This window comes from Anomaloglossus baeobatrachus, chromosome 9 (genome assembly GCF_048569485.1).
Source record: "Anomaloglossus baeobatrachus isolate aAnoBae1 chromosome 9, aAnoBae1.hap1, whole genome shotgun sequence".
Taxonomy (NCBI): Eukaryota; Metazoa; Chordata; class Amphibia; order Anura; family Aromobatidae; genus Anomaloglossus; species Anomaloglossus baeobatrachus.
In genome coordinates, this window is record NC_134361.1 from 47,662,928 (window position 1) to 47,807,106 (window position 144,179).

The 144,179-nt window shown below is 47.6% G+C and overlaps 2 protein-coding genes across 3 annotated transcripts; one reads left to right on the forward strand and one right to left on the reverse strand.

The window, feature by feature from the left end:
• Positions 1 to 4,461: 4,461 nt before the first annotated feature.
• Positions 4,462 to 66,901, forward strand: LOC142250440 (galectin-4-like). The gene is made up of 11 exons (XM_075322618.1): positions 4,462 to 4,533; positions 12,267 to 12,355; positions 22,862 to 23,057; positions 34,611 to 34,727; positions 57,859 to 57,900; positions 58,721 to 58,762; positions 59,476 to 59,517; positions 59,610 to 59,642; positions 61,093 to 61,181; positions 65,858 to 66,023; positions 66,289 to 66,901. The coding sequence occupies exons 1-11, from the start codon at positions 4,504 to 4,506 to the stop codon at positions 66,430 to 66,432; spliced, it is 990 nt and encodes a 329-aa protein (XP_075178733.1). The 5' UTR covers positions 4,462 to 4,503; the 3' UTR covers positions 66,433 to 66,901.
• An 11,827-nt stretch (positions 66,902 to 78,728) lies between these two features.
• On the reverse strand, positions 78,729 to 120,196 carry LOC142251152 (uncharacterized). 2 transcript variants are annotated; one of them, XM_075323684.1, is made up of 5 exons: positions 120,139 to 120,196; positions 107,184 to 107,321; positions 87,832 to 87,924; positions 83,555 to 85,845; positions 78,729 to 79,240 (listed from the first exon to the last, which is right to left on the reverse strand). In XM_075323684.1, the coding sequence occupies exons 2-5, from the start codon at positions 107,299 to 107,301 to the stop codon at positions 79,052 to 79,054; spliced, it is 2,691 nt and encodes an 896-aa protein (XP_075179799.1). In that variant the 5' UTR covers positions 107,302 to 107,321; positions 120,139 to 120,196; the 3' UTR covers positions 78,729 to 79,051. The 2 variants fall into 2 exon arrangements, with proteins under 2 accessions (XP_075179799.1, XP_075179798.1); XM_075323683.1 differs by having other exon boundaries at positions 107,148 to 107,321.
• Between the last annotated feature and the right edge of the window lie 23,983 nt (positions 120,197 to 144,179).

A 144,179-nucleotide genomic window follows, 5' to 3' on the forward strand; every position in this document is an offset into this window, starting at 1 on the left:
ATTATTAGTATAGGCGTTAAGGGCACAGGTGGCATTATTACTATATGTAGGAGGTCTCAGAGGGAGATAATACTGTATGTGGGGGGTCAGGGGTAAATATTAGTATAGGCGGCAAGGACACAGGTGGCATTATTACTATATGTGGGAGGTCTCAGAGGGAGATAATACTGTATGTGGGGGGGTCAGGTGTAATTATTAGTATAGGCGTTAAGGGCACAGGTGGCATTATTACTATATGTAGGAGGTCTCAGAGGGAGATAATACTGTATGTGGGGGGTCAGGGGTAAATATTAGTATAGGCGGCAAGGACACAGGTGGCATTATTACTATATGTGGGAGATCTCAGAGGGAATTAATACTGTATGTTGGGGGTCATGTGTAATTATTACTGTATATGGGGGGGTCAGGTGGAAGGATTATTGTATGTGGGGGGGGTCAGGTGGAATTATTACTGTATGTGAGGGCTTAGGTGGAATTATTACTTTATGTGGGGGGGTCAGGAGGAATTATTAGTATAGGTGGCAAGGACACAGGTGGCATTATTACTATATTTGGGAGGTCTAAGAGGGAGTTAATATTGTATGTGGGGTGGGTCAGGTGGATTTATTACTGTATGTGGGGATCAGGGAGAATTATTACTGTATGTGGGGGGGTCAGGGGGAATTATTAGTATAGGCGGCAAGGACACAGGTGGCATTATTACTATATGTGGGAGGACTCGGAGGGAGTTATTACTGTATGTGCGGGGGGTGTCAGGGAGCATTATTACTGTATTTGGGATATCACAGGACATTTTTAGTATTTGTGGGTGGACTAAAGAACATCTATATATATAATTGCCTTATTCTGTCTGTCTGTCTTGCTCCAAAATTGTGTCACCGTGACAGTGTCACCGTGACAGTGTCGTTAGAGTGACAACTGTCGGATTGGCCGCTGGGCTCGGCCTGGCCCCGCCCCACCCACGGATTGGCCGCTCGCCTCGGCCTGGCCCCGCCCCCCGCATGGATTAGCCGCTCGCCCCGGCCCTCCGCACGCATCACCCGCTCCAGCGTACATCGGCTCCCGGTACACATGTGCAGGGAGCCGGCATACGCTGACGCCTCGCCCGCTCGCCCCCGCCACACGTTGGCACACTCGGCCCCGCCCCCGGCGGACATAACCTTGCGATGCTGGGATCATGACGGAGCCGGTGTACGCTGGTAACCATGATACACATCGCGTAACTATAGGAAGCGCTTCCCTTAGTTACCTGATGTGTATCATGTTTACCAGCGTACACCGGCTCCCGGTACACATGTGCAGGGAGCTGGTATACGCTGACGCCTCGCCCGCTCAGCCCCGCCCCGGTACACGTTGCCACGCTCGGACCCGCCCCTGGCGGCCCCAGTATGGGGGAATGGAGCACGATGGGGGGGGTGCAGCATGGAGGATGGAGCACGATGGGGGGTGTGCAGCATGGAGGATGGAGCATGATGGGGGGTGCGCAGCATGGGAGATGTAGCACGATGGGGGGTGTGCAGCATGGGGGATGGTTCACGATGGGGGGTGTGCAGCATGGGAGATGGAGCACGATGGGGGATGTGCAGCATGGGAGATGGAGCACGATGGGGGGTGCACAGCATGGGGGATGGAGCACGATGAGGGGTGCGCAGCATGGGGGATGGAGCACGATGGGGATGCACAACATGGGGGAAGGAGCACGATGGGGGGTGCGCAGCATGGGGGATGGAGCACGATGGGGGTGCACACCTCCCCCCAAAACACACACACACCGCCACACAACACACCACACTGGGAACCACAAACACCGCCCTATACAGACACCCACACACACACAGACAACGGCGCACACACACAACACCCAACACACAAACACCGCGGCATACATAAATATACGCACATACCGCGCAACACACACTGCACAAAACATACCTCCCCCCAAAACACACACATGCACTCCACACCCACACAAACCGCGCAACACACACAGCACCACATACATAGAACGCTGCAGACACACAGCGCTCCACAAACAACGCAACACACACAACGCAGCACACATACAACACCGCTCTCACCCCCCCACCCAGACATCACCCAGAACATTTACAGCGCCCTACACAAACACTGGCAACTACACACAACAACATCTATATATATATATATATATATATATATATATATATATATATATATAACAAAAATCATACATTAACTACACAATACGTAAATTCTAGAATACCCGATGCGTTAGAATCGGGCCACCTTCTAGCTATTATATGTGGGTAAATCTCAGGGACATTATTACTATATTTAGGATGTATCAGGTGGAATTATTATTACGTTTGTGGGGGACTCAGGTGACATTATAACTATATGTGAAAGGTCTCATTGTGCAATATGATATGTTGGGGACACAGAGGGCATTATTACTATATGTGGGGGGGTTTGAGAGGGCATTATTATTGTACATAGGTTAGTCTAAGGGGGCATTAATACTATATTTTGGAGATTCAGAGGGCATAATTACTATACATACAAAATATAAATGGACATTTTCACTATTGGGGTTGTTATTAATATATGTCAGGAGTGTCTCAATGGGCATTATTACTATATATTAGGGGTTCTCATTACTTTATATAATGTACTGATTGCACAATATTACTCTTTGTGGGTACTTGAGGCATTATTAATTCTTATGGAGGGACAATTATATCAGCCTACTGAGCATTGGGGTGTCATCAGGATGGAAACCTTGTGTAAGTTGGGAATAACTGGGGACGGTGCTTGATATATGAGAGGTCAAATGTGTTTTTGTTGTAAATTGAGCAGACGAGTCGTAGATGGAAAAAGTAATCATCATGTCAGTTGGGGTCAGATGGAAAAGACGGGAAATGTGAACGACTCCATCGGAAAGAACGTCAGCTGTAAGTCACTATGACCTGTCACTCTGTGACCTAGTCTCCCGGTACCTACCTGCACGCAACCTCAGATCCTCACAAGATCTCCTTCTCTACTCCTCTCTTATCTCCTCTTCCCACAATCGGGTACAAGATTTCTCCTGTGCCTCCCCCATACTCTGGAACGCTCTACCCCAGCATATTAGATTCTCCCCTACCATAGAAAGCTTCAAGAGGAACCTGAAGACTCACCTCTTCCGACAAGCCCACAACCTGCAGTAACCCTCAGACCAGTACACCACTGCGCAACCAGCTCTGTCCTCACCTATTGTATCCTCACCCATTCCCTGTAGACTGTGAGTCCTCGCGGGCAGGGTCCTCTCTCCTCCTGTATCCTCACCCACTCCCTGTAGACTGGGAGCCCTTGCGGGCAGGGTCCTCTCTCCTCCTGTATCCTCACCCATTCCCTGAAGACTGTGAGCCCTCGCAGGCAGGGTCCTCTCTCCTCCTGTACCATCGCCCATTCCCTGTAGACTGTGAGTCCTCGCGGGCAGGGTCCTCTCTCCTCCTGTATCCTCACCCATTTCCTGAAGACTGTGAGCCCTTTCGGGCAGGGTCCTCTCTCCTCCTGTATCCTCACCCATTCCCTGTAGACTGTGAGCCCTTGCGGGCAGGGTCCTCTCTCCTCCTGTATCCTCACCCATTCCCTATAGACTGTGAGCCCTCGCAGGCAGGGACCTCTCTCCTCCTGTATCCTCACCCATCCCCTGTAGACTGTGAGCCCTCGCGGGCAGGGTCCTCTCTCCTCCTGTATCCTCAGCCATTCCCTGTAGACTGTGAGCCCTCGCGGGCAGGGTCCTCTCTCCTCCTGTATCCTCAGCCATTCCCTGTAGACTGTGAGCCCTCGCGGGCAGGGTCTTCTCTCCTCCTGTATCCTCAGCCATTCCCTGTAGACTGTGAGCCCTCGCGGGCAGGGTCTTCTCTCCTCCTGTATCCTCAGCCATTCCCTGTAGACTGTGAGCCCTCGCGGGCAGGGTCTTCTCTCCTCCTGTATCCTCAGCCATTCCCTGTAGACTGTGAGCCCTCGCGGGCAGGGTCTTCTCTCCTCCTGTATCCTCACCCATTCCCTGTAGACTGTGAGCTCTTCTGTTTTGTATTGTTAATGATTGTTGTATGTATACCCTCTTTCACATGTTAAGTGCCATGGAATACATGTCACTATAATAATAATAATAATAATAATATCTCTATCTGTGCTGTAGCTTTGTATGTGGTTTGCAGGACTGGTATCTATCACTATACAGTCACTATTTATTGATCTTTTTCAGTAACAGCGCAGTCATCTACTGAGGTTCCCATCACAATCGCGGTGCGTCTCCGTAGATGTGAACATGGCCTTGGGTTCGGGGCCCACTGAGAAGTGTTTTATTCCCCATTGCTGAATCCAGGCTGTGCCTACATGCACATATGAGACATATTCTCTCTGACCTTTGTGTAAGTGAGTCTCGCTTCCTGCTTTCCGTTCCCTTGGCTCAGTCATTTACTGCAGTGAGAAACGAAACTCCTCATCATTACTCTCCTGCACTATCAGACTCTGCACATGGCGACATTTGCTCCCATTTACAATCCCGTAAGTAATGATCTTTTGCTCCTTTCTCTGTTCTGCATTGTAAAATATGACACCACAAGTCGTTATTTCACAACTATTGGGGCTTATAGTAAGAACGGTTCCTTTGCAAAATAGATACAAAGAAACCTTATCTCTACAACAGAGATGTACAGTCAGGAAGGGATAACATAATTGTAACAGTATTGATTCCATATGAAATATTTTAATATGACTGTCACACTTTAGACTTTTATAGTTACATAGGTTGACAACAACTTAGGTCCACTAAGTTCAACCTTTCTTCACCATTATACAATCTTTGTCACTAAATTATCGACAACTCGCAATGCCATTTTTACTGAGGAAATCATCCAGCCCTTTTTTAAAAGCTGTTATAGTGTCAGCCATTACTACCTCTTGTGGTCGGCATTCCACAGTCTGACCGCTCTAACTGTAAAGAACCCTTTCCTATTTAGCTGTTGGAATCGCTTTTCTTCCACTCGCAGTGAGTGCCCCCTGGTACTTAGTACTGTCTTTGGAAGAAATAAGTCATGTGCCAGTCCTTTATATTGACCACACATGTATTTATACATATAAATGAGATCTCCTCTGAGACATCTTTTTTTTTCTAAGCTAAACAAGCCCAACTTTTTCAACCTGTCATCATACGGGCGGCCTCCATTCCTTGTAGTAGTCTAGTTGCCACCTTTCAACTGACTCTAACTTCCGAAAATCCTGTTTAAAATGTGGAGCCCAAAACTGGATCCCATATTCCAGATGTGGCCTTACAAGTGATTTATAGAAGGGTAACAATACATTGGGATCCCGGGATCTAATCTTTCTTTTTATACACCCTAAAATCTTGTTTGCTTTAGCAGCTGCTGCTTGACATTGAGAGCTGCTGCTCAGCTTACTTGTAATGAGAATCCCCAAGTCCTTCTCCTGTTCTGTAGTCCAGAGGTTACTTCCATTTAATGTATACGCAGCTATAGGATTACTCCGTCCTAGGTGCATTACTCCACATTTATCAACATTAAATCTCATTTGCCAAGTATCTGCCCATTCTGACATCTTTCCAGATCTTTTTGTAATATTGTACAATCAAGGTCAGTTTTTAATATCCTACATAGTTTGGTGTCATCAGCAAACACTGACACTTTACTCTCAATGCCATCCACAAGGACATTAATAAAGAGTTTAGCACAGATCCCTGCGGTCCCCACTGCTGACTATACCATTTAGAGAATATACCATTTATGACTACTTTGTTTCCTATCTTTTAGCCAATTTGTTACCCATCTGCTTATATTTTCCTCTAGTCCTTGCTTCTGGAGCTTCAGTATAAGGCTGTTATGTGGTACAGTATCAAGTGCCTTTCCATATACAGATAAAACACATCAGCCGCATTACCAATATCCATATTTGCACTTACCTCCTCATAGAAACTCAGCATGTTGGTTAGACAGGACTTATCTTTCATGAATTCATGCTGGTTTCTGTCATTATATTATTCTCTGCAATATATTTTTGGAACTCATTTTTTATAATGCCTTCAAAAACACTACTGATGTCAGGCTTACTGGACGGTAGTTGCCTGGATCCACCCTCTTACCTTTCTTAAATATCGGTACCACTTTAGCCATCCTCCAATCTTGAGGCACCAACCCTGTTACAAGAGAGTCTAAGAAGAGTAGATACAGTGGTGTGTCAATTACTGAGCTCAACTCTCTCAATATCAGTGGATGAAAGAAATCTAGTCTGAGGGATTTATCAATTTTTAATTTGTTTAGATGCAGCTATACTTTTTGTGTTAAATTAGTTATATCAAGTGGGGAACTTTGATGTTTTTCTTGCGAAATGATCCTTGGAACAGTCAGTTCATTGCTGTATACAGATGAAAAGTGCCTTTTTAATATCTCAGCCTTTTCTTTGTCTTCTATAATTATTTTGTTAATATCATCTTCTAATGGGTCGATTCCATCTGTTTTTTTCTTTTTTGCATTAATATATGTATAAATATTTTGGGATTTTAATGTCCTAATGTTTTTTAGTAGCTAACTTTGCTACCTTGATTTCTTTTTTTACATTTCTTATTGAGATCTTTATACTTCTGAAATGCTAGTTCTGATTTCTCAGCCTTCATGGTTTTGAATGCCCTTTGTTTTGTCTTATTATACTTTGTACTTACTTATTTATCCATAGTGATTTCTTTTTATTCTTGTATATTTTATTACCAGAGGGTATAAGCTTTATAGTAATATAATCAGAATCATCCAAAAATGTATAATTAAGTTTGCCATTGATTAATTATGACATAATTACATCAATATATAGAAAGGGAAATACTCTCACAATGCCGGAGTCCAAAAAGAAAAAGGAGTTCATCACCCTACGCTCCCGTCCCGCTGTCTTTCTAGTGACCCTCATGACATCGGTAGTTTATCTAAAAACACCACCTTGCAGGTGCTAGAATTCAGCTTCTCTCCTAGTTCCCTGTAATAGTTTTAAGGACCTTCTACCTCCCTCTAACTTTGTCATTGGTACCAATGTGCACTATGACCACTGGGTTTTCCCCAGCTTCACCCAGCAATCTGTCTATCCGATCAGCAACATGCTGAACCCGAGCACCCAGCAGACAACACATTATTTGGCGTTGACGGTCTCCACGGCAGATGACCCCGTTTGTCTTGATAATTATAGAGTCCCCTACCACCGACATGTGTCTGGGCCCTAATAATAGAGTCTCCGACCACCAACATTTTTCTATCCCCTAACTATGAGATATATTGAATAAGAAGAGGTCAAATGCTGCGCTGACAAAGTAAGGAATAATCCATTGGATTCTTTTCTGTGACTTTATTTTTATGCTTTTCAGAGAAATCTTTCTCCTTCAGGAAAAAAAATCACATACCTATACATAGGTTGCAGTCAGGATAATAAGGGGTTAATCACAGCCCACAGCTGCCACTAAGCCCTAGATTAGTAATGGCAGACATCTATGATTCCCCATTACTATTCTGTAAGTGAAAGTAAATGAACACAAACACCGAAAAAATCCTTTATTTGAAATAAAAGACAAAAAAACACTCTTTCACCCTTTTGTAACCCCCCAAAAAACCCTGCAGGTCTGACGTAATCCACTTGAGGTCTCACAACGATTACAGCTCTGCTACATTACTGAAGGCACAGTGCGCTATCATGGAACATGATTGCCTGCTGTGAGGTTCAGGCAGAAACTGAGCTGCGATCAGCGGTGACGTCACTCAGGTTAGTTGCGGTCACAGCTGGAGGTTCCCACAGTCCTCCACCTATGATTGTAAGTAACCTGGCTCCAGGTGACCTCAATGAACTTTCATTGAGTTCACATACCTGCATCTCCTGGCAGAAAACTGTGTTTTTTTTGCCAAGAGATGCAGATTGATAAAATGATAACTTGATATTTGCAATCTGATTATTAATTAAAAAATAAATTAATTTATTGATAAGTTAAAGGGAGCATTAGCACTGTGAGACGTGTAGTTAAGGAGAGCAGACTGTCAGTCATTACATGTCTCACACTTTTAACGCCCCCTTTCATGTAAAATAAACTCTGGAGCCAGAATTTCAGGGAGATATATGTCCGGCCCATAGATCTTAATACATCATTTACATATAAGAAAAATGTGAATTACGCTGGAATAAGACATCGAATCACAGCTATCAAGGAATCATTTCATCATCTTTTAGTTTTCTTTATGGAAAGTTCAGGCTAACATATTTTAGGGCCGTATGCACAATGCACTACAAACGAACAAAATTGCAGCATGTGGTTCTCTAATCTATCCAGTCCAGACTAATGTATGCAAACAGCAGCACACACCTGCTATATGGATGTGTGCACGTAGCTTCATGCAAAGCCAGTCATGTGCAAAATTTGTAGACATAGCTGGTCTGCAAATTTCAGCACTTGTCGTTACTTAGCTCACGGAAGGAGGGCGGGAACAATAAACTGTTCAAAAACAGGTCCATGGCAAATTCTAAAAAAAGCAATAAAAAACATTCACCTCCCGGCCCCAGTGCTGCACCTCTGTCCTGCTGACAATGTCCCACGTTGGCCTCGTGGTTTCCTTTTCCAGTAGGTGTCACTGATCATCTCCAGGGACCATGTTCTGTTTGAGCTTTAAAGGGAAGCTGTCACCTAGTCACCTGCGGGGCAGTCCGATATATTCAGATCCGATGGGTGACGCTGCTCTCAGGTCCGTCGCCTCCTTTATCCTTGTGATCTCTGTCGCGGGCGGAGGAGGGGACGCTGCGCTCTCCCACTGCTCGGGTCCGGCTGCTGCTGCTGCTCGGTGGTGGCTCGAGCGGAGGGCCGGATCCCGGGGACTCGAGTGGCGCTCCTCGCCCGTGAGTGAAAAGGGGGGGTTGATTGTGGGGATTTTTGGTTATTGTCCGTGACGCCACCCACGGTTGTGGTAATTTAGGTGACACCACCGCTGCTCTGGACGGGGATCCCGGGAGCGGTGACAGGGAGCAGCTGAGTTGTTAGTTTTCCCCTCCGTGGGTAGGGGGTTGGTTGTCCCGGGGCCCGGTGATGGGGTAGGGATGGATGATGGCAGGCGGGTTGCGGGGCCTGGCGAGGTGCAGGGTCGCAGGGGCAGCGCTGTGCCGCACGGCACGGTGGTACTCACTCAGCCTGAGACGATGACACAGTTCTCGGTAAAACACACGGCTGGAAAGCTGTTGCTTTTCCCCGGCAGGTTGACGGTGACTGCCTTTCCCTGCACCTATGTACTTCTGACGGTTCCAATGGGTTCCCACCGGTAACCCGCTCCCCGGCTTGGATATGGGCCGGAGGAGCCCCTTTTTGCCCGCAGGCGCTGGCCCTGAGAAACTGTTGCCTTGGCGGTGGCGGTGTCTCTCTCACTGGGTTGGACTCTTGCCTTCTGTCGGGACTTGACTGTTTGGAAACCCAGGAGGTCCCCTTCACTAACGGATTCAGCAAATTCACGGCGACTCCTAGCCTTGCCGGGGTCCGAAAAGCCCCTGCCAATGGTGCTGGCTTCTCCTTGTGTACCGGTCTGGTACCGCCGGGCCACCGCCCGTCCACGGTCCTTACGGCAACTCCGATAGGCCACTCCTGCAGACGGTCACCACCGTCTGCCAACCTTGCTGTCTCGCCCGGGCCACACACCTGGACGCTGTCAGTCAGTTGCTCCTTTACCACTTTCCTCCTACCACTTTCACCTCCAACACTAATCTGAGCTCTTTTCCCGCCTCCAGGACTGTGAACTCCTCGGTGGGCGGGACCAACCGCCTGGCCCACCCCCTGGTGTGATCATCAGCCCCTGGAGGAAGGCACAAGGGTTTTGTGTCTGGCTTAGATGTGCCTAACCGGGGTGTAGGGTGTGGTGGTGTAATTACCTGTGGCCCCTGGCTTGTCCAGGGCGTCACAATCTCCATCCTCCTTTTTGCTTCATGTGGATGATGCGTCCTACGTCATTCACACAGTATGCTCCATTGTGCTCCTGCGCACACGCACTTTGCTCTGCCCTTCTGAGGTCAGGGCAAACTACTGTAATGCACAGACGCATGCATTCTTTGATATTTCCCCACACCTGCGCATTACAGCACTTTGCTCTGTCCTCAGCAGGGCAGAGCATAGTGCGCATGTGCAGGCGTGCAACGGAGGATATTGTGCGGATGACATAGGACGTGTCACCCACTCGAAGCAAGAAGGACTATGGGAATCGCAGGGATAGAGGAGGCGCCAGACCCGAGAGCAGCGACGCCCATCAGACCATACCGTATGGGTCCGCCCTACAGGTGAGTAGGTGACATGTTCCATTTAAGAAATGGTCTCCTGGCTCTATCCTTTGGCTTAAATTACTGCAATATTCATCTGATGCTCCCTATGGGAGGAGCAAGCCAGAAGATCGGTAGGGGAACACTAGCTGCAGACTGGAAAAAGGAAGGAATTCAGTAGGTATATATATACAGTGCCTTGCGAAAGTATTCGGCCCCCTTGCATTTGTCAACCTTCACCCACATTTCAGGCTTCAAACATAAACATAAAAAAAAATAAAATTAATGGTGAAGAATCAACAAGTGGACACAATTGTGAAGTTCAACGACATTTTTTGCTTATTTTAAGCTTTTTTAAAAAATAGAAAACTGAACATTGGGGTGTGCAATATTATTCATCCCCTTTACTTTCAGTGCAGCAAACTCACTCCAGAAGTTCATTGAGGATCTCTGAATGATCCAATGTTGTCCTAAATGACTGATGATGATAAATATAAGCCACCTGTGTGTAATCAAGTCTCCGTATAAATGTACCTGCTCTGTGATAGTCTCAGTGTTCTGTGTAAAGCACAGAGAGCATCATGAAGACCAAGGAACACAACAGGCAGGTCCGTGATACTGTTGTGGAGAAGATTAATGCCGGATTTGGTTACAAAAAGATTTCCATAACTTTAAACATCCCAAGAAACACTGTGCAAGTGATCAAATTGAAATGGAAGGAGTATCATACCACTTCAAATCTACCAAGACCCGGCCGTCCCTCCAAACTTTCATCTCAAACAAGGAGAAGACTGATCAGAGATGCAGCCAAGAGGCCCATGATCACTCTGGATGAACTGCAGAGATCTACAGCTGAGGTGGGAGAGTCTGTCCATAGGACAACAATCAGTCGTACACTGCACAAATCTGGCCTTTATGGAAGAGTGGCAAGAAGAAAGCCATTTCTCAAAGATATTCATAAAAAGTGTCGTTTACAGTTTGCCACAAGCCACCTGGGAGACACCAAACATGTGGAAGAAGGTGCTCTGGTCAGATGAACCCAAAATCGAACTATTTGGGCACAATGCCAAACGATATGTTTGGCGTAAAAGCAACTCAGCTCATCACCCTGAACACATCATCCCCACTGTCAAACATAGTGGTGGCAGCATCATGGTTTGGGCCTGCTTTTCTTCAGCAGGGACAGGGAAGATGGATGGAGCCAAATACAGGACCAATCTTGAAGAAAACCTGTTGGAGTCTGCAAAAGAACTGAGACTGGGACGGAGATTTGTCTTCCAACAAGACAATGATCCAAAACATGAAGCAAAATCTACAATGGAATGGTTCACAAATAAACATATCCAGGTGTTAGAATGGCCAAGTCACAGCCCAGACCTGAATCCAATAGAGAATCTGTGGAAAGAGCTGAAAACTGCTGTTCACAAACGCTCTCCATCCAACCTCACTCAGCTCCAGCTGTTTACAAAGGAAGAATGAGCAAGAATTTCAGTCTCTTGATGTGCAAAAGTGATAGACACATACCCCAAGCGACTGCAGCTGTAATCTCAGCAAAAGGTGATGCTACAAAGTATTAACTTAAGGGGACGAATAATATTGCACGCCCCGATTTTCAGTTTTTTATTTTTTAAAAATGTTTAAAATAAACAATAAATTTCGTTCAACTTCACAATTGTGTCCCACTTGTTTTGTTGTTGATGCTTCAACATTAATTTAAAACTTTTTATCTTTATATTTGAAGCCTGAAATTTGGGAAAAGGTTGACAAATGCAAGGGGTTGAATACTTTCGCAAGGCACTGTATATATATATTTTCTTTCTAGCCTCACCATCGGGCCATTTTTAGAAAGTTTATTACTAGTGGACTGTTCCTATCATTACTGAGAGATCTACATGTTACATAGGGTTCTAACTATACCTAAATGTGACTCACAAAAACAATGGTCTGTTAACTATGGCATTTATTTGCAGGGTGTCCCCTTCCAGAGTGCAATCCTCGGGGGTATTACAGAAGGGAAAAGAGTGTCAATTCAAGGACAAGCCCACAGCCATGCCAAGCGGTGAGTATTATGGGAAACCATGAAGGAAAGAGGTTATATCATACGCAGATTTTTTTCAAACTTCGCCGACTGTCATGGCAGCATCGGGTACTGTTCAGCCTACAGATTCTGGCACTCTGCCTGATAACTCCTCTGGTGTCTGTGATCTAGACAGGCAGACTTGAGTGTTGACCTGCTGAGTGCTAATTCAGAGGCAGGCTAAAAGAAGATAATCTTTGCTAGTCTGCTTGTTAGGCTATGTGCCCACGCTGCGGAAAATGCGCGGATTTTGCCACGGATTTCTCGCGGAAAAGCCGCGGATTTTCCAGAAATCTGCAGCACAGCTACTCCCCAGCCATTTCTATGGCATTTGGGAAATGCTGTGCCCACTCTGCGGATTTTTCCGCAGCGGAAATCGTGCGGATTTCCGTGTGGAAAAATCTGCAGCATGTCAATTATTGTTGCGGATTTCTCCGCAGGGTGCCATATACTTACCTGCCTCACCGGAGTCACTTTCTCCATCCGGTGTACAGGAGCGCGGTGAATCCAGGTCAGGAAGGAAGAGGTGGGCGGAGCCTGCACGAGCTCCGGTCATGTGACAGCCGGAGCTAGTTCAGGCCCGCCCACCTTCTCCTGAAGATGCTGAGAGAGTGACCCGGCTGCCGGAAAGCGAGGTGCTGCATGATGGAGGTAAGTATGTGACTCGCCCACCCCAGGGCTATGGGACAGCCGGTGCCGGGCCGGACTAGTCCGGTGGTAGTCAGTGGTGGCTGGACCCGGCTCCGTGGCCCTGGTGGGTGTCAGTAGAATATGTGGCTTGCTTGTTAATGGTTGTGTTCGTGACGCCACCTGTGGTATGCGGCTAATAAGCCGCCGCTGCTGTGTGAGGCCTCCGGGATGATATTATGGCAGCAATGGTGGTACTGCTCCCCACAGGTGGAGCAATGCCCGGGGCACTGTTGGTGCTTGTGAATGTCTATGCAGCGGAAATAACAGAGACCACTTCAAGGGTGCAGTTCAAGTTCTTTACTCACAGTTCTTGTCACAGCTGTAGGGACCCTCAGACTGCTGGGACCACTGTCAGGGACCTCCGCCGTTTCTGGGTGATTCAGAGAGTAAAAGCCGGTGCCCTTCTCTTAGTGTCTCTTTCTTCTGCTGTCTCCCTTAGCCTTGCCTTTGTTAGGGTGGACCTGGCTTGGCCTCCACTACAGCCTCCAGGCTGGGGGGTCACCTGTCGGCTGATTACCCCTTTTCTGAAGGTCTGCTATGGGTTCTGGCCCTGGGAGCTTACAACGTCCCTGGGCCTCGGTTTTTACTGTTTGGAGATTGTCTTTGCACTCCTCCAGTCTCTAGGGACCGTCCCCTGTCGCAGCTTAATCACTCCACCGATGTCAATGTGGAACAGGCCACCGCAGCCTGCAACTACCCGTGGCGCCTCTAGGCCCTCGCTTCGGTACCTATCAAGGACTGCTCGTGGTACCTCCAGGACTACCCGTGGCCCTGCGACTCCTTCTGTCTCCTACGTGGTGTCACCTGGACCTCTGGGTCCCAGGGTCTTCACCAGGAAGCGTCTCTTTCAGTTCCTCTGCTCCTGGCTGACTTGGAGCTTTCTTTCCTTCTTTCTTTCTTTCCTTTCTTTCTCCTCCTTGCCTGCCTCCAGCAGGCCTCCTCCTCCCTCCTTGCTCTCGTTCTTGTTCTCCAACTACATGCTGGCTCTTCACCCTTGCTCTCCCTGAGGTAGACTGACTTCACTAGTAGTGATGGGTAGTTCGTGAGTGAGTAGTTCAAAATGAACTACTCCTCAGAGTGAACTAGTTCATCTAGTTCACCATCCTGACAGAGATTAGTTCATTATGAACTAAACAGCAGTGGGAGGAGACAGACAGTGATCCTCATACAGCTCCAGGAGGCTCCTGCTCTCACACTGGCTCTTTATAGCTCCTGATGCTGGAAAAGGAGGTAGTAAAACACTAGACCACACATCAAATACAAATAGTAATAATAAAAACTGAAATTGCAGAGTAGACAAGACACTGCTCATATGTGTGTATGAGAGAGCGTGTTTCTGTGTGTGTTTCTGGGCTCAGTGAGATGCATCAGACTGAACTAGGCCGTCCTGATTCATTCTCAATAGAACATTTAGTTCAGCAGCTCATATAGTTCATTTAGTTCACAGGTCACATGATGCATTTCCTCTCAGCTCCTCCAGAGAAATACTGCACTAAATGAACTAATCTTTTGAACTAAACAGCAGTGTGAGGAGACAGTGATCCTCTACAGCTCCAGGAGCTCCTGCTCTCACACTGGCTCTAAATAGCCCCTGATGCTGGAAAAGAAGGGAGTAAAACACTAGACCACACATCAAATACAAATATAAAAATAATAATAATAATAATAACAACTGAAATTGCAGAGTAGACAGACACAGCTCATATGTGTATGAGAGAGAGTTTCTGTGTGTGGTTCATGCCCCTCACCTGTCTGTGTGATAGGATCAGCCTCCTGTAGAGGATCAGCCTCCTGTAGCCTAGATCAGTCTTGCTAAAATCTTTACCACTGGCTCATGCTCTGTTCTCAAAATGGTGGCTGCTGAACTGCTCCTCAGCTCCCTCATACACATTCATTATGGGTCAGTACTCTACACTACCACAGGGGGCGCTGCTGGGCTCAGTGAGATGCATCAGACTGAACTAGGCTGTCCTGATTCATTCTCAGTAGAACATTTAGTTCAGCAGCTCATATAGTTCATTTAGTTCACAGGTCACATGATGCATTTCCTGTCAGCTCATAGGACAGGGTGGAGAGAAATACTGAACTAAATGAACTAAATGAGCTACAAGTAAAATATATCTTTGTACCGTGTTAGCCAGTAGAGATAAAAAAAATTGTTTAAAAGAACAGAGAGTCCTAAATGAGCTAATCTTTTGAACTAATCTTTTCAGTGAACTAGTTCATGGTGAACTAATCACCAAAATGAACTAGATTTCCCATCACTAGACCTTCCTATCTGTCTCTGCTCTCAGATGGCTCCTCCCACCCCCCAGTTGCCAAGCTGTAACCTATAGGAGCAGGGATGGGTCTTACGACCCCTCCCAGCATGCAGCATGGGAGGGTTGCCTGCCACTTTCCCTGGTCCTAGTATGTACCTAACAATGGGTGTAGTGTGGATTTACCAGGGGACCGGAGTTCACTCTCTTCCTCTCCCAGAATGGGGCATCACACCGCTGGTGGGGTGCAATGACCTGTGGCGACGGAAGCCTCAGGGGCGCCACATATGAGCACCCCGATCACTCCAGCACTTGTTCTGCATTGAGGATGCAGTGCCGAAGCCATGGTCCTGTATCCTCAATGCAGAAAGCCCGCACCATATCCGCACGACATTCCGCAGCATGGAAACAGACAGAAGTTGTGGTGCTGTTTCCTGGGAGTACCTGCGGAATGTCCTGCGGATATATCCGCAGGACACTGTCCCCGTGGGCACATAGCCCAAGTCTCTTTTGATCACCTCCCGTGGGAAAGCCAGTCACATCTGCTCCCCTTCTATATATGCTGAGTGGATCCTTCCACCTATGCCGGCAGCTATAGTTTATCTTTGTTGGACTGGAGAAGTGTGGTGATCCAGACCTTCTGATGTGATACCTGCTGCTGTGTGCCGTTTTGGAGTAAACCCTTGTTGAATTTTTGTTGCTACATTCCTGCTCTTGTTTTTCTCCTGAGTCTCTCTTTCTATTCCTTTGTGTGTTTGGAGTGTGTCAGAGTTTTTGTTTTACCTTGTCTGTCCTTATTTGTTTACAATCTCACTTCTGGGAAGAGGGGGGTAATAGAGTAGTATTTCTCAGGAGTATAGAAAGGCATCTCCACCATTAGGAGTAATCCAGGGGTGAGCGATAGCATAGGTGTGAGAAAATGGTCAGCCCTGTTTCATTGAGCAGCCATCTTGTGCTCAGCAAAAACTAGCAGCCATGTTTTCTGCACACCCTGGTACAGTTTAGGCAGACTAGTTGTGCAGCAAATGAGATGCATAAATAAAAGTTCTCCCCAGAATGAAACCATAAAATGACCTCAGTGTCACTAAGGCTACTTTCACACATCCGGTTTGAGCAGTGCGGCTCAATCCGGCTGTGCAAGCTATGCAACGGATGCGGCGAAAACACCGCATCCTTTGCATAAGTTTTTACATGCGGCCCGTCCGTTTTTTTCCGGTTGCGGCATGCTACTGAGCATGCGCAGTGGAAAATACCGCATGCGGTGGCCGGATGCGTTTTTTCCGCATCGCGCCGCATCCGGCGTCCATAGGCATGCATTGAAAAATGCGCCGCAGCGGCCGGATGCGGCGCAATGCGGTTTTTTTGCCAGACAAAAAAACGTTGCAAGACACGTTGCCTCCGGCCGCCGCTTTGATTAATTTTGCCGCATCCGGAAAAAAACGGATGCAACGCAAAGCCATCAGGTACAATCCGGTAACAATGCAAATCTATGGGGATAAAACGGATGCGGTACCGGATCCGTTTTACCCGTTTTTTTCCGGATTGTACTTGATGGAAAAAAACTGATGTGTGAAAGTAGCTTAGGCTGCTATCACACATCAGTTTCATGCCATCAGGCACAATCCGGCAAAAAAATGAAAAAACTGATCCGGCGTCTGTTGCTGCCGGATGCGTTTTTTCCCCTATAGACTTCTATTAGCGCTAGATTGTGCCGGATGGCCTTGCGTTCCATCCAGCTTTCACCGGATTCGGCAAAATTTGCTTGTCTGGTGGTCGGATTGAACGTTGAATGGAACGTTTTTTGTCTCCGTATTTTTTTATAATGGAAGCCTATAGGCGCTGGATCCGTCGGCATCAGTCATATGCTGGAATCCGGCGCCGGTTTCCGTTTTTTTAAACTGAGCATGCTCAGTATCACAACGGATCCATCAAAAAACGGAAGAAACTGGAAGATGGAAAAAACTGATGCGACTGATCTGTTTTTTCACCAGCTCGTGCCTGATGGTGAAAAAACTGATGTGTGAAAGTAGCCTTAGCGAGAATAGAGAAAAGCCATAATTGAAACAGCCTCAGGACTATGAGATTAAATATGTGGTCTTATATGGTAGAAAATAGTGAATCCAGTAAAAACAGAAGCTTAGGCCTGTCAATATAGAAGAGTAATGGGAGCAATCTAAGGCTACTTTCACACATCCAGTATTTGCTCTGCGGCACAATACGGCACTCTGCAGAAAAACCGCAACCGTTTTTTTTTGCCGCCGGTTGCGGGTTTTTTTGCATAGACTTACATTAGTGCCGTATTGTGCCGCATGGGCTTGCGGTCGGTCCGGTTTTTGCCGCATGTGGCAGATTTAGCCGATGCCGCGGCCGGATGAAACGTTGCCTGCAACGTTTTTTGCTCCAGTAAAAAAACCGCATCCGGCCGCTGCGGCGCATTTTTCAATGCATGCCTATGGACGCCGGATGCGGCGCGATGCGGAAAAAAACGCATCCGGCCGCCGCATACGGTTTCTTCCACTGCGCATGCTCAGTAGCATGCCGCAACCGGAAAAAAACGGACGGGCCGCATGTAAAAACTTATGCAAAGGATGCGGTGTTTTCGCCGCATCCGTTGCATAGCTTGCACAGCCGGATTGAGCCGCAGTGCTGAAACCGGATGTGTGAAAGTAGCCTAAGAGCTGTGATGTGATTAAGGACGTGAGCTAATAAGAACATGGAAACTTATGGTTTATAATGGAATTAGGTATTGATATGTTTGTATACTGACATATTGGACTATTGCCTTCTTTATCTTAAGCGGGCTTTACACGCTGCGATATCGCTAGCAATTGCTAGCAATGTCGAGCGCGATAGCACCCGCCCCCGTCGTACATGCGATATCTGGTAATGGCTGCCATAGCGAACATTATCGCTACGGCAGCGTCACACGCACATACCTGCCCTGCGACGTCGCTGTGACCGCCGAACAAGCCCTCCTTCAAGGGGGAGGTGCGTTCGGCGTCACCGTGACGTCACTAAGCGGCCGGCCAATAGAAGCGGAGGGGCGGAGATGAGCGGGACATAACATCCCGCCCACCTCCTTCCTTCTGCATTGCCAGTGAACGCAGGTAAGGAGATGTTCGTCGTTCCTGCGGTGTAACACATAACGATGTGTGCTGCTGCAGGAACGACGAACAACATCGTACCGGCTGCGGCAACGACGTGTCACCGATCAAAGATTTTTGCCGTTTTTGCGATCGGTGATCGTCGGTCCTAGGGTTTACACGCTGCGATGTCGGTAACGGCGCCGGATGTGCGTCACTAACGACGTGACCCCGACGATATATCGTTACCGATGTCGCAACGTGTAAAGCCCGCTTTAGAATATGATTGCCTTTTCCGCAGTATAATGTAACTTATCTATGCCTTTTCTGCAAAATGTGGCCCTTTGTCTAAACAAGGTATAAAATGGCCCCTACACCATAGTTTGGGGCCAGATAGCCAAACCACTCACAACCTTCATTTCTGGACACCTGCGCGTGTCTGCGTGCCTTCTAACCATTTCCTGTACCTGCTCTGCTGTGTGCTCTTGAATAAATACCAACTCCTACTTTGAAGAATCGACTGCAGCGTCCCCTTCGGACTATTAACCTTTTCACGACACACTAGGTACGTCATGGATCATGTCAAGCTAATCTCTGCCTGCTGCCGGGGGCAGCCGGCAGCAATCACTGCACATGTCAGCTGATTTGCACAGCTGACATGTGTGGCTATCAGGCATGAGTGGATTTGCTACTCACTCGTGCCTGTTACTGTCACAGCGCGATGTAACAGCGAGCCGTGGTAAGCATTCACTTACCCAGCTCCATCGGAAGTTACGTGACATGATCACGTGGATCCGATGGTTGCTATGGTAGCACAGGGTCATGTAATGACTCCTGTAGCTATCATGAGTCAGTTCCTCTTACAGCCGGACCCTGTGTCAGTGGAGAGCTGCTTTTGTGCAGATCAGGGCAATGCTGCTCTGATCTACAAGAAAGAATGAGCGATCAGACAGCTGATCATTATAGCCCCCTAGGGGGACTAGTAAAATAAAGAAAAAAAAGTTAAATAAAAGTTTTAAAAAAATTAAGAAAAAATAAAAAACCTAAAAGTTCAAATCAACCCTCATTCGTCCCATTGAAACTTAAAAAGTTAAAAATTTAAAAATATACACATATTTGGTATCACCGTGTTCAGAAATTCCCGAACTATCAAAATATAAAATCAATTAATCTGATAGGTGGACGGTGTAGCGGCAAAAAAATTCCAAACATCAAAATTACACTTTTTGATCGCCACATTTTGCGCAAAATGCAATAACAGGCGATCAAAACAGCGCTTTTCTGCAAAAATGTTACAGTTAAAATCGTCAGTTCAAGACGCAAAAAATAAGCCATCACTGAGCCATAGATGCCAAAAAATGAGAACCCTGCGGATCAAGGAAAATGACATAAAAAGTGCTCCTTTTTTTGGGGACAAATTTCTGATTTTTTTTAACCCCTTAATTAAAAGTAAACCTATACATGTTTGGTGTCTACAAACTCGTACTGACCTGAGCCATCACACCGATACATTGGTTCTATACCATATAGTGAACACTGTGAATAAACTATCCCAAAAACAATCATGGAATTGCACTCTTTTTTGCAATTTTTCAGTACACTATTTGGTAAAACTTATGGTTTCATTAAAAAGTAGAATTCGTGCCGCAAAACATAAGCCCACATATGGCAAAATTAACAGAAAATAAAAAAAACAGTTACGGCTCTCAGAAGAAGGGGAGCGGAAAAAAAACAAATGAAAAAACGGAAAATCGCCCAGGGGTGAAGGGGTTAAGGAGAATTCATTATTGGATACTCTAGTGATCTTACAATAGGGTCCCCTAGTGTGAGGGATAGCATAAGAGCCCCTTAGGGGTACTTTGCACGTTGAGACATCGCACCTGCGATATCGTCGGGGTCAAATCGAAAGTGACCCACATCCGGCGCCGGTAACGACGTTGCAACGTGTAAAGCCTAGAAGAGAAGATGAACAAGCATGAAGCAGTCAAAAATCGGTGATCTGTGTTACGTCGTTCATTTTCATAATGTCGGTGCGTCCGCAGGTACGATGTTGTTTGTCGTTCCTGCAGCTCCACATATCGCTGTGTATGAAACCGCAGGAGCGAGGAACATCTCCTTACCTGCACTCGGCATCCACTGTCAATGCGGAAGGGAGAAGTTGGGCGGGATGTTTACATCCCGCTCATCTCCGCCCCCTCCGCTACTATTGGCCGACTGCTTAGTGACATTGCGGTGACGTCGCTGTGACGCCGAACGCACCTCCCCCTTGAAGGAGGGATTCTATGGCAGTCACCACGACGTCACCGACCAGGTATGTGCATGTGAAGCTGCCGTAGCGATAATGTTCGATACGGCAGCTCGCACTACATATCGCTTGTGCGACGGGGGCGGGGGCTATCGCGCTCGGCATTGCTAGCATCGGCTAGCGATGTCGCAGCGTGCAAAGTACCCCTTAATCCCTCGTTATCCTACAGTAACATAGTGACAGGTCAGTTATGAACTATATACCTTTTCCAACCAAAATCCTAGAAGAAGACTGCACATTCTTAGGCTATGGCATTAGTGGCATACTGTGAGATATACCGTAGATAAATATATATATATATATATATATATATATATATATATATATATATATATATATATATATAGAGGAGGATTTTTTGCATGCAAATCTACTGTGGAAAATCTGCAGCATATTTCCTTTGTGGAAACATAACACTACAATAACTATGAACTGTGAAAGGTGAACCTGCATTGTGTATGTGCACTATCTTGTCTGATCTGTAAAGTATTTCATTCCCCAGTCCTGTCATGTGTGAATAACACTTGTCAATGTCACCATACATATACGGTGGGAGAAATAAGTATTGGACATTAGACCAATATATTTCTAAAGGTGTTATTGACATGAATTTCTCACCAGATGTCGGTAACAACCCATCCTATCCACACAAGCAAAGAAATCAAACCATCAATGTCCATAAATTTAGTGATGTGTAATAATGAGAAATGACCAAAGAAAAAAGTATTGGGCACGCTTACCGAAATTTTTTTAATACTTTGTACAAAAGCCTTCGTTGGTGATGAAGCTTCAATATGCCTCCTGTCTGGAGAAACTAGTGTCATGCATAGCTCAGGTGTGATTTTGGCCCTTTTTTCCACACAAACACTCTTGAAATCCTGCAGGTCCCGGGTCCTTCTATGAACTCTGAGCTTTAGTACCTTTTCCATTGGATACATCTCTGGTGATCGACTCGACCATTCTAGCAGCTTTATTTTCTTTCTCTGAAACCAATTGAGAGTTTCCTTGGCTGTGGTTTTGGGATCATTGTGTTGCTGAAATGTCCACCCTCATTTCATCTTTATCATCCTAGTAGATGGCAGCAGGTTTTTATGAAGAACGTCTCAGTACATTTGTCCATTCATCCTTCCTTCAATTCCATGAAGTTTGCCAGTGCCGTATGCTGAAAAACAGCCCCACACCATGACGTTCCCACCTCCAAACTTCATGGTTGTTGGTGTTTTTGGGCTGATTTGCATTTTGGCCTCCAAACATGGTGGGTATTATGACATCGAAACACTTCAATTTTGGTCTCATCTGACAGACTATATTCGCTCAGTATTTCACAGGCTTGTCTAAATGTTGTTGAGCTAACTTTAAATGCGCTTGAATCTACTTTATGTTCAGCAATGGAGTCTTGCGTGGTGAGCGTGCATACAGGAGCGTGCATACAGGCCATGGAGGGTGAGAGCATAACTTATTGTTTTCTTTCAAACAATTGTACCTGCTGATTCCAAGTCTTTCTGTAGCTTTTCATAGCCGATTTGTGACTCTTGATATTTATTTCTACTCTTCTCCCTGAAATTTTGCTGAAAGTACCTAATGGTGGCTGATTTATGGTAAAATTATGTCTTTTCCACTTTTGAGTTATGCCTCCAACATTGCTCACTAGAACACGCAGTAGTTTATAAATTCTTCTGTAACCAATGTCATCATTATATTTTGCAACAATAAAGTTACAAAGGCTTGAGACAGCTCACTGGTTTTACACTTCATGAGATGTTTCTTGTGTGGCACCTTGGTAATGAGACACCTTTTTATAGGTCATCAGTTAAACCAGCTGATATTATTTTTCACTAAGTGACAGAATTGCTTTCTAAATACTGATAGGTTTCAGCTGGTGTCATGACTTTTTGCACCTCTCTTTCTTCATGTGTTCAGTATTTTTTTCTCTGTACCATTTCTCATTTTGACACATCACTAAATGTATGGACATCTTTAGTTTGATTTCTTTCCCTGTGTGGATTGCATGGGTGGTTCTCAATATCTGGTGAGAATTTCATGTCAATAGCACATTTAGAAATATATTTATTTAGAAAATTGGTGAGGTGTTCAATACATATTTCACCCGCTGTATATGCCAAGGAAAGTGACATTTTATGTTTTTTTCTAGGTTTGCAATCAACTTCATTAACTACAACAATGACATTGCATTTCACTTTAATCCCCGATTTGATGATGGAAATGTCATTGTATGCAACACAATGCAGAGCAAGCAGTGGGGCTCCGAGGAGAGAAAGTCCCATATGCCATTCCATCGGAACAGCTACTTTGATATAGCAATCATGGTTATGGGACATGCCTTTCAGGTGAGTACTTCTAGTATTTTTTGGGCTCACACTTGTAAAAAAAAGCAATAGATAAATTATAGTGAAAGAAAGAATTATCTACAAGATAATATAGCTGTAGCTACCCAGGGCCCCGGAGATCACTATCTGTGGTAGGCTGCAGTCCGATGAGAGTAGTGGTCAGGCAGGGTCAAACCGGGAAATGTAAAACAGGGACAGAATCGGGCAACCAAGGACGTTATCAGAAAACCAGGCAGAGGTCAAATCCGGATTGGGCAGCGAGGTACAAATACGGCAGACAGGAGACGTAGTCAGAGAGCAGGCCGGGGTCAAAGCAGGAATCAATAATCAGAGTAGAAGGAATACAATCTATATCTGGCAATGGCCAGCAGACAGAAGAAGGGATAAAAAGGGTGTGGTGTCTTCCCATTGGCTGTAGCTGAATAGTGACAACCTCAGCTGGAAAACCCACGCCACCTACACACAGCCATTGGTACTGCAGGTGTCAGGAATACCCAGCCTAGTGGATGAGTGAAGCCTACGCCCACCAGAGCCACTGGCACCGACTCCTCCCCCACCACCAGCACAGTCCACAGCGGGAATTCGGCAGCGACTGGTGATTGAAGCAGAAGACGCAGGAGCCGACTCCGGTGAGGACATTACAGTCCCCAAATGCTATTAACTTGCAGATGGGGGGGTTAATCTGCAGGTTAATAATGTTCTAAAGCTGCACTGTCACCGCACTGAAACCTTGGCCACTGGGAAGAAATTACCTTTATTCCTCCCTGTAGCCTCCGGCTTTCAGTCATGGAGATGTGGCCTGCACTGCTTCAGTGACTGCTCAGTACATAGTGAGATAACAGATTTCCTTTAAATCTAGCAATGTCTTGACTGCAAAATGAACAAAACTAATGAACAAAGCTAGTACATGCTGCTTCTTTTGTTTTCTTTGGGTTACCTGCGTACTGTATTCATCTATCTCTGAAAGTCCTACTGAATAGAGCAGCTACTGTCATACACAACCTGTGCTCCTTTCACATGGGACGCCCTCGTTTTCACAGTCACTGGGGGGCCCAACTGTCATTTAAGAAGATGGACATGCTACTCACTTTCCCCCTTGATGACATAAGTGTTATTATTGGTGCAATGTGAATTGTTACATGTGTTGTTAGTGATAGACTGTGTTGTACCACACAATAGGGTAAGAAAGAGTTAATCTATGGGACTAGCCCAGATGGGAGGGGCTAGAATGCAGGGACGGTGATGGTTTCCTGCCGGGAGGGCAGCGTGGAGTAATGATGAAACTAAGGTCTGACTAGGGAGCAGAACCGCATGACGTGGGTGTCCCTGGAGGGAGAGGAGACTGACACAGAGGATAGCGAGAGCCTGAGTAAAGCAGCAAGAAAGAGTTGTCCGAGATACAGAGTGAATGGCTGGAGACAGGGACAGGATACCTAGCAGTACGGCCCACGAGTTTATAAGTGATAAAGGCAATGGGCCAGGACGGTACAGAACATGAGATGAAGAGAGTGACCGGGTGGGAGTTCCACAAGCGTCAGCAAGCTAGAAGCTAAGTTCAGGCATATTGGTAACCCTGTTCCTTTAAGAGAAAGACAGGATGCAGAACTGTGGGTTGAAGATATGACTTTACCTAATTTCCCTAACCGGACTGTTGTGTTAAGCTGGGCTGTGGTGAAGGAAGCGAGTCTGGTGGAGGCAGGACTAAGTGAAGTGGAGGAGGCTGTGTATAGAAATACTCTGTGAAGAAGAAGAACCGTAAAAAAAGATATGTACCTGCTATCTACTGTATATAGTTATCGCCAAGTGACTATTCAGTAAAACATCTGGTCTTGGTCAGCCAAATCCATCGGCATAATGTGTTCTGTAAGACCGTAGCGCACCCATAGCACCCGTTGTACAAGTCCACACGCCCAGCCAGGACCCTTATCTTCTTGTAACATGTCGGGGAGTAAGAAACGTCTTCCTCGCCCACGGCTAACACCCCGCGCCACGTTACAGTTGTACAATCATAAATGTATCACCTTTCCTGTGGATAGAAGATATTTTTGGATTTTTGAACAGATCCCTTTGACTAGTTAGTCTGGTCTATTTAAGGCCAGAGCAAGACGAACAAATGGAAAATCATCCGATATTCATCCAAAAAATTCAGACGATTGTCATCCGTGTGTCCATTTTTATACTTCCACATTTTAAAATATCCATCATGAAATCCAGTTTCCTATATTAATGATTGCAATGGATCCATATTAATCAGGAGTTATTCCATACGGGATACTTTTTTTTGTCCATCCATAGATCTGAATGGGTGAATCTCCCCTGATATACAGAAGAGAATAATGTATAGAACAATTGCAGGAGTATGGAGGAGGCTCAAGAGCTCAGCCTTCTATGTAGACAGCAAGTGCCAGCTGTGTTATACAGCCGACACCTGCCTCTAACTCTAATAACTCCTGTTTAACCACTTAAATGCAGCTGTCACTCAATGATAGTGGCTAACAAACATCACAAAATTGTTGGGGGTGTCCTTCCAGCTACCCATGCTCCCTCTTCATGCGATCATACTGTGCCAATGGGTTGGCTTAAGCCTACTGAAGGCCTATGTCATCACCATTTTGCTGCTCCTATAAAGCCTAGCAGGCTGAGCTGAGCTGTGATTTTTACTCTACACTGCAATAATAAAGTATTGTAGAATTAAAGGGAATCTGTCAGCAGGATTTTGCTATGTAATCTGAGGACAGTATGCTGTAGGGGTTAAAAGAGAAAAGTCAGCTATTCCTCTCTTATCAGACTGTTGTTTACTTAAAATAAAGGCTTTATCACTTGGTGATTATCATTGCTGTGACTAGCTGACTCCTGCCATGTTGTCTGGCAAGCCCTCTCTTGTGATTGACACCTCACTGTCAATGTAATCTCTATTGAGAGCCTAGTGTGGGATGGGGCAACTCTCTCAGCTCTGCTGCATTGCTAAATCTAAAAATTATGTTTGTGTCAGAATGGCTGCAGCCAGTAATCTAAGTGACACATCATTGGATTCAGGATCTCTTTGCCTACATCATGCTGCTCTCAGATGAGGTAGCAAAACCTGCTGACAAATTCCCTTTAACAAAAGCGATCAAATGATCACAAATTCAAGAGGGACTAACAAATACACTGAAAAGTAAAAGAAAAAGTTTGAAAAAGATATAAACGTTTACGTCACTATTCTTTTCCACATCCAAAAATAATATATTTAAAAAAATTACACATTCGATAATAGTAAAAGTTCGATCTATCAAAATTGAAAACTTATATTTGAAGTAAATGCTGTAATTTAAAATATGAAACGGGACTGTTTTATTTTGGTCACCCCACCAAAATGCAATATAAAATGATCAAAATATTGGATATGACCCAAAAGGTACCTGTCACGCTGTACTCTAAGATGTACAATAGCAGTACAGCGCAGTAATGTGGGACTGAGAGGATTCCTGAAACTATCTGAGAAGGTAGTTAGCTGGTAAACCACTAGGGGGCGTAAAAGTGGAGGAAACGTATGAGCAGGGAATTCCCTAGCAGAGGTAATACTAGTCAAGCCCACCAGATGGCAGTAGAACCGTCCGAAAGCCGTGTCACAACATGAGGTCTTGTAAGTACAAGAGGGAAAAGTCTAAACGTAGTCAGAGGGAAGCAAATAGTCAGTAGCCGGGAAATCAGAGCCTAGAAGCGAGGGGGAGTGGGAACACAAGACAGAATAAAGGTAAACAGATAAGGAACGAACAGGGAGACAGCGGGAGAGACACTGATGGAAACAGACAACAGAGGAGGTTACCAGGTCAGGTGAACACGGAGGTCAGGAGGGGGCAGGGCAGACAACAGGTTACTCAAGAGCAGAACACAGCAGAGCCAGAAGTATCACTGGCGAAGTCCAAGAGAAACAGTGCCCTAATAAAGCAGCCTGACCTCCAGAACGAGGCAGAAAGGATTAACCCCTAACGTGACCTGCATCAGAAGTGAAACTAAAAAAAAGGCTCAGCTCCAGCTGAGCCAGGAGTCAACCATGACAGTGCCAATACATACTAAAGCTCGGCACAAGTTTTCCCATAGTTTCATTGACAGAAAAAAAAGAGAAAAGTTACAAATCTCAGAAAAGAGACACAAACCGAATTTTGTAAAAAAACAAAAAAAAAAACACCAAAGTTCCTAATTTTTTATAGTCATTTAAATATAAACCCTCGTACAAGTTAGTTATTTCAGAATCAGTGGCGTAACTTGAAGCTCATGGACCCCTGTTGTAAAAAATCCAACAGGGCCCCCAATTATTGCAAATCTTTACTAGCATAAAGTGGGCTTTACCCGCTGCGATATCGTTACCGATATCACTAGCGAGTGTACCCGCCCCCATCGGTTGTGCGACACGGTCAAATCGCTTCCCGTGGCGCACAACATTGCTCAGACCCGTCACACTACTTACCTGCCTAGCGATGTCGCTGTGACTGGCGAACTGCCTCCTTTCTAAGGTGCCGGTTCGTTCGGCGTCACAGCAATGTCACTAAGCGGGCGCCCAATAGAAGCGGAGGGGTGGAGATGAGCGGGCTGAACATCCCGCCCACCTCCTTCCTTCCTCATTGCAGGTGGCCGCAGGTAAGGTGAGGTTCCTCGTTTCTGCGGTGTCACACATAGCGATGTGTGTTGCCGCAGGAACGACGAACTACATCGTACCTGCAGCAACGAGAATTGGGAAGAGGGGGGCATGTCACCGATTAGCGATTTTGCACGTTTTTGCGACGATGCAAAATCGCTCATAGGTGTCACACGACGGTGTCACACGACGTGTCACACGACATCGCTAAAGCGGTCGGATGTGCGTCACAAATTCCGTGACCCCAACGACATCGCTTTAGCGATGTCGTAGCGTGTAAAGCGGCCTTTAGTCTTTTTCTATAGGCCAAAGGAACTTTTGGGGCCCCCTAGGCTCCAGGACCCAGGTGTGACTGTAGCCCCTGCACCTATTTAACAATAGAAATGAATAATGCCATTAAAAACTACAACTCATCCTCCAAAACCTAGCTAAATTGAAGGAAACAATACAAAATTATGGTTATGGGAAGAAGATTAAAAAAATGAAAGTGCAGAAATAAAAAAAAACTGTCCAGGTTTGTAAAGGGTTAACCAATAAACCCGCTTGGCTGTAAATAATCATGTGAGATAACATGAGACTTTGTACAGGTTAATATGTAACTGTTTTACACCGCTGTAATTACCTGTGTAAAAGGCGGTGCTCTTAGATACTCAGCAGTGTCAAATGTCATAAAACTATCACCGAGGGTCAAAAAATAGAACAGAATGTGTAAAGATCCCTTATCCGAAGGCTTGAACAAACTTTCATTTCTGATTGTTAGCTATGGAATCATTAAAATGTTACACAAGCCAAAACATGTCTGTCGTCTGATGGCTGCACAACACATTCAGAGAAATATGAACAAGCATAACTGCTTCATAATGCATAAGGAATGAAAAATACAACTAGCCATATGAAAAATTGAAAAAATTGAAATGTGACATTGCATAACTGCTGAGGATTATTTGAAAAAAAGAGATATTTAGCTAATGTATTGATCAATTCATTACTGCCCCATAACCACAGTGACTACATGGACACTCAGGGCCCAGCATGGGTTAAAGTTTCTTAAAATTCAGCCAGACGTATTGTTCTTCTGTGTGTTAACTCATGTTTGCTAAACTATTGTTTGGGACCAGACCCTTCAGAGCAATCATTGTAATGTAGTTGTGTATTGCTAATCTAATGTAAATTACCTTAATAGCCATTGTCTAGTCTGTGCATTCCAGACTACATGTAGATATCCTCAGTCTTTCTATCCACATCATTTAAATGAACATTATCCATGCAGCTTGAAATTCATCCAATAAGAGAAGCAACCTTGTACAACCAATCCGATAAGGGCACAGTTTATCCTAAGGGAAGGTTATGGCTATGAAAGGGATTTCTTTAAGTCACCAATTGTTGATGGATGTGCATGATCCAGTCAAGCTCTTAGGAGCTGGCTAGGGGATCAGAACTATGATGCCTTGTGGACTCGGTCTAGGGACTTTGGCACCGACTAGAGGATCATTTGGCTACAGGGCTTCAATCTAGGGACTTCGATTACGATTGAAGACCATATCCACAGTCTAGGGATTTCGACTTCGGCTGCCAGGATTATATCATCATACCAGAGACTACTTAAGGAGGAAATCCAGGTTGGGACAATCCAGTCACCTGGCTACAGACTTTAAGGACCTCAGCCAGCTTCCTAAATCTGGCGTTATTCCATTCTCGGTGGGTGCCCGCCAAAAGCGGGGTGCTGCTGGATTGGAGTAAGTAGCCCTGGAAGCTCTGAAGCACAGACATTCTAAATCCCTGGTGAGCCAGCGGAAGGGTGAGACTCTGTTGCCTGTTACATTTGTGTGTTTTGCTGGTTATGTGCTATGTGCCGTTAATTGTTTGGGGATCCAATAAAGTCTTAATATTGTAATTCCCTCACCCTGTGTTGTCGAATAGTGTTCCGCCCACGGTTAAGGAGGTCGTGAGTTCAGTTGGATGAGCCCTGAGCCACGCTGTCTTTCTAAAGGCGGCTGGGCCAGCTGACAAGAGCACCCACTGAGCCCCGTGTCTCCACAATTGGTGGCAGCACTGGGATACTACTCAGCCTGGTTTATCCAGGGGAGCTGCAGAGGACTGGTGTTCGTGGACACCGTCCAGGGCTCAACAACCAGGGAGGCACATAAGCATACCCAGCAGGCCATAGGGGAGGCATTCAGGTTTCGGACGCTGCCATGTCCAACCCCACCAGCTCAGCCATGGGACAAGGACAAAAGAGGAGTTACGACCGCAGCAGTAAATGGATGCTACAGGATCTGTGCCAGATGCAAAAGATTGTCTACAGGAACGCTGACACTCGGTCGGACTTGATTCAGAAATTAGTCCGTTGGGATGCCCAGAATGATGCAGAGGACGATGAGGACCCCGCCGTTAGTGACACAGAGGACTTAAACTATGTGCCACATCATGGATCTAGTAACAATCGGGAATCAACTTGGTCCAAAATGGCCCAAGCCACAGCGTTGTTGGCTGCATTGGGGCCTAAATCCTCAGGAGAAGAGAGGGCTTGTGTTCTGGAATATGTTTATGGAGTTCCAGCTGCCGTACTGCTAACACCAGCCGCTCGAGAAGGATGGTCCCGCTACCCAGCAGAAGCTGCACCGAAACAAAGGTCTACAAACAGGGCCTGTAACTTGCCCAATCTACGGCGCTGTTATACATGTGGGCGCCATGGACATTTCGATAAAGATTGTCTCCAAAACCGAGGCCCCAGGCTTGGAGCCCATCTGCCAGCTCAGCCGGTCAAGGTCTGTGACATACAGAGCCAGGGGCTACGAGACACTGGATCTTCCATCACCCTGGTCAGCCCAGATATTGTTCCCACAGAACATCATTTACCTGGCCGCCAAGTGACCTCACCCTTGCTGGGGGCCAGCGCTCGGACATCCCTCTGGCATGTGTGCAGTTGGACCTAAGGACCGACCAGGGAGAGGTCGAGGTGGAGCTTGTGAACAGCCTCCCCACACCTGGTATTTTGGGGACTAACCAGGAAGCGATCGATGTGGGACTTGTGAACAACCTCCCCATACCTGTCATTGTGGAGACTGACCAGAGCAAGGCTGATGTGGAGCTTATGGACACCGTCCCCACACCAGTTATTTAGGGAAATGACCAGGAAGAGGTGGATGTGAGACTTGTGGACAGCCTCCCCACACCTGATATTTTGGGGACCAACCAGGAAGCGATCAATGTGGGACTTGTGAACAGCCTCCCCATACCTGTCATTGTGGAGACTGACCAGAGCAAGGCTGATGTGGAGCTTATGAGCAGCATCCCCACCCCTGTTATTTTGGGGTCTGACCAGGAAGAGGTCCATATGGAACTTATGGACAGCCTCCCTACACCTGTTGTTTCGGGGACTAACCAGGAGGAAGTTGATGTAGGGCTCATGGATGGTCTCCCCACTTCTGTTGTTTCAGGGACTAGCCAGGAGGAAGTTGAAGTGGGGTTCATAGATGGCCCCACCAAGCCTGTTGTTTCGAATACCACCCAGAGGGAAGTGAAAGTGGGGCTTGTGGATTACCTGCTCACACCAGTCATTTTGGAGAATGACCTAGGACAAGGACTATCCAGCCAGTTTGTTACCGCCATCACCCGCAGCCAAGCCAAACACCATCCTTGTGCAGATGTTTCTCCCAACCCATCTGAGGGGAACCCTCCTCCTCAATTTTCAGCCTCCTCCTCAGATGCAACGATGGCTATTGACTGGGGAAAGATTGATAGTAAGAAATGTATGCAAGCCCAACTCATGGACCCCACCTTAGTGCTTGTCCACAATATGGCTGCTCAACCTGGGGGAGGTAATCAGGGGGAGGTGTATAGATGCGAGCCTCTGATGCTGACCTCACCATTAAAAAGGACAATTCCGTCAAGAGGAGAAGGATGATCGGAAGCCTATCATGTCTGGCTAATATTAAGAAGGGGGAGGAATGTGACGACATGGACTCTCAGTACCTAGCATGGGTTAAAGTTTCTTAAAATTCAGCCAGACGTATTGTTGTTCTGTGTGTTAACTCATGTTTTCTAAACTATTGTTTGGGACCAGACCCTTCAGAGCAATCATTGTAATGTAGTTGTGTATTGCTAATCTAATGTAAATTACCTTAGTAGCCATTGTCTAGTCTGTGCATTCCAGACTACATGTAGATATCCTCAGTCTTTCTATCCACATCATTTAAATGAACATTATCCATGCAGCTTGAAATTCATCCAATAAGAGAAGCAACCTTGTACAACCAATCCGATAAGGGCACAGTTTATCCTAAGGGAAGGTTATGGCTATAAAAGGGATTTCTTTAAGTCACCAATTGTTGATGGATGTGCATGATCCAGTCTAAGTTTTTAGGAGCTGGCTAGGGGATCAGAACCATGATGCCTTGTGGACTCGGTCTAGGGACTTTGGCTCCGACTAGAGGATCACTTGGCTACAGCGCTTCAATCTAGGGACTTCGATTCTGATTGGAGACCATATCCACAGTCTAGGGATTTCGACTCCGGCTGCCAGGATTATATCATCATACCAGAGACTACTTAAGGAGGAAATCCAGGTTGGAACAATCCAGTCATCTGGCTACAGACCTTAAGGACCTCAGCCAGCTTCCTCAATCTGGCGTTATTCCATTCTCGGTGGGTGCCCGCCAAAAGCGGGGTGCTGCCGGATTGGAGTAAGTAGCCCTGGAAACTCTGAAGCACGGACATTCTAAATCCCTGGTGAGCCAGCGGAAGGGTGAGACTCTGTTGCCTGTTACATTTGTGTGTTTTGCTGGTTATGTGTTATGTGCCGTTAATTGTTTGGGGATCCAATAAAGTCTTAATATTGTGGTTCCCTCACCCTGTGTTGTGTGAGTAGTGTTCCGCCCATGGTTAAGGAGGTCGTGTGTTCAGTTGGGATGAGCCCTGAGCCACGCTGTCTTTCTAAAGGCGGCTGGGCCAGCGGACAAGAGCACCCACTGAGCCCCGTGTCTCCACAACCACTTCATGGTAATCTCTTATTTATGGGGTCACTGACCAAATGTTACCTCTATATGCGGTTAAAACCTGCTTGTGTGCATGGGTACCTAACCAAATTTTTTTCTGTCTGAGAACCCAGTCCCGCCCTTTAGCCATGTTTATTCAGTTTCCTATATAGCCAGGTCCCTTGTTTCCCATACACAAGAAGGTTTCAACCACACATAGAGGTAACATTTGGTTAGGTACCCATACACACAAGTAGGTTTTAACAGCATATAGAGGCAACATTTAGTTAGAGACCCCATAAGTAAGAGATTACCGTGAAGTGGTTATGGGGCAGTAATGAATTGATCAATACATTAGCTAAATATCTCTCTTTTTTTTTTTTTTTTTTTAAATAATCCTCAGCAGTTATGCAATTACACATTTCAATTTTTTCAATTTTGCATATGGCTAATTGTATTTTTCGTTCCTTATGTATTATAAAGCAGTTATGCTTGTCCACATTTCTCTGAATTTGGTGTGCAGCTTTCACTTCATATAGATTGTGTATTTTTTGGCTAGCACCCTGTTCACATTTACAATGGTGTTCCAGCAGTCTTTTTGATTGTCGTCTGATGGCGTCTTCTATGCGGACATTAACATCATTGTTTGTGAAAGCACGTTACCACCATCGCGATCATTACTGTTATCGCAATCATTACCGCTATCGCGATTATTGCCCCCTGTCATGAAGGTGGGTTGCCCACCTTTGTGACATTACTTTTAAGTTTTTGCATCTATTTGAAATCTAAAGTAATTTTTATAATTTGGTTTCATTAAAACGGTGCATTGCTTAGAAACTTTTTACTTTGTATGTTCAGCTTTTATGCAGTCTTAGTGGATTGCTTGGTGGAGTTTTAATAAAATCCCTGTTTTCTCTGCTGTAAATGGAGCAGTGGTCAGAGTGCTGAGCTGTGCATAACCCTGCCTACACCTTTGATTGGTGTGTGCAGTGCACGTCGTCAGCATTCTGCAAATCGGTAGTGGGGGCGGGGTTTCACAGATTAGCCTGACTGGTTGGCACATGACAGTTAGTCTTCTAATAATAATCTCCTGCTGATAAAACACTGATTGCATTGAAACTACAGAAACTGCTGAGTAAGTGACACAATCCTGGAATCAGGCTCTCTGCTTCTATATCATGCTGCTCTGAGGTTAAATAATAATAATAATTATTCACTTATATAGCACCATTAATTCCACAGCACTTTACATACTGTCCTCACAATCTAAAGTCCCTATCAGTATGTCTTTTGAGTAAACCAGAGAACCCAGAGGAAACCCACACAAACTCCTTGCAGATGTTGTCCTTGGTGGAATTTAAACCCAGGACCCCAGCATTACAGCACTGTGCTACCCACTGATCCACCCTGAAATAGCAAAAACCTGCTGAGAGATTCCCTTTAACATCAGAGGCAGGATTACAATGACGGGTAACACCATGATGCAAAGCTGATAACACAGGATACACCAATTACAATAGGGGACATCACAGCTGACCCAGCCCCTCCCTTCACAATGACCTTTGCACATGCTCATTAGACACATCAATGTTAGGATTAGAGTCTGTGCTCATGTACATGTGTTGTTTCCTGAAACACCGGGAAGTTAGTGTCTAAAAAAGCCTCTGTGGCCAGTGTGAAAACGGCAAGATTTCTATTTTCTATACAGACTATGGTATGAAGAATAAGGTAAACATTTTAGCCAAATACATTTAAAATAAAAACCAAATGTAAACAACAGGTCATTTTCTGTTTAATACATGAGATTCATTACTATTGTCTGTGTGGTCGTGTCCTTCATATTTCATATTTCCATAGACTTGTGCATTGTATATTATCTCATAACAATGTTATTATTATTATTGTTATTACTATTATTATTATTATTAATAATAAGAGTCATATTCTCTCTATATTCAGGTCACGGTAAATGGACAGTTCCTACTAGAATATCGTCATCGTGTCTCCTACCAAACCATCCAGTCCCTTCAAATAACCGGGGACCTCAATATCAGCTGTGTCACCTTTTCTCCATCTGTAAGTATCTATATTATCTAGAAGAAGGAATAGTCTTCCATGTTTGTCGGGATGGGGGGAAAATCATCACTTCTGTGACGCCCTGGCCGGGCCAGGTAGTCACAGATAGGCCCCTGCACAACACCTTTCCCTCACAGGTGACATCAGCCAACCTTAAAACCCTAGTCACCCCCCTCAGGGCTAGATGGACACACCGGGGGGTGGAACCAGGCGGTTGGAAGACACCCACCAAGGAGTCTGGACAGTAAAGAGTTCAGTTGAGTGTTGGAGTTCAAGTGGGAGAGGAGTGTGGACTGGAGCTGTGTGCAGCTCCAGCAGAGGCGAATACCCCAAATTGAACGTCACCAGGGTAGGAGCCCTGGTGCCACTGGCTAGGAGGCAGACGGCGGTCTCCGTCTGCAGGAGCCGGGAAGACGGCTCGATGGAACCGTGGTGGACCGGGACAGGGTAGTGGCCTGCCGCTACCGACCCGGGGAACCGACTTGGAAACCCTGAAGCCGGGACCAGAAGCGACTGGAACCAGCTAATTAACCAATTGAGGCCATGACTAGAGGTCCTGTCCCACCCAAAGTCCCTATTAGAAGGCAACAACCCACCGAGGGGGATAAAAGGCCCCCGCCCGGCTCAGAGATCCCACGGGCCAGCGTCTGCGGGCAAAGGGCTCCTTAGGCCACATCCAGCAGGGAGCGGACTCCTGAAGTTGCAAGCACAGGCAGTCCACCATTACACAAAGGTGCAGGAGAAAGACAGAGACCACCAGCCGGGTGGGGGGAACCAGAACGCAGCCGGCTATGGGCACCGACCACCATTACCTTGGTTTACCAGAGACTCGTGTGTTTCCTTCAAAAGTAAGTACACCAGCACCCTGCGGTCGCCCATCTCCCTGCACCAACAAACCCCAACGGGTCCCGGGGCCACCATCCCTGCCCACGGAGGGGTTAACAACTTGCTGCACAAAATCTCCCCCGGGTGCCCCGTAACTGCAGCGGTGGTGTCCAACCTCACCACATACCGTGGGTGGCGTCACGAACCTAGTACGGCCCAGCCCGTACATATACGTCCTACATCCACCATTCCCCTGATCCCTTTTCATTCGGAGTGTCCGCGGGATCCCCCGGGTCCAAAGACCCTCGAGCCACCCACCGGAAGGCCCGGACACAAGCAGCGGCAGGCTGCCGGCACAGGGGCGGCACACTTCCATACTAGTAAAGATAATTCAGGGAACCGGTCAGGAGAATCGTGCTGCATTGACCATGGGTAGCAGAAACCGGGGATAGGCTCCACATCGATCTATATTTTACTCTAAAACGCTGTGACATGACTCAGTAAAGTCTGACTGACGGCCAAACCTTGCTGTACCGACCCCTAACCCCCCCAAAACCCCCTTTTCCCAACTTCTTAACCTAAAATAAGATGCAAAGACGGTGTGACATTGGATATAAAAGGCCACTCCAGCCTGTTTATTAACAAAAAACAACCAATAACATTTCATTCATAAACATAATAATAGTAATAACTCCATAATAACATAACCATCAGCAAAGGAGGGGGGGTAAGTGAAGAGTCCCATTGTACATGATTGTGTCGCGGGCGGAGGAGGGGACGCCGCGCTCTCCCTACTGCTGCTCGGGTCCGGCTGCCGCTGCGGCTGCTGCGGCCTGCTGCTGCCGCTGCTCGGTGGCTCGAGCGATGGGCCGGATCCCGGGGACTCGAGCGGCGCTCCTCGCCCGTGAGTGAAAGGGGGGTTTTTGGGTGTGGGGATTGTTTATTGTCCGTGACGCCACCCACGGTTGTGGTGATTTGGTTGACACCACCGCTGCTCTGTATGGGGATCCCGGGAAGGATGGTATGGAGCAGCCAGTTGTTGTGTTGCCCCTCCGTGGGTAGGGGTTGGTGATCCCGGGGCCCAGTGATGAGGTGGGTGATGCAGGGCTTGGTGGGGTGCAGGGACGCAGGGGCAGCGCTGTGCCTTGCGGCACTGTGGTACTCACTCAGCCTGAGACGTTGACATAGTTTTCGGTAAAACACACGGCTGGAAAGACGGTTCCCACGGACGGCTGCACTTGCTTTCCCCAGTAGGTGACGGTGATGTCCCTTTTCCTGCACCTAATGTTTCTGTGTTGGTAGCGATGGGTTCCCACCGGTAACCCGCTCCCCGGCTTGGATATGGGCCGGAGGAGCCCTACTTTGCCCGCAGGCGATGGCCCTGAGAAACTGGTGCCTTGGCGGTGGCGGTGTCTCTCCGTTACGGTCGGACTGTTGCCTTCAATCGGGACTTGGTTGTTTGGAGACAGACGTCCCCTTCACTGACGGATTTGGCAAATTATGGCGACTCCTATCCTTGCCGGGGTCCGAGAGGCCCCTGCCCTGGTGCTGACTGTTCTTCGTATACTGCTCCAGACCGCCGGGCCACTACCCGTCCGCGGTCCTTCTAGCAACCTCCGAGCAGTCACCCCTGCGGACTATCACCGCCGTCTGCTGACCTTGCTGTCACTGTCCAGGCACACAGCCGGACCAACTTCAGGCTTTACTACTGTCACTTCAGCTCTTCTCTTTTAGCTTTACTACTACTTTCTTCCACTTCACTTCACTTTCCTCACTCCACTGTTTACTCCTCCTCAGACTCTACTAAAGCTTCAACTCCAACTCTCTCTGATCTGCCTGGTTCTTCCCGCCTCCAGGGCTGTGAACTCCTCGGTGGGCGGAGCCAACCGCCTGGCCCACCCCCTGGTGTGAACATCAGCCCCTGGAGGAAGGCAACAAGGATTTTGGTAGCCTTGGTGTTCCTAACTGGGGTGTAGGGTGTGGTGGTGTGATGACCTGTGACCCCTGGCTTGCCCAGGGCGTCACATTCCCCCTTAGCAAAATGCAGACCGTCCGCGGGCTGCCCGTCCAACACCGGTTTTTATTTTCTGAAAAAGGTAACATATAAATCATAACATCATCCCACAATGGGAGGCACATTTCTTAAACGTTGCTAAACGGTTTACGGCTACGGTTTCCGCTCTCTCCCACCCAAGCAACCTGGCCCTGATGCTGCCCCTAAAACCCAGGCAGCACCCCTTGACCCAAGTCCAGCACAAGTTACCCGAGCGGGATCTGTCCTTCCCCTCCAGAGGGTAGCCACCGGTTCCTGTGGTGGCTGGGCCCCAGCCTGCTCTGCTGAGGGCCCTCCCTCCAACCTGCCTCTCTGGAGGCGGTAATTGCGGAAACGGTAACGGTAAAACAACTTATTTACAAGCCACTAATGTTTGTGGTTGCCCTGCAAGTTCACGGGCTTGTCCATGGAAAGTCCTCCATGCCAACTTTTTTAAACGGTCCTGTGAGGCAAATCCCGGGATATGAAGATGAACTATGACTTCCAGTCATAATCGCTCATCACTCCCTGGCAGTGCCCCCCTCCCTTCTTGTCCTAAATGTCCAGCATCTGTGAAGGTGTTACACCTCCATGGCCATCTCCTGTGATATGGAGATGAGATGATGTGGGAACAAAGGACACAGGATGACTCCCTGCCGTCACCCTGTAACAAGAGTTGTAGCTCATTATAAGGCTCTGGAACTAGCCAGACAGAACGACTCCAGTAAAAAATGGTTCATATCTCGCAAGCCATATTTCCGATAAATATGGCAACCATAAAAATGGTGTCTCCGCATGCGGACGATGCCGGCACACCCTTTTTATGGGAGCAGGACATTGGGAAATGCCCCAGGCGTGATATCAGCCAATGGGGAACTGGCAGACAGGTCATGAGTCCCCTCGTTCTGTAGCTAAATTCATAACTGTCACAATGAGAGCATTGGCGTCCGCCTACGACGCTCCCAGGCAAAGTTATGGCCCATATTCCATGTTGTGGATTGTCCATAACTCAAGCCAGGGGTGGAGCAGTGCTCCCTCTGAGGTCACTAAGGTAGGAGGGGACCTGGATTTGCCCAGGTTGATAACCCTACTTCGGCCATTTTCCAGTGTTCTTTTCGCTGGGGGCACGTGTAGGAAACATCTGTGGGAAGGATCCTAGAAACCTGGGTACAGCGCCCCCCTGTGGCCAGACGCAACAAGGTAACTGCTGGAACTGTGTATGCCTGTTTGTAACCCATGCTTTGATTGTAACTGTACTCTGACATATGTATATTCTGTAGATTCCCTATTGTATATATTGTAGTTTCTAGTGTGCTTTAGGCTGATTAAATTATATAATTAATCTTGGGCTGTTCTGTTATCTCGATCTTGAATCCCACGTCTGTGTGTTCGGCTAATAGTTACCGTGAAGCGGTTGGTGGCAGCGAGTTGTGCCAAGGATTATTGTGGGGAGGCCAGTGAGATTCGGGGAGGTTTTATATATTCCGCCCGCGGAGGTCGGGGGAATATATACCCTACTCTCACCGGGGACCCTTCAATAATCGGCATAAGTAGTATAGCGGCCTCCTTGCTTATTGTCGGGCAATTCCATAATTGGCCTGACTATAAGAGGGGCGCTAGAGAGCGCGTCACGTGCTCTGTCTGTCGGTCGGGAGGTATAAAGGAGGGGTGACCCCCACTTGTTACCCCCCGATTGTGACGTACTGGTAGCCAGCGCGGGGGATTTCTGAGTGACCCCCCCCGGTGGTTTGTGACATATTGGTGGCAAGCGGTGGGATCGAGATAATAGTGTGTGTGAGTGTGAGACCCATACTCCCAGACACTAAAGACTGCCTGCAGCAGCTGTGGCTGCTGGGGTCTTCAGACTAGCTCAACACTAGAGTGTCAGAGTGCAGATACTGTAAGGTGTGTGGAGGCATCAGGTGTCAGTTCTGTGTCAGTGACCAAAAGTCTGCAAGAATGGCTGATGGCACCAGGAGCAGAGCTATGCAACTGGCCAATGCTAAGGCAGGAGCCGAAGAGAGGGAGGACGGTGCTGTGGACAGCAATGAGGAGGTTGCCCACGAGTCCTCCAGGAGCTCGACGCCAGAAAACCGTTCTGCCGAGGACATTGCACAACCTGGCAATTATGGACAAGATGAGGAGCAGCTCACCCAAGGTTCCTCAACGAGCCAGATGCCAGCCCTCCGCTCTGAAAGGGACAGTGAATCGCCTAGCTCTGCAGCGTGCCGCAGATCACCACGTGCCATTCCACCGAGCCTGGGAGGCTCGGATAGCCTTCTTCAAATGGCTATGGCCCTTCTCCAGGCTGGAGACCAGAAGGGCTACAAGGAACTCCTGGCAGAGCGCAGGGCAGAGCGGCAGGCAGCGCGTGACGCTGAGGCTGCGGAGCGGCACGCAGAGCGTGAGGCTGCGGAGCGAGAGCGGCAGGCAGCGCGTGAAGAGCGAGAGCGAGAGCGACAGGCAGACCGTGACTACCAGCTGCAGCTAGCTCAGCTCCGGCCCTCATCAGCCACACGTGACCTTCGAGACACCAAACTTCCAAAGGTCCGTGTTGAGGACTTCCCAGTGCTGGAGAAGGATGGAGACTTGGACTCTTTCTTGACTGCTTTTGAACGGACTTGCTTGCAGCACCATCTGGACAAGGACCAGTGGGCCAAATACCTGACCCCCCGTTTAAGGGGTAAGGCCCTGGATATCCTTGGGGACTTGCCTGCTGAGGCAGATCAGGGCTACGACACCATCAAGCGGGCCCTGATCCAACAGTACAACCTCACTCCGGAGTCCTACCGCAAGAAGTTCCGGACCCTGCAGAAGGGACCAAAGGACTCCTGGGCTGACCACCGGCGGGCACTTGCCCGAGCTGCCGACCACTGGACCCAAGGCCTGCAGCTTTCCACCGGACCAGAGATCCTGGACTTGGTCATCACGGAGCAACTCTTGTGGAACTGCCCTGAGGATCTCCGCCAGTTCATCCGAGACCAGAAGCCAAAGGGGTCCACGGCTACAGCTGCCCTGGCCGATGACTACACCAACAATCGGGCTCCTGAAGCCAGGAGAGCAGCCACCAGCAGCACCTGGAGAGGGGGTAAGATGAACTCTGCGACTGCCCCACCTGCCCCTAGACTGCAGGGGGTGTCCCCCTCAACTCCCCTCTCCAGGCCCGTGGCAGAACCAAGACGGTGCCACCAGTGCAACCTACCTGGACACTTCAAGGCCATGTGCCCTCAGCGTCCCAAGGCCCCGGCTCCGTCCCCGTCCCAAGGGCCGCCCAAGGTGTATTGTGTGGGTGGGGGTGGTGGTAGGTCCCTGGACAGCTTCCAACCTGTCACCGTCGGCCGGTCTGTGACCATGGGACTGCGAGACAGCGCCTCGGAGGTGACTCTGGTGCGGCCTGAGATGGTGTCCCCCCAAGACTTGATCCCTGGAAAAACCCTCGCTGTCTCCGGGATTGGAGGCATTGACCCGGCGCTGCCTGTTGCTGACATTTATGTGGACTGGGGCGCAGGGCGAGGGGTGAGGGAGGTGGGGGTAACTGATCGGATCCCTGCAAACGTGCTACTTGGGACAGATTTGGGGCAGATAACCTCCCAGTTTGGGCCCCCCCCAAGGGCTGAACCTTCAGCCCGTACTGACATGACTCCTAACAATGTTAATGTGTTATCTATGAATGATGTAAGGGAGGAGGGAGTGAACTCTGATATTTCTGCTTGCATAGACACCATAGACACACACTCAGCTGCAGCTGTGACAGGGGAGGGGGTCAGAGAAAGGTGTGACAATGCCTCTACAAGTAATCAGCCTGTGAGCTGGGATCTGCTGCCCTCTGCAGGGATAAGCAGAGAGCAGGGTGCTGCAGGGGGAGGACCAGTGTGTGGGGTGGGGGCTACCACAGCAAATGTGGGGTCCCCAGAGATTTCACAGCGGGGTTCTGTTGCTGCAGGAGGGGAACAGGCAGGTGAGATTGGGGCCGGTCCAGGAGCGGAAGTGCTCCCAGGTAAGATCTCGGTGCATGGTTCCCCCACAACCGGGGTGTCAGGAAGCCAGGTAGGTCTGCCTGAACCGGCGACTTGGTCAGGAACGGAGGAGGAGCAGGCACGACCCACGGTCGCAGCGGCTGTGGCCGCTGTCACCCGCAGTGGGAGTGCTGGAAGCCAAGGGGCCTCCCGGAGGTCCGATAGCTCTTCCCCTTCTGACCAAGTGGCAGCCGAGTCAGGTGGAGGCCAGGACACAGGTCCCGGGGTACTGACCGAAGATGTGACAGTCTCGTCGATTCTGGCCACATCTAGTCAGGGGTTTCAGGCAGCGTTAGAGGCTGACGACAGCCTGAAAGCTCTTAAGGAGCAGGCGGCACAGCCTCCCTCGGACTCGGACCCGGAGCGAGTGGTCTGGGACCAAGGACGGCTGTACCGGGCCACGGTCCAGCAGGGTTCACCGGAGGCGTGGCCCAGGGACCGACAGTTGGTGGTACCCTATCCGTTCCGGACGGAGTTGTTGCGGATCGCACATGAGATTCCGATGGCCGGACACCTAGGGATCGCTAAGACCAAGGCCAGGTTAAACCAGCATTTCTACTGGCCAAAAATGGGGGCCGATGTGGCTGCCTACTGCCGTTCGTGTGAAACCTGTCAGAGAGTGGGGAAGGCGGGGCCACACCCCAAAGCCCCACTGGTATCTCTGCCAATCATCGATGAACCTTTCAGGAGGGTGGCTGTGGATCTGGTCGGCCCGCTGGCCATCCCCAGCAGCTCCGGGAAACGCTTCATACTGACGGTAGTGGACTATGCCACCCGGTACCCAGAAGCAGTGGCCTTGTCGTCCATTCGGGCTGACAAGGTGGCCACCGCATTGCTGGAGATTTTCTCCCGAGTGGGTTTTCCCCAGGAAATGCTCACTGACCGGGGGACCCAATTCATGTCCCAGCTGATGGAGGCCCTCTGTAAGCAAGTCCAGGTGCGACATCTGGTGGCCAGCCCGTACCATCCACAGACTAATGGCCTGTGCGAGCGGTTCAATGGCACCTTAAAGCAGATGCTTAAGATGTTGGTCGACTCCCATGGGCGTGACTGGGAGCGGTATCTCCCACACCTGTTATTTGCTTACCGGGAGGTTCCACAGGCCTCAACAGGATTCTCACCGTTTGAGCTCCTGTACGGGCGACGTGTGCGGGGCCCCCTGGCTCTGGTGAAAGAGGCTTGGGAAGGGGATTTGGCCACCCCTGGAGTGTCGGTTATCGAGTATGTCATGCGCTTCCGGGACAAAATGCAGGCCTTGACGCAACTGGTACACGACAATATGGCTCAAGCCCAGGCCGATCAGAAGCGTTGGTACGACCAGAACGCTTGTGAGAGGACCTACCAAGTGGGTCAAAAGGTGTGGGTACTGGTCCCCGTACCACAGGACAAGCTTCAGGCAGCCTGGGAAGGCCCATACCTCGTGTACCAGCAGCTCAACCCTGTGACGTACCTGGTCACCCTGGACCCTGCCCGTGGAAGGCGGAAGCCCTTCCATGTGAACATGATGAAGGCACATCATGAGCGGGAGGCATGTGCGCTCCCCGTGTGCAACCTGCCCGAGGAGGGAGAAGCGGAAACCCTCTTGGATATGCTAGCCCAGGTTAGGGCAGGCGGATCCATTGAGGATGTGGAGGTTGGCCACCAGCTCTTGGAGGACCAACGGTCCCAGCTGTGGGCCACCCTCCTCCCCTTCCGGGGGTTGTTTACCAACCAGCCCGGAAGGACTGACTTGGCTGTCCATCACGTGGACACTGGGGATCATCCCCCGATCCGGCGTTCAGCATATCGGGTCTCCCTGGAGGTGCAGCAACACATGCGCCAGGAGATTGACGAGATGCTGAAGCTGGGGGTGATCCAGGCATCCAACAGCGCTTGGGCCTCGCCTGTAGTCCTCGTCCCTAAGAAGGACCGAACCACTCGGTTCTGCGTGGACTACAGGGGGCTCAATGCTGTCACGGTCGCCGATGCGTACCCAATGCCACGCATCGATGACCTGCTCGATCAGTTGGCCGGGGCTCAGTACCTGACCATCATGGACCTGAGCCGGGGATATTGGCAGATCCCCCTGACTCGCAAGGCCAGGGAACGCTCTGCCTTTATTACCCCATTTGGACTATACGAGTCCACGGTGATGCCATTCGGGATGAGGAATGCCCCTGCCACTTTCCAGCGGATGGTCAACACCCTGCTCAAGGGACTTGAAGGGTACGCGGCCGCGTACCTGGATGACATTGCCGTCTTCAGTCCCACCTGGGAGGACCACCTAGAGCATCTAGCACAGGTGCTCAGGCGGATCCACCGGGCAGGTTTGACCATCAAGCCGGGAAAGTGTCAGCTGGCCATGAGCGAGGTCCAGTACCTCGGTCACCGGGTAGGCGGGAGGACACTGAAGCCCGAGCCTGAGAAAGTGGAGGCCATCGCATCCTGGCCCACCCCCAGGACCAAGAAGCAGGTGATGTCCTTCTTGGGGACCGCTGGGTACTATAGGAGGTTTGTTCCATGCTATAGTAGCCTGGCAAAGCCCTTGACGGACCTCACCAAGAAGAAGCTGCCCTCTGCAGTCGATTGGACAGTGGACTGCGAGACAGCCTTCCGGGCCCTAAAGGACGCCCTGTCCAGCCCGCCCGTGCTACAGGCAGCCGACTTCACGCGGCCGTTTGTAGTACAGACCGACGCCAGTGACTTCGGCCTCGGTGCGGTGCTCAGCCAGGTGGACTCTGCGAGCCAAGAGCACCCAGTCTTGTACCTGAGCAGGAAGCTGTTACCAAGGGAAGTGGCCTATTCCACGATGGAGAAGGAGTGCCTGGCCATAGTGTGGGCCCTGCAGCGTCTGCAACCCTATCTATACGGGCGCCACTTCATCGTGGAGACGGACCACAATCCCCTCAGCTGGTTGCACACCGTCTCTGGGACGAATGGGCGATTGTTGCGATGGAGCCTTGCGCTCCAGCAATACAACTTCACCATTCGCCACAAAAGGGGCCGTGACCACGGTAACGCAGACGGGCTGTCCCGACAAGGAGAGGTCGCGGACGGGCGCACGGGGGAACACCGGAGTGTGCTGCCCCCTAGCGCCCTCAAAAGGGGGGAGGTGTGAGGCAAATCCCGGGATATGAAGATGAACTATGACTTCCAGTCATAATCGCTCATCACTCCCTGGCAGTGCCCCCCTCCCTTCTTGTCCTAAATGTCCAGCATCTGTGAAGGTGTTACACCTCCATGGCCATCTCCTGTGATATGGAGATGAGATGATGTGGGAACGAAGGACACAGGATGACTCCCTGCCGTCACCCTGTAACAAGAGTTGTAGCTCATTATAAGGCTCTGGAACTAGCCAGACAGAACGACTCCAGTAAAAAATGGTTCATATCTCGCAAGCCATATTTCCGATAAATATGGCAACCATAAAAATGGTGTCTCCGCATGCGGACGATGCCGGCACACCCTTTTTATGGGAGCAGGACATTGGGAAATGCCCCAGGCGTGATATCAGCCAATGGGGAACTGGCAGACAGGTCATGAGTCCCCTCGTTCTGTAGCTAAATTCATAACTGTCACAATGAGAGCATTGGCGTCCGCCTACGACGCTCCCAGGCAAAGTTATGGCCCATATTCCATGTTGTGGATTGTCCATAACTCAAGCCAGGGGTGGAGCAGTGCTCCCTCTGAGGTCACTAAGGTAGGAGGGGACCTGGATTTGCCCAGGTTGATAACCCTACTTCGGCCATTTTCCAGTGTTCTTTTCGCTGGGGGCACGTGTAGGAAACATCTGTGGGAAGGATCCTAGAAACCTGGGTACAGCGCCCCCCTGTGGCCAGACGCAACAAGGTAACTGCTGGAACTGTGTATGCCTGTTTGTAACCCATGCTTTGATTGTAACTGTACTCTGACATATGTATATTCTGTAGATTCCCTATTGTATATATTGTAGTTTCTAGTGTGCTTTAGGCTGATTAAATTATATAATTAATCTTGGGCTGTTCTGTTATCTCGATCTTGAATCCCACGTCTGTGTGTTCGGCTAATAGTTACCGTGAAGCGGTTGGTGGCAGCGAGTTGTGCCAAGGATTATTGTGGGGAGGCCAGTGAGATTCGGGGAGGTTTTATATATTCCGCCCGCGGAGGTCGGGGGAATATATACCCTACTCTCACCGGGGACCCTTCAATAATCGGCATAAGTAGTATAGCGGCCTCCTTGCTTATTGTCGGGCAATTCCATAATTGGCCTGACTATAAGAGGGGCGCTAGAGAGCGCGTCACGTGCTCTGTCTGTCGGTCGGGAGGTATAAAGGAGGGGTGACCCCCACTTGTTACCCCCCGATTGTGACGTACTGGTAGCCAGCGCGGGGGATTTCTGAGTGACCCCCCCCGGTGGTTTGTGACAGGTCCCCACGGGGACAACGGTGCCGGCAACGGCCGGTTTCCTCAATCACGGTAAATCAGGTAACTCCATCAGTTGATCACTTTCTTATCATTTTTAAACTTTCAAACTCAAAACTCAGTGGTGGTCCCAACGGGGACTGGACAACGGTGCTCCGCTGCCCTTACTCTGGACTTTCAGCTTAATTCGAGGGAGGGGGTGCAGGACTCACTCGGCTCTCCTGGCTGCCCTGCAGTTTGGCATCTAGGGCGAACCACCCCCTCTCTCCACAGTGCCGGGTATACTGCACTATGTCACCCGGCATCAGGTTACGGCCGGGGTGCTCCTCGGGCAGGTGAGCATTCACATCCTGCCGGGCTATAAACACTTCGGCCTCCAGGCCCGGTTCGTATGTAAACCCATAGCCCCGGCGGACATCAAACCGCCTCACCTGCCCCTCGTACAGCGGGCCCCGGACCCGGAACATTGCTTGCCGGAGGCTCTCTTTCTCTCTTATTGCTCGGGCCACCAGCTCCGCCTTTTTCCTCTCTCTCTCTCCGATCTCCAGGCCCAGTGCTACCGGCTCCCTGTCCCAATACGGTGCTACTGCGAGCTCCGGCGCACGGGTCAGGTCCTGCGGGACATTCTGGACGTTGCCCACTGTCAGGGATCTGGGCGACAAGTCCCGCGGTGTCTTGGCCTTGGGCGCCACCTTGCAGCGACAACCCGGCACTACCTCAGCCGAGGTGTGGGGGATGGGCACAGGGGCTTTCCGCAGCTGGGCCTCCGGCTCGGAACGGTCCATCAGCTCCGGCTCGGGGATTTCCTCTGGAGACACCTCCGGTGCGGTTTTCGGAGCCTTCCAAGGCAGCACCTCCGGTCGACTACGGGCTCCGGCTGCAGGTCGGCCCGCCTGGGCGGGCATGCTGGGTAGTGCTACCGGTTGCAGTGGTAGCAGGCCTAGTGGCGGAGTCACGGCCTCCGAGACGGGTGGCGAGGGAGGCAGCGGGGGGAGAGGGCCTGGACCGGGTCCCGCAGCCGCGATGACCGACCCTTCAAGGGCATTGGGGCATGGGTCACTCACCCTCCCTTTCTCCGCTTCCTCCTCGCGTCTCCGCACGGTTGCTATAACGTCCGCCATGTCGGTCTCCCACTCCTCCATGAGGAGCTGCATCTTAACCTGCAGCCGTTGGTAGAGCTGCGCGGTCCGGATCTCCACCCACGCCGCGGTTCCAGGCGCGGGGGCTACGGTGTTGCGGGACGGCATCCACATGCTGCTAGCGGCTTTTCCCAGGAACAATATGTCTGCAGAGTCCTGGCATCCCTGCTTTTATAGCTGCTCTCACATGCAGCTATCCGCCATCGCGTCCCCCTTAGCTTCTTTCCGGCCCCTCCTCTATTGGGGCGGGGTTTTGGCCTTCGCGCCTCTGCTACTCGAGAAGACGCTCGAGCGGGAACTTTTCGCGCCAAAGATGGCGACTTCTGAAATTTTTCAGCCGGATACCTCCGGCGGTCACAAGGCGCACCTCTACCCAACGGCAGAGCGGTAAGATCCTGTTCGTGACGCCAAGTTGTCGCGGGCGGAGGAGGGGACGCCGCGCTCTCCCTACTGCTGCTCAGGTCCGGCTGCCGCTGCGGCTGCTGCGGCCTGCTGCTGCCGCTGCTCGGTGGCTCGAGCGATGGGCCGGATCCCGGGGACTCGAGCGGCGCTCCTCGCCCGTGAGTGAAAGGGGGGTTTTTGGGTGTGGGGATTGTTTATTGTCCGTGACGCCACCCACGGTTGTGGTGATTTGGTTGACACCACCGCTGCTCTGTATGGGGATCCCGGGAAGAATGGTATGGAGCAGCCAGTTGTTGTGTTGCCCCTCCGTGGGTAGGGGTTGGTGATCCCGGGGCCCAGTGATGAGGTGGGTGATGCAGGGCTTGGTAGGGTGCAGGGACGCGGGGGTAGTGCTGTGCCTTGCGGCACTGTGGTACTCACTCAGCCTGAGACGTTGACACAGTTTTCGGTAAAACACACTGCTGGAAAGACGGTTCCCACGGACGGCTGCACTTGCTTTCCCCAGTAGGTGACGGTGATGTCCCTTTTCCTGCAGCTAATGTTTCTGTGTTGGTGGCGATGGGTTCCCACCGGTAACCCGCTCCCCGGCTTGGATATGGGCCGGAGGAGCCCTACTTTGCCCACAGGCGCTGGCCCTGAGAAACTGGTGCCTTGGCGGTGGCGGTGTCTCTCCGTTACGGTCGGACTGTTGCCTTCAATCGGGACTTGGTTGTTTGGAGACAGACGTCCCCTTCACTGACGGATTTGGCAAATTATGGCGACTCCTAGCCTTGCCGGGGTCCGAGAGGCCCCTGCCCTGGTGCTGACTGTTCTTCGTATACTGCTCCAGACCGCCGGCCACTACCCGTCCGCGGTCCTTCCAGCAACCTCCGAGCAGTCACCCCTGCGGACTATCACCGCCATCTGCTGACCTTGCTGTCACTGTCCAGGCACACAGCCGGACCAACTTCAGGCTTTACTACTGTCACTTCAGCTCTTCTCTTTTAGCTTTACTACTACTTTCTTCCACTTCACTTCACTTTCCTCACTCCACTGTTTACTCCTCCTCAGACTCTACTCTGGCTTCAACTCCAACTCTCTCTGATCTGCCTGGTTCTTCCCGCCTCCAGGGCTGTGAACTCCTCGGTGGGCGGAGCCAACCGCCTGGCCCACCCCCTGGTGTGAACATCAGCCCCTGGAGGAAGGCAACAAGGATTTTGGTAGCCTTGGTGTTCCTAACTGGGGTGTAGGGTGTGGTGGTGTGATGACCTGTGACCCCTGGCTTGCCCAGGGCGTCACAATTGCAACACCAGCTCCACCATGTGCCGTCAGCCGCACTACACCGGCTCAATGACACCCAGCTGAATGTTGCCCAACCAATGTCCTGCTGGGACTTAACCCAGCAAGGACCCACCTTAACCGACCATACCATTGCACCCCCTGGGGTAACCCGTTCCTGCACAGGGTTCCCCCCCCCGCTTTGTGCAATCCACCAACTTCAAATACCCCCTTCCTTTCCACCACAGCGAGCAATTATAACACCTTATACGTGCGAGTCCCGCCACCAAAGACCAACTAGAGCCTTTGCCATGGCTCCATTAATGTCATCGGGCTTAAATAAACCCCCATTGAACCTCAAAAGTCACCAGACAGTGACTCTAAACCACAGTGCCGCACCACCACTCCACCCATATGTACCACACCGGCAAAACCTCTGTCAGCTTCATAAAACTGTGTCCAGTGTACCCTGTCTACCAAACAGGCAAGCCTTCAGAACATTGGAAACACTACATCCGACCAATGAGCACAACACCCAGGCAGGAAGACCAGGGCCCAAGACAGTCACATTTGATGTCACTGATCCAGCCCCTGGAAGCTCTATCACCCGTACTAGGGATAGGCTCCACATCGCAGGCATCTATGTTTTACTCTGAAACACTGTGACATTATGTTAAAAGATAGTTGTAATAGGAGTCAGAAACAGGGAGGATGGACATCTGGGCAGGAACCCACAGGTCTCTTCCTACCCACCTCAGCTTGACCAACAGCACCCTGACTGCTGATAAGGTGCCAGGATGAAATCTCGGATATTTTCAGACCTTAAGGGGGCTTTACACGCAGCAATATCGCTAGCAAGCGTACCCGCCCCCCGTCGTTTGTGCGTCACGGGCAAATCGCTGCACATGGCGCACAATGTCGTAAATCCCCGTCACACGGAGTTTCCTGTCTAGCAACGTTGCTGTTGCCGGCGAACCGCCTCCTTTCTAAGGGGGCGGTTCGTGCGGCGTCACAGCGGCGTCACTAAGCGGCCACCCAAACGAAGCGGAGGGGAGGAGATGAGCGGCCATAACGTCCCGCCCACCTCCTTCCTTCCTCATTGTCGGCGGCCGCAGGAAAGCTGCAGTTCGTCGTTCCCGAGGTGTCACACGTAGTGATGTGTGCTGCCTCGGGAACGACAAACAACCTGCGTCCTCAACAATCAATGATTTTTTTAAAATGAACGACGTGTCAATGATGGACGATTTGGTGAGTATTTTCCATCGTTAACGGCCGCTCATTGGTGTCACACGCAATGACGTCGCTAACGATGCCGGATGTGCGTCACGGAATCCGTGACCCCGGCGATATATCGTTAGATACGTCATTGCGTGTAACTGGGCCTTTACACTGGTGCATTGGACCATTTGTTCCCCTCATGTGGTCAGTGTGTGTAGAGGGTTCACAAATGATGAAGGCATTGAGTGCCCTTAATGTTCCCCAGACCAGATTCCAACAGAGAAACATTGGCACATTACGTGTCAGTGCATGGGATGCCGCCCATCAGCAGCAAAGACTACCCAGAAGCTCACTGATGCCCTGATCCATGTCTGGGAGAAGACACCCCAGGATACCACGCTTCATCTCATCAGGAGCCTGGTCAGACATGGTCAGGAGTCTATATATAGACATGTACGAGCCATATACAACAATATGTCACATTATGAGTTGCCATTTCCACTTTTTCAGGGACTTTAATCTACATATTAAAACAGTAGAAATTTTTAACAATCATTTTGTCAAAATGTGACTGTAGGATAGTGAGGATAGGGGGCTCCTATACTGTTTTTTTTTTTTTTTTTTTTAAATCAGATACTTTTTTATTAAAACAGAATACATACAACAGAATAACAAATCGGCATCCAAATTAAATTTATCACATCTATTACCCCTTTAACTCCCCCTCCCCCACCCTGGCAGCAACACTTCTCCCCGATACTACATCCCATTTAGTACACACTTAGGATACCCTTCAACTGTAGTATAGCAACCATCCCGTTGTGCAGGAGGAACAACTAGTAACACAAATAAAACAAAACACACACATCAGAGGTCTCAGACGGCTATCCCGGTCCCAGACCAGTTTATTGGTCCATCACTCGTCTTATTCGCATTGCAGCCAAGGAGACCATAGCTTCTCAAACATTTTAACATTCCCCCTTCTTTCATACACTCCCCGTTCCAGCTGAAGAATACATTTCACCCTTTTAATGTACTCTCCCCTGGTCGGGGGGTCTTTTTTAATCCAGGACCTGGCGATTAGCTTTCTTGCCGCATGCAGCAGCCTAGCAATGACAATTTTCATAGTATTTTCCACCCCAAGCTCCTCAACATATCCCAATAGGCATATCACTGGTTCCCTGGGAAGGACACACCCATATGTTCTTCCTATCTTGTGGATAACCTTAGTCCAAAAGGAGACCAGTCTCGGACAAGACCACATCATGTGAAAAATACCCGCGTCAGATCCCTGACACCTTGGACACTCCGAATTCCTTTTCAACCCCATTTTAAACATCAGTAAGGGAGACCTATATACCCGGTGAATCACGTATAGGTGAGACAATCTGGCCGGTTCGCTCATGGAAAGTTTAGGGACATACTCCAGGATACTCTCCCACACCTCCTCCGTTATCGGCCCAACTTCCTCCTCCCATTTAGATTTAGTTTTAATTGGGTATTCTAAAAGAAAGGTATGTAGTATATCTTTATACGTGCCAGAAATGATCCCTTTAGTGCTTCCTCCGCCCTTACACACATACTCCAGTACCAGGTCAGTCTGTATGGCCACACTTTGTTTAGCCGCTTGGGCTGCAATCGCATGTTTTAATTGTCTGTAGTGGAGCCAGCCGGACGCCGGTAACTGAAACTCACTCTGTAACTGCGGGAACGATTTCACAATTCCTCCGTCCAATATCTGATGCATGTATATCACACCCTTGCGTCTCCACTCCTCAATATTCCCCATTTTCTGAATCTCCGGGAGATTACTGTTATCCCAGATAGGTGTAAACTTAGTTAACCGGGTCACCCCTCTCACCCTTTTCAGCCTATCCCAGGTCTTATCTTATAAGTGCCATTGTAGGAGATGTTCTACCCAGGAGCCCCACCGCACCATCCTCTAGTCCCATTACCAATGGACTTCTACCCACTATGTATTCCAGTACTTCTTTAATGCCCCCATCTTTCTCTCGATCAGACCAACCCCTGAGGTGTTGACATTGCGCCGCTATATAATACAATTCCGGATTTGGGATTGCTAGACCCCCCTCATCCTTCGGCCTTTGTAAAGTCTCTAATCGCATCCTAGGCTGCTTTTTACCCCACACCAGGTCCCTAAACAGCGAGTTTATCCCTTTAAATCTTTTCCTTGAAATACAAACAGGGGCATTGTGCAGTATGTATAGGAGTTTAGGCATTACTACCATCTTTAGCAAATTAACCCTTCCAACAACTGACAAATGTAGCTTGTTCCAGGCATCCACCTTGGCTCTCAATTTTTTAAGGAGAGGCCATAAGTTCACCTGTATGTATTTTTCTACTGGCAGAGATATCTGGATACCTAGATATTTAAATTCGTCCACATTCTTCAATTTGTTAGCCCCAGTATCCTCATTTGTCCAGGCTACTTCCCCATCCACTTTAAAGAGGCTCGATTTAGACCAATTAATGGTCAGTCCCGAAACTTCTCCAAATTTCTCTATTATCTGCATGGCATGATCCAATGAGGCTGATGGATCCCCCAAGAAAAGTAATAAATCGTCAGCATAAAGAGCTATTTTCTCCTCTAAATGCCCATACTTAAATCCATGGATCTCCTTTGTTTTCCTAATGGCCGCCGCCAGAGGCTCTATTGCAATAGCAAATAGGAGCGGTGATAGTGGGCAGCTGTCGACCTATTGGCCATGAACCCTGATTGGTCCATATGGATTAGGTTAGATATAACTCCAGTCAGCCGGTTTGACAACACCTTAACCAGAAGCTTCACGTCCGCTGTTAATAACGAGATGGGTCTATATGAGTCTGGAAGCCTCGGATTTTTATCCTCCTTAGGAATTACTACTATTATTGCTTCTCTCATAGATTCAGGCAATACACCTTCCCCCTCCGCCACCTCAAAGACTTTCAATAGTTTGGGTAATAGGATTTCTTCTAACTGTTTATAAATTTCAACTGGTAGCCCGTCTGCTCCCGGTGCCTTGTCATTGCTCATGCCATGCAGAGCGCCCTCCAGTTCATCAATAGTAATAGGTGACTCCAGTTTATCTCTATCCGCCACAGACAACACCGGAAGCTCACCTCGCTCAAGAAATGAGTCCACCTCTTCCACCCTCATCTCTCCGCTAGAAGAATATAGCGTGCGATAGAAATCTTTAAAGACCCCAAGGATCTCCTCAACCTCAGTGACCTGTGTCCCCTCCACCGTGTCCATACCATGCACAAATGAACTACTCCTTTGAGCTGCAGCTATGACCGATAATAGATGACCAACTTTTTCCCCCTCCTCATAAAAATGCAATTTTTGGAATGCCTGCTTCCTTTACCGCCTTCTCCAAAAGCATCTTATTAACCTGTTCATGCGCCTGCCTAAGATTTTGCTTCGCGTCCGTAGTAGTACTCCGGATTGCTTCCAGCTCTGCCTTATCTAAGGCCTCCAGCCTATCTTTCTCATCCTGCCTCGTCTGTGTTTTACGTTTACAGATATCCCTGAACAGGAGTCCCCTGAGGTATGCCTTCATCGCATCCCATACCACCAGCGGACCAGTGCTACCCTCGTTGTGGATAAAGAAATCCCCAAGATCCCGTTCTATATTCCCCATATTAATATGACGGATCCATGCTGGATGAAGCTTCCACTCTCCCCTCCTTCCCCCTGTCAGGGTCCCCCGTCGTATGGACACTAGAATTGGGCTATGATCCGAAATCACTCTTGTCAGATATTGCACGTCGCCTATCATTGCATCCATCAGATCACTAGCTAGAGCCATGTCAATGCGGGACAGAGTGTTATGTGAAGCCGAATAACAAGAGAAGCAGGATACCCTCCCATTCCTCACTCGCCAGGCATCCACCATTCCAAGTTCCCCAATAAGAGTGCCAAACGAAGTCATACAACTATCCTGGATACCTGGAGGTCTACTACTCCTATCCCAGTACAGGTCTATCACATTATTGAAGTCCCCCACCAGTAAAAAAGGGATTACTCCCCCCCTTCTCAGAGAACTCCCTTATCTCCCTTAGTTTGGTGCACTTATATGGAGGTGGTATATATATTGCAGCTATACACATGAGTCTGCCAAATATTTTACACTTGACGGCCACACACTGTCCCTCTTTATCCACATACACTTCTATCTCTTCATATTGCACAGAGTTATGGATCAGCAGTGATGCACCCCTTGCATAGTTGGAAAAGGTGGAGTGATAGGCCTTCTGCACCCATCTCCTATTTAAAACATGTGTTGTCTCCTTTGTTAGATGCGTTTCTAGTAGACATATTACTGACGGGTTCTGGTCTTGAACATATTTAATTATTGCCGCTCTCCTAGACCTATCTGATAACCCTCTAATATTCCAACTCAACACCTTAATTCTATCCCCCATTATCCCACCCAGTAAAACCATCAAACCTTGTAGTATCTCCCCATGCTGCCTCTACCCTACCCCTTTCCCCCCTCCCCCCCTGCTCCCCTCCCCTCCTACTCCCCACCACTTCCTGTTTTCGAGTACTCCCGTGAAGCATCGGGTTTTCCAAACCTGGTCCATAATCCCTACTAAATTCCCCCCTACCTCCCTCGCCTTCCCCTCTTAGACACATTTTAAAACTCGTCCCTTTTCCAACAATTCTCCACTCCCCCCCTTTCTATGTATAATCATATTCCACTCAACCAATATAACAGTAAAATGGCGAACAGTAATTAAACTGGAATCTCAAATTGTAAATACCACCACCGCGCCAAATTAGGCAGTCCCCATGTCCTGCGAAGCTCACATCAAACCCTTCGCATTCCCCCTGCATACTACCTCAATCCCAAAGGGAAGGAGAAAAAAAAAGAAAAAACAAGAAGGGTCCCCTGTAAACTCCTAAGGATGATGTAGAGCCTCAGCCGGCCTTCTCCAACACACTGCAGATTCAGACAGTCAGCTCATTCCTTCAAACGGATCCGCTTTTCGTTTGCGTCCAACCACTGCATGGCTTCCTCTGGAGTTGTAAAAAAGTGCACCCGCTCCAACGCCGTCACTCTTAGCTTTGCTGGGAACATCATTGAGTATTGCACCCCCATCTCTCGCAGGCGCCTCTTTACTCCTGTAAAAGTCATACGTAGCTTTTGAACAGAAATGGAGTAGTCCAGGTATATGGAAATTCTCTGGCCGTCAATCATAAGATCCTCCATGTCTCTTGCCTTTCGCAGTATAGTGTCCCTGTCTCTGTAGTTGAGGAGCTTGGCTAGCATAGTGCGAGGGCCCCTGCCTGCTGTTTGTGGCTGCATCGGGACTCTGTGTGCACGTTCCACGGCATAGAGCTTGGATAAGACATTAGCACCCATTTTCCCCCTGAGCCAGTCTTCTACATATTCAGTGGGGTTTCTTCCTTCCGCTTTCTCAGGGATGCCGACAATTCGGATGTTATTTCTTCTAGAGCGGTTCTCTAAATCATCATTTTTTGCCATGATTTCAGCTATCTGCTGTGCAAATGTTTTTTCAGACTTTTGTAGTTTTGTAATATGATCCTCTGTTATCCCCACTCTCTCCTCTACAGCCGTTGTTCTCAGATCTGCTTTCTTGAGGTCTTTCTTAATGTCAGCAACCTCTGCCTGTAATCCCTTAACTTGCTTCGTCAGGGAAGTCAGAGCCTCTTTACAAAAAGACACCACTGCAAAAACGTCCTTTAAAGTGGGGTTTTCTGGAGCCTCCTGTGCACTATGTGCTTTCTCCACTTCTCCTGACTTATCTTGCTGCTTTTCACCATCCCCCATCTCATCAGAGCTGGCATTATCTTCTCCCTCCTCACCTCTGTTATCTATATGCTGATGTGATTTCTCTGAAGTCCGGGCAAATTTCTCCAGCCTTGCAGCGATCTGCATCCTCTCCTGACAGGCTGCATTAACTTTCTCAGCTTCCTGCCTTATCATGGCACCATCTTGAGAGCTGGGGACTTTCCCGCCTCCATTATCTTTTTGCCTGTGACGGACCATGGCACTCTGCATCCACCAGACTCACCCCAGACAAGTCCTCACCACCTTATCTTCCTGACAGCTGGCTGAGGCAGTGATAACAGCGGTATTCAGGGATTTATCAAGGGAGTTTGCAGGAGAGCTCCACAAACACGTCTCTTCACATTGCCGTCCAGGCCACGCCCCCGGGGGCTCCTATACTGTACCTGTCACGCTCCCGGTGTCCCAGCAGCCCTCCTTACCCACTGAGCCGGTTCCTGCATTGCACCACCGCTCTGTACCCACTGATCCAGTCGCACCTGCATCGCACCACCGCTCCATACCCACTGATCCAGTCGTACCTGCATTGCACCACCGCTCTGTACCCACTGATCCAGTCGCACCTGCATCGCACCACCGCTCCATACCCACTGATCCAGTCGTACCTGCATTGCACCACCGCTCTGTACCCACTGATCCAGTTGCACCTGCATCGCACCACCGCTCCGTACCCACCGATCCGGCCTCACCGTCATTGCACTGCTCCTTACCCACTGATCCACTCCATGTGTCCACCGGTCATGGCTGCCGCTCGTGCTCTCCTGTGTCCTGCTCCTGGTCTCATGAGTCTGACTCTGAGTATTAGCCTCATGCCTCTGTATAGGACCAGGCCGCGCCCACTCTCCTGGTTTTATGGACCCAGCACACCTGAAGCAGGATGTGACATACGGCTGTGCTGGATATATAAGACTGGCCTTCCCATAGGGGCGTTGCCTGATCAACGTGTCTAGAAGCTTTGTCTTTTGTGCTAGGTGCTCAGGCCCCCTGGTGCCGTGTCCTGTAGACTTCTTGTCTTTGCTCCCTGGTACCTGTGCCTGTCTTCCTTACCGTCCTGAAGAACTTTGTGACTCTGCTGACCTGGTTATACCTGTCCCGGCCACGCCAGTGCTCCGGCTGCCGTGTACCCTGCCCCCCGGTGGGATACTCGGTCCAGTGGATCCACCTCCTGGGCTTACCAGTCCTCCCTGCCCTGACAGTACCTTACACTAGGGACCCTAGGCTATGACCAACCTCCGGATTACCCGTAATGGTGGAGATGCTGGAGTCCCATGCCTTACTATTCCCCTGACCAGAACTAAACTGTTGTTCCCCCACGGAAGGAAGGGGCAGGAGTGTACTGGCAATATAAATAAAGACAGACAGGGAAAAAAACAAAACTCAGACAAACTGCAAACTCACAGGAACAAACAGTAACAAACTAAGGAGAAAATCAAGAGAAGTAAGGCAGCAACAATAGGACAACAAGGGTTAACACTACAACCGCTCACAGCAATGAAGTACAATAAGCACCAGTAAGACTGGATCACACACTCTCACCAGACCAGTATGGAGAAGCTATAGCTGGCATTAAAAAAAGTGTCCAGCCACCATATATTGGAGGGGAGCGAATGTAACTGGTCCCTGCAGTAGATGTGATCAAAGAAGGCTAACAAGCAGCCCAGCAGAGATTAACTGTTGCTAGCCTGCCTATGAACGGCAAGTCTGTGGTTCGACACCTGAGTCTGTTTACCCTTATCATAGACATCAGAGAAGTTAGCAGGCAGAGTGCCAGAATATGTAGTCTCCACAGATCCTGATGCCACCATGACTGTGGGCGATGTTTGTAAAAACCTCATTGTGACACATATAGTCTTTAGTTGGTGCTGGACCGTCAAGAAATCCTAACAGTTTGGATTACATTTAGGAGAAAGTGTCTTATTGTGTTTTTTTATGTGTACATAAGGAACTCGTATTCTAAACAGATTAGCGAGTTTTCTCATTTCTAGAAACTCTTCATCTGTGATACGGCGCAATCTCAGCTTGAGCTATGTTCATGTTTTTTTCTAGGTTCAGATGTCACCAGCTCCACCGCCGTATACTCCAGGCTTTGTGAGTACATTCATTACGTCATTATATTAAAATTGTTAACCCCCACATAGCCCCTCTATATACAGTGTGCCCACACATAGCCCCTCTATATACAGTGTGCCCACACATAGCCCCTCTATATACAGTGTGCACCCACACATGGCCTCTCTATACACAGTGTGCCCACACATAGCCCCTCTATACACAGTGTGCCCACACATAGCCTCTCTATATACAGTGTGCACCCACACATAGCCCCTCTATATACAGTGTGCACCCACACATAGCCCTTCTATATACAGTGTGCCCACACATGGCCTCTCTATATACAGTACGAGCCCCCACGTAGCCTCCTAAATAGAGCATGAGCCCTCACAGAGCCTCCAATTTACAGTATGAGCCCCATATAGCCTCCTATATACTTTATGAGCCCCGCATAGCCCCCTTTATAAAGTTTGTGCTCATACACATATGGAAAAATAACTCCCACCACATACTCACCTCTCTCCAGTTCCTCCTCCGCTCCGCTGTACAACTGTTTCACACGCTGATTGATGGAAGAGCCCCTCCTCCACCACTGTGTTCACCGCTATCCGCATACTTTGGATAGCGGTGACATAAGAAAACGGGCAGCGGTGGCAGTGGAGGACACAGTGCGGTCCTTTGATTTGAACCCTTCATCTGTCTCAGACCGTGGTCCGGACTGGAACAGCCAGAGGGCCGGATGTGGCCTGCGGACTATACATTGCCCAGCCCTTGTCTAGTCTAACAATAGCTAATACATATTGTGTATATATAGCTCATAACTAACATGTTCCTCTGTTCTTTTGTCTTATTTTAGGCTCAAAATTCATTTATACCTCCAATCTATGGCGCACAGATGGTGAGTACACAGCATTGTATTAAACAAAGTTGTACAAAATTGCAGGTAGTAGTAGTTTTACTGCTGCCTCCATTACGGTGTTCTATCTATTGTTATGGAGATCTATAAATGTTAGTTACAACCCTATCCTAAAGGGAAAACTGTTACTATGTTTTTGTTCCCCCATCTGAGAGTAGCATAATGTAGAGACAGAGATCCTGATTCCAGCGATGTGTCACTTACTGAGCTATTTGCTGAGATCAATGTTTTCTCTGCTGCAGATGCAGCAGTTATATAGAACTCATGAATATGCTGGACTACCTGCAGCACACCAAGTAGTCCTGTAATGATAATCTCCTGCTGATTAAAAGTGATTTCAGCAAAACTACACTAATCAACCCAGTAAGTGACACATCACTGGAATCAGGATCTCTGCCCCTACATTATGCTGCTCTCAGATTGGGTGACAAAAACCTGGTGACACATTCCCTTTAAGGTTTGTTAATATTAGTGTTATTTATAACGTAAGCCACGACTTGGTGCCGATTATTCTTATGTACGGTGCCAAATTTGCCAAAGAGACCTCCACCATACTGACATATGTTAAAAACTATTTGTTCTAATTATGGTATTACTTTATCAAATCTAATACAATTTTGATTATTATATTTATACAGGGGTGATATATTTATATACATAGACAATTAAAAGTTAACATACTTTTATTGCTTTAGATACCAAGTATGGCTGCACCCCCTGTCTTTGGGGCTAACAAGGTGAGTGTATATACCTATATTCTGGATGTGTATCTATATACTACTGTACTGTATGTTATGATTTATATATATTCTATTATATATATTTTCAGCCCCAGAAAACACCCATGACTGTGTATAACCCGGTATGATTTTAACTTATTTTACTATACTAGTCAGTTATATTATGCTTCTTCTTCTGATAATTTTTTTTATAGCACCTTTAATTCCAGGTAGTTGTACATACAATGCAATGTAACAGCATGTCTGACTGCTTGCGATCACAGACCCAGTCTGCGGGTCACTATCGTGGTATAAAAATAAAGAAATAAATAAATTGGCGTAGTAGTGGTATTATGATACCCAGCACAAATAAAGCATACGGCTATAGGCTGCAGCCCCCCAGTTATGCGCTTATCTTGGTTGTATATCAAAATAAGAGGAATCAAATACTGCATTATTTTTTTTAATTATTTAAATAAATAATTATAAAAATCGGTGTGCGGTCCCCACAATTTTGATACCTAGCCATGATAAAAGCTGAAAGCTGGAGGCTGGTAATTTCAGGCTGAAGAGACCTGTACTTATTGGGCCCCCCAGTCTAAAAATAGCAGCCTACAGTTACCCGGAATTGCTGCATCGATTAGATGCAACAGTCCCGGCACTTTACCCGGCTCTTTCCGATTTCCCTGGTACAGTGGCAATCAGGGTAATAAGGGGTTAATAACAGCTCACAGCTGCCATTAATCCACAGATTCCTAATGAGAGGCAGGTTTGAGACACCCCCCATTACTAATCTGTAAGTGAAAAGAAATAAACACAAACACCCAAAAATCCAACACACCCTCTTTCACCCCTTTATTAACGTAATCCACATGAAATCCCATGAAGATTGCAGCTCTGCTACATCTGAAGTCACAGTAAGCAGCCATAGAACATGACAGCATACTGAACCTTCAAGAAGAGAAAGAGCAGCGTGATCAGCAGTGACGTCACTCAGGTTAGTTGCGGTCGCAGCTGGAGGTTCCACAGTCCTCCACCTGTGATCGCAGGTGACCTGACCTCAGGTAACCTCGGTAAACTCAGTGACCTGACATCAGTTGAGACCTTTATCTCCTGGCAGAATACCTTAGTTTTTTTGCCAAGAGATATAGATTTAGTGCTGAAATTTTTACACCATATTCCTGCACCCAATCTACACCTCCTGGTAAAAAAAAAGAAAAAGCAAAACGCATCAGTACTGCATTATCCTGCATGTGGTTTTGATGTGTTTTTTTTGACAGGAGGTGTAGATTGGGTGCATACATATGGCGCTAACTTGCAACATTTTAATTCTCATTGAAAATATTGTGTAACTGTTTACACTAAAAAGGAGCAAAGCAAACCTAAATGAGAGCCAGTTCATCAAATATCGCGGTCCCATTTTGATTAATTCAGTGCAAAATCTGCCTGCACAAAAATAAAGAGAAGACAAAAAAATGGCATTTAAAAATTAAAATACTCAATAGGAGCCCAAGTATTTAGCAAAAAGGTAACTAAAATGGTAAAGGGCATGTTTATTTCCTATTCTCAAATTAAAGACTATTTTCTCCCCAGGTCATGCCCTTCCAGGCTGCTTTCCAGGGCAACTTTGGTAAACATGGAAAAATTCTTATCACAGGAAATATCTCTTATGGAGCAGACAGGTGTGTTTCTTCATATGTCACTAATTATGATAGGTCCTTAGGGTATTTAAGGAGGAATATGTAAGGTATATTCTATAAGTTCCATTAGTTTGGCTCACCAAAATTTTAAAGAATTTTTTGTTTAATCATTTTGTACAGTATAGAATGTTATGATACTTTGCAAATCACTTTATTGAGGGATTTGTCTTCACACCTGTAAAAATATCGCATGTAACTTGCTTGCAAACCCCTACTTTCCTCTATTCTATGTGTCTGTATTTAATTGCACTAATATAAGGATACACTCATTTGGAGTATAGAAAATACAAATATCCACACATGCTTCAGTGACTGGTGCAATCCCTCTTAGGCCCCCTTCACACGTCAGTGATTCTGATACGTATCTTGCAGTTTTATACATACCAGAATCACGAACATACGAAGCCACATTAAAATCAAAGGGTCTCACTGATGTGTTTACTTGCAGCGTACACGTGTGTCCATGTAAGTCTGTTTTTTTTTTCTGGCATCACTGATGTCTCGTGGACCACACTATGGTGTAATCTGTGTAACACGTACCAGAAAAACACGTACATTAAAAAGATAAAATGCTTTTTAAACTCACCCGTCTCCAGAATTGCTGTCTTCAGCCGCTGCTGTCTCCTGCTTCCAGGCCGGTTAATTATGCTCATACATATGCACTGCACCGGTGGAAGTAGCTGCAGAGGGGAGACAGCGGCGGCCGGACACAGCATTGCGAGAGATATCAGCACCACGGACAGCAGTGGCATGGACAGGTGAATATAAGTGCCTGATTACCATGTATTATCACGGATAACACACGGAGATCACACGTGTGCCAAAATTACGGCACACAGAGGACTTACACACCTTTTATCACGTGTGTTTTTTACTTACGTGTGTAAGAGGCCTTAGTGCAACAGCCAAGAAAGTCCTCTGGATATACAAAAATAAAAAATGGAGGCAGCACACAAGGGGTCCAAATGCAAAAAACCCATACAAATTTGTGGAGTTTTATTCATCCATTTAGATGGAACGTTTTAGCTTCCCTATTGAAGCCTTTATCAAGAACCATTTGTAGTACAGCTATTTGGCTAGATAGGGCTTATCATGTCTGCTGATGTAACAGAAAATCCTGGACTGACAGTAAGAGTGGTACGGCCGCTACATAGACGACATTCTGATCATCTGGTCAGACGAAGTGGTGGCCGTGACAAACTTTATTCAGTATCTTCACAATAATGAATTGAATCTACAATTAACCTATACTAGCCCTAATTGTAAGGTGAAGTCTTTAGATATTTTCTTGATGTAAAGACAAAAACAGTTCACACTTCAATTGTTCTTAAACAAAAATTCTGGCAGTACAATACATGATATTGTAAATACATTTGAATTAGATTCCAGTTTGGGGCTCCCTCTTGTGGTCAGTGCTGGTAGTGCAGTTAACTTGCTGAATGGAAACCAGCCAGCTGAGGAGGATTGGAAATCAGGCCATTCGGATTGGGCCTATATAACTGAGTAGTTTCCTCCTGTTCCTTGCCGCTGCTCAATGTATCTCCTGTGTGCTGAGGACATTCTGAAACCAGCCCTTTTCTCTGTGTCTACCAGAACTCCTCTTAGATAAGTTGGTCCTCTGCTTATGTTTTTGAGGACGCTAAAATCAATTCTCTATGGTGAAATGCATTTGCTTAGAGGGTTGCAGTTTTTATGGCAGAGAGAAGTGTTTGTCATATTTTAGTACTCGATCCAGTTACCTTGTGTTCAACGGTCAGTTTCATTCACTACTGAGCCACAGCTTAGTCAGTCTTTGTCCAGTTGCCGATGGTTCATTTACCTTGGCATTGCTCGGAGCTTTGCTTACATTTTTTGCTCTCTGGTGAGTACATTTTTGGTGACATTAATTTATTTGCGTTCTTGGGAGGAGCATTATAAGCATGTTTGAGAGCTCCTTCAGATTCTGACAACCATTTACTTGTTAAATAGGAAAAATATAAATTTGATTAAAATTGCTTTAAATGATATTACCAAGAGAATAAACTTTTCCTCTTGCTCTATCGAGGCTGTTATTACATTTTCTGCCCTCAAGAAAGCCTTCTCTAAGGCTCCTGTTCTCAGTCAACCCAAGGTTCATATGCCTTTCATGGTCAAGGCAGATGCTTCTTCTGTGGAGATGGGGGCTGTTCTTTTGAAAAAAGATGAGTACCTTCACCCTTATGCATGTACAGTTAGGTTTCATGTTTGCCCGTAGCAGGGCAGAGCAAAATGCACCTGCACAAACCGCGATACCCCTGTGCAGTATGAGATCTGATCTGGCTGTTTAAGAAGCTATAGTGAGGTCTAAGGGGCATTTTGCACGCTGCGACATCGCAGGCCGATGCTGTGATGCCGAGTGCGATAGTCCCCGCCCCCGTCGCAGCGGCGATATCTTTGTGATAACTGCCGTAGCGAACATTATCGCTACGGCAGCTTCACGTGGACTCACCTGTCCTGCGACCGTCGCTCTGGCCGGCGACCCGCCTCCTTATTAAGGGGCGGGTCGTATGGCGTCACTGCGACGTCACACGGAAGGCGGCCAATAGGTGCGGAGGGGCAGAGATGAGCGGGATGTAAACATCCCGCCCACATCCTTCCTTCCGCATATCCTACGGAAGCCGCGGTGACGCCGGTAGGAGATGTTCCTCGCTCCTGCGGCTTCACACACAGCGATGTGTGCTGCCGCAGGAACGAGGAACAAAATCGGGCCGTCGCGTCAGCGTAATCATGGATTACGCCGACGCTGCACCGATGATACGATTACGACGCTTTTGTGCTCATTAATCGTATCATCGAGCCTTTACACACTACGATGTCGCATGCGATGCCGGAAGTACGTCATTTTCAATTTGACCCCACCGACATCGCACCTGCGATGTCGTAGTGTGCAAAGCCCCCCTAAGGGGAAAGCTCATACAACAAGATCAGACCTCATACTTTGCACTGACAAGGGGCAATCACCCCGAAACACCATGTCGGCAAATTGAGGTTCTGATCTGGCATAAATACTAAGTCATATGAAAAGGCTCCTTAAAGAGTCACTATTGACTTTTAGGATTGCTATTTCCAATAGGTGGCGCTAGAGTTCGTCTCCTTCCTCCCTGAAGAGACTAATTGAATATTTTCCAAAGGAGCATTGCAGCTATGAGACTAACTGGCAGCCATATTGGTTTGTCAGTCTCCGCAGGCAGAAAAGTTTTCCCCTTAGAACTTCTGACCAAACACTGCGCTTGGTGTGACGCCCTGGCAAAACCAGGTAGTCACACATAGGTCTCCGCATAACACCTTCCCTCACCTAGGTCACATACAGCTGACCTGAAACCCTAGCCACCCCCCTAGGGGCAAGACAGGCACACCAGTGGGCGGGGCCAGGCGGTTAGGAAAAGCCCACCTAGGGGTCTAGACAGCCCGGGGTGGGAAAAACAGTAGTTCAAGCCAGTAGTTCAAGCCAGTAGTTGAAGTCTGAAGTTCAAGTTGAGAGGAGTGGAGGCTGGGGCTAGGTGTAGCTCCAGCAGGACTCAAAGCTCAATTTGACAGGTTTCAGGGTCGGAGCCCTGACACCTTGGCTAGGTGGCAGACGGTGGTCTCCGTCAGCAGGAGACGGGAAGATGGCTCGGCAGATTCGAGGTGGACCGGGACAGGGTTGGAGCCCGCCGGTACTGACACCGGAGACCCGACCGGAGACCGTGCACAGAGGGGGTACTCGGACCCTGAAGCCAGGACCGGAACCAACGTCCTAGCTAATTAACCGATTGAGGGTAGGATTATAGGTCCTGTCCCAACCAAAGTCCCAAAAGCAGACAACCACCCACAGAGAGGGATAGGGCAACCGCCAGGGCCCGGTAGATTCCACGGGTCAGCGTCAGTGGGCACGGCTCCTCAGGTACACAACAAGCCGGGAACGGACTCCCGTGTTCCATACCGGGAAGTCCAACACAAGAAAACACAGTGCAGAGAGAAGACGGCGACCACCAGCCTGGGTGGGGTACCAGAGTACAACCGGCCGAGGCGGCCGGCCACCAGCACCTTGGTTTACCAAAAGACTTGTGTGATTTATTCAACTGTGAGTAACCAAACATCCCCTGTTACGTCTGGGCGCGCAGGCCCCTGCCATCGCCATCCCTTGCACCAAGCCATCGGGCCCTGGGGCAACCATCCCTACCCAAGGAGGGGTTAATATCCAGCTGCCATCACACCTTCCCCAGGGTATTCCGCACCAGCAGCGGTGGTGTCCCACTTCACCACACACCGTGGGTGGCGTCACGAACTGTATACGGCCAAGCCCGTACAACTACGTCCCCTTTTCATTTGGCGTGACCGCGTGAACCCCGGGTCCGGAGGATCGCTCGAGCCACACAGAGGGTCCGGATCCGAGCAGCTCGGCTGCTACAGGCATGGGGGCGGCACACTTGGCACAAGAGAAGGAAGCTCAGGGACTACAGAGGATGTCCGTTACACTGATGTACAAACTCTGGGCACTGCATGGAGGGGTTGCAGGAGCAAGGGTTCCCTTTTGTGGATGTGGGCCCTGGATAATTGTCCAGTCTACCCCCACAATGCCGGCCTTGGACTTATTAGCTTCAGTAGTAAAGTGGTCTTGATGCATTCCCTTTATAATACATTTCATGTTCCCATTTCAGGTTCCATGTCAATCTTTTGAACAGCAGAACAAGGAATATTCACCTTCATATCGCCCCTCGTTTCAATGAAGGAGCATTAGTAAGAAATACTCAGGACAGAGGCTCCTGGGGTCCTGAGGAAAGACAGATATCCTTCATGCCATTCCATCCTGGGCAAAGCTTTCAGGTAGGAACAATAGTTTTCTAGAATCAGACAAATATAACTAATAGCTTCCAAAAACAGTGCCACACTGGTGTGCAGGTCATGTGGGGTATTGCAGCTCATACAAAATCATTTCCTAAGAGTTGAGCTGCAGTAACAGACACAAGCCATGGACCGGAGTGCTGCTGTTTTTGGAAGAAATCAGCTATATATCTAATACAAGACACCAATTTTAAAGAAGTAGTTAAGCAATTAATAATGTTTTATTCAACATATTATTCACAACCAGATGGAGATCAGGAATGAAGGAGGCTGCTTCGGGGTCTATGCTAATGGAACAAAAATATTCAATTTCGTCCACCGCCTACCGTACAACCAAATTGACATGATCGAAGTTGGAGGAGATGTCAACCTGACCTTTGTCCAGTACTGACCTCATGCAAGATACCTAGAGAACCTAAATCTGAAAAATCATAACCCCCAAATCCTATTGAAAGACCAAGTCAGTGGAAGAAAGCATGGATGGGTGCTGTTTACAGTACACGGTCATCTCATCAATCCAAGATCTGCTTTGATATGGTCGAATGTATTCCTGGTTTATATTTATATATTCAAGAGGTGCTGTAATAACTGCCTTCTGCTGCCACTCTTAACATTTCAATTTGTACATTAAATTAAACATTGTCGTTAATTGAATTAATTAATTTATAATACTTTTAAAACTTTTATGTAATACGTTTACATTTTATTATAGGATATCGCTAGATCAATGGCTCTTTCTGGGGCTTCTTAAAAACGCCCCCTTTTTGCTTTTGTGTATATGTGGGTATCTGAAAAGGAGCCTTTTAACTGCTCCGGCATGCTTTGTAATTTGGCTATTTAATAAATGAATTGATTTAGAAGTTTCATGTTTTTGACTATTAAAATACAGTGAAATGGAATTTAGGAGCACAGCAGCTATATAGAGTATACATAAATTTATGTATAATATAATAATCAAAATTACCGTATAAATATCACCATTAAATTTCAATAAATATCAAAAATACCTTCAGATAAAAAATTCGTTAGAATAAATAAATAAAGGGAATGATGGTGCAAATAACATTAAAATTATTATTTTTATTCAACAATTAAAATAAATATTTTACAAATCCATATAAATATTAGGCAGGAAAAAATGTCCCATAAATTATAGCAGCGGTTTTACTAGGAAAATAAAGTGTATAATGCCAAGATCACTTAAAAAGTCAATCCCTAATATATGACAAAGTGCACAGTGCAAAATTGTATCTAAATCCTATGTCATATATAAATAAGGTTGTGGTATAATGATCCTACGTAAAAAGATTTTAACAATTATTTAAATTGCAAGGAAAATGATACCTTAAGTGATCTGTAAAAGCTCCAAAGTATACCGCAAAGCCCCGACACGTGTTTCAGCGATCCTTTCCTCAGATCACTTAAGGTATCATTTTCCTTGCAATTTAAATAATTGTTAAAATCTTTTTACATAGGATCATTATACCACATTATACCTCCTTCCTTTCGCATTGCTGGCTGGGAGCCGCAGGACGTAGGTCGTGTGTGCTACCCCGGGTACGATGAACAACCTGATGTTCAATTTTTAGGAATTGAACGACGTGCATGCGATGAACGTTTTACCATTCAATCGCAATCGCACGTAGCTGTTACATGCTACAATGTAACTTACGATGCCGGATGTGCGTCACTTACGACGTGACCCTGCCGACACATCGTAAGATATATTGTAGCGTGTAAAGCGCCCTTAACTGTCTGCCCATCGTGAATCAACAGTCAGACAGTCACAATGTATCACATCTAGGCACTTACAATAGAGAAGGCCTGTACCCAACGCGCGTTTCGGCACAACGATTGCCTTTGTCAGTTAACATTGGAAATTGCCTTATGTGCCGTTAACATGCACTTCCGCAGAGGAACAGCACTAAAATCGCATATGCATTTTTTACCTGTGGCTTTTCCACATCTAATGCAAGTCTATGGTGAAAATCAGCACATAAAATTCAGCGTTCTCGCAAGAGAAATTGACATATTGCAGATTTCAAACATGCACCACAGGTCAGTTTGTGCTAAGTAAAAAAAAAATAGCAAAAGGGAGCTGGAGATTTCTATAAATCTCATTGACTTTGCTAGAATTGTAAGATACTGCTTTTTTGAAGCAGTGAAAATACACTGTCAAAAACTCACCAAATACTTATCGTGGGCACACAGCCTTACAGTTGCAGTAAAGTAAATGGGATTTATAGAAATCTCCTGCCCACTGGGCTTTTTTTATGCTGCATAAACTGACCTTCAGTGCAATTTTGAAATCTGCAATATGTCAATTTCTCTTGCGGGTACACTGGGATTAATGTGCAAATTTTCCCCATAGACTTACAGTAGATGTGGAAAATCCACAGGTAAAAATGCACATGACTAACAATAAGATGTTTTCAAAGCCAAATACCAGGAATTCTAAAAAACAAAGCAGCTTATTTTAAAAAAATAACACCCCAACAAGAGTCAAAAACCAAAGCATCAAAAACACATGAAAAAAATGCACGCAAAAAGTCAATGAAAAGAAATGCAATGCTAATAGGTGCAGAAATGCTGCAGAAAATATGTGTAAAGGGGAAGTAGTGTTGTGCGTGTGTGTGTAAATATATATATATATATATATATTACAAGCCAAATGTTTGGCCACACCTTCTCATTCAAAGAGTTTCTTTATTTTCAGGACTCTGAAAATTGTAGATTCACATTGAAGACATCAAAACTATGAATGAAAACATGTGGAATGAAATAATTAAAAAAAAAGTGTGAAACAACTGTAAATATGTCTTATATTCTAGGTTCTTCAGAGTAGCCACCTTTTGCTTTGATTACTGCTTTGCACACTCTTGGCATTCTCTTGATGAGCTTCAAGAGGTAGTCACTGGAAATGGTCTTCCAACAGTCTTGAAGGAGTTCCCAGAGATGCTTAGCACTTGTTGGCCTTTTGCCTTCACTCTGCGGTCCAGCTCACCCCAAACCATCTCGATTGGGTTCAGGTCTGGTGACTGTGGAGGCCAGGTCATCTGGCGTAGCACCCCATCACTCTCCTTCTTAGTGAAATAGCCCTTACACAGCCTGGAGGTGTGTTTGGGGTCATTGTCTTGTTGAAAAATAAATGATGGTCCAACTAAACGCAAACCGGATGGAATAGCACTCTGCTGCAAGATGCCGTGGTAGCTATGCTGGTTCTGTATGCCTTCAATTTTGAATAAATCCCCAACAGTATCACCAGCAAAGCCCCCCCACACCATCACACCTTCTCCTCCATGCTTCACGGTGGGAACCAGCCATGTAGAGTCCATCCGTTCACCTTTTCTACAAAGACACGGTGGTTGGATCCAAAGATCTCAAATTTGGACTTATCAGACCAAAGCACAGATTTCCACTGGTCTAATGTCCATTCCTTGTGTTCTTTAGCCCAAACAAGTCTCTTCTGCTTGTTGCCGGTCCTTAGCAGTGGTTTCCTAGCATCTATTTTACCATGAAGGCTGCTGCACAAAGTCTCCTCTTAACAGTTGTTCTAGAGATGAGAAGGTGTGTCCAAACTTTTGGTCTGGAATATATACACACACACACACATTATATATATATATATATATATATATATATATATATATATATATATATATATATATACACAGTTAGGTCCAGAAATATTTGGACAGTGACACAATTTTCGCGAGTTGGGCTCTGCATGCCACCACATTGGATTTGAAATGAAATCTCTACAACAGAATTCAAGTGCAGATTGTAACGTTTAATTTGAAGGTTTGAACAAAAATATCTGTTTTATTTTCAATATTTTGTTGCGAATCCTTTGGAGGCAATCACTGCCTTAAGTCTGGAACCCATGGACATCACCAAACGCTGGGTTTCCTCCTTCTTAATGCTTTGCCAGGCCTTTACAGCCGCAGCCTTCAGGTCTTGCTTGTTTGTGGGTCTTTCCGTCTTAAGTCTGGATTTGAGCAAGTGAAATGCATGCTCAATTGGGTAAAGATCTGGTGATTGACTTGGCCATTGCAGAATGTTCCACTTTTTTGCACTCATGAACTCCTGGGTAGCTTTGGCTGTATGCTTGGGGTCATTGTCCATCTGTACTATGAAGCGCCGTCCGATCAACTTTGCGGCATTTGGCTGAATCTGGGCTGAAAGTATATCCCGGTACACTTCAGAATTCATCCGGCTACTCTTGTCTGCTGTTATGTCATCAATAAACACAAGTGACCCAGTGCCATTGAAAGCCATGCATGCCCATGCCATCACGTTGCCTCCACCATGTTTTACAGAGGATGTGGTGTGCCTTGGATCATGTGCCGTTCCCTTTCTTCTCCAAACTTTTTTCTTCCCATCATTCTGGTACAGGTTGATCTTTGTCTCATCTGTCCATAGAATACTTTTCCAGAACTGAGCTGGCTTCATGAGGTGTTTTTCAGCAAATTTAACTCTGGCTTGTCTATTTTTGGAATTGATGAATGGTTTGCATCTAGATGTGAACCCTTTGTATTTACTTTCATGGAGTCTTCTCTTTACTGTTGACTTAGAGACAGATACACCTACTTCACTGAGAGTGTTCTGGACTTCAGTTGATGTTGTGAACGGGTTCTTCTTCACCAAAGAAAGTATGCGGCGATCATCCACCACTGTTGTCATCCGTGGACGCCCAGGCCTTTTTGAGTTCCCAAGCTCACCAGTCAATTCCTTTTTTCTCAGAATGTACCCGACTGTTGATTTTGCTACTCCAAGCATGTCTGCTATCTCTCTGATGGATTTTTTATTTTTTTTCAGCCTCAGGATGTTCTGCTTCACCTCAATTGAGAGTTCCTTAGACCGCATGTTGTCTGGTCACAGCAACAGCTTCCAAATGCAAAACCACACACCTGTAATCAACCCCAGACCTTTTAACTACTTCATTGATTACAGGTTAACGAGGGAGACGCCTTCAGAGTTAATTGCAGCCCTTAGAGTCCCTTGTCCAATTACTTTTGGTCCCTTGAAAAAGAGGAGGCTATGCATTACAGAGCTATGATTCCTAAACCCTTTCTCCGATTTGGATGTGAAAACTCTCATATTGCAGCTGGGAGTGTGCACTTTCAGCCCATATTATATATATAAAAAATAGCAACAAGAAGAGGAGATAAAAACTCCCCCAAAAAAGTATTATAAAATGTACTCACAGCAAAAAAGGGCAACCAGTCCAGTTAGCCCAGGCCAACACATCTAATGCACAAACAGGATGCAGACAAGCCTCTCAACATGATGGACACTTCACAGGTGCAAGGTAAATTGCACACTAGTGGCGCGCATAGGGCACTGTTCACACTTGTATGCGCATGGTGTCCAGCCAGCAACCTATTACCACGCCCTTACTATTAGATTAGGCGGGTTACTCGGACACTACTCACTGCAGCACGCAAGGGACAGAAATTCCACTATGCACGGCCGTATTAAGAGGCCCGGCTGCACCCCGCATAGTCAAAGTGCAAAAAATACATATAAAATATATGTGAGGTATTAGTTTGTAAATTGGCCAATGTACGTAAGCCCACAATCCTCATCACGGATCCTCACGTTTGCGGGTCCCTACACTGATAAATATCAAAAATAGCAACAAGAAGAGGAGATAAAAACTCCCCCAAAAAAGTATTATAAAATGTACTCACAGCAAAAAAGGGCAACCAGTCCAGTTAGCCCAGGCCAACACATCTAATGCACAAACAGGATGCAGACAAGCCTCTCAACATGATGGACACTTCACAGGTGCAAGGTAAATTGCACACTAGTGGCGCGCATAGGGCACTGTTCACACTTGTATGCGCATGGTGTCCAGCCAGCAACCTATTACCACGCCCTTACTATTAGATTAGGCGGGTTACTCGGACACTACTCACTGCAGCACGCAAGGGACAGAAATTCCACTATGCACGGCCGTATTAAGAGGCCCGGCTGCACCCCGCATAGTCAAAGTGCAAAAAATACATATAAAATATATGTGAGGTATTAGTTTGTAAATTGGCCAATGTACGTAAGCCCACAATCCTCATCACGGATCCTCACGTTTGCGGGTCCCTACACTGATAAATATCAAAAATAGCAACAAGAAGAGGAGATAAAAACTCCCCCAAAAAAGTATTATAAAATGTACTCACAGCAAAAAAGGGCAACCAGTCCAGTTAGCCCAGGCCAACACATCTAATGCACAAACAGGATGCAGACAAGCCTCTCAACATGATGGACACTTCACAGGTGCAAGGTAAATTGCACACTAGTGGCGCGCATAGGGCACTGTTCACACTTGTATGCGCATGGTGTCCAGCCAGCAACCTATTACCACGCCCTTACTATTAGATTAGGCGGGTTACTCGGACACTACTCACTGCAGCACGCAAGGGACAGAAATTCCACTATGCACGGCCGTATTAAGAGGCCCGGCTGCACCCCGCATAGTCAAAGTGCAAAAAATACATATAAAATATATGTGAGGTTTTATAATACTTTTTTGGGGGAGTTTTTATCTCCTCTTCTTGTTGCTATTTTTGATATTTATCAGTGTAGGGACCCGCAAACGTGAGGATCCGTGATGAGGATTGTGGGCTTACGTACATTGGCCAATTTACAAACTAATACCTCACATATATTTTATATGTATTTTTTGCACTTTGACTATGCGGGGTGCAGCCGGGCCTCTTAATACGGCCGTGCATAGTGGAATTTCTGTCCCTTGCGTGCTGCAGTGAGTAGTGTCCGAGTAACCCGCCTAATCTAATAGTAAGGGCGTGGTAATAGGTTGCTGGCTGGACACCATGCGCATACAAGTGTGAACAGTGCCCTATGCGCGCCACTAGTGTGCAATTTACCTTGCACCTGTGAAGTGTCCATCATGTTGAGAGGCTTGTCTGCATCCTGTTTGTGCATTAGATGTGTTGGCCTGGGCTAACTGGACTGGTTGCCCTTTTTTGCTGTGAGTACATATTATATATATAATTGTATTTCTGAACATGTTTTTGTAAACAGCTAAAATAACAAAACTTGTGTCACTGTCCAAATATTTCTGGACCTAACTGTGTATATATATATATTTTGTGGATGGCCAACAGGAGTGAGGAATCCTGGACGGAGTGTATATCTCACCCGGAAAGTTAAGATGGGTAGTTAAATGTCGGGTAGTGCTGGTCTGTTCAGCGGCTTAGTTGCTTAGCTGGTTTTTATTGGAGTGGTAAGTAGGATTTTGGCAGCTGGGACTTGCCACTCCCACCTCCGCTCTCGTACGGAAGGTACTGGAGGCTGTCAGCTCACCTGAGGGAGGTTGCCTCATTATAGGCACATAAAAGGTTAAAGAAATCAGAAGAGAGGGTTCAGCTGCAGGAGATCTAGTGCCTAAAACTATATACCATTTATTCGAGATTCAAGCCCTGCAAGCATCCCTGGTAGCATGAGTCAGAGGTATATGATACAAAAATAAGCACTCGTTTTGTGGCAATTGTGATAGTAAAAAGATTTTTTAATAGCAATAAAAAAAATTGACGTTTCAGTTGGACTGACCTTCATCAGGATTGGAACTGCAAAATACATATAGAACAGAAAATAAAATTAACTAAAATTAAGCTAAAATAATGAAAAAATGCAGCAATGATGACTGTAAAGTATCAAAGTGAACAGAATGAAAATACAAGTCAGAGGGATAAGAAACTGTATGAATCTTATTCATGTTGTTCTATGACTGTGCTGCCACCTTCTGGCCTTTATATATCACTACTCTTCTCTTCATTTTTTCCCTAGGCCTGCTGTCAATAATTGGAATTTTTTATTATATATTTTTTCTCTTGCCTAAAATCATTACTCTATTTGATGACATGGAGGTCCTGCGCAGGCGCACTTTGATCTGCCCTGAGCAGGGCAGATAAAAGTATTGTAGTGCACCTGCGCAGGACGTCAATGCCGGCTAGTGTGGATGACGTAGGATGCGTGATGCACCCAGACTTCAGAAGAAGGAGGACAAAGATGGCCAAAACAGTCAGCGCCGATACTGGAGAACAGAGACACCCATCCGACCAGTGTGCACCGCACCGTCTTTTAGGTGAGTTATATAAAGTGATTTTTACCTTCTACACAGCGACCTGGGCTCTTATATACACCATGTTAGCGTGCTATATATAAGAGCCCACTGGTGGTTGCCGCAGCCTATAGTCACCAAATCTGGTGACAGGTTCCCTTTAATTTATGAAGGAGGAACTCTAAACCTCACAAAGCCTATGCGGACAATGCAATAACTGCCAAAAATTAGAAGGAAGAGGGACTCCAATACACCTGTATTAGACATGAGAGAGGGCCTCATACACATCCTGTTAAAATTGTTAGGTAGGGGGACTCCTAGAGTCATAAATCCTATGCACTAAGTGCAAGGGCTTCCAGAAATTAGAAGGAGGGACTGCAATACACCCTGGAAGACACATAGAGGAATGTCTCAGAATATTTTTTCTCCCATTATTAATGAGTGGGACTCCTAGACTAGTAAAGCCTATGCAATAAGTAGAAATGAAATGAAAAAGCAGAAAACAACCGTATACCCTTGATTGGGTCGAGTTCCAGTAGGTGGGAACATCGCACACCAGTTGGTAGGAGGTTGCACTTGCAAGTGCTGCTGTAGCTCTGTCAGTCTAGTGGCAGCTGTAGCTGACTTGCAGAAATGGGCACACACATGGCTACATGGCATACCTTCAGAAGTATCTCATTGTTAATGGGTTAAAGAAAAACCATAAATGATTTCTTCACAGCATCATTAAAGCCATGTCTTTACATCACAAAATCATAAGATATTGTTCCTCTGGTCCATCAATATGCTTAATTGACACTGACTAGGAAGTAAAAAATAACTTTTTAGTTGGACCATAAATTATTTCCTATTCATAGAGACATCCATCAGGAAATAGGTGACTCCTCCCTTACCGGGATGGCAATTTCTTGTTAAGGCTCCCAGAACTTGTTTGATTGTCTTTGTTTAATCATCCAGATAGTCGTTCATCCCAACCCTCAAGACACTTACGTATTTGGCCAGTCTCCCTAATCCATGTAATTGGTCATTGATAATGATATCCAGGACCAGGAGTGATGTGATTGACCCATCCAAACGCATTTGATCACTCCGCACATCAAGCTCTCAAACACCTATAGAAATAGTTATAGTACAATCACACACTGAGATCATCACTTGCTTATGTTCAGTAAACTTCACTAGAGATGAGCATACCTGTGGACGTTCGGTTCAGTGGACTTTAGATAAAGTTTGGTTTTGGACCCAGACTTGACCTGAACCCCATTGAAAGTAACTAATTGGGCAGTAGGGTCTCTGCTCACATGCAGCTAGCCATAAACAGATCACTTTTGGGGGAGGTTGGATGAGGATTTTCCAATTTTTTGGGGGTGCACACTACATCTGATCACGCTGTTGTTACCCCCAGTGCAAGCCGATCAAACACTGCAAGTGGCGTGCACTGGGTTGAGCAATGAGCATACCTGACCGATCAGTGATGCTCAAGCAAGTAGTCAATATCATAATTCTCTTGTGGTTCCTGCTCTCTGCAGAGCCAGTGTGTTCTGTGTGTTTTCTCGCTGTCTGTATTCTTCGGGTCTGTGCCTGGTGGGAGGGGCCTATTCGGTTGTGTCGCATTCCGGGGGATCGTTCTGCCTAATCCCGGAGCCGTTTTACCTGGAATGCCACCAGTGATAGTTCCTGCTCTGCAGTGTACAGTTCTGGTTCCCATGAGTTGTTCCGATCTTGTCCTATTACCTAGTTTCCCATTCCCTGTTTCCTTGCCTTACCTCTACACCCTGCCTCCCTGACCTCCGGCTTGTTTTGGGAACCCGACTCCACTTGCTCCTCTGTTCTTACGTGTCCTCCTGGCTCCCGACCCCAGCTTGTACTCTGGCCATGGCTCAGCTCCCCATCTGTACCTGACGCTACTTCCTGGCTTACTGGCCACCTGCTTGTACGTGACCTCGGCTTCTTTTGCACCTCTGTACTGACGTGACCTCCCGGCATCTGTCTCTCGCCTGAATCGACTTCTCTGCAGACCATCCCCGCCTGCGTCTCACTACACCTTGGTGCTTGATTTAATTGTAGTGTACCTGCGCCCCCTGGAAGTTAGCATCACAGTCAGTATACGTAAAGAACCCGAACTCTGAACTCTGTTGTTGTTTTTTTTTAAAGCTTTTGTTTAGTATGGACACGGAACATTGGGTTGGCTCATTTCTAAACTTCACTGTTTTGGGAGTGGCAGGGGGCCGTAGTCATGGGCAGAGGTGAGCCCCTGCTTCCAGGCAGTGTCTCTCTTCATTGCTGCATTCTTGTCACCTCCACATTGCAACCAGAGACACCGCAGCTTCTCCTCTTCAGGACAAATTCAGACATGAAGTCCAGGATAACATTTAACACTTCTTTACTGAATAACTCGCACAGTTTCTGTGGAGCACATCCACTGCGGGCACATACCGGTAGCTTGAACATTACAGCCATGTTACAGTTTGGTTTCTTTATACATTTTCCTGCACACTACTCCCTCCTGTACATCTCTCCGGCTACTATAGGACGGTCTGTTTCCCCTGGGAACACCACAGTGGCAGATAGTAAATTCATGGCGTGACGTCCCCCCATAGATCTAACCGCGTTCCCTCCCACAGCGATTCGTTTCACCACTGGACGGAGTTCCTCCACCACTGTCTCTGTGACGACCCGTTCGCTCAGGTCTATGTTACCTCACCCCGAGACCAGTCCCATTGAAGTCAGTTGCTTCCCGGAAATGCAACTAGAATCAAGGCCCACAACTTCAGGGTCAGTCCGTGCCTATTTCTTCATCCGGCTACTGAAGAGTTTTCTTTGTCCACTTGATCTGGATTTGCTGGGGTGACCCCGAGAGTCTGGCCAAATTACTCTGGGCTTCTCTAACTATAAGATATGTAAAAAAAAACCTCCAGCACCATAACAGGAATCCAAACAGGAAATAGATATTTCCTGGATGGATTCCTTTTATGGTGGTGGAAATTTTTCTACATATTTTGAAGTTTGTTCCCCTGGGCCTCCAATCCTGGTGATCCTCCATGCATCAGAGAACCTTTTGTGACTCCCTGGGAAAACTATGTAGTCACAAAAGTGTACCTCCTCCTTGTCACCACCAAAACCCAACACTTAGGCATAACACACAGCCATTAAACCCTAGTCACTCCCTCATGATAATGACACACCAGTGGGCAGGTTCAGGTGGATGAGAATGCCCACCTAGGGGTCCTGAGGTGTCAGGGGCAGGAACACAACAGTCTAGTTTTGACAGTCGAAGTGAAAGGAGCAAAGTGTGCAGTGTAGTCTGGGGTAGTAGCTCTTGGACTACCCGGCTAGGTGGCAGACAGTGAACAGGGACACAGGCGACGGAGATCCGGTTGCGGGAGACATAAAGTGGACCGGGGCAGGGTTGTAGCCCGCCGGTGCCGACAGCGGGAATCCAGTCCGGAGGCCGTGCAAAGTCGGGGTGCCTGGACTCTATGGCGAGGAAGGTTGCAAGCCCCTCTCCAATTAACCAACCGGGGACAAGGTTCCAGACTTTGTCCCATTAACTACCCAGATAGGGTGTCTGTCAGAACCCACTGAGATCCCAAGGGTCAGCTGTCGCGGGCCACAGCTCCCAACACACACAGAACCGGGAGTGGACTTCTCCGTTCTATGCGAAATCGTCCAAAAGGAAAGAAAAACACAAAGTGCAGGAGAAAGGGATACCTGTTCATTAACCTGGGTGCGGGACCCGAATGCACCCTCCTAAGGCAGCCGGCCGCTGGCAACTTGGTTTACTACTGGACTTGTGTGAAATTACTGAACTGTGAGTACACCATTGTCCCCCATTCCAACCCGGCGCGACACCTCCAGCAGCCATCACTCCCGTGTTCCGACACAAGGCCCCGGGACTACACCTCCCCTACCTGTGGAGGGGATCCCATCTTGCTTCCCCGCTCCATCAGCCCCGAGCACCCCATCACCTGGCAGCGGCGGTGCCACCATCCCTCACCGCAACCCACGAGTGACGTCACAGACAAAATCCGCTGTAAATATCCCCTTTTTGACGGTTGTGAGGACAGGCGGCCGTGTGAGCCCGGGTCAGGTCACCACTCGAGCTGCAGCAGCGAACCCGGATCCGAGCAGGCCCCCGAGAGAGAAGCGACAGCGGCCCCCGCCCGCAATACTTTGACATTCAAGGCATACAACGGTAGGCTGAAAACTGTTTTTTGGTTTTTGTCTTCTCGAACTATACCTCCCTCTCTACTCAATGGTGTCGCTATCTGACCAATCCCAACTGTCAACTCACTGTTGCTGGGCAGATGTAACCCTTCAACCCTGTTCTCCATCCCAACCCCAAGCTAAGGGATCAGGGAGCAGTGACACCTAATGGTGTCTGAAAACAGTACACCCGAGAGCACACACATATAAATAACATTTCCCATACATAAATACACAAAATAACCATGATTTCTTCAGGGGGGCTGCAGGGCACCGCGGTCACCCTTCTACATCACTAGTGCAAATCTCGCTGTTCTGCTAATTATCCATGTAGACAACAGTGAAGGTTAATAGAAACAAAAGGCAGAAACAAACCCACAATTCATATTATATTTCTTCTAAAGACTCATTTAATAAAAAAAATACAAGATACATCTTTTACAGTAAGCAGATATAGTAAAACTCATAAACCACCATATAGATAAAATGTTTTACGAATCACCAGTATACTCAGTATACACAGTTATATAATGTGTGTATAGGATACTGAGACTAATATAGTAGAAATAATATACACAAGATTATAATGGATACATTGATGATATAAATTTAGATTGTGAGCCCCAATGGGGACAGTGTTCCTGATGTATGTAAAGCGCTGCGGAATAAGTTAGCGCTATATAAAAATAAAGATTTATTTATTTTAAATCTTTCTTCTTTCTTAAAAAAAAACATTTGGAGTAGGCAGGCTCAGGAATTCAGCTCGAAATTTCACCCAATCTCCCAAGTTCATATTCAAGGCTTTTCGTATGTGTTTGTTCTCACTGTAGAGAAGAGCCTTTCCATCTAGATTATGCGCGTGTATCTTCTTTACATAGTCATTATGATTTCGCAATTTAAGATTTTTCATCTAAAACAGAAGAGAGGAATGTACATGAGGTCGTATATGTGATATTGACAAAAAGATAACAGCAAGTGTACCGTACTCCTTTATGCTATATAGGACCTTCCAAAATATTATGTCTAATGCAGGGTTGGAGTCTGACACAGAGAATCTACTTTAAAAACTATTACTTTCATCAGGCTTTCATATTAAATCCAATTTTATTCTCTTTATTTTTATATCCCTATACAGTGGTATGTAAAAGTGTTTGCCCCCTACCTTCTTATTTTTTTGCTTGTTTGTCACACTTAAATGTTTCAGATCACCAAACAAATTTAAATATTAGACAAAGATAACACAAGTAACCACAAAATGCAGTTTATAAATGAAGGTCTTTATTATTAAGGGAAAAAGGAATCCAAACCTACAGGGCCCTGTTTGAAAAAGTGATTGCCCCCCTCACTTAAAACATAAATTTATTGTGGTGTATCACATTTTTGGGAAGTTGAGTTCAATTTCCCTAGCCACACCCAGGCCTGATTACTCCCACACCTATTCTCAATCAAGAAATCACTTAAATAAGACCTGGCTGACAAAGTGAAGTAGACCAAAAGATCCTCAAAAAGCTAGACATCATGATGTGATCCAAAGAAATTCAGGAATTTACAAAGTAACAGATATATTCATCTGGAAAAGGTTATAATGCTTTGGGACTCCAGCAAACCACAGTGACAGCCATTAATCACAAATGGCGAAAACATGGAACAGTGGTGATCCTTCCCAGGATTGGCCGGCTGACTAAAATTACAACAAGAGCGCAGCTATGACTCATCAAAGAGGTCATAAAAGACCCCACAACAACATCCAAATAACTGCAGTGCTTGCTTGCCCCAAGATGAAAACCTCTGCTGAGCAAAAAGAACATAAAAATTAGTCTCAGTTTTTCCAGGACACATCTTGTTGATCCAAGACCCAAGACTTTTAGGAAAATACTTTGTGGACTGACGAGACAAAAGTTGAACTTTTTGGAAGTTGTGTGTCCCACTACTTGAGATGAACGAACCCGTTGAAGTTCGGGTTCGGCGGTTTAATCCATACTTTAGATAAAGTTTGGTTTGGGACCCGGACTTGACCTGAACCTCAATGGAAGTCACTAATTGGGCAGTTCGGGCTCTGCCCATATGCAGCCAGCCATAAACAAATCCCTTCCAAGGAGGGTGTTTTTTTCCATTTTTTTGTTTGGTGCACACTACATCCGATCATGCTTTGGTACCCCCTGTGCGAGCCATTCAACTGTTGCAAGCGTCTCGCACTGGGCTGAGCAACGAGCGTACCCAAGCATCCCGAGCTTGTGCGAGTTTGCCTACATAAATCACCTGAACTGCGAACCCGAATCCTGTTTATTTTTTTTTATCGTTTGATCCCAACTCTGAACCTCAGGTCCGCTCATCTCTTCCCATTACATCTGATGTAGAAGTAACACAGAATTTTAGGACCTGGAAGATTTGCTGTGGTAAATGAAACCATGAATTCTGCTGTCTACCAAAAAATCCTGAAGGACAATGTCTGGCCATCTGTTTGTGACTTCAAGCTGAAGCGCACGGGTTGGAGTCTGACACCGAAGATATAATTTAAAAACTATTGCTTTAATCAGGCTTTCATATTAAAAATCCAAATTAAAGCAACAGGACAATTATCCAAAACACACCAGCAAGTCCACCTCGAAATGGCTTAAGAAAAACAAAATTAAGACTTTGGAGTGGCCTAGTCAAAGTCCTTACCTTAATCTGATTGAGATGCTGTGGCCGGACCTTAAAAAGGCGGTCCATGCTCAGAAACCCTCCAATGTGGCTGAATTACAACAATTCTGCAAAGATGATAGGGCCGAAACTCCTCAAGAGCGTTGTAACAGACTTACTGCCAGTTATTGCAAATGCTTGATTGCAGTTGTTGCTGCTAGGGGTGGCCCAAGCAGCTATTAGGTTTAGGGGGCAATTCACACAGGGCCCTGTAGGTTTGGATTTCTTTTTTCCTTAATAATAAAGATCTTAATTTATAAACTGCATTTTGTGGTTACTTGTGTTATCTTTGTCTAATATATAAATTTGTTTGGTGATCTGAAACATTTAGGCGAGACAAACATGAAAAAGAACAAGAAATCAGGAAAGGGGCAAACACTTTTCACATCACTGGATATACAGAAATAAATAGCTAAAACTGTTATTTTTCACACTGGTGATCAGACCCTAATTTAAAACACCTACGTCCTGTTGGGCACATGAACATTAGTAGCAATAGACTTACCCATACCCTATTTTTTCTGTATAAGTTTCTGAGCTTTTAATCTGAACATGCGCCAATGTGACGCCCTGGACAAGCCAGGGGTCACAGGTAATGACATCACCACACCCTACACCCCGGTTAGGCACATCAAAGCTAGACCCAGAAATCCTTGTTGCCTTCCTCCAGGGGCTGATGTTCACACCAGGGGGTGGGCCAGGCGGTTGGCCCCGCCCACCGAGGAGTTCACAGTCCTGGAGGCGGGAAAACCAGGCAGATCAGTTTGAGAAGTGAGGAGTTGAGTGGTAGAGGAGCAAGTGAGAGGAGAAAAGTGACAGCTTAAGAGCCTGAGAGCGTCCGGGTGTGTGCCCCAGACGGAGACAGCAAGGTTAGCAGACAGCGGTGACCGTCTGCAGGAGTGGCCTATTGGAGTTGCCGTAAGGACCGTGGACGGGCGGTGGCTCGGCGGTACCGGACCGGTACACAAGGAGAAGCCAGCACCATTGGCAGGGGCCTTTCGGATCCCGGCAAGGCTTGGAGTCGCCGTGAACTTGCCAAATCCGTCAGTGAAGGTGACCTCCGGGTTTCCAAACAACTAAGTCCCGATTGAAGGCAACAGTCCAACCGTATGAGAGAGACACCGCCACCGCCAAGGCACCAGTTTCTCAGGGCCAGCGCCTGCGGGCCAAGAGGGGCTCCTCCGGCCCATATCTAAGTCGGGGAGCGCCTTACCGGTGGGAACCCATTGGAACCAACAGAAGTACTAGGTGCAGGGAAAGAGACAGTCACCGTTAACTACTGGGGAAAAGCAACAGCAGCCGTCCGTGGGAACCGTCTTTCCAGCCGTGTGTTTTACCGAGAACTGTGTCATCGGCACAGCGCTGCCCCCGCGACCCTGCACCTCACCAGGCCCCGCACCCGGCCTGCCATCCACCCCTACCCCATCACCGGGCCCCGGGACAACCAACCCCCTACCCACGGAGGGGAGAAATAACAAAGCTGCTCCCTGTCACCGCTCCCGGGATCCCCGTCCAGAGCAGCGGTGGTGTCCACACAATCACCACAACCGTAGGTGGCGTCACGGACAATATCCCCAAAAAAACCAAACCATTCCCCTTTTCACTCACGGGCGAGGAGCGCTGCTCGAGTCCCCGGGATCCAGCCCATCGCTCGAGCCACCGAGCAGCACCGGCCGCAGTAGCAGCGGCAGCCGGACCCGAGCAGTGGGAGAGCGCGGCGTCCCCTCCTCCGCCCGCGACACCAATCTGAGACATGTCATTGTGCATGGTCAGCTGTCAAATCACCAATTGTAATTGGTAGATCCTGTGCCATCAACTGTGTATAGAAGTGTTACTTGTCATTGTATATATGCCTCGGATGATAATGAGACTGCTGAAAAATCTTCTGTACAGAACTGAAAATATAAGTGTGAAAATGTCTGAAATATGCTGAAAAGTTAGAAAAGAATTGGTCAAACTTCTCATTTTTATTTCCTGAAAACTGATAGTAAATGTACAAAAAATGGTTGAAAAAATAACATTTACTAAGTGTCTCTCTTACAATGGATTTCTTTTTCAAACATTAATTTATTTCATTGTATAAGGCTTAGAAGTTTAGCAGCAATTTTTATATTTTCAAAGGACTAGTATTCAAAACTGTTGTGAGGACATTTATTAACCCTTCAAGTACCTTATTGGAATTAATGCAAAGTGAAATGAAGAAAAAAATTTAAAAAGAAAATGAAAAAAAAATATTTTCTTTCTACACAGATGTTCCTTTAGTCCCATATTGTTTATTTTCACAAGGGTAGAGAAAGACACACACCACACAATTCCTTATATAATTTACCCAATTCAAGGTCAGAAACTACCGTTTGGGTAATTTGCAAGAGACACCACCCCCAATTGATGTCAGTTTCTGAGCCTGCTCTATCACTGTACTGCACATGTACGGAGTGATGCACTTGGAAGCAAAGGATTAATATAAAAACCAGACATAATCAGTGGGTTATTTTCTGATTAAATTCTATTTAAGACACAGTATATAAAGTAAATCACTAACCTTTTCACAGACTGCCTCTATGCTCATTTTCAATAAATCCATCTTTTTCATTGATCCACTCCTGAACCTTAAAAGGTTAAAACTACTTTGTAGAAGTTCAAATTTTCTTTGAATGGTAGGATCTAAATTGATAGTGTACGGTCTCAGCATGAGGGCATCTTCCACTCTGAATTTCTCACTATCTAGTAATTTGTAGAAAATATCCAGATCTCTGTCTAAATCCATGAGCTGTTTAAGACTTTTCTGGTTAGCATGCAGTGTTTCCAGTGACATCTCATAAATAACCCAAAGTAGAACTTTTTTAAAGTCATGATTTCTACTTATTTTCTGCTGATCATCTTTAATGCACTGTTTGTATTTACTCCCTAACTGCTGCTCCTCTTCACTGCACTGTTTGTATTTACTCCCTGACTGCTGCTCCTCTTCACTGCACTGTTTGTATTTACTCCCTGACTGCTGCTCCTCTTCACTGCACTGTTTGTAGTTACTTCCTGACTGCTGCTCCTCTTCACTGCACTGTTTGTATTTACTTCCTGACTGCTGCTCCTCTTCACTGCACTGTTTGTAGTTACTCCCTGACTGCTGCTCCTCTTCACTGCACTGTTTGTAGTTACTCCCTGACTGCTGCTCCTCTTCACTGCACTGTTTGTAGTTACTTCCTGACTGCTGCTCCTCTTCACTGCACTGTTTGTAGTTACTTCCTGACTGCTGCTTCTCTTCACTGCACTGTTTGTATTTACTTCCTGACTGCTGCTCCTCTTCACTGCACTGTTTGTAGTTACTTCCTGTCTGCTGCTTATCTTCACTGCACTGTTTGTAGTTACTTCCTGACTGCTGCTTATCTTCACTGCACTGTTTGTATTTACTTCCTGACTGCTGCTCATCTTTAGTGCATTGTTTGTAGTTACTTCCTGTCTGCTGCTCATCTTGATTGTACTGCTCGTCTTCACTTCTTCTCTGCTGCTCATCTTCAATGCACTGTAATATCCAACTGAGGGAACACGGCCATTGAGCCGCCAATATCACCCACTTTGTCATCTTTTTAGGGGGTATGCTTTTTAATTTTTCACCCTTGATCATCATACTGACAGTTATAATAGTGCTCATGATCCTCTTCATGTTGATAACATTGTCACTAATATATGCAGAACAATCATTATAAAGGTATGTCAATGCTTCGACTATGAATATACGTTGATCAGTGTTCATTCCATTATGAATGTATTGACTGATCTTCAAGTGTCCATTATTTTTAGACACAAATGTATTTTCCACATCTCTGTATCTAAGTTGTGTATTCTCAGAATTTTTGTTTTTAGTACAATTGATTATATTTTCCAGATGTTTTTTCTTAGTTTCTTTATTCATTTTAGTTACAGCAAAAGGCAACGTTATAATCTGGTTTAAGAACACATAGCCATTGTTGGCCATGCCTTTAAGGAGATCCGATTTTTCAACACATTGAACGATGATATCAGGATCTACAGCTAAGATTGATATAAATGGAGCATCTGGATTAGAAAGGAGGACATTTATAGCATGTAAGACCTCGACCGCTCTGTTTGGCAGGCACTTGTCCAATTTAGTGATCTCAATGATGACTATGATTTTCTTCTTTCGGTACATTTCCATTATTTGCAGGTAAGAGGTGATGATCTCAATTTCCTCCTTCACGTCATTCATGAAACCCAACTGGGAGCTCATGTCCGTCCTCTTCATTTTCTGCATCAATTTGTCTTTCTGAGTCACGATGAAATTTCGAAGCACTTTGAGGATCGTTCCTGACAGTAAAATCGAACCAGTGCCAAATATAGCCACTGCCATGTATAATATATAATCTGTGGGTTCTTCATATTCTTCATATTCTGGGAAATTATACAGACACATTTTTAAAAGTAAAGCACCGATCAGAATCACGAAGACGAATAAAGTAACACACCAAACTGGGATGTGAAGAATCTTCTTGGGAACCCATTCTTCTAATTCCTTCTCATCTCCAATTTCTTTTTTCTTGTGTACTGCTCGATATACGCTAATTGGGAGCAATCCAAATTCATCCTCAATATCATCACAGAGAGTTGTAACCAGGCCGGCCCATGGATGGTCGCAGCCTATACAGTGCCAAGCACTGAATCTAATGAATATATTGTGCCTACTTTTTGGTTCTTGTTTTATGTCTGTGAATATAGGATCGTAAAATACCAGGAGAAACACAAATTTGATAAGCTCCTTTACAGTTAGTCTTTGGTTTTCATCAGTGATTTTTTTAGGCTCTATTTCACAACGGCACTCTGTAATTAAAAAAATTAAACAAAAATCTATGAACACTTAAATTTCCACTATTGTAAAAGTAAAACATTAAAAATATATACAGTATTTTGATGCAGTAGAATGGGAAATGGCATGTGATATGACACTACAGTCAAACCGTGTGGCTAATTGTCACAGGGTATGTACTGACGGAACAGCGGTTCCTAGGCTGGCCCTCAGAAACGAGACCCTGCCCTGTCCCATATCTTGGAGGTTGGCTTGATGGTAGCCAGGTCCGAGCCCCCAGCATGACCCTAACTCCTGCCCGAGCCCTGATTATACTTCCCTCACCCTGGGAGCTGGCAGAAACCCAGTAACAAAACCCCACCAAAATGACACGGACAAGGGGGAATGAAAACTTGTGCACACTGCCCTCAAACACAAAGGAGAGACTATATGTGTACAAGGGAATAAAGCAAAGGGTAGGAAATAAATGCACAATAGGGAAACGTTACCACCAAGCAGAAAAGTAACTGTAGCTCACCATGAACTGAATCACTCCACAAAGACCGGGATCGCTGAAGCTATATCCGGTGACCAGCAACAGAATCCAGAACCTTATAAAGGGTGAATGCGGCTGTGAATGGTCATTAGCAGTAGGAATTAACTCCTGCAGTACTGGAGAGCAGTGAAGCAAAACACAGCCGACGCCTGTGACAGGCTGTGCAACTAAGAGATCGCAGGCTGCTTGTCAGGCTCTGTGGTGTGAACAGACTCCGATGCCGCCATGACACCCAGCGAGTGCAAAGCCGAACACCGCATGAATATAATTCTGACATGCAAATAGCCAAGGAGAGCAAGTCCTGGTTGGCTCCATCTGCTTGACTATAAAATATTCAAGAACCTACACTGGAAAAACTTTGGATGACTCTCTAGGACAAGTCATCTACACTAGCGTCAGAAGATGGAGGACAAAGATGGCCGAATTATAGGCACTGGTACCAGAGAACGGAGACACCCATCTGACCCATCTGCTCCGCACCGACCATTTAGGTAATTATTATAAAGCGTTTTTTACGTTCTACACAGCAGCCTGAGCTCTTATATACAGTATGTTAGAATGCGGAATATAAGAGCTCACTGGTGGTGGCCGCAGCTTATAGGGGACAAATCTGGTGAAAGGTTCCCTTTAATGAGGTTGCAATCAGTGATGCATTTCATTCACTGAGATCGATCAATCCCCCATGTTTTGTACCTATGTAAAAAGGAAAAGGAAGTCCTTAATCCCCAAATCCTGCCATCTTTTAATATCTAAGTGACCCATGTGTGCTGTGATGTGTAAGACAGGGCTCCGCTGTCTGATATGAGTAAGTAAAGGCCACGTCTCACTAAGCAACATCGCTAGCAACATCGTTGCTGAGTCACGTTTTTTGTGACGCAACAGCGATCTTGCTAGCGATGTCGCTGTGTGTGACATCCAGCAACAACTTGGCCCCTGCTGTGAGGTCGCCGGTCCTTGCTGAATGTCCTGGACCATTTTTTAGTTGTTGCTCTCCCGCTGTGAAGCACAGATCGCTGTGTGCGACAGCGAGAGAGCAACAACTGAATGTGCAGGGAGCAGGGAGACTACTTCTGCGGACACTGGTAACCACGGTAAACATCGGGTAACCAAGCGAAGTGCTTTCCTTGGTTACCCGATATTTACCTTAGTTACCAAGCTCAGCATCGCTTCCACGCGTCGCTGCTGGCTGGGTGTTGGTTACTGGTCGCTGGTGAGATCTGCCTGTTTGACAGCTCACCAGTGACCATGTAGCGACGCTCCAGCGATCCCTGCCAGGTGAGGTCGCTGGTGGGATCGCTGGAGCGTCGCTTAGTGTGACGGTACCTTAAGCCGGGTACCAGTCATAAATACACAGTTGAGGTGGGGAAGCGAGGGGACAGCACCTTCTTTTATCACCTTGGTTTACACTGCAGGGTGACCAATAGATTGCAATGAATGTCCAATGTAACGTACAATAACTTCTTACCGTGGAGAGGCACTGCTTCTGAGGGTTTTGGTCTTTTCTTTTCTTCAAACTCAGATTTTTCTCCAGACACAGATTTTATATCACGAAGGTGTCCTGTAATAAAAAAAAGTTAAATCATTATTTTTTTGTTTTATTTTAAAGGGAACCTGTCATCAGAAATTGAGCTTTAAACCTAAGAGATTCCCCCTCTGCAGCTCCTGGGCTGCATTCTAGTAAGGTTTCTATACTTTTTGTGCCCCCTTTTAAACCAAATTAAACACTTTATAAAGTTGTACCTTTTTGCCTGCATTTCTTGTAAATTCTCCATGTGGGCGGGCCGTCTGTGTCCGTTACTGTCCCTCCTTCTGGTTTACGGCGTCCCCCATTGCTTCATTTCATAGATCAGGACGCCGCCCACAGCGCCCGAGGTCCCGTACACGCCAGGATCGCTGGTGACGTGGTCGCAGGCACGATATTATGGGCGGCGCTGTGAATGCATCACAAGTGCCCGCCCATAATACCGTGGCCGCGCTCTCCCCTTTGCCTCCTGCGTTCTGCGCAAGCGCTGGCCAAATGATCCGACGTCACCTTTCCCATCTTGCCCTGCAGCAGGAAATAGATGGGAGGAGCGGATCAGGCCACCACAGGTTACGAGGAGACGCTTGTGCAGAACACAGGAGGCAAAGGGGGAAGTGCGGCCACGAGGTTATGGGCGGCACTTGCTGATGACACTCACAGCGCCGCCCATAACCTCGTGCCCGCGCAAAGCGTCACCAGCGGTCACACGTGCACACAGTGCACGGCACCGCTACAGTCGCACAGCGCATGCGCGGGACCACGGGCACCCAGGGGCGGCGTCCTGAGGTTTGAAATTCAGCGTTCGGGGGCGGCGTAAATCGGCAGGAGGACAGCAACGGACACCTGGCAGCCCGCCCCCATGGACGATTTACAAAATTTGCATACGAAAAGGTACAAGTTTATAAAGTATTTATTTTGGTATAAAAGGGGCCACAAAAACTATAGGAAGCTTGCTAGAATGCAGCCCAGGAGCTGCAGAGGGGGAAACTTTTAGGTTTACAGGTAAATTTCTGATGACAGGTTCCCTTTAAATGCTGGGTGTTATAAAAAAAGAACGATTTGATTATCATTAGATACTGAGCGAACCTGATGTTCGGTGTTTCCACGAAATACACACTTTGGTAAAAAAAAAAAACACATTGCAGGTTTGAAGTTTGGGTGCTTTACGTAGACAAATTACTCGCGTGAGCATCTCTGTGCTCGGGTATGGAGCACCCCATGGGGTTGGGGAAGATACTCGTCACCAGGCCGGTGAGGGTCAGGGGATGTCACGGGTGGCCATGCCCAGTTTCGTGACCCCAAGGTGTCCACAGAGGGGGATGGTTGATGGGAATAGTTTGATTTCATGACGTCACCTGCGGTACGCAGCCAGGGAATAGCCGCCGCTGCTGTCGCTGTCCTCTGGGGCTGATGGTGATAGCAGCTAAGATGTTTCTGCTCCCCATAGGTCGGGTGGGCCCTGGGGAGGATGAGTAGAAGAGTAGTAATGGTGAGTGCCGAAGCGCGGGGCGACGGCAAGGACAGGCGGACACAGTCTCTGCGGGTTCAAGGTTTTCTTTACTCACAGTCCTGGTTTAACCGGGAGATGCCGGTCACCGCCGTGATGAGCCCAGCCGATCCCGAGCAATTTGAGGTCACCACCGGTGTTCCCACTGTGAGTCCTTTTTGGTCGGGGTCCCTCTAATCCCAGTGTATGTGGAATATGGAACGGGCTGCGGGTGTTTCCTGCACTTTCCGCAGACCCTGGAATCCTGTGTAGCTGTAGAGAACCCGGGCTGAGCTGTCTGCTCCAAGCTGCGGGTCTAATGGCGCTTCCAGAAGTGTAGGGTAAAAGAAGATTGTACCGAGGTCCCAGGTGTGTCTCTGACCCCAAGCTGTGCCCGGGGCTTACTGGCCAAGTGTGAAGATGCTCCTTCCCTTTTCCCCAAGTGGTGCCCGCCCCCCAGGTGGTTGTCCTAGTGACCGGGAAAGTCCCATGCTTCGTGATGGCCACCCCCCTATCTACCCCAGGCCATCCTCCCGGTGAGAAGGCACCTGTGTTTTGTGTGTGACTGTGAGAAACACCAGCGAATAACCTCTCCTTATCTCCTTACCCAGGATGAAAGGGAGATGTAGTATTCTATGGCGACTGAAGCCTCAGGGGCGCCACAGGTTCACTCTGTGATCAGCCCAGTGCGAGCAGCTTGCAGTGTTTCGTCAGCTTGCACTAGGGGTAACAAACAGCGTGATCGGATGTAGTATACAAAAAAAAAATGGAAAAACCTGCCCATTCTCCTCAGGAAGTAATCTGTCTATGGCTACATGTGGGTGGAGACCTTCAACTACCAAATTAGTGACTTTCATTATGGTTCAGGTCAAGACCGGGTCCCAAACCGAATTTTATCTAAAGTCTGGATGAACCCGTTGGACTGAACTTGTACCATAGCTTATATATTTATAGTTCAGATGGGCAGAGGAAAAATGTAAGTAGCATATTTTTTTTCCATATTACAGTCATTAAAAAAATTAAAGTGTATTGAGCGAGGCCTCACCCATTTAGTTGGATTCTGGCCAGGAGTATGCATATCACATACTCGCATAAAGAGACGCCTAGACCCTCCTTTGTTCCAGTCCGGAGACAAGGTATGGCTCTCTTCCAGATACATTCTTCTCAAGTTGTTGCCATCATACAAGTTAGGCCCTTCAAGGTGCTCCAGCAGATTAATGAAGTGTCCTACCTCATAGGCCCCATAGTGGCCACGTGGTCTAAAGCCATTGGTGGTACACCACTGATTATGGGTGACATTAAAGATGGAAACAGTCCTAAAATTATTCTTCTTGGCATGATTTTTTTACATGACAAAATGAGGCATTTTAATAGGGTTATGTAGAGTTTTTATATCCACTGTAGCTACCAAGGGATGTCAAAAGGGCAATTCTTGGCATCTTTTTGTTCTGTAAAATGCTACGTATAATTTCAATGCATTCATCTAATTTATATGATGGATAAAAACACCAAAAGTGGTGTCCACAGAGCCCGAAATGACATCTGTGATTGGACCTTTCACTCTCACAAGTTGATTCCTTCCTAACAAGCCTAGAACATTTATTAAAGAACATTGTGTGATGCCCCAGGACAGTGGGGTACTCGAGCGTGCGGTGAACAGGGGAGTCGTGGTCGCGGCCGATGCATAGACCCGGCGGTCGATCCGAAAGAAGGGTGAAAAAAGTGGAAAAATAAAAGCGTTTTTGACTACGCCACTTGTGGGTTGCGGCTATTTTGTAGGAGCCGCCGCTGCGTGGTCTTCCTGGGGCGGGTAGTATAATGTGTGAAGCCCCACAAGTGCAGTGTCGGTGCATTACCTTCAGGGACTCCACTCGGCTGGATCTTGTTACAGGTAGGAAATCTTCTATTTGTCGTGACGCCACTCTCAGAATTGCGGTCAGTGGGGACCGCCACTGCAAGTTAGGGGTGCCTGGGGCTGATGGTAGGTGCAGTCAGGTGTCGTAGCCTCCTGAGAGTGAGGCGAGCCCCAGGGTCCTGTGTAGAACTACAAGGCGCAGAATAACTCCACACAAGCAGGATGTCTTTCAGGGGTTTTACTCACGGAAGGTGGCAGAGTGAGTAACCCGGGCGTAGCTGGGATGAACCAGGCTGGAACCAGGTATCCTTCAGGTTGACTGGTGAGGGTGACTACCGACTCGCCTTCCTTAGCCCTTTGCGTTTTGGGGTAACCCCGACTTTTAGTCCCTATGGGGGTCACCCAGGGAAGTTGCTGAAGCCTCTCTCCCCTTCGGTTTGTCCGTTTGCTTGTAGCCTGGGCCAGGACACTCCAGCTGCTTGCCTCCTGTGAACTATGGGCCCTAACTGTGGCGACGTGGCTGCGGACTTTGTAGTGTGATCTTGGGGGTGTGAAGTGCCCCCTCAAGCAGGTTTGGCAAGGAAAGTTGGATCTATCCCTGCACTGGGACCTACTACCCGTTTGGGCCTGGTAACTCCCTAGCAGTCTCCTTACTTCCCACTCCGTGCTCTCTCTTTAGCTGAAGATGGATTTCGGGTAGCACTCCTAGGTGACCGTTCTCCCCCGTCGGTAGCCACTGCGCGGGCGCTGTTAGACTGCAACAGCCCCAGGGGTCTGCTTCTCTCTGAGCTCCCTGGACTCTGCACTAAACCGACTCACTGTCCCCTCCTCTCCTGTTCTTGCCTACGCCACCTAGCAACCAGGCTCTCTTACCACACCCCTTGAGTGGAGATGGAGGCTTTTGGCCCCCTCCACTATTCCAGTGGAGGTGAAGGCTTTTCCCCCTCCTGGGATCCCCAGGGGTCCTCTCAAAGGTACATGTGTGAGACCTGATCACTATGCGCCTGTGTAGTCACACCTCGGTCAGCCTTCTGGATTACCTGTATTGTACTGTCCCCAGCATGGGTGCAGTACTCAGTGGTGCCTGACCAGGTCAGGGGCGCCACATTCCCCCTTAGTTATCACCAGCATGTCCTCGGGCTGCAAGACAACATTTTAAAATGCATAAAACTTTAAAACATTGTAAAACTTTTAAAACCACCAGGTACCATACATCACCACCCTCCACCCACAAGTCCGTTAACCCACCCAAACCCCTTTCAGGAGGCAGGTCACCGGTCCTTTTGGTAACCAGATCTGGGCCATCCACTTCCCCAGACCTTTCCTCCAATCTTCCTCTCCCGTTGGCCGCGCCTTCAGCCACTTCTGGCAGGATGTAGAGGCGGCTTTCATGGTCTGGTGGTTTCAGGGTATACCTGGCCTGGTGGAGCCGCGCCTTCAGCCTCTTCTGGCAGGATGCAGAGGCGGCCTCCACAGTTGGTGCTGACCAGGTACCCTCTTTGTGGTGGAGAGCCAGGCCCCATAAACAGGCATGCTCTCTGGTTGCAGGTGAGCCAAGGCCCTATATACGGACGTGCTCCCTGGTTGCAGACGAGCCAAGCCCCTAAACAGGCTGGCTCTGGTGGTGGTGCCTCTGGTGTAACTATTTACACTGCGAGAGTTTGTGGCTATAGCCAGTTCATAGCCTTAAGGTTCATTTCTCACATTAGTTTATGTGGGCACATCTCTTAAACAGTAACGTTGCAAAACTTTTCAAAACTTGTCAAACTGGTAACTTCTGTACTTTACTTTTCTTGCTTTACGTGGATTCCTCCTCACCAGGGCTTGGGCCTGTAGGGCTGCGGCACCTGCTGCTTTCTCGGCCTTTTTCATCATCCGTGGTGGTCTCATCAGTGGGTTCTTTGTCTGTTCCTTCTCTATCTCCGTCTTCTTCTGTGTCTGTTTCTTTTGCAGGACTGCTGTAAGGCTTTCTGGTACATGGTGTAACATCCAATGCATACCAGCCTCTTTCTCCTTGATGCATTGTAAACTCCACTGAGTCTCCCATCCGTAGGTTTCTTCCAGGATGTCCTCTGGGCAAATGGGCTCTCACGTCTCTTCTATTGACAAAGATGCCGACCTTCATACCAGGTGCAACTATAAAGCCGTATCCTGATTTTAGGCTGAAATCTTCTACTACTCCTCGACAAAGGGGTCCTCTGACCTGGGCTTTGGCCCTTCTCAGGAACCGTTTCTCCTCCAAGTCTCTGGCCGTTATTTCATCTTTCTGCTCTGGAGACTGCGGTGCAGGGGTGAACTTGGATCTGCTACGGCGCCGTGTCTTGCGGACTGGATTCTGCGGGGTACAGCTTACAAGCTCCCAGGTGAGGCTTTTGGGCAGATCTTCTTCAGCGGAGGGTATCGGGTCTTCTTCGTCCCAGCGGGAGTATGGCAACATCTCTGGCTCGGGGTATGAATCCCCTGCTGATGGCTCCGGAGTCAGCTCCTCAGCTTCCTGTCCTCCTCTCCCCCTTAGTTCTTCTGAACACTCCTGTCGTGGCAGTGCTGGGGATGGACTTTCATCAGCAGGCCCGGGCGGGGGACTCTTTGGCGTGTTTGCTGCAGGAGTCGCCTTGGGGGTGTGCGGAGGGAGCAGATACCGGTCCACCATCTCCTGTGGGAACTTGGCCTCCAGGTCAGCCTTCAGTCTCTAGTATTCGGGGTCCGCACCTATCAGGGACTTCCTAGCAGGGACTTCCTTGGACTGGGGAGCGGTGTCCGCTCTGGCCTTGCGGGCCGGGGTAAACAGAGGTACCTTCTTGTCTTTGTGGGCCGTGCCTGACATGGCGGCGGCCTGGTCTTGGCGGGCCGCGCCTGGCATGGCGGCGGCCTGGTCTTGGCGGGCCGCGCCCGACATGGCGGCGGCCTGGATCAGCGTCGCTGTCGCAGCTGGAGTCTTATCGGGCATCGCTACTGTGGCCGGTTCTTGGCGGGCCGGGCTGGGCGTTGCTGCCGCGGTCTGGGCTTGGCGGGCCGGGCCTAGCATGGCGGCGGCCTGGGTCAGCGTCACACCTGCGGCGTGGATAAGGGTCGCGGCGGCAGCCGGATCTTTGCGGGCCGGACTGGGCGTTGCTGCAGGGACCGGGTCTCGGTGGGCCGAGCAGGGCATCGCTGCGGCGGCCTGGGCTTGGCGGGCTGCACCTGGCGTGGCTGCGGCCTGCTTCAGCGTCGCCGCGCCGGACGCCTCTTCAGGGACCGCGGGCATGGCAGCAGGGGTCGGGGCACTCGCGCTGGCAGGGGCAACACTGGACTCACCCATCGTTGGCAGCATCGGGGTCTGAGTCGTCACCGCCCGGTCTGGCACTCGGCGCGCGGCTCTCCCCTCATAGGCCTGAACCGCCGCGGTCATTTCCAGAAACTCCGTACGTCCCTCTCTGATCTGCCTTCCGACCCTGGCCTCCAGTTGATCGCAGAACTCGGCAAGCTCCCGACACCACCAGGCAGCGGAGCCTGGCTCTGGGTCTCTGTGTTCAGACGCCATTTCCTCTAACAGCAGGCTTCTGGCTCCCTTTCTGTCCCGACGTCTCTGAACGCCTCCGCTCTCTTCACTTGCGAGGTCAGGACTCTGCAGGGGATCTCTGGGTAGCCACACCTCTTCGTGGGCGGTAACTTCTCCCAGCGCGGGCTGCTGTTGTTTTTCAGCGCGCTTTTCATGGTGGCAATATGGCGGCGCTTCCAATTTTTCAAGCGGACCGCCCAGGCACATGGTCACCTGTCTGAACAGGTCTAGTCCTTATCCTGTTCGTGACGCCAGATGTGAAGCCCCACAAGTGCAGTGTCGGTGCATTACCTTCAGGGACTCCACTCGGCTGGATCTTGTTACAGGTAGGAAATCTTTTATTTGTCGTGACGCCACTCTCAGAATTGCGGTCAGTGGGGACCGCCACTGCAAGTTAGGGGTGCCTGGGGCTGATGGTAGGTGCAGTCAGGTGTCGTAGCCTCCTGAGAGTGAGGCGAGCCCCAGGGTCCTGTGTAGAACTACAAGGCGCAGAATAACTCCACACAAGCAGGATGTCTTTCAGGGGTTTTACTCACGGAAGGTATATCTAGGTTAGAACCTGGCTCAACCAATCTAATAGAAGGTGCTCTGGAGAAACAGCAGACTATATAGAAAATATACTCCGGCACACTATAGAAAAAAGTAAGGAGAAGTCCAATATGATGCTCAATAGTGTCTTTATTTTAAATGTGAATATTGTCCGACGTTTCAACCCTTCAAGGGTTTTCCTCAGGGTCTAATATATAATAACAAAAGAGAGAAAAAAATACATATTGTCACAATAATACATCATTGTTACAAAACAGCACATATCACACACAGGTGAAAATCACGTTCACATTGTTTACAAAAATTATAAATGCTGAGCTTTTCATAAAGAATGTACATAGAAAATACCCGTGAACTAAATATAAAGAATAAATACAAAGGGACATTTGATTCTCTGTAAAAATCAATATATGATGTAGTCATAGAACTGTGGAGACCAGAGATCAGGACATACCTATGATAGATAAGATTACGTTTCTTTTAAACGAGCACTGAAATTGCGTCGGGTAATAAAACACATTGGTGTCCACGGAAGGTACTAGAGGGTAAGATATGAATATGTTAATACCGTGAATAAACACAAGAAAAAGAGAGCTATGTGTTTATAGGGGTTCAGGTGAGTATACCTCAATGGATCAATGTTGAGATCAGAACATCCAATCAAGTGAGTATGGAAAAACGTAAACAACCTTCACTGTTATATTGAAAGGGTTCAATGTGTGCATTCCTAATGGGTGATGTGCCACATGTTTCTGAATGAGAAAAATCATTTATCAATTAGAAATGAACCTATATAGAATCCAAAAGGTAATTGATCTATCCGGAAAAAGTACCTCATGGGAGGGGCCAAGTATAAGCAGGAGTACCCCGGTCACGTTTAGGTCAAATTGACCAGTACGAGTGAGTAAGTGGTGCTGTAATATACAAAAGAACAAAATCCAGGATATGACCAAAAAAAAAAAAAAAATTCATAGAAAAATAAAACCACTAAGGGTAAGGCAAAATTATGATACCTATGAGTGTGGGAATCAATCCCAATGGGTGCTCCAGCCGTTTCAAGAATCCAAACGAGCAAATGGTTATTGACAACAACAGGTCGACCACATGAAAGTGAGGTTATCTCAGCCCCTGGACACAAAGAGGTGAATCTATGTCCTGTTCTGAGAAAACGTGTATAAATACATGACACGATGGTATAAACCATAATGATAACATGTTGTAACATGCGATAGACCAATCATAAAGACTACGTCGTACCTTATAAGAATAATGTTGCACAAAATGTGAAAAAGGCTGCCTCTGTGTTGTCGCAAAACGGCAGTACAGATATATATGCACCATAAATGAGAAGGAGACTGTAATAGGACAAAAAGCAGAGACAGATATCTGAGGTCACTAATCACCAACCAGCAAGAGATATACGTAGCAGTGAAACCACGTACCTGACCTAATGATGACTGGACATAGGGTATAAATATGAGCAGGCCAAAGGCTCTATAGGGAGTAGAAGAGATGATAAATGTGGAAAATCAATGTCAAGGAAAGTAAAGTCAAGAAAAGGAGGGCAAAAAAGTGACGAATTAGATATAAGGGTACATGTCATACCTGTGTAATACACCACCACGTGCGAGGCGCCGGACACCATGTACAGGCCGTACGGGCTATTTATATCGGACCCGGAAGTCATTACTTCCGATGTAAGGGGCATCGTGTACGTCACACGCCACGTGTGCTTACGTCGACGTGACGCAGTCGACGTGATGACGTCGCGTGCCGCGCATGCGCGGTAAGACAGAACGCCGCCCTGGCCGCGTCTGCGCGGCAGACAAAGCCAACACGCCGGCGAGTGAGGACGTGGGAGACAGTGTGTGTGCGGCGACGTGATGACGTCGTGTGACGCGCACGCGCGGTAAGGCCGATCGCCGCCTAGGCAGCGTCAGCACCGCGCGTGCGCGGCAGACAAAGCCCACACGCCGGCGAGTGTAGCAGTGTGTGTAATGACCCGCGCAAGCGCGGAGGGGCATAACTCCCTGTCACATCCGCGCGTGCGCGGAAGCCAAGCACACAAACTCAGATGATGTCCTACGCGCGTGCGCGTAGGGACCCATGACCAGGGAGCGCGCCTCGGGGCAGGGCGCCACTAGGACGCCGTGCGCCGAGGGCGCGCGAAGGGCAGGAGACCCCGCGCACGCGCCTGCGTGAACTATACAAACCGTAGTACAAGTGCTGGTTATGATACCCGGGTGGCGCATGTGGTATTCAGGTGTTGTGGGTGACCTATGAGAAAAGAGGAAAATGTTAGTGATGCAATGTGTTAGCAAATGCTATACTCCTGTGGAAAGAAATGAGGTACAACTGAAAATACTATTCATCAATACAACCTATTAAACTACCATAACGGAACCATCTAAGTGATCACATCAAACTCGCGATTTAACCCATGTGGTTCCAAGGTTCTTAGAGTGTGGATCCAGTAAGCCTCGCGCTGTTTCAACATCCTGATCCTATTGCCGCCCCTTCTAATGGGGGGTACGTGTTCCAAGATTTGGAACTTCAGTTGTGCTATCGTATGTTTAAACGTGACAAAATGGTATGGAATGGGCAATAGGGTTTGTTGACAACGGATAGTGGATTTATGCTTATTAATACGGTCCCGGACATGTTGGGTGGTTTCCCCAACATATCCGAGACCGCACGGACATTTAATGAGATATACCACAAAAGAGGAGTCACATGTTAGGTAATCCCGTATACGGAATACCCTACCAGTATGTGGATGGGTGAATGTGTCTCCCCGGGTTAAATTATTGCACTGTAAGCAATGTAAACAAGGAAAATTGCCTACTTTAGGAGTCCCTAAAAAGGTCTGTCGTGGTGTGCTGGTGGTAGACCCTATATCGGCTCGTACTAACCTATCTTTAAGATTTTTTGATCGTTTATAGCAAAACAATGGGGGTTGGGAAAATTCAGGAACAGTAGGATAAGCGGTGTGGAGTAACGGCCAATGTTGCGCAACGATACCTTTGATGAGTGGTGAAAACGGATGATATGTATTGACACATGCTATACGGGGCTCGTTGGACCGAGTGATATGAGTTTGTGATGTGCGGTTATCAGCTATATGGGCAGGATAGCCTCTGGCTGCGAACTTTGAACCCATCTCTTTCATTCTGAGTTCACGTGTCTCAGGATCTGAAACAATCCTCTCCACCCATTTATATTGTGATATCGGAAGGGCTCTTTTGGTGTGAGCTGGGTGACAGCTTGTATAATGGAGAAGGCTGTTCCGATCGGTGGTTTTCACAAAGAGGTCCGTTTCAATATGGCCCTCTGGGGAAAGACACACCAAGGTGTCCAGAAAGCTGATGGAGTGAGCATCATGGTGTATAGTGAAACTAAGACCTGGTCTGTAGGTGTTGATTTGTTGGAAGAAACATTCCAGGGTGGAAGAATCACCATGCCAAATCATGAAAATATCATCAATGAATCTCTTCCACACCACTGAATGCTTCTTCCATAAAGGGTTCTGATATACATAAAGAGCCTCAAAATGAGCCATGTAAATGTTCGCATATGGTGGTGCCATATTTGACCCCATCGCTGTGCCCTTGCATTGTAGAAAAAAAGAATCTTCAAAAATGAAGAAGTTATTTCCCAAAATCGTATGTATGAGGTCCATACATAAAGATTGCTGCGCTGTGGTAAAGGTGCCTTGTGATTCAAGGAACCAATCCACCGCCTGTATTCCATCTGCATGCGCTATGCTTGTATATAAGCTATTCACATCGAGTGTAACCAATAGAGAATGAGATGGAATGTTTTTGAGTGAACGTAGATGACCCAGAAAATCAGAAGTATCTCTAAGGTAAGACGCTATGGTGGGAATCAAGGGTGTCAAAATCCTATCCACAGTGATGGCTAGGGGGGACAACACTGAATCTGTGGATGCTACAATCGGACGGCCGGGTGGTGCCCGGAGGTTTTTATGAATCTTAGGCAAGGTGTAAAAGACTGGTGTGACAGGATCAGATTTGATCAGGAACTCAGCCAGTTTGTTGTCAATGCTTCCTTGTGATAGATGGTAATTTACCAAGTCTTTAATCTTTATCTGAATGTCCCTTGTTGGGTCTTTAGGGATGGGACAATATGTGTGCCTATCCTGTAGCTGTTTATGAATTTCTGAAATGTAGTAAGACTTATCTAAAACCACTATCGCCCCACCCTTGTCTGCTGGTTTAATGACAATCTGGGTGTTGTCCCTAAGTGTTCGAATAGCCCTGTGTTCTTCTGCTGTGACATTACTCTTAACCCTGTACTCGCCCCTCTCAATGGATTTGAGTGTCATCTCAATGTCCTTGGAGACCAGTGAGATGTAGGTCTCTACAGGGTGATAATTTCTGGGGGGACTAAATTTACTGGGATGTCTCAGATCGAGGCCACGTAATGTAAAGGTCCCAGGGGTGTTATCCGAACTAGATGTAGAAAATGGAGTATCAGAGTTAGAGAAATGGGCTTTAAGACGTAAAGTTCTATAAAACCGTCTGAGTTCCTGGTCCAATAAGAACGAATCAAATGATGGTGTTGGACAAAATGTGAGGCCTTTTTGTAAAACTTGCGTTTCAGATACAGAAAGATTATATGCAGAAATATTGAACACTAGATTCCTCATACCTGAGAACGAGTTTGAACCCGATGGGGTGTGTACGCCTTTCCTCTTCCCCCGCCTGGTCGCCCTCTTGTGGATGAACGTTGTTCTAAAAAATGGGGGGGTCGGGAGAAGAATGAATCACTGTCCGAGCCAGAGGAGGCTGAATAGCGTGAAGGACCCGAAGGTCGTCTTGAAAAGGTGTCGAATGACCGCCACTTATAGACTCGGTCCCTAGAATAGTCCTCCTGGTCTCGGACAAACTTCTGGCGCTTCCTCTCCTAGCCACATTGGCACAGTATCATCGAGTACAACGGATCCCTAGGGGTTTAAGGGTGTCATTACGACCCACCCTTTTTTCAGACAACGCAGATTATTGTTCTAAATTTGAGAGCATATTAAATAAATGTTCAATGGACATCATTGTACTGACCATTGAGTTCTTACAGAAGGAAATAGAGGAACTCGGACCCAAGATCCGCTCCATTGAGGACCAACTCACCAACTGCCTACCTAGCGCTGAGTGGGATAAAATCCACAAAAAAACCCAAGAGACGATTTCGGAATTTCAGAAAACTCTACAGGAGAGGAAGCGCCAGAAGTTTGTCCGAGACCAGGAGGACTATTCTAGGGACCGAGTCTATAAGTGGCGGTCATTCGACACCTTTTCAAGACGACCTTCGGGTCCTTCACGCTATTCAGCCTCCTCTGGCTCGGACAGTGATTCATTCTTCTCCCGACCCCCCCATTTTTTAGAACAACGTTCATCCACAAGAGGGCGACCAGGCGGGGGAAGAGGAAAGGCGTACACACCCCATCGGGTTCAAACTCGTTCTCAGGTATGAGGAATCTAGTGTTCAATATTTCTGCATATAATCTTTCTGTATCTGAAACGCAAGTTTTACAAAAAGGCCTCACATTTTGTCCAACACCATCATTTGATTCGTTCTTATTGGACCAGGAACTCAGACGGTTTTATAGAACTTTACGTCTTAAAGCCCATTTCTCTAACTCTGATACTCCATTTTCTACATCTAGTTCGGATAACACCCCTGGGACCTTTACATTACGTGGCCTCGATCTGAGACATCCCAGTAAATTTAGTCCCCCCAAAAATTATCACCCTGTAGAGACCTACATCTCACTGGTCTCCAAGGACATTGAGATGACACTCAAATCCATTGAGAGGGGCGAGTACAGGGTTAAGAGTAATGTCACAGCAGAAGAACACAGGGCTATTCGAACACTTAGGGACAACACCCAGATTGTCATTAAACCAGCAGACAAGGGTGGGGCGATAGTGGTTTTAGATAAGTCTTACTACATTTCAGAAATTCATAAACAGCTACAGGATAGGCACACATATTGTCCCATCCCTAAAGACCCAACAAGGGACATTCAGATAAAGATTAAAGACTTGGTAAATTACCATCTATCACAAGGAAGCATTGACAACAAACTGGCTGAGTTCCTGATCAAATCTGATCCTGTCACACCAGTCTTTTACACCTTGCCTAAGATTCATAAAAACCTCCGGGCACCACCCGGCCGTCCGATTGTAGCATCCACAGATTCAGTGTTGTCCCCCCTAGCCATCACTGTGGATAGGATTTTGACACCCTTGATTCCCACCATAGCGTCTTACCTTAGAGATACTTCTGATTTTCTGGGTCATCTACGTTCACTCAAAAACATTCCATCTCATTCTCTATTGGTTACACTCGATGTGAATAGCTTATATACAAGCATAGCGCATGCAGATGGAATACAGGCGGTGGATTGGTTCCTTGAATCACAAGGCACCTTTACCACAGCGCAGCAATCTTTATGTATGGACCTCATACATACGATTTTGGGAAATAACTTCTTCATTTTTGAAGATTCTTTTTTTCTACAATGCAAGGGCACAGCGATGGGGTCAAATATGGCACCACCATATGCGAACATTTACATGGCTCATTTTGAGGCTCTTTATGTATATCAGAACCCTTTATGGAAGAAGCATTCAGTGGTGTGGAAGAGATTCATTGATGATATTTTCATGATTTGGCATGGTGATTCTTCCACCCTGGAATGTTTCTTCCAACAAATCAACACCTACAGACCAGGTCTTAGTTTCACTATACACCATGATGCTCACTCCATCAGCTTTCTGGACACCTTGGTGTGTCTTTCCCCAGAGGGCCATATTGAAACGGACCTCTTTGTGAAAACCACCGATCGGAACAGCCTTCTCCATTATACAAGCTGTCACCCAGCTCACACCAAAAGAGCCCTTCCGATATCACAATATAAACGGGTGGAGAGGATTGTTTCAGATCCTGAGACACGTGAACTCAGAATGAAAGAGATGGGTTCAAAGTTCGCAGCCAGAGGCTATCCTGCCCATATAGCTGATAACCGCACATCACAAACTCATATCACTCGGTCCAACGAGCCCCGTATAGCATGTGTCAATACATATCATCCGTTTTCACCACTCATCAAAGGTATCGTTGCGCAACATTGGCCGTTACTCCATACCGCTTATCCTACTGTTCCTGAATTTTCCCAACCCCCATTGTTTTGCTATAAACGATCAAAAAATCTTAAAGATAGGTTAGTACGAGCCGATATAGGGTCTACCACCAGCACACCACGACAGACCTTTTTAGGGACTCCTAAAGTAGGCAATTTTCCTTGTTTACATTGCTTACAGTGCAATAATTTAACCCGGGGAGACACATTCACCCATCCACATACTGGTAGGGTATTCCGTATACGGGATTACCTAACATGTGACTCCTCTTTTGTGGTATATCTCATTAAATGTCCGTGCGGTCTCGGATATGTTGGGGAAACCACCCAACATGTCCGGGACCGTATTAATAAGCATAAATCCACTATCCGTTGTCAACAAACCCTATTGCCCATTCCATACCATTTTGTCACGTTTAAACATACGATAGCACAACTGAAGTTCCAAATCTTGGAACACGTACCCCCCATTAGAAGGGGCGGCAATAGGATCAGGATGTTGAAACAGCGCGAGGCTTACTGGATCCACACTCTAAGAACCTTGGAACCACATGGGTTAAATCGCGAGTTTGATGTGATCACTTAGATGGTTCCGTTATGGTAGTTTAATAGGTTGTATTGATGAATAGTATTTTCAGTTGTACCTCATTTCTTTCCACAGGAGTATAGCATTTGCTAACACATTGCATCACTAACATTTTCCTCTTTTCTCATAGGTCACCCACAACACCTGAATACCACATGCGCCACCCGGGTATCATAACCAGCACTTGTACTACGGTTTGTATAGTTCACGCAGGCGCGTGCGCGGGGTCTCCTGCCCTTCGCGCGCCCTCGGCGCACGGCGTCCTAGTGGCGCCCTGCCCCGAGGCGCGCTCCCTGGTCATGGGTCCCTACGCGCACGCGCGTAGGACATCATCTGAGTTTGTGTGCTTGGCTTCCGCGCACGCGCGGATGTGACAGGGAGTTATGCCCGCTTGCGCGGGTCATTACACACACTGCTACACTCGCCGGCGTGTGGGCTTTGTCTGCCGCGCACGCGCGGTGCTGACGCTGCCTAGGCGGCGATCGGCCTTACCGCGCGTGCGCGTCACACGACGTCATCACGTCGCCGCACACACACTGTCTCCCACGTCCTCACTCGCCGGCGTGTTGGCTTTGTCTGCCGCGCATGCGCGGCGCAGACGCGGCCAGGGCGGCGTTCTGTCTTACCGCGCATGCGCGGCACGCGACGTCATCACGTCGACTGCGTCACGTCGACGTAAGCACACGTGGCGTGTGACGTACACGATGCCCCTTACATCGGAAGTAATGACTTCCGGGTCCGATATAAATAGCCCGTACGGCCTGTACATGGTGTCCGGCGCCTCGCACGTGGTGGTGTATTACACAGGTATGACATGTACCCTTATATCTAATTCGTCACTTTTTTGCCCTCCTTTTCTTGACTTTACTTTCCTTGACATTGATTTTCCACATTTATCATCTCTTCTACTCCCTATAGAGCCTTTGGCCTGCTCATATTTATACCCTATGTCCAGTCATCATTAGGTCAGGTACGTGGTTTCACTGCTACGTATATCTCTTGCTGGTTGGTGATTAGTGACCTCAGATATCTGTCTCTGCTTTTTGTCCTATTACAGTCTCCTTCTCATTTATGGTGCATATATATCTGTACTGCCGTTTTGCGACAACACAGAGGCAGCCTTTTTCACATTTTGTGCAACATTATTCTTATAAGGTACGACGTAGTCTTTATGATTGGTCTATCGCATGTTACAACATGTTATCATTATGGTTTATACCATCGTGTCATGTATTTATACACGTTTTCTCAGAACAGGACATAGATTCACCTCTTTGTGTCCAGGGGCTGAGATAACCTCACTTTCATGTGGTCGACCTGTTGTTGTCAATAACCATTTGCTCGTTTGGATTCTTGAAACGGCTGGAGCACCCATTGGGATTGATTCCCACACTCATAGGTATCATAATTTTGCCTTACCCTTAGTGGTTTTATTTTTCTATGAATTTTTTTTTTTTTTTTGGTCATATCCTGGATTTTGTTCTTTTGTATATTACAGCACCACTTACTCACTCGTACTGGTCAATTTGACCTAAACGTGACCGGGGTACTCCTGCTTATACTTGGCCCCTCCCATGAGGTACTTTTTCCGGATTTTTGGATTCTATATAGGTTCATTTCTAATTGATAAATGATTTTTCTCATTCAGAAACATGTGGCACATCACCCATTAGGAATGCACACATTGAACCCTTTCAATATAACAGTGAAGGTTGTTTACGTTTTTCCATACTCACTTGATTGGATGTTCTGATCTCAACATTGATCCATTGAGGTATACTCACCTGAACCCCTATAAACACATAGCTCTCTTTTTCTTGTGTTTATTCACGGTATTAACATATTCATATCTTACCCTCTAGTACCTTCCGTGGACACCAATGTGTTTTATTACCCGACGCAATTTCGGTGCTCGTTTAAAAGAAACGTAATCTTATCTATCATAGGTATGTCCTGATCTCTGGTCTCCACAGTTCTATGACTACATCATATATTGATTTTTACAGAGAATCAAATGTCCCTTTGTATTTATTCTTTATATTTAGTTCACGGGTATTTTCTATGTACATTCTTTATGAAAAGCTCAGCATTTATAATTTTTGTAAACAATGTGAACGTGATTTTCACCTGTGTGTGATATGTGCTGTTTTGTAACAATGATGTATTATTGTGACAATATGTATTTTTTTCTCTCTTTTGTTATTATATATTAGTCCCTGAGGAAAACCCTTGAAGGGTTGAAACGTCGGACAATATTCACATTTAAAATAAAGACACTATTGAGCATCATATTGGACTTCTCATTACTCACGGAAGGTGGCAGAGTGAGTAACCCGGGCGTAGCTGGGATGAACCAGGCTGGAACCAGGTATCCTTCAGGTTGACTGGTGAGGGTGACTACCGACTCGCCTTCCTTAGCCCTTTGCGTTTTGGGGTAACCCCGACTTTTAGTCCCTATGGGGGTCACCCAGGGAAGTTGCTGAAGCCTCTCTCCCCTTCGGTTTGTCCGTTTGCTTGTAGCCTGGGCCAGGACACTCCAGCTGCTTGCCTCCTGTGAACTATGGGCCCTAACTGTGGCGACGTGGCTGCGGACTTTGTAGTGTGATCTTGGGGGTGTGAAGTGCCCCCTCAAGCAGGTTTGGCAAGGAAAGTTGGATCTATCCCTGCACTGGGACCTACTACCCGTTTGGGCCTGGTAACTCCCTAGCAGTCTCCTTACTTCCCACTCCGTGCTCTCTCTTTAGCTGAAGATGGATTTCGGGTAGCACTCCTAGGTGACCGTTCTCCCCCGTCGGTAGCCACTGCGCGGGCGCTGTTAGACTGCAACAGCCCCAGGGGTCTGCTTCTCTCTGAGCTCCCTGGACTCTGCACTAAACCGACTCACTGTCCCCTCCTCTCCTGTTCTTGCCTACGCCACCTAGCAACCAGGCTCTCTTACCACACCCCTTGAGTGGAGATGGAGGCTTTTGGCCCCCTCCACTATTCCAGTGGAGGTGAAGGCTTTTCCCCCTCCTGGGATCCCCAGGGGTCCTCTCAAAGGTACATGTGTGAGACCTGATCACTATGCGCCTGTGTAGTCACACCTCGGTCAGCCTTCTGGATTACCTGTATTGTACTGTCCCCAGCATGGGTGCAGTACTCAGTGGTGCCTGACCAGGTCAGGGGCGCCACAAATGCAGCTCAGGTGTTCTAGGCCACCGCAAGCAGGGCAAAGCCCCAGAAGAGCATGATGGGGGTAGTGCCTGCTTGATGCTGGTTCTCAGGCATTCCCTCACCCTTTGTTCCCAGTGCCAGTTGTTGACCTCCGTGCACACTTTGGTTTTTGGTGGGTCCCCGTGGCATAAAGCTTCTTGGGATCCCCTCCCTGGGCCCGTATAACAGGCAGCCTGGACAATGTTAATGGGTTGCACTCCTGTCCCTTTCCCCAGGTCCCCTCTTTGCTGCTTTGCTCCAGACACTCAGGTTGGTGAGGGACCCTGATGATCCCCTCACCTGGCAGATTTAACAGGTAGCTTGACGCGTACTCCCAATTCAAGGGTGTTGCACCCCGCCTGTGCTGAGTTCTGTGAGTACTGGTCCAGCACTCCTCAACAACCTTCAGTTCCTTAAGTACCAGCGCCTTACTCCACAGCAACTCTTCTCCTTTTTCAACTCTTTTTGGTTCCTCAGGTTTTCCCACCTAAACACTTTGCTTTCTCCACACTCTCACTAGTCTTGACTGGACCTCACTCCTTCACTCTACTAACGTCCTCTCAAGCTTAACTCCTCCCTCCAACTAACTGACTGACTCTGTCAGCAGTCAACTGTCCATTTTACCTCACCACACCACTATCCCCGCTCCTTTTCTGGGTCTCTCCCTAGCAGATTGGATGCTTACCAACCTATGAGTGGCCATCCCTCTAATCTGTTACTAGGCAGTCTCTCAGGCTGGACATTGGGTTTTGTGTGCGTCTGATGGTGCTGGTGTGTTTACTGGCACTGGTATTCTAGGGTTTGGGTTTCCACAAGTTGCATATTTTTGTGGCACCGGATATCTCAGGGGTGCTACAATTGTATGCATCAAAATGCAAATGTTCTACTTACGCCCGATCTTGTCGAGGAGGTCATCCTTGCACCTACCCCATGGTACATACAGACCAATCGTCATAGGACACTTCCCCTTGTAGAGGGTCCATGCCAGTGCTTTGCAATAATCGTCTTCTGGGATGTATCCATCATCATCTTGGGGGCTGCCCATTTTCTTTTTAGAGTTAATATCTAGGAAGAAGAGCATTATGTCTTATACCACTATAACATTTGCAACATTTATTTCTTTTTCAGTAGCCTCGTTGTATGCATAATTTTTAATAGACTGTGGCAATTCTTTATAGGACCATTTCAGCAGGGTTTTTTTTCCCCAGTGCTTTAAATTAATTCCCCTGCCCCTAGTCTTATACTTATCCAATGTCATATTTATTCTTTTCCTAAGTCGTTCTGGTCCTGCAGCTCCATCTCATTCCCATTACATCAGACTAAGTCATAAGTCACGAACACTCAGTACAAGTCTATGAGAAACAAGAACGAGGCTCTCATAGACTTGTATTGATTTGTGATCTACAACGTTTTCCATGAAACACTGGAGCTGTCAGCAGGTCAAAAAAGTGCCGGAGCGTTGGTGAAAACAGATGAAAATGCCAGAGGATGAATATAAGAGCGGGGGCAGAGGACTTAGATTTAAAGCACCACTTCAGAGCTGAAATAAAAAAAAAATGCTGGTGTGGTGCTTTAAGCGTTATGGGGTTTCTATGATACGGAATTAAAAAGAATTATATCCATACTAAATGATATTGGCACTGAACACAATATTTGGACTCCTCCCCAACCCAGATGCACCACAAAATTCACATCCCGCCATTTTTTATTGGTGTGTGTCATAGTCATGTACGGTGGCGTGGGGCGGTAGTTGCGGGTGAGGGATGGTCCTGGCTGGGTGCGTGGACTTGTGTGGTGCCGGTCATACTTCTCAGGAGGCTGCATGCCGCTGTTGCCTGTGGCAGACCAGGACCGAACAACAGTGTAGACTGGCACGGAGACCAACAGTTCTTATTATATAACAGTCTTTTACTCAACAGCTTCCTCAGTTTTTTAGGTACAACTTCATAAGTGAGATAGCGGGCACTAATCTTAAGCACAATTTTAGTTTCACAGCACATTGTGAAACTCTATTGAGGCTCCCGCTAAGTTTTTCCCGATCATTTTGAACCTATGATTTCCATCACAACCAAGCTCATCACAGCAGCATAGTCTCTGATGGTCACCTTCCCATTTAGTGGGTCCATGTCTCCTTCTCTCACATAGCAGAGGCTCCAGGGTCAGGACACTAAGGCAGGAATGGAACAGGCTCCCAGACACTTCCAGGTGAAGGTCCCAGTGGGAGAAGGGAGTAGGGGATACACCATAGTGCAAGTGTGACGCCCTGGGCAAGCCAGGGGTCACAGGTCATTGCACCAACACACCCTACACCCCAGTTAGGTACATCGAAGCTAACCAAAAATCCTTGTTGCCTTCCTCCAGAGGCTGATGTTCACACCAGGGGGGTGGGCCAGGCGGTTGGCTCCGCCCACCGAGGAGGACACAGCTCTGGAGGCGGGAAAACCCAGCAGTTGAGCCCAGGCAGGGCTAGAGGGCAGACAGAGAAAGGAGGAGAAAGTGAAAGGAAGTGAAGTGGAAGTGGTGAAGGAGGAGTAGGAGAAGTTGAAGGAAGGTGAAAGGTGACAGAAAGAAAGCCTGAAGAGAGTCCAGCTGTGTGCAGGACAGGGTCAGCAAGGTCAGCAATGGCGGTGACTGTCTGGAGGGGGACCGTTTGGAAGTTCCTGGAAGGACCGCGGACGGGTAGTGGCCCGGCGGTCTGGAGCAGTGTACCAAAGGACAGTCAGCACCAGGGCAGGGGCCTCTCGGACCCCGGCAAGGCTAGGAGTCGCCATAATTTGCCGAATCCGTCAGTGAAGGGGACGTAGATCCCCCAACAACCAAGTCCCGATTGAAGGCAACAGCCCAACCATTGTAGCAGAAACACCGCCACCGCCAGGGCACCAGTTTCTCAGGGCCAGCGCCTGCGGGCAAAGAGTAGAGCTCCTCCGGTCCAGCTTGAAGCCGGGGAGCGGGTTACCGGTGGGAACCCATCGCTACCAACACAGAAACAAAGGTGCAAGGAAAAGGGACATCACCGTCACCTACTGGGAGAGCAAGTGCAGCCGTCCGTGGGAACCGTCTTTCCAGCCGTGTGGTTTACCGTAAAACTGTGTCAACGTCTCAGGCTGAGTGAGTACCACAGTGCCGCAAGGCATAGCGCTGCCCCCGCGTCCCTGCGCCCACCAGGCCCTGCATCTCCCATCTCATCACCGGGCCCCAGGATCACCAACCCCTACCCACGGAGGGGCAACACAACACCTGGCTCCGCATCACCATCCCCGGGATCCCCATATTGAGCAGCGGTGGTGAAATCACCACAACCGTGGGTGGCGTCACGGACAATCTCCCCAACAAAATCCCCTTTTTCACTCACGGGCGAGGAGTGCCGCTCGAGAACCCCCAGGATCCGGCCCACCGCTCGAGCCACCACTGAGCAGCAGCAGCCGGACCCGAGCAGAGGGGTGAGCGCGGTGCCGGCACCCCCCTCCCCGCCCGCGACACAAGCATAGAGCCTAAAGGCTGCTTTATACGCAGCGACATCGTTAGCAATGTCGCTCGTGAAAGCACTCACCCCGTTGTTTGTTTGTCACGGGGAAATCGCTGCCACAATATCGCTAACACCCGTCACACATACTTACCTTCCTAGCGACGTCGCTGTGGGCAGCGAACAACCTCCTTGTTAAGGGGGAGGTTCGTGCGCCGTCACAGCAACGTCACACAGCGGCCGACCAATAGAAGCGGAGGGGCGGAGACCAGCCGCATTAACCACCTCATTGCCGGAGTACGCAGGTAAGCTGTTGTTCGTCATTCCCGGGGTGTCACATGTAGCGATGTGTGCTGCCTCAGGAACGACCAACGAGATTTTGAAAATGAACGACGTGTCAACGATCAACGATTGGGTGAGTATTTTTGATAGTTAACACTCGCTCATAGCTGTTACACGCAACGACGTTGCTAACGACGCCGGATGTGCGTCACGAATTCCGTGACCCCGATGACATATCGTTAGATATGTCAATGCGTGTAAAGCCCCCTTTAGGCTTAGGCTCACAGTCGCTAGTAAGAGTCCCACTCGGGAAAGAGTACCACCATGACATGCCAGTGATGATAACCCCATACTTTGACAGCTAAATGGCTTGGTTATTTTTCTGTACTACAGCTCCTTCAGTGTGAAGCCACTAGTCCGAGGGTAGGTATCTAGCCCTCTAATTGTTCCCGTCCGATGCTTCAGTCACACCCAAGAGTCACGCTATGTCACTATGGTCTCAACATTGCAGTTGCCACAAGTCACCCACTCGATGCAACATTAAAAATCCTCTCAGACTCCTACATCTGTACTATTCACTAGTGAATCCCTATTTGATGTTCAACCAGGAAACTGTCTCTTACCCTGGAGGCTAACTCCTCCCACTGTGTACTAGACCCAACACTTAATTACTTGCCCTACAGTCAGTTGCTGGGCAGAACTTCCTTAAACATCCTATAAAACTCATGTTATCTATAACATTGCTATATATTACATTATACCTTACTAAACAATACCTTACATTATACGTATAAACATTATTCTGCATTACACATTACATTACCTTAGATCACAGCTTACATTATATACAAAGCCGCATGACACAATATGACAGTGCAGTTGGTGTCTTCAGTGAGGAATGCAACTTCCAGCCCACCTTCTTACACTTAACCCCTTCATGAACTTGGACCTACCTGTATGTACAAGTCCGTGTCTGTCCCTTTAATGCGGGTTCACTTGTTGGCTGATCTGATCAGCTGACGTGCAGCTAACAGGCATGGGTGGATCTTCGATCCACCCACTCCTATTAATTAGTTAAATCCCACTGTCAATCTTTGACAGCAGCATTTTATGCGCTACAGCGGGAAGTACGCCATTCCCCGTCACCATTGGCGGCCCAGTGACGCGATCGCAGGGTGCCGATGGTTGTCATGACCGCCGGGGGTTAGCTGATAACCCCTGTTGTTGTCATGATAAAGTTTTTGTTAATGTCGGCAGAGCTGTTGCTGATTCCTAAAGCATCGCTAGGAGCAGCAAAAGTGGCTGGACAGTGTGAGCTTCAAGCCCCCTAAGGGGACTAGTAAAATGAAAAAAAAAAAAATAAAAAAAAAAGCAAAATTTCACATCACTCCCTTCTGCGCCATTGAAAATAAAGCAATTTATAAAAAACACATATTTGGTATCAAAGCATTCAGAAATCCCTGATCTATGAAAATATAAAATTAATTAATCTGATCGGTAAAGGGTGTAGTGAGAAAAAAAAATAAAAATTATACAATTTCATGTTTTTGGACGCTGAAACATTGCAATAAAATGCAATAAGAGGCGATCAAAACATCAGATCTACCCAAAAATTATATAATTAAAACATCAGCTCAAGACGCAAAAAATAAACCGTCACAAAAAACCTAGATCCAGAAAAATGAGAACGTTACAGGTCTCGGAAAACTGCGACAAAAGCGCAATTTTTTGGAGGGACATATTTCTGAATTTTGTTTTACCACTTAGATAAAAGTAAAACTATACATGTTTGGTGTCTACAAACTCATACCGACCCAGGAAATCATGCCGACACGTCCGTTGTACTGTATAGTGAGCATGGTAAATATAAAAAAAATAGACAAAACGATGATGATGGGTGACATGGTGGCTCAGTGGTTAGCACTGCAGACTTGCAGCACTGGGGTCCTGGGTTCAAATCCCAACAAGGACAAAATCCACAAGGAGGTTGTATGTTCTCCCTGTGTTTGCGTGGGTTTCCTACAGGTTCTCTGGTTTTCTCCCACACTCCAAAAACATACTTATAGGTAACCTAGATTGTGAGCCCCAATGGGGACAGTGTTGCCATTGTATGTAAAGGGATGTAGAATTAATAGCGCTATATAAATATATTATTAATATGATGAAATGGCACTTTTTTTTGCAATTTTGCCACACATGGAATTTTTTTCCCCGTTTTCCAGCACAATATGTGGCAGAATGAAAGTGTAATTCAAAAGTACAACTTGTCTTGCAAAAAAACAAGCCCTGATATGGCAATATGGCTCTTGGAAGAAGGAGGAAAAAAAAATCAAAAAATGAAAAATCGCTGGGTGATGAAGGGGTTGACCACATTGCAATTTGACTCCATCATATGTTCTAACATCTCTCTGTCTCTCATATATATATCTATATATATAATTGCCTTATTCTGTCTGTCTGTCTTGCTCCAAAATTGTCGAGACAGTGTCACCGTGATAGTGTCGTTAGAGTGACAACTGTCGGATTGGCCGCTCGCCTCGGCCTGGCCCTGCCCCCCGCATGGATTAGCCGCTTGCCCCGGCCCTCTGCACGCATCGCCTGCTCCAGCGTACACCGGCTCACGGTACACATTTGCAGGGAGCCGGCACACGCTGACGCCTCGCCCGCTCGCCCCCGCCACACGTTGGCACACTCGGCCTCGCCCCCGGCGGACATAACCTTGCGATGCTGGGATCGTGACGGAGCCGGTGTACGCTGGTAACCATGATACACATCGCGTAACTATAGGAAGTGTGGCGCCCCTGAGGCTTCCGTCGCCACAGGTCATTGCACCCCATCCAGCGGTGTGATGCCCCATTCTGAGAGAGGAAGAGAGTGAACTCCGGTCCCCTGGTAAATCCACACTACACCCATTGTTGGGTACATACTGGGACCAGGGAAAGTGGCAGGCAACCCTCCCATGCTGCATGCTGGGGGGGGGGGGCCGTAAGACCCATCCCTGCTCCTATAGGCTACAGCTTAGCAACTGGGGAGGTGGGAGGAGCCATCTGAGAGCAGACATAGAGAGGAAGGTCAAGTTTAGTTAGTCGACCTCAGGGAGTGAGAGAGTGAGCATGTAGTTGGAGAAGAAGAACGAGAGAAAGGAGGGAGGAGGCCTGCTGGAGGCAGGCAAGGAGGAGAAAAGAAAGAAAGAAGGAAAGAAAGCTCCGAGTCAGACAGGAGCAGAGAAACAGAAGGAGACGCTTCCTGGTGAAGATCCTGGGACCCAGAGGTCCAGGTGACACCACGTAGAAAACAGAAGGAGTCGCAGGGCCACGGGTAGTCTGTATAGCTGTCGGGGCAGTTTAGAGCTACGGTGGCCTGTTCCACAATAACATCGGTGGAGGGATCAAGCTGCGACAGGGGACGGTCCCTAGAGACTGGAGGAGTGAAAAATCATCTCCAAACAGTAAAAACCGAGGCCCAGGGAAGGTTGTAGACTCCCAGGGCCAGAACCCATAGCAGACTTCCAGAAAAGGGGTAATCAGCCGACAGGTGACCCAAGCCAGGTTCATCCTAACAAAGGCAAGGCTAAGGAAGACAGCAGAAGAAAGAGACACTAAGAGAAGGGTACCGGCTTTTACTCTCTGAATCACCCAGAAACGGCGGAGGTCCCTGACAGTGGTCCCAGCAGTCCAAGGGTTCCTGCCGGCCTTGACAAGAACTGTAAGTAAAGAACTTGAAACTGCACCCTTGGAGTTGCCTCTGTTATTTCATCTGCATAGACACTCACAAGCACCAACAGTGCCCCGGGCATTGCTCCACCTGTGGGGAGCAGTACCACCATTGCTGCCATAACATCATCCCGGTGGCCTCACACAGCAGCGGCGGCTTAGTAGCCGCATACCACAGGTGGCGTCACGAACACAAACTTTAATTCAAGCCACTTATTCTACTGACACCCACCAGGGCCACGGAGCCGGGCCCAGCCACCACTGACTACCACCGGACTAGTCCGGCCCGGCACCGGGTGTCCCATAGCCCTGGGGTGGGCGAGTCAGAAACGCTTCCCTTAGTTACAGGATGTGTAACATGGTTACCAGTGTACACCGGCTCCCGGTACACATGTGCAGGAAGCCGGCATACGCTGACGTCTCGCCCGCTCAGCCCCGCCCCCGGCACACGTTGACACGCTCGGACCCGCCCTCGGCGGCCACAGCATGGGGGATGGAGCACGATGGGGGGTATGCAGCATGGAGGATGGAGCACGATGGGGGGGTGCAGCATGGAGGATGGAGCACGATGGGGGGGTGCAGCATGGAGGATGGAGCACGATGGGGGGTGCGCAGCATGGGAGATGTAGCACGATGGGGGTGCGCAGCATGGAGGATGGAGCACCATGGGGGGTGTTCAGCATGGGGGATGGAGCATGATGGGGGGTGCGCAGCATGGGGGATGGACACGATGGGGGGTGCGCAGCATGGGGGATGGAGCACGATGGGGGGTGCGCAGCATGGGAGATGTAGCACGATGGGGGGTGCGCAGCATGGGGGATGGAGCACGATGGGGGGTGCGCAGCATGGGAGATGGAGCACAATGGGGGTGCGCAGCATGGGGGATGGAGCACGACGAGGGGTGCGCAGCATGGGAGATGGAGCACGATGAGGGATGCGCAGCATGGGGGATGGAGCACGATGGGTTGTGCGCAACATGGAGGATGGAGCACAATGGAGGGTGTGCAGCATGGAGGATGGAGCACGATGGGGTGTGGTGTGCAGCATGGGGAATGGAGCACGATGGGGGGTGCGCAGCATGGGGGATGGAGCACGATGGGGAGTGCGCAGCATGTCGGATGGAGCACGATGGGGGGTGCGCAGCATGGGAAATGGAGCACGATGGGGGGTGCGCAGCATGGGGGATGGAGTACAATAGGGGGTGCGCAGCAAGGGGGATGGAGCACGATGGGGGGTGCGCAGCATGGGGGATGAAGCACGATGGGGGTGCGCAGCATGGGGGATGGAGCATGATGGGGGGTGCGCAGCATGGGGGATGGAGCACGATGGGGTGTGCGCAGCATGGGGGATGAAGCACGATGGGGGTGCGCAGCATGGGTGATGGAGCACGATGAGGGGTGCACACCTCCCCCCAAAACACACACACACACACACACACACACACACACCGCCACACGTGCACCGCACAACACACCACACACACACTGGAAACCACAAACACCGCCCTACACAGACACCCACACACACACAGACAACGCCGCACACACACAACACCCAACACACAAACACCGCGGCATATATAAATATACGCACATACTGTGCAACACACACATTGCACAAAACATACCTCCCCAAAACACACACACGCATTCCACACCCACACAAACCGCGCAACACACACAGCACCACACACATAGAACGCTGCAGACACACAGCGCTCCACAAACAACGCAACACACAAACAACACCGCTCTCACACACCCCCACACCCAGACAACACCCAGAACATTTACAGCCCCTACACAAACACTGGCAACTACACACAACATCTATATACAGTTAGGTCCAGAAATATTTGGACAGTGACACAAGTTTTGTTATTTTAGCTGTTTACAAAAACATGTTCAGAAATACAATTATATATATAATATGGGCTGAAAGTGCACACTCCCAGCTGCAATATGAGAGTTTTCACATCCAAATCGGAGAAAGGGTTTAGGAATCATAGCTCTGTAATGCATAGCCTCCTCTTTTTCAAGGGACCAAAAGTAATTGGACAAGGGACTCTAAGGGCTGCAATTAACTCTGAATGTGTCTCCCTCGTTAACCTGTAATCAATGAAGTAGTTATAAGGTCTGGGGTTGATTACAGGTGTGTGGTTTTGCATTTGGAAGCTGTTGCTGTGACCAGACAACATGCGGTCTAAGGAACTCTCAATTGAGGTGAAGCAGAACATCCTGAGGCTGAAAAAAAAGAAAAAATCCATCAGAGAGATAGCAGACATGCTTGGAGTAGCAAAATCAACAGTCGGGTACATTCTGAGAAAAAAGGAATTGACTGGTGAGCTTGGGAACTCAAAAAGGCCTGGGCGTCCACGGATGACAACAGTGGTGGATGATCGCCGCATACTTTCTTTGGTGAAGAAGAACCCGTTCACAACATCAACTGAAGTCCAGAACACTCTCAGTGAAGTAGGTGTATCTGTCTCTAAGTCAACAGTAAAGAGAAGACTCCATGAAAGTAAATACAAAGGGTTCACATCTAGATGCAAACCATTCATCAATTCCAAAAATAGACAGGCCAGAGTTAAATTTGCTGAAAAACACCTCATGAAGCCAGCTCATTTCTGGAAAAGTATTCTATGGACAGATGAGACCAAGATCAACCTGTACCAGAATGATGGGAAGAAAAAAGTTTGGAGAAGAAAGGGAACGGCACATGATCCAAGGCACACCACATCCTCTGTAAAACATGGTGGAGGCAACGTGATGGCATGGGCATGCATGGCTTTCAATGGCACTGGGTCACTTGTGTTTATTGATGACATAACAGCAGACAAGAGTAGCTGGATGAATTCTGAAGTGTACCGGGATATACTTTCAGCCCAGATTCAGCCAAATGCCGCAAAGTTGATCGGACGGCGCTTCATAGTACAGATGGACAATGACCCCAAGCATACAGCCAAAGCTACCCAGGAGTTCATGAGTGCAAAAAAGTGGAACATTCTGCAATGGCCAAGTCAATCACCAGATCTTAACCCAATTGAGCATGCATTTCACTTGCTCAAATCCAGACTTAGGACGGAAAGACCCACAAACAAGCAAGACCTGAAGGCTGCGGCTGTAAAGGCCTGGCAAAGCATTAAGAAGGAGGAAACCCAGCGTTTGGTGATGTCCATGGGTTCCAGACTTAAGGCAGTGATTGCCTCCAAAGGATTCGCAACAAAATATTGAAAATAAAAATATTTTGTTTGGGTTTGGTTTATTTGTCCAATTACTTTTGACCTCCTAAAATGTGGAGTGTTTGTAAAGAAATGTGACAATTCCTACAATTTCTATCAGATATTTTTGTTCAAACCTTCAAATTAAACGTTACAATCTGCACTTGAATTCTGTTGTAGAGGTTTCATTTCAAATCCAATGTGGTGGCATGCAGAGCCCAACTCGCGAAAATTGTGTCACTGTCCAAATATTTCTGGACCTAACTGTATATATAACATAAATCATACATGAACTACACAATACGTAAATTCTAGAATACTTGATGCGTTAGAATTAGGCCACCTTCTAGTCTATATATATATAATTTTTTTAATACATTAATGTTACAGTTATTTAAATTAGCAGCAAGATGTCCTAGAAATACATTGTTGTTGTAAGCCTGAGTATCTTTTGTAAAAAATTTGCAAGATACAGCATGCATCACTTCCCAGGAGGATACCTATCATCCCCAAAAGGAGGAAGGATTATTTTCCAACATCAATGATAAATCAATATATTTATTATTCTCACTTACATAGCATCATTTATTCCACAGCACTTTACAAATATCAATCACCATCACTGTCCCCATTGGGGCTCACAATCTAAATTCTCTATCTATAGGTCTTTGGAGTGTGGGAGGAAACCAGAGAACCCAGGAAGCAATCCACTCAAACACGGGGAGAACATACAAACTTCTTGCAGATGTTGTCCTGGGTGGGATTGTAACCCAGGACCCCAGCGCTGCAAGACTGCAGTGCTAACCACTGAGCCACTGTGCTGCCAATTGATGCTCCCAGGGTTATTCTTGGCTCTATTATTTTGGAAATTGTACTTATTTTTGGGTCTATTTACGCTTTTTTTACTTTGCCATTTTTGGCATCTTAGAACTTGATGTTGTTACTCAGAACTATACTTTCAGATCCTGCTGGTCTAGTGGTAGGCGAGTAATTGGGGCACAAACAGCGCTGGTGTTTGAAAAGACAGATGAATAAACAGCCGGACGTGTTACTTGACCCAGCCCAGTAACCCGTTTAGACATGAAGACCATCAGTGATTAATGTTCCCATTAATCTCTTATCTACCGTATCAATGATCCAAACATTATTAGTTTAAATGATTTTACAGCTGGGAAGAGAGACGGTGAAAAAGCAATATTCCATATCCACTAACTGTAAAAATATGTCTTGTCCCGACCCTCACTGCAATGAGTTAATCTGTCTGTATAGGCATTAAGTGGAATGCACTGTCAGAAAATGTTCTATTATTTCAATCAGTTTTTGTATTATGTTTTTTTATTACATTTTGCCAATTTTCTTATCACAATCTGTAAAATATAAATTAGTAATCTTGCAACTTTTATACTGACCACTGGGCTATTTTATACTCATGCTTGATTTCCTTTCATGAAGAGTTTACACCAGTCTCATTATCATCAGGGGCAGGATTACAATGGCAGGTAAGGGCCGTTTCACACAGCCGGCGTTTCGCCGGATGCCGGATCAGCACGCATGCAGTACAGTAGATTCATTTACATTGGAAGCGCGACCCCATGTGGACAAATGCGGTTGTGCATGAAGCATACAACCGCATGGTGTCGCGCTTCCACTGTAAATGAATCTACTGTACTGCATGCGTTCCGGATCCGGCGAAATGCCGGATGTGTGAAACGGGCCTAACACCGCTATACATCGCTGATAACATAGTATCCACCAATTACAATAGGAAATATCACAGCTAACCCTGCTCTTCTCCCTTCATAGTGACCTATGTACACACTCATTATATGCTTCAATACAAACAATATGGTCATAGTCTGTTCATTGCTGCTAATGTACATCTGGATTTACAGAAAAAAAACCCGTTTGATTTATTTAGATTTCTGGCGTAAGAGCCGACGGCTCTCTGCAGCGCTGCCTACTTTTGTGGAGATGCTTGAAACGGGCGTGAAAACACCAAAAGTCACAATTTTTACACAAAAAAATTTAGTGAGTTTTCAAAGTGTTTTACATTAGTTTTCTGGCTAAAACAATTTGTTGAATCGCCCCCTTAATATCTAAAAAAACATAAGTGGCTAATGTGAAAATTGCAAGATCTCTGATCCAAATGGTCTCTTCAGGGAGGAAGGAGACGAACTCTAGTGCCACCTATTGGAAGTAGCAATCCTAAAACACAAAAGTGACCCTTTTATAAGCCTTTTCATATGACTTAGGATTTATGCCAGATCAGAACATCAATTTGCAGACACGGTGTTTCGGGGTGATTGCCCCTCGTCAGTGCAAAGTATGAGATCTGATCTGGCTGTATGAGAATGTATAGTGGGATCTAAAACTTTTCTCCTTGCGGAGACTGACAAACCATTTTTAATACAAATTGTGACATGACAAAAAAAAAAAGATTTCCAAAAATAAATTTAACACAAAAAACAAACTTACACAATATATCAATTTCCAATGACAAATACCCTTTAAGCACTTGGTAAAAGGAAGGCAGAAGAGTGCATTATGCAGAATAGCCCTTATAAAATTACAATATTTAATAGAGAGAAGTGTAAAATACTAGTTATTCATTGTTCAGCACCTATAAGGTATATCCTATTGCAAAAAAAAAAATAATTTCATTTTTGTATACAGTGTAGCCTGTGTTCCTATATCTATACAGTGTGATTATGGTCTGTGCATATGGATGTATACAGAAACTTTTTGGGTATATTTACAGCTCCTCGGTCTCTTCACCTAAAACATGTATGACCACATCAAAGTTCAACTTTGATTCTAAATTGGCGAAGTTCATTCAGAAGCAAAACAAAGCAATATTTTTAATAAAATCCTAATGCAAAAAAATCTTATTTTTAATAAAACTTCCATTTCAACTAGTGATCCATCTAGGGGGGTAATAAGCTATTTGTATTTGGTGATCTGATGAGCCTATAGATCAATGGCTGTGCAGGGTAAAGAAGGATTTGGAGCTCTGTAATAAAACACTGGAGTTCGGACTCCTCCGTGGATATTTTATTATGTGCTGAGTGGAAGTTTACATATAACATTTATTTTGCTCATAACAGAAGACATCAAAAATGAAAATTCAGTTGCACATATACAATACAAATATATAAATATCAATGTTAGAATTTAGAATAAAAATAAAGAATCCTTTCTACTTACAGTCGATGCAAACCTGATCTGGAAATAAGGGATCAAATGGACTCTTATCATCGGTTTGATTTCATGCTAATATTAGAGGAGTTTAATATATACCTCCTATACAACATATGTAAATCATCCTTTGGGTGTGGAATTCTAGAGAACTAATTACCTTGTATTTGGCATGAACAAGGTGCCAGGTTTTATTGCCATCATTCCTTTTTTTGGGTGTAGACAATTGGGCTAAATTAATCTTAGACGCCATAATATTACATGTGTTGTAAGTGCCAACACTTAGGCTATGTGCGCACGTTGCGTACAGTTCACTGCAGAAATTTCTGCAGCGATCTGAAGAGCCCATGTGCGCTTTAAATCGCTGCAGAAATGTCCGTAGTGAAGCCGATTCCATGCGCTCTGCCTGCAGCTCCTGCCATAGACAGAGCAGGAGCTGCCGGCAAAGCGCACGGAAGAAGTGACATGTCACTTCTTTTTACGCAGCGCTTCGGCAGTAACCGAAGCGCTGCGCTCTAAAACGCCACGTGCGCACGGCCCCTGCACAATCTCCATAGACTGTGCAGGGGACGCAGGACGCATGCAGTTACGCTGCGCTACAAAGCGCAGCGTAACTGCATGTATTTGCGCAACGTGCGCACATAGCCTTAAACTCAAGCTTTGTTGGCACCCAAGGCAAAGTTAGCACTATGTTCACATTTCCATCAACAATCTAGACGTTCCCCTTGTGCGTGTGTCCAATGGTTTTCTATCCGAGCAAGCAATGTCGATTTATACCAAATAGTTTCTCTTTAAGGCTGGGTTCACACATCCGGCTTTTCGCCGGTTTGCCGGATTCGGCGCACTCCAGTACAGTGTATACAATACAATGGCAGCACGACAAGCGCCGGTCACATACTGTCATGTGACCGGAGCATGTGACCCGGAAGTTGCGGCGCTACCATTGTACTGTATACACTGTATTGGCGAAAAGTCGGATGTGTGAAACTTGCCTAAGATAGCGCTAATCAGTGACTTTGGGCAAAGAACTCAAAAACACATTGAACTAAAACATAAAAAACATGCTTCTTGTGCAAAAAGCAACCATACAAGAATATAATGCCCGTTAAAGGGAACCGGTCACTGGATGATCATAATACTAACCTAACAGTCGGTGCGGAGCAGACAGGTCGGATGGGCGTCTCCTTTCTCCAGGTCCTGCGCCTCATCTTTTAGTCATCTTTGTCCTCCTTCTAAAGCTAGTGTGGATGACGCGTTCTAAGTCATTTACACTAGCCAACAGTGAGGTCCTGCACAGGCGCACTTTGATCTGTGCACCTGCGCAGGACCTCACTGTCGGCTAGTGTAGATGACGTAGAACGTCTCATCCACACTAACTTCAGAAGGACGACAAAGATGACTAAAAGATGAGGGGCAGGACTCGTAGAAAGGAGAAGCCCATCCGACCTGTCTGCTCCGCACCGACCATTAGGTATTATAAACATCCAGTGACCGGTTCCCTTTAAAATATTATTCAAGAAATAAACTCAGATAAAATTCATACAATCAAAAGAAAAATAAATTGTACATAGCTGATGCTACAAAGAAACCCAGAGGGATAGCACAGTGTCCACAGTTTGTATATCAGGTAAGTAATAAGTAAACCAGAAGCTATCATATAAAGTGCTTGTACATTGTGCCTAGTAAATGAATACACAAAAAGACAAGCATAAATTATGAATAAAGTCCCTGCTTACCGAACAAGACTGTGTTCTATGCGTCCCCCTCATCCCAACGTATGTTTCGCTTCTCCGTCATGGAGAACGTGGACACTGTGCTATCCCCTGGGTTTCTTTGTAGCACCGGCTATGTTTAATTTATTTTTCTGTGAATGTATGAATTTTATCTGATTTTATTTCTTGAATAATAAATAAATATTTTAATAAGCATAATACTCTTGTATGGTTCCTTTTTGCTTAACCAAGTTCTTTTTGTTTTAGTTCAATGTCGATTTGTGTAAATCATATTTTATTGGAGAACATGAGTCAACAATACACGAATATGGCATTTTACAAACATCTCAATATAAAAAAGCCTGTATGGGAACCATGCTGACTATAGAACAGAAAATACTGTAGTTCAATAACATGGTTTCAGTTTTTCCAGAATTTAAATCCTACGAAAACTAAGAAAGTAATAACAGAGAGAGAATGGAAATGGATAGAGCAGGACAGATGGGGAGCAAAGAAGAAAATTTAAGGGATAGAGTGTGATATTGGAAGAGGAGAGAAAGAACAGAAGAGAAAAAGGAAAAGTCAAGATTCTCACTTGGTCGGTCACATCTCTTCCCAGTTACAAGGTCTTGGTCACCAAGCGTGTAATACCTTTAGGAGACTCCAGTATTCAGCCCAGGTCCTCATCACTCAGCCAACAATAGATCCAAATACGATGAATCCTGAACATAATCCTTGGTGTCCATATCGCATCTATTTTGGCCTTGTTGGCTATGACCTGTTTAATCAGGGTTTCCATCTTAATAATGTAATTCAGTTCTGCCATCAGGTCTTCTTTAGACGGGGTCCTAGTTTGTTTCCAGAGTCTGGGAATTTAAAGTCTCAACAGCCCCTTCTTAAACCCTGACAACAAAACATCCCCAAGAAAGAGCAAAGCCAACTCCCTTGAGGGTCTGACCTGTCTCAGCAATAGCCTATTGAGAAGCTTAAAGACCTCCTCCCACAATATCGATTTGTTATGTGAAATCGCTGGTTCCCATTTTTGGACCAATGCTTGGTGAACAAAAGGTTTAGGGTTCAGTATTTGGTTTCCTCTATTCTCATTTTTTTTTAATCTGGGTGGTGGGGTGGCTCAGTGGTTAGCACTGCAGCCTTGCAGCGCTGGGGTCCTGGGTTCAAATCTCACCAAGGACAACATCTGTAAGGAGTTTGTATGTTCTCCCCGTGTTTGCGTGGGTTTCCTCCGGGTACTCCGATTTCCTCCCACACTACAAAGACATTCATATAGGGAATTTAGATTGTAAGCTCCAATGGGGACAGCGTTCCTGATGTATGTGAAGCGCTGCGGAATACGTTAGCGCTATATAAAAATAAAGATTTATTTATTTATTTATAAAAATAAAAAAAATAAAGATTTATTTATTTATTATTTTATTTTTTTATTTTATTTTTATTTATTTATTTTATTTTATTTATTTTAATCTAATTAGTTTTTATTGACAACACAGCAGATACAAAATATACATGGTAAATGAAGATTACATTTGTCAACCGCCCCCACATGAGAGCTCCATACATTAGAATACTCCAAGACAATCCGGTTACAATTCCTCTGCCTTACACTTTAACCACACAACAACATGGGGAGGGATGATGAGGGGGAGATGGGGACATTATGCAAAGTAAGGGGGAACAAGAACAAAGGGGGGAGGGGAAGAAGGCAGTGTTGGGCGGGTGGGAGGGGTTTTAGTAAGGATAGAGGGTTAAGGTCCAGTCACACTAAGCAACTTACCAGCGATCCCAACAACGATAGGGATCGCTGGTAAGTTGCTAGGAGGTTGCTGGTGAGATGTCACACTGCGACGCTCCAGCGATCCCACCAGCAACCTGACCTGGCAGGGATCGCTGGAGCGTCGCTACACGAGTTTCTGGTGAGCTCACCAGCAACCAGTGACCAGCCCCCAGCGCCGCGTGGAAGATGCTGCGCTTGGTAACTAAGGTAAATATCGGGTAACCAACCCGATATTTACCTTGGTTACCAGTGCACGGAGCTACACGTGCAGAGAGCAGGGAGCAGCGCACACTGAGCGCTGGCTCCCTGCTCTCCTAGTTACAGCACACATCGGGTTAATTAACCCAATGTGTGCTGCAGCTAAATGTGCACAGAGCAGGGAGCAGCGCACAATGCTTAGCGCTGGCTCCCTGCTCTCCTAGTTACAGCACACATCGGGTTAATTACCCGATGTGTACTGCAGCTACATGTGCACAGAGCAGGAGCCGGCACTGACAGTGAGAGCGGCGGAGGCTGGTAACAAGGGTAAATATCGGGTAACCAAGGACAGGGCTTCTTGGTTACCCGATGTTTACCGTGGTTACCAGTGTCCGCAGAAGCCGGCTCCTGCTGCCTGCACATTTAGTTGTTGCTGTCTCGCTGTCACACACAGCGATCTGTGCTTCACAGCGGGACAGCAACAACTAAAAAATGGCCCAGGACATTCAGCAACAACCAACGACCTCACAGCAGGGGCCAGGTTGTTGCTGGATGTCACACACAGCAACATCGCTAGCAACATCACAAAAGTTGTTCGTTAGCAGCGATGTTGCTAGCGATGTTGTTTAGTGTGACGGGGCCTTTAGATGCCTGCCTGCATTACCAACCCCACCCCACCAGCCGGAGCCATCAACTCCTCCTAGACCTCTCTCATAACCTGCTGCCTTAGTCAGGGTCTCTATTCTCTTTTTTAAAGCATCATCATTTTAGCTTTATTATTGCCCTTCACTAATCCTAAAACGACTTTCCCAATATTAAAAAAAGTTTTTGGGAATAACTTTTCTTTTTTTAAAATTAAGAACAAGACATGGACAATGCAACATGTTAAGCCAAAAACAATATGGCCATGATAATGAGATTTGTATACTAGGTATCAAATAAACATACACTGTCGACAGCCTAACTATTGAACCAAACTTGTCAAAAACGTTGTAAATTTTAGGGGGAGTAAAAAGGACGAGAGGAGAGAAGAAACAAGCAGGGGGGAACAAGAGGGAAGTGGGAGAAAGAGGAGAATTCACAGATGGGGTAGGAAAGGCGAAGGGAAAGGGAAAAGGGAAAGGCCAAATAGAGAACAAAAGACAAAGTCAAACAAATAGCAGGAATCTGTCTGTACCTGAAGCCCAGCGGGACCCATTTATTCAGTCCAGGAATAACTTTTTAATCGCAGGGGTTCCGACCACAATATCATCCATCTCTACAGAGCCCGGTCTAAATGAAGCAAAGGTGCACACACAGATTTCACATACATTATATTAATTGTTTATGGAACTGCAGGAGAAAGCAGAATTCAGCACATGGTAATTTATGGAAGTTCCATTGACAATTAATGTAGAGATTACAAATGTCTATGGATAGGAGGTCAGGAGAAAACCTAGCAGAAAACAAGGGAAATAGGGTCTTAACTGGTTACAATAGGGTAGGGATGAGATTATTACTTCCTCACCTGGGATAGTTGTGTCATACACAACTAATAATGCATGTGTAACAGGCTGCTGCAGGTCCACGGGTGATGCACACCAAGATAGGAGATGATCAGGATAAAATGTGGTTCTTCTGCGCTGCCTCAATGGACGAGAAGGACTCCAAATGGATTAAGTTGAAATTGATTTGTCAACGTGTTTCAAGGCAATCCCCTTCCTATGGTTTTGTTCTGAGGATGGAGCTTCATTGTCTTGTGTGAGAGAATAGACTCCGTTTGTTCTTATAATGTCCATCTTGTCTTATAGTTAATGATATCATAGGGCTTAGCTAACACTGATGGGCAGGGAAGTTTCACATTTCTGTTCACGCCCCTATTTTTCTTATTGGTGCACAGCTTGGAGGAGTTATTTCTTTGTTTGAGGTACTATATAAACTGGTCACATGATGTAATAAAGCAGAAACTTTCAGTACACCACAAAGCGTGTGCACTGCAATGATTTCCCAAGCGCTCGTAAAACAAATCTTATTCATTTGGAGTTCAAGAGGAATAGAAGGAGTGTATTTCGCTCACACTTGAAACGCGTAGAGAAATAAAGCAATTTCAACTTAATCTATTTGGAGTCCTTCTCGTCTATTGAGGCTGTTGAGAAGAACCGCATTTTACCCTGATCGTTTCCTATGGATAGGAGGCAACTTTCATGTTGGACGACCCCTTTTATTCATTCTTTAACTTATTGTATATGTAATGATCTTTGAGAACAAATTTAAGGTAAATCACTGGGATCAGGTTTTTCACTTTTGACATATGCATATAAAACCTCAATTCTACACTGAAAAAATATTTTATACGCTATTGTCGTAGTTACATTTTTTTCATTTTCTTGCAAAATATTTACAGATAATTTACATGGTGACATTACAGTCTGTTTCCTCCCATTGTTACGATGTGAAGCCCCACAGGTGTTGTGTCGGTGCATTACCTTCAGGGACTCCACTCGGCTGGATCTTGGTCACAGGTAGGAGATCTTCTTCTTGTCGTGACGCCACTCTCAGTATTGCGGCCAGTAGGGACCGCCACTGCAGGTTGAGGGTCGCCTGGGGCTGATGGTGTGTGCAGTTAGTTGGAATAGCCTCCTGAGAGTGAGGCAAGCCCCAGGGCCCTGTATAGGTGCGTAGTACCACAAGGCGCAGAATGACTCAATACAGGCAGAATGTCTTTCAGGGTTTTTACTCACAGTTGATGGCAGGGTGAGTGACCCGGGCGTAGCTGGGATGAACCAAGTGAGAACCAGGTGTCCTTCAGGCTGACTTGTGAGGGTGACTACTAACTCGCCTTCCTTAGCCCTTGGTGGTTTGGGGTAACCCCGACTTTGAGTCCCTATGGGGGTCACCCAGGGAAGATGCTGCAGCCTCTCTCCCCTTCGGTTGCCGTGTGCTTGTCGCCTGGACCAGGCCACTCCAGCTGCTTGCCTCCTGTGACCTATGGGCCCTAACTGTGGCTACGTGGCTGCGGCTTTTGGTAGTGTTGTGGCGTGGGCTTTGAGAGCCCCACACCGGCAGGTTTAGCAAAAGAAAGTTGGATCTATCTCCGCTCCGGGATCTGCCGCCCGTTTGGGCCTGGTACTCTCTAGCAGTCTCCTTACTTCCCACTCCGTGCCCTTTCTTTAGCTGAAGATGGATTTCGGGTAGCACTCCTAGTTGACCGTTCTCCCCCGTCAGTAGCCACTGCGCGGGCGCTGTTAGACAGCAACAGCCCCACAGGTCTGCTCCTCACTGAGCCCTATGGAGTTCTGCTCTAACTGACTCACTGCCCCTCCTCTCCTGTTCTTGCCTACGCCACCTAGCAACCAGACTCTCTTACCACACCCCTTGAGAGGAGATGGAGGCTTTTGGCCCCCTCCACTATTCCAGTGGAGGTGAAGGCTTTTCCCCCTCCTGGGATCCCCAGGGGTCCTCTCATGGGTACATGTGTGAGACCTGATCACTATGCGCCTGTGTTCCACACCCGGGTCAGCCTTCTGGATTACCTGTATTGTACTGTCCCCAGCATGGGTGCAGTACTCAGTGGTGCCTGACCAGGTCAGGGGCGCCACATTCCCCCTTAGTTATCACCAGCACGTCCTCGGGCTGCAAGACAACATTTTAAAATGCATAAAACATTAAAACATGGTAAAACATTTTAAGACCACCAGCTATCATACATCACCACCCTCCACCCACAAGTCCGTTAACCCACCCAAAAACCCTCTCAGGAGGCAGGTCACCGGTTTCTTTTGGTAACCAGGTCTGGGCCATCCACTTCCCCAGACCTTTCCTCCAATCTTCCTCTCCCGTTGGCCGCGGCTTCAGCCACTTCTGGCAGGATGTAGAGGCGGCTTTCATGGGCTGGTGGTTTCAGGGTATACCTGGCCTGGTGGATCCGTGCCCTCAGCCTCTTCTGGCAGGATGCAGAGGCGGCCTCCACAGTTGGTGCTGACCAGGTACCCTCTTTGTGGTGGAGAGCCAGGCCCCATAAACAGGCATGCTCTCTGGTCGCAGGCGAGCCAAGGCCCTATATACGGACGGGCCCCTCCTGGTTGCAGACGAGCCAAGCCCCTAAACAGGCTGACTCTGGTGGTGGTGCCACTGGTGTAACTATTTACACTGCGAGAGTTTGTGGCTATAGCCAGTTCATAGCCTTAAGGTTTATGGTTTTCTCACAATAGTTTTTGTGGGCACATGCTTAAACGTAAACGTTGCAAAACAAACTTTTCAAAACTTTAACTTTCTAACTGCTGAACTTCTTACTTTCCTTTACTCCTCCATACCAGGGCTTGGGCCTGTTGGGCTGCGGCACCTGCTGCTTTCTTGCTCTTTGTCGTCGTCCGAGGTAGTCTCATCTGTAGGTTCCTTGTCTTTTCTTTCTTGATCTTCATCTGTTTCCTTTGCTGCATCTGTTTCTTTATCTCTGTCTTTTCTTTCTTCTTTGGGACATGGTGCTACATCTAGGGCATACCAGCCTCTTTCTCCCTGATGCATAGTGAACTGTACTGAGTCTCCCATTTTTAAGTTTCTGCCAGGGTGTCCTCTGGGCAAGTGGGCTCTCACATCCCTCCTATTAACGAAAATGCCCTCTTTCATACCCGGTGCCACAATAAAGCCGTATCCGCTTTTCAAGTTAAAGTCTTCCACAACTCCTCTACAAAGGGGTCCTCTGACCTGTGCTTGGGCTCTTCTCAGGAACCTTTTTTCTTGTAGGTCTCTGGCCGTGACTTCCCTCTGCTCTGGGGATGGCGGTGCAGGGGACAGCGTTGTTCTGTTGCGACGCCTTGTCTTGCGGCCTGAACTCTGCGTGGTACAGCTTGCAAGCTCCCAGGTGAGACTTTTAGGCAGATCTTCGTCAGCGGACGGTGTCAGGTCTTCCTCATCCCAACGGGAATAGGGCAACATCTCTGGCTCGGGGCATGGATCCACTGCTGGTGGCTCCTGAGTCAGCTCCTCAGCTTCCTGGCCTCCTCTCCCCCTTAGTTCTTCTTGGCACTCCTTTGGTGGTGGTGCTGGGGATGAACTTTCTTCAGCAGGCCCAGGCGGGGGACTCTTTGGCGTGGTTGCTGCAGGGGTTGCTGGAATCCTCTTGGGGGTATGCGGAGGGAGCATGTACCGGTCCACCAACCATTGTGGAAACTTGGCCTCCATGTCAGCCTTCAGCCGCCAGTATTCGGGGTCCTCCCCCAGCGTGGGCTTTCCAGCAGGGACCTCTTTGGACTGGGGAGCGGTGTCCGCTCTGGCCTTGCAGGCCGGGGTAAATGGTGATGCAATCTCTTGGCGGGCCGCGCCCTGTATGGCGGCGGCCTGGTCTTGGCGGGCCGCGCCCTGTTTGGCGGCGGCCTGGTCTTGGCAGGCCGCGCCCTGTTTGGCGGCGGCCTGGTCTTGGCGGGCCGCGCCCTGTTTGGCGGCGGCCTGGATCGGCGTCGCTGTCGCGATGGGATCGGTGCAGGCTGGGCTGGGCGTCGCTGCAGGGACCGGGTCTTGGTGGGCCGAGCAGGGCATCGCTGCGGCGGCCGGGACTTGGCGGGCCGAGCAGGGCATCGCTGCGGCGGCCGGGTCTTGGCGGGCCGAGCAGGGCATCGCTGCGGCGGCCGGGGCTTGGCGGGCCGAGCAGGGCATCGCTGCGGCGGCCGGGTCTTGGCGGGCCGCACCTGGCGTGGCTGCGGCCTGGCCTGGCGTCGCCGCGCCGGGCGCCTCTTCAGGGACCGCGGGCGTGGCAGCAGGGGTCGGGGCATCCGGGCCGGCAGGGGTAATACTGGACTCACCCATCGGTGGCAGCATCGGGGTCTGAGTCGTCGCCGTCCGGTCTGGCACTCGTCGTGCGGTTCCCCTCTCATAGGCCTGAACCGCGGCAGCCATCTCCAGAAGTTCCATGCGTTCTTCCCTGATCTGCTCCACGACCCGAGTCTCCAGTCGGTCGCAGAACTGGGCCAGCTCCCGATACCACCAGGCAGCGGAGCCCGGTTCTGGATTTCTGCGGTCAGACGCCATTTCTTCTGCGCCCTCTTCTGCACGACTCTCCAGCTGTGGACTCGCCGTTGCCTCTAATAGCAAGCTGTTCAGTTTCCGCTCTGCCTCTTTCAGCAGCTCCTCTCCCAGCAGCAGGCTTCTGGCTCCCTTTCTGTCCCGCCGTCTCTGGACGCCTCCGCTCTCTTCACAAGCGAGGTCAGAACTCTGCAGGGGATCTCTGGGTAGCCACACCTCTTCGTGGGCGGTAACTTCTTCCAGCGCGGGCTGCTGTTGTTTTTCAGCGCGCTTTTCATGGTGGCAATATGGCGGCGCTTCCAATTTTTCAAGCGGACCGCCTAGGCACATGGTCACCTGTCTGAACAGGTCTAGTCCTTATCCTGTTTGTGACGCCAGATGTGAAGCCCCACAGGTGTTGTGTCGGTGCATTACCTTCAGGGACTCCACTCGGCTGGATCTTGGTCACAGGTAGGAGATCTTCTTCTTGTCGTGACGCCACTCTCAGTATTGCGGCCAGTAGGGACCGCCACTGCAGGTTGAGGGTCGCCTGGGGCTGATGGTGTGTGCAGTTAGTTGGAATAGCCTCCTGAGAGTGAGGCAAGCCCCAGGGCCCTGTATAGGTGCGTAGTACCACAAGGCGCAGAATGACTCAATACAGGCAGAATGTCTTTCAGGGTTTTTACTCACAGTTGATGGCAGGGTGAGTGACCCGGGCGTAGCTGGGATGAACCAAGTGAGAACCAGGTGTCCTTCAGGCTGACTTGTGAGGGTGACTACTAACTCGCCTTCCTTAGCCCTTGGTGGTTTGGGGTAACCCCGACTTTGAGTCCCTATGGGGGTCACCCAGGGAAGATGCTGCAGCCTCTCTCCCCTTCGGTTGCCGTGTGCTTGTCGCCTGGACCAGGCCACTCCAGCTGCTTGCCTCCTGTGACCTATGGGCCCTAACTGTGGCTACGTGGCTGCGGCTTTTGGTAGTGTTGTGGCGTGGGCTTTGAGAGCCCCACACCGGCAGGTTTAGCAAAAGAAAGTTGGATCTATCTCCGCTCCGGGATCTGCCGCCCGTTTGGGCCTGGTACTCTCTAGCAGTCTCCTTACTTCCCACTCCGTGCCCTTTCTTTAGCTGAAGATGGATTTCGGGTAGCACTCCTAGTTGACCGTTCTCCCCCGTCAGTAGCCACTGCGCGGGCGCTGTTAGACAGCAACAGCCCCACAGGTCTGCTCCTCACTGAGCCCTATGGAGTTCTGCTCTAACTGACTCACTGCTCCTCCTCTCCTGTTCTTGCCTACGCCACCTAGCAACCAGACTCTCTTACCACACCCCTTGAGAGGAGATGGAGGCTTTTGGCCCCCTCCACTATTCCAGTGGAGGTGAAGGCTTTTCCCCCTCCTGGGATCCCCAGGGGTCCTCTCATGGGTACATGTGTGAGACCTGATCACTATGCGCCTGTGTTCCACACCCCGGTCAGCCTTCTGGATTACCTGTATTGTACTGTCCCCAGCATGGGTGCAGTACTCAGTGGTGCCTGACCAGGTCAGGGGCGCCACAACATCATCTATTCCTTCTCCTGGGTCAGACATTTATTGGGCTCTGCCATTCATACTAAAGACCCAATGGTTAATTAAGCCTCGGCATTAATATAGAGTTTATGCAACCATTTTCGCCATCTCATTCCCAATTTCTCATTTAAAAGAAGGAAAAATTTGACCTCTTAATGTTTCCCCAGAAAAATATGTTACATAGAGTGGGTGAAATAATATCTATGCATAAGGTGCACACTAGGAGGATTCTCCATCACTGGTGGAGATACCGAGTGGTCCAAAAAGACGTGCGTGGTCTGGCTCAATACACAATGTGCACAATGTGAGGATTCACAAGTCTACAGTCAAAAAGAGTGACTGCAGACTATCGTGAAATAGGTAGAAACCTCCTTAATTTAAAACTTGGCAGTCTTTTTACTTGGCTATGATCAGAAGTGAGTACTGTGGAGAAAAAAGCGCAATAGGGTTTTACCCGAGTAATATGGGGTGAAAACAAGAGCAAATGCACTCACCGAATAGAGTTCTGACAGTCACAACTACTATGCACGCAGCACGCATGATAATCCAGGCCACGGCAGCAGCACCCAGGATGGCTGATAACGGAGAGTAGTAGAATTGGGTTTTAGCACCGCGCCAATGACCGCTATGGACGTCTGTAAGATTTATGTTACTTTTTATTTCATTTACAGGACTCCAGAAACGCGTTGACCTGTAAATGAAATAAAAAGTAACATAAATCTTACAGACGTCCATAGCGGTCATTGGCGCGGTGTTAAAACCCAATTCTACTACTCTCCATTACTTGGCTATGATGAAATACATAATTTATCTTAAAGAGTAAACTAAACTTTCATTATTGTTTTATCATTTTATCCAGAATCGAAAGATATAAACATTTTGCAAAATTCTTTATTAGCTTAATTGTTATCAGTCCTGTAAAAACATTTCATGTAGGTGGGATCCACACTCGGGCTTTTCCTCATTCTATTTTCCTGCCTTTAGCTGCCTTTAACAGAATGTACTCATTTGGAGTACAGATGATGGCAGTGAAAGGTTCATAGCCTGTCTCCTTCTCTTAGTGTTCTGCTCAACAAAAGAATCTCAACCCGACATGTCAAGAAAACACTATTAATCTGCAGATATTGGTCTAATCTGCAAGTCAATTGAATTCTGAAGCTATTTAGCCGACATACTGAAAGCCCGACTACCTAGAAGAAAGCTTCTGGCTTTCAGTCAAAGAGCTGCAGCCAGAATGTCAGTCACTGTTCAGTACACAGTGAGAGGAGGCTGTAGCCACCTCCTTAGCACTGAATGATAGCTGTGTGCAGATAACATACTGAAAGCCCAGCTACCTAGAAAAAAGCTTCTGGCTTTCAGTCAAAGAGCTGCAGCCAGCATTTCAGTAACTGTTCAGTACACAGTGAGCAGAGGCTGTAGCCACCTCCTTGGCACTGAATGATAGCTGTGTGCAGACGACATACTGAAAGCCCAGCTACCTAGAAAAAAGCTTCTGGCTTTCAGTCAAAGAGCTGCAGCCAGCATTTCAGTAACTGTTCAGTACACAGTGAGCGGAGGCTGTAGCCACCTCCTTGACACTGAATGATAGCTGTGTGCAGACGACATACTGAAAGCCCGGCTACCTAGAAAAAAGCTTCCGGCTTTCAGTCAAAGAGCTGCAGCCAGCATTTCAGTCACTGTTCAGTACACAGTGAGCAGAGGCTGTAGTCACCTCCTTGACACTGAATGATAGCTGTGTGCAGACGACATACTGAAAGCCCATCTACTGGGAAGAAAGCCTTTGGCTTTCAGTCATGGAGCTGCAGCCAGCATTTTAGTCACTGCTCAGTACACAGAGAGCAGAGGCTGTAGCCACCTCCTTGGCATTAACTGATAGCCGGCTCTACAGAACATCAGTGCTGAGCCGGCTATCAGTCAGTGTCGGGGTGTGGTTACAGTATCTGCTCACTGTGTACTGAGCAGTGACTGGCCGCGCCTCTATGACTGAAAGCTAAAGGCTGCCGAGAGGAATCAAGCTAATTTCCTCCTGGTAGCCAGTGCTTTCAATGCGGGCGTCACACAGCTACAGGATGCTATTAACCTGTAGATTAACCCAATATCTGCAGATTAATACCATTTTTAAGCATGTTCTCAAATTGCAGATTACCATTCAATCACTCGTATCTCATGACACTGGGACTATTGTATAACTTGCATTCAGGTACAGACAACCCTCCATATTCTTTGCCAAATGCAATCTTTGGCATTCTACAAAAAAATTTTTTTTATCAAGTTGATACCAAAATCTTAGGTGGCATATCATTTTTATTATTGACTCCTCCTATTTACAGAAAAGGAAAGAGCTTTCTATGTGTTCAGATTAACATCTACTTATCTACCTATTGATCTTATCTGGGTCAACTTCATCTTCTACAAGCATCAAAAAATCAGCTCCAAAGTATTCAATTCTTACTGCTTTATCTATAGATAATTTTCCCTTTAAACCAATTCATTTCAATTAGAAATGCAAAAATTATTTTCAAAGTCAAAGTACACTTTTAAGGTTACAATGGGCATCCTTATGTCCTTATCTTGGGCTTTTATATTTTATACATTAGATGTAAGGTCCAGTCACACTAAGCAACTTACCAGCGATCCCAACAACGATAGGGATCGCTGGTAAGTTGCTAGGAGGTTGCTGGTGAGATGTCACACTGCGACGCTCCAGCGATCCCACCAGCAACCTGACCTGGCAGGGATCGCTGGAGCGTCGCTACACGAGTTGCTGGTGATCTCACCAGCAACCAGTGACCAGCCACACGTGCAGAGAGCAGGGAGCAGCGCACACTGAGCGCTGGCTCCCTGCTCTCCTAGTACAGCACACATCGGGTTAATTACCCGATGTGTGCTGCAGCTACATGTGCACAGAGCAGGGAGCAGCGCACAATGCTGAGCCCTGGCTCCCTGCTCTCCTGGCTACAGCACACATTGGGTTAATTACCCGATGTGTGCTGCAGCTACATGTGCACAAAGCAGGGAGCAGCGCACACTGCTTAGCGCTGGCTCCCTGCTCTCCTGGCTACAGCACACATCGGGTTAATTAACCCGATGTGTCCTGCAGCTACACGTGCACAGAGCAGGAGCCGGCACTGACAGTGAGAGCGGCGGAGGCTGGTAACAAAGGTAAATATCGGGTAACCAGGGACAGGGCTTCTTGGTTACCCGATGTTTACATTGGTTACCAGCCTCCGCAGAAGCCTGCTCCTGCTGCCTGCACATTTAGTTGTTGCTGTCTCGCTGTCACACACAGCGATCTGTGCTTCACAGCGGGACAGCAACAACTAAAAAATGGCCCAGGACATTCAGCAACAACCAACGACCTCACAGCAGGGGCCAGGTTGTTGCTGAATGTCACACACAGCAATATCGCTAGCAACGTCACAAAAGTTGTTCGTTAGCAGCGATGTTGCTAGCGATGTTGCTTAGTGTGACGGGGCCTGTACTCTGTAGGTTATTTTCATTTTTTTGTATAAATATATATATACAGTACAGATCAAACATTTGGACACACCTTCTCATTCAAAGCGTTTTCTTTATTTTCATGGCTCTGAAAATTTTAGATTCATATTGAAGGCATCAAAACTATGAATTAACACGCGTGGAATGAAATACTTAACAAAAAAGTGTGAAACAACTGAAAATATGTCTTATATTCTAGGTTCTTCTTTTGCTTTGATTACTGCTTTGCACACTCTTGGCATTCTCTTGATGAGCTTCAAGAAGTAGTCACCGGAAATGGTTTTCACTTCACAGGTGCGCCCTGTCAGGTTTAATAAGTGGTATTTCTTGCCTTATAAATGGGGTTGGGACCATCAGATGTGTTGTGCAGAAGTCTGGTGGATACACAGCTGATAGTCCTACTGAATAGACTGTTAGAATTTGTATTATGGCAAGAAAAAAGCAGCTAAGTAAAGAAAAACGAGTGGCCATCATTACTTTAAGAAATTAAGGTCAGTCAGTCTGAAAAATTGAGAACACTTTGAAAGTGCAGTGGCAAAAACCGTCAAACACTACAAAAAAACTGACTGACATGAGGACCGCCCCAGGAAAGGAAGACTAAGAGTCACCTCTGCTGTGGAGGATAAGTTTATCTGAGTTACCAGCCTCAGAAATCGCAGGTTAACAGCAGCTCAGATTAGAGACCAGGTCAATGCCACACAGTTCTAGCAGCAGAAACATCTCTAGAACAACTGTTAAGAGGAGGCTTTGTGCAGCAGACCTTCATGGTAAAATGGCTGCTAGGAAACCACTGCTAAGGACAGGCAACAAGCAAAAGAGACTTGTTTGGGCTAAAGAACACAAGGAATGGACATTAGACCAGTGGAAATCTTTGCTTTGGTCTGATGAGTCCAATTTTGAGATCTTTGGATCCAACCACCGTGTCTTTGTGTGACGCAGATAAGGTGAACGGATAGACTCTACATGCCTGGTTCCCACCGTGAAGCATGGAGGAGGAGGTGTGATGGTGTGGGGGTGCTTTGCTGGTGTTGGGCATTTATTCAAAATTGAAGGCATACTGAACCAGCATAGCTACCACAGCATCTTGCAGCGGCATGCCATTCCATCCGGTTTGCGTTTAGTTGGACTATCATTTAATTTTCAACAGGACAATGACCCCAAACACACCTCCAGGCTGTGTAAGGGCTATTTGACTAAGAAGGAGAGTGATGGGGTGCTACGCCAGATGACCTGGTCTCCATAGTCACCAGACCTGAACTCAATCGAGATGGTTTGGGGGTGAGCTGAACGGCAGAGTGAAGGCAAAAGGGCCAACAAGTGCTAAGCATCTCAGGGAACTCCTTCAAGACTGTTGGAAGACCATTTCCGGTGACTACCTCTTGAAGCTCATCAAGAGAATGCCAAGAGTGTGCAAAGTAGTAATCAAAACAAAAGGTGGCTACTTTGAAGAACCTAGAATATAAGACATATTTTCAGCTGTTTCACACTTTTTTGTTAAGTATTTCATTCCACATGTGTTAATTCATAGTTTTGATGCCTTCAATGTGAATCTACAATTTTCAGAGTCATGAAAATAAAGAAAACTCTTTGAATGAGGTGTGTCTAAACTTTTGCCATAAGGAACACCCCAAGCGGACAGCTTTCGGTTGAGGTACCAAACTAAGCATACTGCCCGTGGCCACATCAGCATACATACACTTCTGCTTCAGTGTAGCAACCTCATGGGAGCCACATTATTGAGCAGAAGAAAAGCCTGGCAATCTACTTCTGTATTATGCCAAGAAAACTTGATGGAGTCTAGAACTAAAGGAATTCGATATAGTGCTGGAAGATACCCCCTTATGTCAGAAAGGCACTCCACAAGCTCCTGGCGAAGATCAACCCAAGTAGGATCAAGTCTCAAGACAACCCAGGATCAAAGCCGCAAGGATGTCTTGGTGCTGATCTTGCATGGTTCAAAAGGAAGATCAAAAGCTGAAGAGATATCATAAAATTCAGAACTTGGAATGTGTATGAACTATGAACCAAGGGAAAGTCAACATCATCAGAATGGCCAAATTGGACAGAATTCGACTCGACTTACTCAATAACTAGCAAACTCAATGGACTCAATCCGGACATTTCGAGTCGAATAAACATTGGGTCTACTATTCTGGCAATGATAACCGAAAGAGAAAGGGTGTCGCCTTTATTCAACTGAAAATTGTCCCGAACTGACCGTAAGTCCAATACAATCAGTGATAGACTCATCTTGAGAGAACTACAAGGAGCTCCAATCCATGTCACAGTTATACAAGTCTAGTCTCCAACATGGAAGAGGATGTTGACTATATTGCTCACAAGAAAGTCAGGAATACCATGACGCATATGGGTGTGCCAATGCATCTGATCAGCCTCATCAGGAACCTTTACATCAACCAAGAAGCAACAGTCCGAACAGAACACAATGGCATGGCATGGTTCAAACTAGAGCGAGGTGTCAGACAACAATGGATCCTGTCATCATTTCTCTTCAATTTGTATGCAGAAGCTATTTCAAAATTTTCTTTCAATTTCATGGTCATCTTTATACTATAGCTCAGTATATACCGTATGATGCCTTGTAACGTCATGGGAGAATCACTCTATGGGGATGATCCATCAAAGATTTTATGCCAGAAAAATACTGTTAAAGCTTTGAAAAGTCCCAACATTTTTTGCGTAACACCAGCTTGAAGCAGCTCCACCAAAAAGGGGGAAACTGGTAGAAGCTGGGGCAGGATAGAGTATCCCATGTCCGCCTGTCAAATTCATTAAAAGTAGATGCGTTTTGTACTCCAAAAGTGCTACTCCACTCCCTGACTAGAGTACCATATCAGTCGTGGCGCACAGGGGTGCATGCAACAGAGAAGATGCACAGGGTTCATTAAGTGACGTGCGCCTCCTAATAGATTTAATCTCAATGTATTCCAGCGAACCCTTCATTCAGATTACTGTATGCTGCGCCAGTCTTAAGGTCTACTCTAAGCACTGGCCAACATATTATTGACACTTTATTAGTATTTGGTGGGCTGTTGGTCAGGTCCAGGATGCTATGGCCAAATAAACCATATCCTTTGTTTTATGGGTGGATAAGCTACAACCTGCAGTAACAAAGCATCCTTTGAAACATAAAAAAGCTAAAACCGAAAGCAAAACACGCCTCTGCAAATGCAGCTTCCATGGAATATAAAGTTGTTTTTGTCACTTGTCCAATAACTTGTTTTCCACAGAACTCATAATTATATGATTGCTGAACTGTGCCAGAAGTCTGAGCATCCTGCGCTACATTTATATGGACTTTTGATGAAGACAAAAACACATTTATACTGAGCTGTGCAGTGTAACTCATACAATTAACCAGTTAAGAAATACAGTGTTGCACGGTGGTACAGTGTAGATACAGTGATGCATGGTGGCACAGTGGAGATCCAGTTATGCATGGTGGCACAGTGGAGATCCAGTTATGCATGGTGACACAGTGGAGATCCAGTTATGCATGGTGGCACAGTGGAGATCCAGTTATGCATGGTGGCACAGTGGAGATCCAGTTATGCATGGTGGCACAGTGGAGATCCAGTTATGCATGGTGGCACAGTGGAGATACAGTTGTGCACGGTGGTACAGTATAGATACAGTGATGCATGGTGGTACAGTGTAGATGCACAGTGGAGATACAGTTATGCACGGTGGTACAGTGTAGATGCATGGTGGCACAGTTGAGATACAGTTATGCATGGTGACAAATCCTGGTGACAGATTCTCTTTAATATAACCTTCTCTAAACCTTTGGATGCAGATGTCCAACTACTCCATGTTCCAGTACTTTATGCCAACTTGTTGTTCTCCAACATGGCGCTTAATGGCAAAATTCACAACATGAATTTGATCCATGAAATGCCCAATAATATTCAGGGTTCAATAAGAATTGGCATTAGACAGTCCTCTTCATCATGCTGACATCATTCACAATTTGACATCATGAGACCAAGACAACACCCAACAATTGATCAGCAGTACTGCGCCATTGCGAGGCTTCAAGCAGTGAACGTCCTTTGACCACATACCACACTGATGGCCGTTTCATTGTGAACAATGCCCTTCAGAACTGGATGATGAATGTCACAGAACTCACATTTAAAAGGGAGGTGAAAGGCTCCCAAGTGTCACGTCAGACCATTCAAAACCATTTACATTAGTGTGAACTACATGCAAGACAACATGCAAGGTACCTGACCACACCACCAGGTACAGGCGTCAGCTACACTGGATGAGGGACCGGTGGCCTCTGTGCTGTTCACTGATGAAACATTCATGCTGAGCAGAAATAATGTCCGCCAACAATGTTGGAGACATCAAGGAGAGTGCTATGCATCAGCCACTGCTGTCACCAGACAAGCCTTTGGTTGTGGTGGTGTTAGTGGGGGCCGGTGCGTTTAGTCAGTACAGAACAGACCTACACTTTATGACTGGTACAGTGACAGCCCCTACTACTGGAATAACATCATTAATCTAGTCATTGTGCCTCTGCATGAACAACACCGGCCTAATGTCATCTTCATGGACGACAATGCTCCAACTCATAGAGGTCACATCATTAGGAACAGCTGGTGGAGACTAGGGAACCTCAAATGGAGCGGCCTGCACTTTCTCCAGACACCTGAATCCCATAAAAAAACCTATGGTACCAGCTGAATCATCTTGTAGAGGCTTGTAACTCTGTACTTCAGAACCTCAAAGACCTCCGCAAACAATAATTCCACTTGTGAATAGGAGACGTCGCTGTCAAGTTGTAATTGATTTGTAGAGGTGAGACACGGGCCGGACTCCAACATAGTCACGGGCAAGTGGGCTCTCTCTGCTTTGGCTCAGCCGCTCTCTCTGTTGACCCACATCCCGATACGCTCTACAGAGCAAGGTGAAAGGGTTTGTTGTTGGCTTTGTTCCTGGTGGAGTGTGAAGATTTTGTGCTATCCATACCTCCGTTCAGGTCCATAATCCGAAGTCTCCTGCCTGGGTTTAATGGACACAGATACAGTGTTCTTATTCAACAGTCTTTTTCTTATTGAACAGTCTTTTTCTAACAGTTATGCACAGTATTTCACATCAAACTGTGGTCACAACACTTGAACATTATAGGTACAGAACATTTGACTTCAAAGCACACTTCTACTGCAGACTGCTCCATGGTTCCTGGTACTAATGCCGCTGTTCCACTGTCCTCTCCCTCACTCTCTGACACCATGGTTCCACTCCCACACGGCCATGGCCCCTTCAACCCTTGGGCTCCAGTTACTGCTAACGGTTTCTGACCTCTGTTGAACAAAGCTTGTCTACTCTGTTTCCCCGTGGCGACCTGTTCGCCCCAAGTCTACGCCAGATCTTTGCTATAGGATTAGTATTGCTGGAAACAGCTGCAACCCGAGTTGCCCGGGTTAGGGTCTGGTACTCACTACAGAGAGATAGGTGTACTCTTGTGTCCCGTCTTACGTTTGAGTCTCTAATTCTGGTTTGGGGCCTTGCCACCCCATTTCCAGCCCTCTGGTATTCAGCTGGCTTGCACATTTTCTTTTCTCAACGTCATGCTACACTCCTATCCTCTGTCTCTGGCTGACCATATCTTATATCCAACTCCTCCCATTATTTTAACTGTACTATCTCACTGCCCCTGCCACTAGGCAACCTCCAATACATTGCTAAGGAGCAGTACCTAAAACCAGGCACTAGGTGGCCACATACATAAAATAAGCATTAGCCCATTATTCACATTTATGCTCTATGGCACTCGCTGTGACTTCAGATATAGCAGAGCTGGAATAATCGTGAGACCTCATGTTAATTACATTGGACCTGTTGGGGTGTTTTTGGGTTAATAAAGTGGTGAAAGAGGATGTTTTTTGTATTTTATTCAAATAAAGGATTTCTTCAGTGTTTGTGTTTATTTTCCTTCACTTACAGATTAGTAATGGGGGAGTGTCTAATAAACCCCATCACTACTTTTTAGGTTTTACAGTAATAATACCTGAAAGTCAAATATCCCTAACTTTTTGTCAGTAGTGTGTATAATAATATACATACACACAGTATATATCTATATATATAATTGCCTTATTCTGTCTGTCTGTCTGTCTTGCTCCAAAATTGTGTCCTTACGGTGACACAGCTGATTGGCCGCTGGGCTCGCCATGGCCCCGCCCCCCCTGCACGGATTGGCCGCTCGCCCAGGCTCCGCCTGCACACAGATTGGCCGCCGCTCGCCCAGGCTCCGCCCCCCACACGGATTGGCCTCTCGCCCCGGCACCCTGAAGCATTGGCAACTCGGCCACGCCCCGCCCCCCTCACGCAATGCACGCTCGCTCTGGCCCCACCCCCCGCACGCATTCCCCGAACCGACAGGGAGCCACGACTCCCAGGTGAGTACTGTACCCCCGGGAGCCCACATCAGCGTACGCCGCCAACCCAGCCGACACACACCCTCGCATTGCTGGGGTTGCCGCCGTATGCTGGTGTGGGCTCCCGTGCGAGCGGGGGACGGGATACGCTGGTAACCATGGTAGCATAGTTACCAGCGCATCAAGGTCCTGCAGTGGCGGAACATACACACACACACACACACACACATCAGATCACACTCACTCTCACACACACCTCACACATCACACATCACATCCACACACTCACAACATCCTGGGATATCGCTTGCTTCTCGGCGGCGATACTGTGGAGTGACCTTCCAGGACCTGCCGGAGGATCACATGGCCAGAAGCATGTGGTATCTCCGGATGTTGTGAGTGTGAGCGCGTATGTGCGATATCTTCAGTGTGTGTGTGAGTGTATGCGATCGGATGTGTGTGAGTGTGTTCTGATGTGTGAGTGTGTGTGTGTGAGTGTATGCGATTGGATCTGTGAGTGTCGGCAGAGGAGCACGGCGTGCTGGGGGAGGCTGGGAGAAGAGAGGCTGATCCTGGGGAAGGCTGGGAGGGGGAGGCTGATGCTGGGGTAGGCTGGGAGGAGAGAGGCTGATGCTGGGGTAGGCTGATGCTGGGGTAGGCTGATGCTGGGGTAGGCTGGGAGGGTGTAGGCTGATGCTGGGGGAGGCTGAGAGGAGAGAGGCTGATGCTGGGGGAGGCTGGGAGGAGAGAGGCGGAGGCTGGGAGGGGGAGGCTGATGCTGGGGGAGGCTGGGAGGAGAGAGGCTGATGCTGGAGGAGGCTGGGAGGAGAGAGGCTGATGCTGGAGGAGGCTGGGAGGAGAGAGGCTGATGCTGGAGGTGGCTGGGAGGAGAGAGGCTGATGCTGGAGGAGGCTGGGAGGAGAGAGGCTGATGCTGGAGGAGGCTGGGAGGAGAGAGGCTGATGCTGGGGGAGGCTGGGAGGCGAGAGGCTGATGCTGGGGGAGGCTGAGGCTGGGAGGAGAGAGGCTGATGCTGGGGACAGAGAAGCTGATGCTGGGAGGAGAGAGGCTGATGTTGGGAGGAGAGAGGCTGATGTTGGGAGGAGAGAGGCTGATGCTGGGAGGAGAGAGGCTGATGCTGGGAGGAGAGAGGCTGATGCTGGGAGGAGAGAGGCTGATGCTGGGAGGAGAGAGGCTGATGCTGGGAGGAGAGAGGCTGATGCTGGGAGGAGAGAGGCTGATGCTGGGAGGAGAGAGGCTGATGCTGGGAGGAGAGAGGCTGATGCTGGGAGGAGAGAGGCTGATGCTGGGAGGAGAGAGGCTGATGCTGGGAGGAGAGAGGCTGATGCTGGGAGGAGAGAGGCTGATGCTGGGAGGAGAGAGGCTGATGCTGGGAGGAGAGAGGCTGATGCTGGGAGGAGAGAGGCTGATGCTGGGAGGAGAGAGGCTGATGCTGGGAGGAGAGAGGCTGATGCTGGGAGGAGAGAGGCTGATGCTGGGAGGAGAGAGGCTGATGCTGGGAGGAGAGAGGCTGATGCTGGGAGGAGAGAGGCTGATGCTGGGAGGAGAGAGGCTGATGCTGGGAGGAGAGAGGCTGATGCTGGGAGGAGAGAGGCTGATGCTGGGAGGAGAGAGGCTGATGCTGGGAGGAGAGAGGCTGATGCTGGGAGGAGAGAGGCTGATGCTGGGAGGAGAGAGGCTGATGCTGGGAGGAGAGAGGCTGATGCTGGGAGGAGAGAGGCTGATGCTGGGAGGAGAGAGGCTGATGCTGGGAGGAGAGAGGCTGATGCTGGGAGGAGAGGCGCTGATGCTGGTGCAGCATGGGGGATGGAGCACGATAGGGGGTGCGCAGCATGGGGGATGGAGCACGATGGGGAGTGCGCGCAGCATGGGGGATGGAGCACGTTTGGGAGTGCGCAGCATGGCGGATGGAGCACGTTTGGGAGTGCGCAGCATGGCGGATGGAGCACGTTTGGGAGTGCGCAGCATGGCGGATGGACCACGTTTGGGAGTGCGCAGCATGGCGGATGGACCACGTTTGGGAGTGCGCAGCATGGCGGATGGAGCACGTTTGAGAGTGCGCAGCATGGCGGATGGAGCACGTTTGAGAGTGCGCAGCATGGCGGATGGAGCACGTTTGGGAGTGCGCAGCATGGCGGATGGAGCACGTTTGGGAGTGCGCAGCATGGCGGATGGAGCACGTTTGGGAGTGCGCAGCATGGCGGATGGACCACATTTGGGAGTGCGCAGCATGGCGGATGGAGCACGATGGGGGGTGCGCAGCATGGCGGATGGAGCACGATGGGGGGTGCGCAGCATGGGGGATGGAGCACGATGGGAGGTGCACACCTCCCCCCAACACACACACACACACAAACACACACACTGGGAACCACAAACACCGCCCTACACAGACACCCACACACACACACAGACAACGCTGCACACACACAACACCCAACACACAAACAGCGCGGCATACATAAATATACGCACATACCACGCAACACACACACACATTGCACAAAACATACCTCCCCCCCAAAACACACACCCCACACCCACACAAACCGCGCAACACACACACACACAACGCTACAGACACACAGCGCTCCACAAACAACGCAACACACATACAACACCGCTCTCACCCCCTGCCACACCCAGACAACACCCAGAACATGTACAGCGCCCTACACAAACACTTGGTAACTACAGACAACAACATCTATATATATATATATATATATAACAAAAATCATACATTAACTACACAATACGTAAATTCTAGAATACCCAATGCGTAGAATCGGGCCACCTTCTAGTATATATATATTTATTTATCTATCTTAAGTCTTCTAAACCAAAACCCAAGCTCAAAGGCAAAAATGATCAAACACTAATT

Bases quoted from the DNA above. Each gene is read 5' to 3' on its own strand.
- LOC142250440 (XM_075322618.1), top strand. From the start codon at position 4,504: ATGGCGACATTTGCTCCCATTTACAATCCC. The intron at 61,182-65,857 runs GTGTGTTTCTTC...TTCCCATTTCAG, and splicing joins ATCTCTTATGGAGCAGACAG to GTTCCATGTCAATCTTTTGA. The intron at 66,024-66,288 runs GTAGGAACAATA...ATTCACAACCAG, and splicing joins ATCCTGGGCAAAGCTTTCAG to ATGGAGATCAGGAATGAAGG.
- LOC142251152 (XM_075323683.1), bottom strand. From the start codon at position 107,301: ATGGGCAGCCCCCAAGATGATGATGGATACATCCCAGAAGACGATTAT. The intron at 87,925-107,147 runs GTAAGTAGAACA...TTTTTATTACAG, and splicing joins CCTCCTCGACAAGATCGGGC to GACACCTTCGTGATATAAAA. The intron at 85,846-87,831 runs GTAAGAAGTTAT...TTTTAATTACAG, and splicing joins AGAAGCAGTGCCTCTCCACG to AGTGCCGTTGTGAAATAGAG.